General features: G+C 36.7%; 4 protein-coding genes across 4 annotated transcripts in view; 3 read left to right on the top strand and 1 right to left on the bottom strand.

Moving 5' to 3' along the window:
* Positions 1–2,197, bottom strand: part of LOC131050923 (universal stress protein A-like protein) — a 10,571-nt gene extending 8,374 nt beyond the window's left edge. Inside the window, exons 1-2 of the mRNA XM_059218041.1 lie at positions 1,899–2,197; positions 206–326 (exon numbers count right to left, since the gene is read on the bottom strand). Coding sequence (XP_059074024.1) covers positions 206–326; positions 1,899–1,906 — 129 coding nt within the window. The 5' untranslated portion in view covers positions 1,907–2,197. The remainder of the gene's footprint in view (positions 1–205; positions 327–1,898) is intronic.
* Positions 2,198–25,524: 23,327 nt separating this feature from the next.
* LOC131873943 (uncharacterized) lies at positions 25,525–78,278 on the top strand. Its single transcript, XM_059217125.1, has 4 exons — positions 25,525–25,621; positions 32,343–32,515; positions 58,774–59,200; positions 78,232–78,278. Exons 1-4 carry the CDS (start codon positions 25,525–25,527, stop codon positions 78,276–78,278), a joined length of 744 nt encoding a protein of 247 aa, XP_059073108.1.
* A 4,981-nt stretch (positions 78,279–83,259) lies between these two features.
* Positions 83,260–85,523, top strand: LOC131050933 (gibberellin-regulated protein 5-like). Its single transcript, XM_057985253.2, has 5 exons — positions 83,260–83,384; positions 83,482–83,556; positions 83,759–83,812; positions 84,929–84,962; positions 85,095–85,523. The coding sequence occupies exons 2-5, from the start codon at positions 83,488–83,490 to the stop codon at positions 85,274–85,276; spliced, it is 339 nt and encodes a 112-aa protein (XP_057841236.2). The 5' UTR covers positions 83,260–83,384; positions 83,482–83,487; the 3' UTR covers positions 85,277–85,523.
* Positions 85,524–112,879: 27,356 nt separating this feature from the next.
* On the top strand, positions 112,880–114,872 carry LOC131050932 (protein RSI-1). The gene is made up of 4 exons (XM_057985252.2): positions 112,880–112,996; positions 113,204–113,251; positions 114,145–114,211; positions 114,343–114,872. Exons 1-4 carry the CDS (start codon positions 112,928–112,930, stop codon positions 114,522–114,524), a joined length of 366 nt encoding a protein of 121 aa, XP_057841235.2. The 5' UTR covers positions 112,880–112,927; the 3' UTR covers positions 114,525–114,872.
* Positions 114,873–144,179: the final 29,307 nt, after the last annotated feature.

Here is a 144,179-nt window from a genome sequence, read left to right on the forward strand (position 1 = left end):
ACCGTTCATAACAATTAGTTTGTTTATGTTTAATTTCCAAACTGTATGCTCTGTTAATATATCACTCTCCAGATAATAACCGATTTACCATTAGTTAGATTCATGAGGGCTATATCTTAACACTTTTGTTACTCAGCTGAGAAGTAATGATTCTTCAAACCAAGTGCAACGATAGATGTACAGACGGGACTATATCATAACTCACCGGGCATCTACTACAAATTTCCTTTGACTTCTTCATAACATTTTCTGCACTCCGGTTTTCATACCTCTCCAAGGACAAGGTCACCTCAGGTGTGAGCACGAATCCTGCACAACAATTATAACTATCCAAATTCTGTAGTTAAGTCGTAAATTTAACACAATCTGACAAAGGTTTCTAAGCCTATAAATGTTTTAAAATTGATGATACTGTGAATGATGTATACAAACTCTGAGCACCCACAGTTAAAACTTAAAACCATTAGAACTCAATCAACAATTTACAGCAAAACTTTGTAAATGGCTTCTACACCTAAAAGTAGTGTACTAAATTATATGACACGATACAGTCTTACAAGAAAATAACAGCTAGAAACAAAACATTTAAAAAAAATCAATATGGAAAAAGCATAACAAACACTAATAGAAGTACATCCAAGTGATGCACACAAATCATTTTGACAAATTCGAAAGTAATACTAATAAACAACATAAATTATTAGATGGCTTCCAAGCTTTCTCTAGTATAATACAGAATTTACACCCACAATCAAAAGCATTTATATAACTTCAAATATAAAACCACAATCCTAGATAACTTCTAAGACTACAGGTGTTTTATACAAGATAAGGGGATTTTTTTAAGGTATAGGTGACTTCTGTTTAAAGGAGTATGAAACCTTCTTATACAAGGATTCGTGTTGGGTATATGAAGTCCAATCGACTTGTCCCTTCACATTCTATGTCTTTTCAATTATGCTGTTTCTCAAATCACTTATATATATTGGAGATTATTAATTATAATCAGTAAGATGAAGAACTTGTATTTGCTACTGTTCAACAATAAAGATATTGGGCCTCTCTTTCATGTGGATGACGTCAAATTGACAAATCATGTAATCTCTGTGTAATTTATTATGTGTGTGCGCTGATCTCTTTGTAATTTATTGTGTGCGCGCTAATCTATGTAAGTTTTATTGTGTGTGCTCTGTTTTCTGCTCTATTTATAATGTTTAATTCTTTCTAAATCTGCTAAATTATTTAAGATTTTGCAGAGGAATCATTTTTCCATTCTCTTAACGATCATAACCCTTCATGTAAACATACAACCTCTGAAATAGAATAGAATTATACATGGCTTAAGCATCGGACCAACTACACTTGATGGCACTTGATAATCCCATAAACAAAAGCTTAATTGTGCGGTGCTACCCTGCTAGGGTGTAAAGATCTTATGTTTTTCTTGCTATCAGGAACTCTCGAACCCTTATCTCTGATATTTAAATTTCAAATTTCCTACAAAATTTTTATGAAAAATATAGACATTTAGTTCTTCTGAAAACCTTAATTCTTAATCGATTGTTCTATTTCGAAATTCTTACAGGTCTCTTTATTTATATTTATTTTTCTCATTTTTCATTGCGGATGCCTTAATCTCTAATTGATGGCTATATCTTACAAAGTTGATCACACCCACAACCAAAACAATTCAAAATCAAAAAAAGGTGAAAATGACCAGACAAAAATGAAAATTAACCAAACAAAAATGAACACAAAAAACATACTAACAAAAAAAAATTATGCATTTCTGAGGGTGAATTAATTTTCTGCCCTCCTGGATTCTCATACTTTCTATTGTAATTATATATATATAGGCCTCGGAAAAAATAATAATGCGTCAGAATTTTTTCACATACCAGGGCATCCAGCGCCTCCTTAAGTCACAGGATGGCGCTTCACATGGCAGAGTATCAGTGTATCACTAGAACTCAACCTTAAATTCTCAACTGCCCATTTCAATGCATACATGCTCTGCTCAGTCTCATCCACTGCAACCAAAACTCTTCTTTCCATAACAACGTCCATCGTTGAATCCCTTCAAATTAATTTAATATTCTCAGTGATGTTCTGAATTTCAATATGACTTATGAAGGTACGTATGTTTTAAATAAGAATTTTTCTTCTTCTTTGAAGAAGCACAAAAATGTAGAAGCTTCTCAAGCTTTGTCGTCAATTCTAGTAGGTTTTCCCTCACGTGTATGGTTGAGGAGAAGTTTGGTAAATAATAAATTATAGGTAGGAGAGTCGATCTTGAAAGTAAATGCTTAACTTTTGAGGACAACGTAATATATACGGTAGTTTGCATGGCTATATTTGTCATATAAAATGAATGGTATGTGATGGGATTCACATTAGTCATTATATTTTAATGGCATTTAACATTCATCCTCCCCCTTTTACTATCATGATAGTATAGCACACCTAGATTTATCACAAATGTTGAATAAGTGTTGTTTAGATTCGTAATGTTACTAGTTATTGTTTCCGGATATGATTGTGTGTATTTTTTTCTATCAACGTTTCAGATCACACTCTGTGATCAATCATCGGGATGATAGAGAGGATCATAAGAAGAAGAAACTAAAAAATTCAAAACTCTTATCTTTGTAATATGAAATGAAAAAACTCTATCATAAACTTAAAGCATAACTCAACAAGGTTACAGTTAATGACAATGTATTATGTTTCATTCTTTCTACATCATTTAAGTAAATTGAGATAGGAAGAATGAGGTAGGGCATATTCAGTTAATTTTTCTTTAGGCAAGAATTGAATTCTATTTCTTCACAATTTCACCAAATATAACAACATTGCATATGTACATTAGCAAAAAAAACCTACTTGGAAGCAATGGGGTTAATTATAACTCTTTTTAAGCTTTCAATCATCTATAGCTCATCTCTTGTAAAGTTGGTATAATCATTTGCAACTCATCACTTGTGAAGTTGACAAACTAAAGATATTAGTTTTCCACAATCCATAATGTGTACTAGCTGCTATTTTTGGATATGACTGTGTATATTTTTTTGCATGATGATAGAGAGCATCATAAGGAGAAGAAAAATACAACTATCATCCTGATGATGGATCACAAAGTGTGATCCGAAATGTTGATGCAAAATAATACACACAATCATATCTACAAATAGCAGTTAGTAACATTATGGATTGTGGAAAATTGATATCTTTAGTTTGTCAACTTCACAAGTGATGAGTTGCAAATGTTTATACCAACTTTACAAGAGATGAGTTGTAGACGATTGAAAGTTAAAAAAAAGTTACAACTATCCCCACCTCTTCCAAGTAGGTTTTTTTGCTCTGTGTACATATGTATTGTTGTTATATTCTAGTGAAATTGTGAAGAAATAGAGTTCAATTCTTCTTAAAAGAAAAGTTAATCAGGAATACGCCCTATCTCATTCTTCCTATCTCAACCTACTTAAATGAGGTAGTAAGAATGAAAAAGAATATGTTACCATTAAATTTAACCTTGTTGTGTTATGCTTTAAGTTTATGGTAGAGTTTTCTCATTTCATATTGCAAAGATAAGAGTTTACCAATAGGTTCCATGAAATTATTTCAGCATGTTTCTTAATAGATCTCATGAGGCCCTTTGGGTCTTGAAAATAATTTCTCTTGGATGCTCTTGTAGGTAAAACCAATTGGGTCTGTATAACTCAACTAAATCAATAACTTAAAATATATGTTCATGAGTATATTTAAAATATGCCCAATATACCAGAGATCAACTATTCTCCATACAAAATAAAATTAGACCTCTACAATTAAAATCTATCAAGTTTGTATAACCCATCAAGCTAATCACTTGCTTGGAAAATTGTGGATTTCTAAAGGTCTCATTTTATTTTTGAATAAAAATGAAATGAAACCTCTAGACATACATCCTCTCTATGGATCTAAGTGTAGCCTCTATTGAAGTAGTTGCCCTATTTTATGTTTTGTAAGGTTGTATCAAGTTAGTTGATTTGTTATGGTAATATGTAATTTTGTACATATAATTTTGCAAATTGAATTACATATTTTAATTTTAACATGCACAAGTTTAATTAATGAAATTTCTATGATGCATTTCAAATTTAGGCCCTTAGTTGATTCCCAGTTTGTTAAAAAGATATTGATGTGGATCAAGGATGGGGGGTTTTGTCAAACCACCCATCCGACTACAATACAATTTCATTATAAGATCCTTCCAAACAAACAAAATTATCTTATTAATTTTTTCAATCCTCACAACCAACAACATAAATTCAAGTGCAATTAAAGTTTCCCAAATTGATTTTTAGTAGCATAAATAAATTGCACTACAAACTTATGACTCTCCTTTTCATTGTAAAAAATGACAAATATGATTTAAATTAGTTTATAAACTTGATCCAAGATGCCTCAAACAACATGAAACATCTCCTCTTCATTACATCTTCTAGGTGATTTTTCTTTCTCTATATCTATGTATTAGATTTTGTTGTTCTTGGTTGCAAATAATATACCAAACAACCCAATGTGAGGCATTATAATCCTCCTGGCATCCAATTCTTGCAATGAGTCAACTTTGAAAATGTAACTCCTTGATTGCATTCAATTTTTAAACCTCTACTCCACTTGCAATTACCATGCACCTGGGAAAGTGTAATGCCCAAAATAGGGGCATTGAGATTTTTAATTTGAGATATAATGAGCATTAAATTTTGTATTACAAGGCTAGGCATTGGGTTTTTCCTTTTCCAAATTGCAAGTGAGACGAGAAAGGTAAAGCATTTAATCAATGTCTTTGAAAATCTATTCAAACCATTAAAACTCCAAAATTTAAAAATTAATATTCAAAATGGTAGAGGTGTATGAAGAGAGCCAAACCATGTTGCATCAAATATAAATAATATTGTATTCAATTGAGGTTCATGACATCAATCAAAGGATTTAGGCACCTTGAGCTTATCTCAAATGCATTGCTAGATTTTAGAACAATTCTCTTGATGCAAGGGAGTTATATGCACCCCAATGAAAGGAATTGTGAATTTCACTTTGTATAGAAATTTTTAGGTTTATATGTATGTATCTATGTCTATATATGTATGTGTATGTGTATGCGTATGCGTATGTGTATGTGTATGTGTATGCGTATGCGTATGTGTATGTGTATGTGTACATACATACATACAAGTTTGGCTTGTATATAAATTATTACATGTGATTTGTTGTTGTGGTATTCAATTAAGGATCTATTGTTATATGGAGCCTAATCAGACTCAAGGATTATATTTTCCCCTTTTATCGATGTTGTTTCCCCCCAAATTATTTCATGGGGGTTTGGGGGCAAAGCCCCCAAGATGGGGTCAAGGGGCAGCGCCCCATGAGGCTCAAACGACTTTAATTATTTTATAAATGTGTTGAGTGTTATTTTTCTATTGGCCGACATGTTGTAACCCTAATTTTGTAACCAACATAAGTCTTGATAAAAGGCTAAGGGTTAGGGTTTTTTGTAGCATTTGCAGCGTTATTGAGTTGAAAGGGGATTGTTGGTTGTAATCGGTTCAATTTACTGGATAATAATATTGGACTCTTTGTTTGGTGGATGTAGCCCGAGTTTGGGTGAACCACGTTAAAAATTGTCTCCTCTTTGTTATTATTTATGTGTTTTTAATTTCTCTTTTTAATCTTTATTTGCATATAATTGATATTTTCTACATGCAATTCCTAACAAGATCAATGTTGTTGGTGTTGATAGAAGGATTTTTTGCCATTTAAGGTTTATCTCAAACATGGTAGAATTTCACAACCTTTCTCTTGATAAAATGGAGCTAGGTGCACCTCAAATCAAGTGGTTGTCTAAATTTTTTTTTTTAAGCATGTGTAGAAATTATTAGACTTGATTTGTCGTGTTAGGATTATATTTTGTAGAGAAATTTGTAGGTTGAAATACACATTATGTTTTAAACCTCCACAAGTTTAGTTGATATTTTTTAGACATCTTTGAAATTTAGGCTTTTCTTAGTTGATTCTTAATCTATTAGAAAAAAATAGATATCATGTTGAGTTGAGGTTTGTGGCTTTAATATAAGAAGGTATTGTTGTAAAGTGGTGAAAAATTAGGGTTTCCACCACTAGATGTAGTAAAACCATTAATTTTTGCTTAAGGACCATTGCATTAGGGAAATATGGAAGTTGATAGACCTAAGCCTAAAAAACCAAGATTCTAATTAGATTCAAAGGGTTTTAGATGTGCCTCTTCTTTCCCTTTAAATCGAATTGGTTTGATCAATAATGTTGAAATTAGGATAAATGTGTGTAAATTGAAGCAATTATGCATAAACAGTGAGCTAGCATCATCAAATGGAGCCACAAACCTAGATCTGAGCAATATGTGAGTTTTTGGATCTGTTCCCAAAAGGCTAAGGTAGTACTCTTGATTATTCTTCCACTCAAACTGAATCACCATCTTCTTCATCAGAAGAGATACTCTTAGGTGATGTTTGGGGGTCTTTAGAATTTACACCTTCTTTTGTAAGAGAATATAAAGTCCCTCCAAGAGAACCTAAGACTAAAAAGGAGAAATACATGGATGAATCTAAAAAGAAACCCAGTTTGTCTAAACAACTAAGCAACACTTTTATGGCTGCTTCTAATTCAAATAATTCTTCAAAATCTTCTTCTAATTCATCTAATTATGATATTGAGACCTATGAGGCCCCGCTATCTCTTTCTGATACGACATCCCTTTATGGTTTGGCTTTTCATATCTTAGCTAAAAGTGGATATAATGGCAATGGTTGTGGCGCAAATGAACAAGGGATTAAGGTTCCTTTAGAAAATAACATACGTGAAGCCTCATTTGGACTTGGATATAATCCTTCAAAGCCCACCAAAGCATCTAAAAGCCCATCTCTCAATGTGAATGAAATATTTAGTAGTGATGATGATTTCATCTCAATTAGATCATCCTCTACATCTCTCAACACTTATCTCACTCATAATGAAATTATGATGATTGACAAGTCTCTTTATAAATCTCCCCAAGAGATTGAAAATCCCATTCATGAGGCTGTATCTTCTATTCATTCCAATACCCGCCTTTATAGAAATGAGGCTCTAATGAATTATACTTGTCCCTCTCCTAAGGTTTCTTTTATGTATGAAGAAATTTGTGTGCAAGAGGAACATGACTTAGAGGCCTATTCTTCTCCTAGAGACCACTTTGTTGATCAATAAATTTCAATACTTATCATCTTATACATGTCTTTTCTTTCATTGATTGTAGAGCATTTAACATGTCTGTAATCAAATTCTCCATCCAATATATCATATATTTAAATAACATTAGTGGCTATTATGTTGCTCTTTACCATGTGATACTGGTAGCTTACCTATTGGGGGCTCATTATCATTCATGATAGTATAGTTTCACGTGCAATCATACTTTGGAAGCAACACAATAGCCTATTTTTGTACCATATCTTCTCTCTATGTTAGGGGGAAAGAATGATTCCAAACATCTCTCCTTAGGATTAAATTTTATTTTTGTTGTGAAGTAGTCTCTTCTATAAGGATCTCTTATTCATTGTAGAGGTGTATATTCCTATTAAGAATCCCCTCTCTCATATTGGAACAAGTATCTCTAATGAGGATCTTAAGTATATATCCTTAATTGGGACCTCTTCCTTAGTGTTGGAAGTCATGAATCTAACTCCACAAAATTTGAGCACAGTGACAAAACCAAAAGAGATGTTTGAAAGACTGTAGTTGACCACAAAATGGATAATGAGGATCCATTATGCTCATGTGTTGAAGGTGAGAACCCAAAGACAAGCCTTGGAAAAGAATACAGTAGGTGAAATGGGCCATCTTAGGCTCATTGACAACAAACTACATGTTATGAAATTGTCATTGCCAAATAGACAAAGGTGATAGAAAGTGTCATCAAAGCTTCAAAGAAGGCATCATGGGAAGGTACGAAGAAATCCAACAATAGCAAAAATGTGGCTTATAAATATAGAAAGTTGTGTCAAGAGACCACACCAGTCTTTCCACCAAGGCTTCACAGAATGAATGCCAATTTTGTGTAGGAGATTCAGAGGTAGAGTTGACAAAATAATTTCAAATGTCACTTGATCTAGTTGGGAAAGCCAATATTGGGCTTTCATATCTTTTCAAGAACAAATATTCATCAAGGCTCTACAAAACAAATTGTGGGGGTGCGAACGCCTCACTTGTGAAACCACAAGATATTAACCAAAGGAAGATGAGCAAGGGGAAGCCCTTGAATCTAAATGAGTGGATATTGACAAATATTATGCTAATTGAAAGAAATACCATCTTGAAAGCTAGAGCCAACCCACCATACCTCAAGCTTGATGGCTTCCCAAGCACACTAGATGCTTCCAGCCACAAAGTTGCCTTTGGTGTGAACATATTTGATAACCAAAAGGGATTTTTAACTGATGCCCTTCTAAGTAGGCTAGTTTACTAGATAACTGGAAGAAATACAATGCTAGAGGAGAAATTTCAAGGCTCCATTGTCAGAATTGGCATGAACAATCCATTTGGCACAAAGGACCAATCCTTACCATTATGTAGAGAGGATCCCAAGACCACTGGAGTCACATAAGAGACAACAAAACTCCCAAGAAACTCAATCAAAAACCTTTAGTCTTTGAAGAGGCCCACAAGAAATATCACAAAATCTTTCTTGATTCAAATAAGAGGCCTTAGAAGGAGCTCAACAAGAATAATAACAAAAATGGGTAGCTACGAGAATTTCAAAGAACACTTGAAACATGCTAGCCAGCGAAAGTAGTTTGGTAATCTGATATGAAAGTTTTTTTTTAACCTTGGCAAGGACCACATTCTAAAGATCTGTAGCGTCCTAAAATTGAGACACTTGCAATTTCGACTGCATTTGGGTCTTCACGATGGCGATGCAACACGGAACCTGAATGGAGACCCCGAAACTTGTTCATGACATCAAAAACTGCATTTCTCAACACCCTGGCCTGATCCTCCTTGCACCCCACTGTCCCGGGAGGTGGGACCATGGCGCCCAGCGCCCTGGTCCTTCAGGACTAGGGCGCCCAGCGCCCTGGTCCCCCAGGACCATGGCGCCTAGCGCCCTGGTCCCTGGCCCTATTTTGGGCCCGGTCTCTTTTGGGTCTCGGGTCTTTATGTTTGCAAATTGGAAAATAACATTTCCTGGTCGGCCTAAGGTCGGGAAAATCAGTCTTTTAACCCTAATTGGCAAGTATATAAACTACATTTCCTCTCTCAAAAAGGGAGGAGGACATATGTGAGCAAGGCGCGAAAGCAATATTCAAGCATTCAAGCATTCAAGCATTCCTGCAAGCAATTGATCATTCTAAGTCTCCATTCAAGGCTAAGTGTTACATTCAAGACAAGGATTCAACCATTGAAGAGGAGATCACATACAACACATTACATGCTACATACATTACACCTTCGCATGTAAGAATACAAACATTCTTACAACAAGGTATCAATACTTGTTTACATTACAAACATTTACATTTACAGCATTCTCATTTCTTGGTTAATTCCAAAACCGAGGTTTGACCTAAGGGCAAACCCCTCATCCCTAACCCCCCCAATCGTCCTCTCTTTTCTGTGTGTAGGTTGTAGGTATGCGGCTGTAATTGAAGATCTGGAATCCTTGTGCAGAGACGAACAAATCCACCTTCGTTTCGCGGATTTTTCGGAGGACCGTGTGCACGTCGGGCGCCATCGTCCCGTCAACTTTCGCTCAAATTTGCAGAACAACACCGTCTCGACATTTTACTACTAATTCCAGGTCCACAGCTTCATCCTATATTCCTATCTCTGTTTATAAGTGAATCTTTCTCACTTTTCATGCATTCCTAGCTTAATCTTTCTATCCACATTTCTTTACAAAAGAGGGTATCCTTGATGTCCTAACCCTTGAAACTCATTTAGAATCCAATCTTGCATTGCGTGGGATTGGATCTTGTGGGTTTCAACCCCTCTTTTGAATGTAAAGTCCCTCCTAAGTGAAAACCATCAACCCTAGTGACTCCCCCTTCTCTCTCCTTGGAGTTGGGGAGGGGAGAACAACTAGGGTTCGATTTTTTCCGCTTTACAAGATCCACTAGCAAATTCTGGAAGGCAAAGAGAATGCACATAAAGTGAAATATTTCTCCATGCCTAATCAATTTCCACCCAAATTGAAGAAACCGAGGTGGAGTTGGGACAAAGGGTTGCTGGTAACACTAAGTTTTATGCCATTGAATGGAAGAACCAAAAGCCAAATAAAAGGTGTCAAGGTATTGGAGGGCCTTGTTAATGTTTTCCTCTTCTTCAACAAGAATGAGAAAATAATCATCGACAAAGTGGCCATTAAATAACTAGTTAGGTGACTTGGGAAGGCAAATCCATCTAAATCACCCAACAACAATGGAGTGAGCCAACTATTGTCACTCAAATTGCACCCGTAATGCACAAGCTGAAAAGCTCAAGCAACTTGGTGACACATGGGATAATTCTCAGGCCCGTGGGTTGCCTATAGTGAGAATTAACCTCCAGATGAAGGGTTGGTTCCCTAAGAATAACTCTAAATTCTTTGCCAAGAAAAGGGATAAGAAAACTAAAAATGAAAATAGAATGACTTTGCAAATGCTAAACTAAGGTGAAGCATTAATATGATATCTCAAAATGACAGAAATACACTCCTAAAAACACTAATCTGCACAAATAGACTTCTGGTTCATAGCACATAAATATTTCATGCAAAGGATTTAAACTTCAAGAAATTGAAAGGAAAGAAACAACTTTCACAATCAACCAAATGAACCAATTTATCACAATGCACAAACTCTGACTTACAAATGAGATGGAAAATTTAAAGGTTATCTAGACAATAACACAATAAACTAGCTCTCAACCATGAATAAGAAAATTAACTCCAAAAAATATAAGGCATAAGCTAATAATTTTATTCAGTATTCTGTCATAAAACTGCACAATGAGCTACAAGAATGTATTCTCTGCTAAAACCAGCAAGAGAATGATCAAGAACTCTTGAAGAAAGATAAAACTTTTTCACTTTATACAAAAAACCTTCCAAAAGGTAGAGGAAAGATGACTTCAGAATGACTCAAGATGAACTCCCACTGAAAATATCTTTTCTAAAAACTGATCCTCAAGTAGAAATAAAAAAGCCACCAAAATAGGCTCAAAATCATGAGAAAAACTCAAACAAACTTGCTCTCAAACTTAAATCGGACCCCAAACCACCTGATTACTTCTCCACATTTTGCGCTGAGTCCACCTGGACGCTACCAGATACCTGACCATTTGACTTAACCGCCTGCATTAATCGTCAGCACATGACAGATTAACATTCAAACACCGGGACTACTAATGGCTTGTCGCTATGTCACGAGGATTAACATTCAGGCACCTTTTCCATTGCGGTATAGCGACAACCACTAGATCTTCGGGAACCTGTTCGCTTTTTAACCACTTTAACCTTCAAAACGGGCCCACTTTTGAGTCACTCGTCTGTAGACCCTTGCCACATGTTACAATCTGACTTGTTTGTGGCCACCACCTGGGCTTCACCTAAACACCTCAACACTTTAGACTGGACCCACCTCTTCCTGGGCTCGCCCTTTTCCGCACGTGCTTTGTCGTCAAGTCGCGGGGGATAACTGGCAAGCCTCTTTCCATCGCGATATAGTGACAACCATTAGATCTTTCGCATCACCGGCTAATCTTTCTTGATCTGCATGACCTTTACCTTGGCTAATTTTCTCCCTTCTACCACGTGTCAGCTACTGGTTCGCTAATGAGATCCGCCTATCTTGCCACTTGGACCTGCCACTGGACTTGGGCCCGCCTTGGTTCGTTCGATATTATTCTTTCGGCCAAACTTCCTCCCTCGGAAAACTGCTCACATGTCTCATCGATACCTTATTTTCATTGATACCCTTTTATTTTATCGACGAGAGCGATTCTGATTTATTCGACATACCTTATTTCGATGGAATCGATGCTTTCAGTGAATCCTTTTAGAGATCCATCGATGCCAAGGTCTGTTCGATAGGTTACTCTTTGGTTTGTCTATGCATCCAGCTGGCCACCATCTGGGCGCCATCTATCTACCACCTCGCCAGTCGCTAGGGTATTCATTCCGGGCACTTCACCTTTTCTTCACGTGCTTTGTCACCAAGTCACGGGGAGTATTCAATGGGCATCTTTCTATCGCAGTATAGCGACCACCGTCAGATCTTTCTTGATCACCGTTGATATTTCTGACTTGATCGTTGGTTAATTTTCCCTTCTGCTACAAAATTCGGGTGTCTTAAGATGCGCATGCACACGGGGGACCCAACAACGCTAAGCTTCTCCTTGTCAAAAGCCCTTAAGCTTTGACACTAAGGATATATGTGGCTTTGTTTTTAAATGCGATGAATTTCCTCTGCACTACCAATGTGGGATAAATGCTTTCCCTTGAAAGTTCATTTCTTTTGTAAACCCAACTTGGCGCCCAGGTAAAAAATGCCTTACACAGGCCGATTGCATTTGTTTTGAAGTTTCTTTTACCTTCCATCAGCCACGTAGGGGATTTGGCGATACACTTGCCAAATAAATTTGCCTGAAGGTTTTAATAGCCACGCCATTCTTGAAAGTGCAATGGAGTACGAATATCTCTATGATCTATTTATATTTGTAACACCCATCTCCATTAGCATGTTGGGCTCAACCCTCGTGGGAGCCACATTTTAACCCACATGTTGTATTTTACTTTTCCTATATCTGCACATGAAGCAAACAAGTTAAAAAAAAATAGTGCATATCTGATTTCTTGTTGATGATTTGACCTTATATTTGTTGATTTGCTTGGCACTTTTCAATATGAATGAAAGCAAGGCCTCATTAGGCCACCAAATTTAGCATGTGCAAAAATTTGGTAACATTTTTGGCGACCTTTGCGGAGTGTTTGCCTGCTAAACACTATAGACTAGTCATGTCTTATCCATTGGGCTTATGGAGTCATCTCAGCCCTCTCTCCAAATGGAACTTCTTGATATTCAGCTGCTTCGCAGCATGACAGCAAAACAAAATAGGAAAACTAGGAAAAAACAGGTGGTGCTATCTAAAATAGAAACCACAAAACTGTGCGTAAGCACTTATTGAAACTCAGAAAAACAAAAACAGAAAATAAAATGTGCATCGACACTTATTAACTAAATTGAAAAAATCAAAGGCAAGCTTTGAGATGAATCCCATTAACTGGGATTGGAAGGGTTTCACCATTCAACTTTGAAAGCTGAAAAGCATTATGTTGCTTTTTCTCAGTAATAATGTATGGGCCATCCCATATGGCATCAAATTTAGTATGCTTTCCAGGCTTACTCCTTAATTCATCCCACTTCAAAACCAAATCTCCCTCATTGAAAACTCTCAGAGTTGCCTTCCTATCGAAAGTCCTCTTCATCTGAGCTTGATGATTTTCAATAGTCAACAATGCTTGATTTCTCACCTCCTCCAACTCTATTAGTTCTGCCAACCTAACCCGCATGGGTTCTTCTTGCAACATTTCTATCTCTCTAATCAGAGTTAGTGTAGGCATTTCAACTGAAATTGGGAGTCTTACCTCTTTACCATAAACGAGGACATAGGGAGATATACCTGTAGCTCTCTTAGGGCTAATTCTATCAGCCCACAATGCATGTTTTAGTTGAATGTGCCAAGTTCTTTGATTATCTTCTATTGTCCTCTTGATTATCCTAATCAAGTTCTTATTAGTAGATCCATTACCCTGAGGGTAATAATTGCACGAAGTACTCAAAAATATGTTGTTTTGGACAGCCCAATCAGTAATCTTGAATCCTACAAAAGCTAATGCATTGTCTGAAATAATAGAATCAGGAATACCAAACCTTGCTACTAAGTCCTGATAAAAGTTTAGGACTGCACTTTCATTTGCCTCCTTCAAGGGTACAACTTCAGTCCACTTGGTAAAGTAATGAGTGGCTGTCAAGATCCATTTATGCCTAGAACTTGACGGCAGATTGATGACTCCGATAAAATCAAGCCCCCACTTCATGAATGGTTGTTCAATTTGAATAGGTTGCAGGGGTAAAGCTGCCATCTTCTGTTTGTCTGCAAATACTGCATAATTCTTACATTTCCTTACCCAAGTATATGCATCTTTATTCAAATCAAGCCAAAAATATCCTGCCCTCATGATCTTTAATGTTGTATTCTATGGTGCAAAGTGAACACCAGCTGGTCTATTATGGAATTCCTCTAATATTCTGTCAGTTTGATCTGAATCTATGCATCTTAAGAATACACCATTAAAATATTTTCTAAATAAAATTCCATCCAAAATGATATAAGGGATAGCTTGAAGTCTATAGTATCTTTGTTTAGTACTGTTCAAGCCTTTAGGACACTCACCAGTCTGAAGAAAATGCATCATTTTATGCACCCAACTTGTAGGAGGTGTTGCTACAACAATTGGTTCATTATCTTCATGAACTAGGATAGCTTCTTCATTCTCTTGTTTGGTGTTTTCGTTGTGACCAGAAAGATGTTCGCATAATCCCTTACCTCTAATCAGCTTCATTACCTTTATATTGACATCATACTCCATCACTTTCGTGATCCAACCAGCTCTTTTGTCATTAAGATCTCTATTTAACAAAAAAAAATTATGCTAGGATGAGCAACCATTAGGTGAATTTTGTTATTTGAAAGCATGTGTCTAAATTTCTTTAGACTTCTAATGACTGCTAATGCATGTTTCTCAGCAAAAAAATAATTTTGTTCATACCCTTCTAGGCCTTGGCTGAAGAATGCAATTAGCTGCTCCAATCCCTCATCATTCTGTTGAATCAACATAGCTGAAATAGTATCAGAAGTACCAAAAGCATATAATATAAAATCCTTTGCAAAGTCTAGATTAATCAAAGTAGGCGTTGATGCTATGATAGTCTTAATTTCTTCAAAATTATTCTTAGCCTCTTTGGACCAGCTGAAAGTAACATTTTTCTTAAGCATGCTAGTCAATGGCTTCAAAAGAAATGCTATATTGGGGATGAATCTCCTTACAAAATTGATTCTGCCTATAAAGCTTTGAAGGCCTTTCTTATGTGCAGGTAAAGGCAAAGCTAAAATAGCACTTACCCTCTCCAAATATATGATTATTCCATGTTTGGAGATAATATAGCCCAACAACTTACCCTCATGTACAACAAAAATGCACTTTTGGGGATTTAAAGATACTCAATATTCTCTACACCTTTCAAAAATCTGCCTTAAGTGAGAAAAGTGCTCTTCTGCATGCTTTGAAAAAATGGTTACGTCATCAAGATAAACCAAAACAAATTTATTTATAAGACCTTGGAAGGCCATATCCATTGCCCTCTGAAAGGTTGCTCCTGCATTAGACAAACCAAAAGGTATTTTCCTATATGCCATTGTTCCCCATTTTGTAGTAAAGGCAGTTTTAAATTGGTCATCCTCTTTTACCAGAATCTAATTATAACCAGAATAACCATCAAGTAGTGAAAATCTATTTGAACCTGAAACTACTTGTAAGATCTACTCCATTGAGGGCAGTGGGTAATGATCTTTTAGAGAAGCTCTGTTAAGATCTCTAAAGTCTACACAAAGTCTAAGCTCACCATTCTTCTTTCTTAAGGGAACCAGCTTTGAAACCCAAGATGTATTCTTTATAGGGAAGATGATATTACCTTGGATCATTTTGTTTAGTTTTGTCTTCATGAGATGCTCGAGTTTTGGATTAAGGGGCCTTTGCTTTTGTCTCACAGGCTTGGCATCAACTTCCAACTCTATGGTGTGTTGGGCTAATACGGGGTTAAATCCCTTCAAATCTTCATACTACCATGCAAACACGTCATTCAACTCTTGACAAAGAAAAACAAATGCTCGTTTCTCTACAACTGTACATACCTATCCAAGCTTTAATAACTTATCTCTAAATATCTCAATAGGTTCATAGTGCTCCTCTTTAACCAGCATGCTACCTTTTTCCTTTCTAACCTAATCATTAGTGTTAAATATTGACTCAAGGGTTACCGATCCCTTTGGCAACTTATTACTTTTCAATTGAAGAATGTGATTTTCATATTGCTTTACAAGTTTATGCTGATTACCAGCTGCAAATTCAACCTCTTCAATAAGAAAATTAATAATTTGTTCATCTGAATCAAAGACTTGCCAATTGACACTATTATCTGGAATTGAGGGCCTAACAACCACTTTGACATATTGTTGTCTTTCAATATTTATTACCTCATCTAGTATGTCAAATTGATCACCCAAGGCAACCAACTTATCTGCTTCCTTATTCTGATTTCTAGGCATGGACAATAGATTGAAAGCATCAAATTTTTCAATTAAGTCCCATATCCTATGCTTATACATTTTAAGGACATCATTTTTAGTCACATTGACACCTCTTACTTGATTTACCACTAACTCACTATCCCCAAATACTTGCAAACACTTTACATTTCTTTTTCTAGCCCATTCCAATCCATGTGCAAGTGACTCATATTAAGCTATATTATTAGTACAGTTAAAAGAAAATCTAAAGGCTGAAAAGTATTTCTTACCTTCAGGAGAGATTAACATAACACCACCTCTAGAACCAACATTGCTCCTCAAACCATCAAAATAGAGTTGCCACAATTCATTGTTCTATTGTCCATCCTGCTGATTGGACAACTGATTTTCACCATTTTCAAGATTAGGGACAGCGACACCTTCTTCATGGATCATGTAGACACCTAGCTCTAATTCTTCCATATGCTTGAATGGATCTTCTTCATCATTCTCTACTTCGCATTCATCTAATACTACATCAGGTATCCCTTCTATTGGGGTGTTTGGATCTGGGATATCAAGTTGTTCATTAAATTCTTGTATATACAAATTTGCATTAACAACACTTGGGATGTATGGTTCTATATGATCATTAGCTATCAATTCTGATTTTATGGTCACTTTGGTACCATATCTTGTTCTGAAAAACATGTGTGACCAATCAGAAGACAAATACCCACCCAACTTGGCTGTGAAATCTTTGGACAAGCATAAAGCAAAGTAAGGTGGAAGATCTATGATGTAGACATCTTGTGGGATTGAGAAGTTTGGGCATGCATGCAATATGAGATCCAAATTTCTAATCACACCTATTGTGTTTACTGTTGTCCCATCTAGTTGGACTACCCCTTTTGAAAGAGGCTCATATGTCAAACCCAACCTATCAACTATCTTCTTTGGCATGACAGAACTACTTTCACCTGAATCAATCATACAATTATGCACTAGGTGCTAACCTATGATCAAAGTTAGATAAAAAGGAGGGGGTTTAACCCTCTGAGTTTGTTGTTCGTCCTTCTTTTCTTGAGGGGCATTGGATAAGACTACTTTGGGTTGCTCATTAGGAAGCTCTTGTGACAAAGAGATGTTAGACAAGACATTTTTAAGCAAATCCTTTTGCCCTGGAAGAGCTAAGGAATCCCACATTGAGACACTGACATGCATCTTTTTCAATTGATCCAAAATATTAAATGAACTTGTACTAACCTTTTGCTGTCCTCTTTTAACAAAAAAATCCTCTTGAACTTGTGTTGTTTGTAATTGACCTCTTGGTTGATCCTTGTTGACCATTGGTTGCCCTTTTGGTAGGATTTGTGTATTCGGAGTGGGTTGAGGTCCAGGTGGTGCTTGTTGGCTTATAGAAGCCTGATTGATGCCTTTATCAGCTTGTTATCCTATATCAATGGCTCTCTTTTTGGACCGTGTATTGGCTGCAATAGAAGTGTAGGACTGATTCTGAGCTTGTGGCTGATTCACTCCACAGAATTCTTCACCTTGCCAATTGACCAAGGTGACATCTAGGCCTTGTTCATAATGAGTAACTTGTTGATCATGAGTTCCATGAGTACTATCTTCTAAGACAATAACATTATTTTGAACCATGAGTGCTTGATGTAGCATACCATTCGAACAAGTGGTCTGATTATGAGGTTGGTTGCAAGGATAACACCAATCATAATCCGACACCATGTTGTTTTGAGTGGGGACGATATCTCTGGATGTGCTGGTAGTGTTGGGATTGTAAGGTATATCAGATCTTTGGTTATAATTTCTCCTTTGACCTTGAGGGTCAGCTTGACAAGGGGCTTGATAAGGCTTGGTGTTCTGGGAAACTTGCTTCTCAATATTGGTCATTTGGTCACCAAAGCCTTGGAACATGGTTTTCATTTCATTTTAAAACTCCTGAAACTCTTGATTTGGGAGTGTAATAATATTTGCTTGGGCTGCCACTTGATAATTCACTATTGGTAAAGGTGGGACATTGACTAGAGGAGGCTCTAAAAGAGGTACAATAGGCTATATTTTTGGAAATATTGGCATTGGGGGCCTAGGGGCTATTTTACCAGCCTGAATTAGGCAATTTTTCTGCTCTAATAGAAACATCAAATGCATTTGGTAGAATATTTGCACCCATACACTGAATCATGACTGAAATGTCACTATTGAGGGCCCTAAGATAAGATAGAAATGCATGTGCAGGAGTAGGCCTCACCGTGACAGGGATTCTACTCCAAGTCTTTTGGAAACAAAAATTGAAGTCGATCATTTGCTCTTGAGGGGATCTCTTTATGGTACTCAGCTGTTCTAATAGTAACAAATGGTCAGATTTGTCCTCAAACTGTGAATTTAATCTATCACCCAACTGATCCCAAGTATCAATTGAGTTTATAGGTAGTCCTCTGAACCACTGAAGCCCTTTCCCTTTAAATAAGGTAGCCAAGAGTCTGATTGCAACATTCTCTTGTGTGATATGATGTACACCACACAATAAAGCTACATCCCTTATATGTTTGATGGGAGTGGTCTGATCTTCTCCTGTGAAAAAAGGTAGTCTTTTCAATGCTGCTATAGGAATATCATCATAATGAGTAAGATTCAAAGGGTTGCCTTGATTGAAAGGTACAAAAGGCTGAGCTCTTGGCAGAGCCATTGGGATAACATGTGTATTTACTTGTGCTTGAGATGAGGAGTTTGAAAACACAAGTTATTATAGGTTGTAATTGTAGGCTGAACAATGGGAGGAGTAGAAAAATCTGGAACTGATGAATTAGAAGGGTTTGATGGATTTGAAACCTTCTTTACTACCTCTTTAACTCTTTTTGGTGGTGATAGATGAGAATGCTCAATATGATCTTTACTTGATCTAGTTTGAATCTTTCTCATAAGCTACAAAATATCACTGAATCTGCATAGAAACCAAGAAAATGAGTCCCCAGGTATAAAAATTGTTGCCTCTGAAGGCTAGAATTGCTGCTCCTCACACCAAAAGTAGCAAGAGGGAATATTTGTTGAACTAAGATAGCTCAAATGGGTACCACTGGGTGTGCCAAAAACTGTTGTCACTCAAATTGCACCCATAATGCACAAGCTGAAAAGATCAAGCAACTTGGTGACACATGGGATAATTCTCAGGCCTGTGGGTTGCCTATAGTGAGAATTAACCTCCAGATGAAGGGTTGGTTCCTTGAGGATAACTCTAAATTATTTTCCAAGAAAAGGGATAGGAAAACTAATAATGAAAATAGAATGACTTTGTGAATGCTAAACTAAGGTGAAGCATTAATATGATATCTCAAAATGACAGAAATACACTCCTAAAAACACCAATATGCACAAATAGACTTCTGGTTCATAGCACATAAATATTTCATGCAAAGGATTTAAACTTCAAGAAATTGAAAGGAAAGAAACAACTTTCACAATCAACCAAATGAACCAATTTATCACAATGTACAACCTATGACTTACAAATGAGACATAAAATTTAAAGGTTATCTAGACAATAACACAATAAACTAGCTCTCAATCATGAATAAGAAAATGAACTCCAAAAAATATAAGGCATAAGCTGATAATTTTATTTAGTATTCTGTCATAAAACTGCACAATGAGCTACAAGAATGTATTCTCTGCTAAAACTAGCAAGAGAATGATAAAGAAAGATAAAAAAAATTCAATTTATACAAAAAACCTTCCAAAAGGTAGAGGAAAGATGACTTCAGAATGACTCAAGATGAACTCCCACTGAAAATATCTTTTCTGAAAATTGATCCTCGAGTATAAATAAAAAATCTACCAAAATAGGCTCAAAATCATGAGAAAAACTCATGCAAACTTGTTCTCAAGCTTAAATCGGACCCCAAACTACCTGATGACTTCTCCTCATTTCGCGATGAGTCCACCTAGATGCTACCGGTTACCTAACCATTTGACTTAACCGCTTGCATTAACTGTCAGCACATGACAAATTAACATTCAACTGTCGGGACTACTAAATGCTTGTCGCTATGTCACAAGGATTAACATTCAGGGACCTTTTTCATTACAGTATAGCGACAGATGCTAGATCTTTAGGAACCTGTTCGCTTTTTAACCACTTTAACCTTCAAAATGGGCCCACTTTTGAGTCACTTGTCTGCAGACCCTTGCCACGTGTTACAATTTGACTTGTCTATGGCCACCACCTGGGCTTCACCTAAACACCTCAACACTTTAGACCGGACCCACCTCTTCCTGGGCTCGCCCTTTTCTGCATGTGCTTTGTCGCCAAGTCATGAGGGATAACTGGCAAGCCTCTTTCCATCGTGGTATAGTGACAACCATTGGATCTTTCGCATCACCGTCCAATTTTTCTTGATTTGCGGTATGTTTATGTCAGACAATTTGTAGGAGCAAGTGCCTAATTTTCAAAGACAAATCCTTAACAATGATTTTGTAACAAACATTGGGCAACATTATCGACCACCAATTGTAGATGTACTTTGGATCACTAGACTTAGGTATAAATTTTATGTTGCCTTTATTAATTAATTGTACCAGAGATTGCTTGTGAAAATATTTAAGGTAAACTTTATGAAAAACTAGACCTACACAAGGCTAGAGAGATTTGTAAAATTATTAAGGGAATCTATCACAATCAAGAGCTTTATCAACTACCATGTGTTGGCATATGCACACTCCAATGAGACATTGTAGGTGATTGAAGGTTTTGGCATTGATGACAACCTTACAATCCTATGGCACCGACAAGGCATTACACCGGCATCAGCAGATCAGACTCTACACCGGTACTTAGACCATCGACACCGGTAGAGAAAGGAAGCATATCGGCACAGAGGCCGACATGATTTTTGTTATATTATATTTTGTTTATTATTGTAAAAACTTTGTAATCCAACTTTATATCATTGTAAAATGACATATATATAAGAAGTCATTGTAAGCCATTTAATAATGGATAAGGAAAAATAATAAGGCCGACCTATTATGCGAAATATAGGTTAAAGGGTTTATGTAAGAAGCAGAGCAGAAACCGGTACTGAATCTGGCATTATAGATGCTATTGTAAAGCAGTACAAGATATTGGATTTGTATAATCCACATTGTAAGTCAGTGAGACTTCCCATTGAGCAGTGAGCTCTAGGCAATTGGCCTTCCTGCATGTGCAGGCCCCTCTTGTAAGTAATATTCTCTTATTGGCCAGTAAGTGAATATTGTGGGTCACAAATCCCACCAAGGTTTTTCTTACACCGGGTTTCCTCATTAAAATATTGTGTTATGGTGTGTTTCTTATGTGGTTGCTTTCATTTCCGTTTATTGCATTATTTCTTGCATACTGGTACACTGTTATAATATGTTCTACATGTTTTAAGTTAAAAAATTCAATCAACCGGTTAGATACTGATTCACCCCCCCCCTCTCAGTATCTGTGGGAATCCTAACAATTGGTATCAGAGCTTGGTCCTCTATTTTTCAGAAGCCTAACAACTTGAGGAAGATCTTGACACCGGTAAAGATGGAAAATCTGATGAAGCAACTAGAAGCAGCTCTCTCAGACTATGATGCAGAAAAATTGAAAAACATCAAACTTGAAGATGATCTAAAGGCAGCTCAGGATATCATTCAAGCACTTCAAGAGAATTTTACCATTGCAAGAAACAAGAGAAGAGAATTATGTGAAAAGATGCAAAATGAGAATGATGAAAAAGAATCACTTAATGATCAGATAAGCAAGCTGAAACAAGAGAACATGACAACAAAGAATGAGATGCAAGACATGACCATGAGATTCTATAAAGAAACTGAAGATAGGAAGAAGAATGAAGAAGAATTGACTAGAAGACTAAGTGTTGCAGCAAATGAGAACACAAGACTTAACTATGAAAATAACCTATTGAAGATAGATTTGATGCATACACAGAATGACTCCAATGAACTGATGAGACAGAAAGAAATCTTACAAAGAGAACTAGATATTGCAAATCAACACAAAGACAAATTCAAGAAAAGCTCAGAAGAACTTGGTGACTTGTTGAAGATTCAAAAACCTAATGGTGATACTTGTGGAATTGGCTTTGAAGCAGGAGAAAGCTCTGGTACTGCAAACACTCAGGATCACAACAAACCGGTAAGGCAACCTAATGCTTATAAATTCAATGGAAAATGATTTAACTGTAATAAGTATGGGCATAGAGAAAATCAATGTAGATCTAGAAATTATCAGAACATCAACACACCCACCGATCAATGTTCAAAATGCAACAAAGTTGGTCACAACTCTGAAAATTGCAGAATGAATGTAAGATGTTATGTTTGTGGAAGATTTGGACACCTATCTAATCAATGTAGAACACAAACCGGCATAGGTTATGGAAAAGCTATTCAGAAAAATAATGTAACTTGCTATGCATGTAATAAGATTGGACATATTGCAAAATTCTGCAGAATTAAAGAATCACCGGCAGACAACAAAAGTTGTAGCTTGAAAGGAAAAGAAAAAGTTGAAGAGGTTAAGCAACAATTCTCAAAACAATGGATTAGAAAGTCTGACCTAAATGTTGGGAATACTCCTCCACCGGTAGAACCAATCAATGCTTCACCGACGGGACAGAGTAGTGCTTCACCAGCAGGACATAGTAGTACTCCACCGACAGGAAGCTCTTCATCAAACTGAAGAAAATATTCTTTGAGGGTTTGGCAATAAATGAGACATATGCTATTATTCCCTCGGTTAATGGTGAGAAGTTGGAAATTACTTCATTACCGGTAGACAATGCTAAGTGACTACTTAACCGACATGCATTAAATGTGGTAGATGGCAAATAGACTTTATAAATTTGTGATTTTGGCTCCATTTCACTTCATCGAGATTTCAAATATTCAAAGAGCGTGAAATTTGCAGAGCTAAAGCATTTCAAGCAAAGAGGCAAAGGCATTTCAGTAATCAATCCATCCAAAGGCAGAAAAAGGTATTTATCATCATGGCATCCACCTCTGCACTTGAATATATAGCAAACCCTACTATAGTCAAGGTTATAAAATGCCCTAGGCCCATGTTTCAACTAGTTCCCGAGATAGCAAATAAGGATGACAATACAGGTGCTTTTTCTCAAATTCCAAAAGGAGTTGTTTATGCTGAAGACCCCAGAATATACGTCCATTGCAACATAGAGGAATTATGAGATGAAGAGATCAAAACCATGTGTAAATATGTCATATGTGATGATTCTGGAAATATAAAACCCGAACATAAAATTATTCAAACCCTAGGATTTACTGAAATCCTTAGCATTCCTAAATTTCCCAAGGATGTGATTAAGATAGTTTTGAGTAGGGTACATGGTAAATTTTTCTGGTTAGATGCAATTCACAAAATTACCAAGGAAGATGTGAAAGCTTTCACAGGGTTACCCTCCACCGTTAAAAGACCAGACAAGACTAAAAAGGTCTCAAATGACCTAGTAACTAAACTAACTGGTGCAATATCCGATAAAAGGTCCTTGAGAGTCAATGATGTAACTGGCATAAATGTGAGATTCATTAGCATGATTTTAGGGTATAAAGCTACTCATGCAAATAGACTTAACTCAGTTTCAAGTTTATGCATTAAGAGTGCTTATGACATGATTACAGACAATGTGAAAATTGATATATGTGAGTGGTTAAAAGATGAGTTGATTGATAACTTAGGCAAAATCAAGAAGGATAAGAAAGGAACTTTTAGGTTTGGAAATCTACTTGTATGCTTAATGCTACACATAACCAAATAGGCTCCCGGTATAGGCCATAAAGAGTTTGGATTTGATATACTGGTAGGGAACATTTAACAGACCTATTTAATAACATGGGTGAAGACAAAGAAAAGAATATCCATGAATACTTTCAAGCACTAAAGGCCAAAATGAAGAAAAGAATCAGGCTATCACAGAAAATTGTTGACAAGTACAAGGATGAAATATGTTTTGTAATAAAAAAGGATGAGATATGGATGGAAGCAGACATCCCAAGAACAATTTGGGTAACGGAGATGGGTTATGAGACTGATGACCATATCATTGAAACATATGCTAAAGCACTTTTGGAAGCTCCTAGAGAACCTAAGGAAGAGTATTTGGTAGTGCTGAGACCATAGAAAGCCAAATTCAATCTCATAAAAGAGTGAAACAGGTTGAGGCAGTTGTGAGAAGAGGATCTAGACAGGCTAAGGCTATTAAAGAGGATGTACTGAAGCAAACCGGTATCACTGAGGAAGAGTTAGGAACTTTACAACCTAAAACTCACCTATCACCGGTAGCTACTTCTTCAGAGAATGACATGCCAACAACTTTCAAAAGAGTTATAAGGAAAAGAGATCCTTCACCGGCAACCACAACCTCGCCTAGAAGGACTAGACAAAAACAACAGGTAGTGAGGTCTCCAGTTAAGAAAACTACACCAAAGAAGAAGCTGACACCAAAGAAGAAGAAGAGGACTCAACAAAACTTGGCCCCTCTTGACAAATTATTGAATGAAATCACAGAGGAAGGAAAACTAAAGAACACAGAGAAATTGTATGATACTTTGACAACAGATGAAAAAGAACAAGTGGAAAACAATGTTATTTTTCACATGGACATGTATAAGAATTTTTTAATGGAAGTGGTAGATGAACTACCAGATGAACTATTTAAAAGATTGGAAGCAAGAAGACAAGTTGTTGTAGAGCTTGACAAGAAGATCAAAATAGAAAAGTTACTTGTTGTTTACCCAGTAAACTCACCTAAGGAAATAGATGACCTAATTGCAAAAGCCAACCGGTCAGTATTCTCTACTGCACACTGACATATTGCTTTAATGGTTGGAAGAGTCAATGAGGTAACTGAGGAAACAAAAAATGCATGGGATATATTCCTAGTTGAAAAAGAAAAACAGGAAGAGTACATGAACCCCAAACCAATAAAGGTATATCAGAAGGATAAGGACAAGGGTAAAGGAAAGGTTGGTGGATCTCCTAGTATCAAAGTAAAGGATAACTTACTCCCACCGCCTCCAATTACATCACTGGTAATAGCAACTACTAAAGATCAATCGACCGTTGAGAGTATGGATGTAGATGATATAAATCCTAATCCTGAAGTACTATACACAATAGATGTTGATACACAAAAGGTCAACATTGTGGTAGATATAGATACAACAGGTAAGACAGACATGGCTAATGAGCCACCGTTAACTGATCAAACTGACAACACAAGAAAAACCGGCAGATGATAGCACAGGACAATAGTTAGAAACTCAGATTGAGACTGAGAAAGAACAACAGACAGATAAACAAGAAGAGCAACACGCTCCAAAACAGGAACAGGAACAGATTCATGTGGAAATAGTGCCACCGGCAACAGGAGAAGTACAAAAACCACTGCTTAAGGAAATGCAAACACAAATAGACCTACCAGAGGTCACTACAAGCTTGGTCACTTCCTCCACCGACAGATTTCAGAATGTTGGTTCCTCATCAGCAAGCTATAAATCAACAAATGTAACAGAAGTACTTTTAGATTCTATCAAAAGGATAATATATTGTAGTTCATAGGCCTATAAAGCTATAGATGATACAATCCCAATTTTGAAGAGGCTAGCTCCTAATTGCAATATAGACAATAAAGATTCATTAAGCCAAATTGACATTTTGTCCAAGTACATCACTGAGAACACAGTGACAATTGAGCAAATAAAGGAAGAGGCATTGAAGAACAAGATGGAAATTGAAAAACAAAAATTCTTTGAGGATCAGATAAAGAAGTGTACAAGGGAATTTGACACACTTCTACCAGAACTATGCAACTTACTGAAGGAATTCAAAACTCTATACAAAGACATATGCAAGACAAACCTACTAACAACTGACATAGATAAGCAGATGAGCAAGGTACAGGATGAAATCAATAAACTTGCAGACAGTTTTGTTAACTCACTTGATACATTATCAATTTTTGAACAGAAGATAACAAGTTTTGAGGAAGATTTACTTAAGCTAGGAAGAGAAAAGGAGAGAATAGTAAATAAGGCAAAGAATTTGAGACTAAGACTGAGTCCAAGATTGGACTATCTAGCATACATGTGGAAGGAAATATCTGAGGCACTAGTACAGGGATAGAGAACATCATCAGAGCATATGCAACACCTCATCGGTACAGCTCAAAGAACAGATGTAGCTATAAAGGATAGCAAGAAGTTTATGGATAGTATAAACCTGATTTTGGCTGATCTTTTTCAAATGGTGACCACACAGTTACATGGTTGAGACTACAACTCTATTGACACCTTGACAACCTTTGTCATTGATGCCAAAGGGGGAGTAGTAGTATGACAAAATAAGAAAAATAACTGGTAGAAGAATTATCTACTTAGGGGGAGCATATCTTTTTTGGTAACACATTTTTGGATTACAAGTTTTGGATACACTTTTGAATTTTATCATGAGTGTTGCCATCAATGCCAAAGGGGGAGATTGTTGGCATATGCACACTCCAATGAGACATTGTAAGTGATTGAAGTTTTTATCATTGATGACAACCTTACAATCCTATGGCACTGGCAAGGCATTACACAGGCATCAATAGATCAGACTCTACACTGACACTTAGACCACCGGCACCGGCAGAGAAAGGAAGCATACCAACACAGAGGCCGACAGGATTTTTGTTATATTATATTTTGTTTATTATTGTAAAAACTTTGTAAGCCGACTTGATATCATTGTAAAATGACTTATATATATAAGAAGTCATTGTAAGACATTTAATAATGGATAAGGAAAAATAATAAGGCAGACCTATTATGCGAAATATAGGTTAAAGGGTTTATGTAAGAAGCAGAGCAGAAACCGGTACTGAATCTGGCATTATAGATGCTATTGTAAAGCAATACAAGATATTGGATTTGTATAATCCATATTGTAAGTTAGTGAGACTTCCCATTGAGCAGTGATCTCTAGGCAATTGGCCTTCCTGCATGTGTAGGCCCCTCTTGTAAGTAATATTCTCTTATTGGCTAGTAAGTGAATATTGTGGGTTACAAATCCCACCGAGGTTTTTCCCACACCGAGTTTCCTCATTAAAATATTGTTTTATGGTGTGTTTCTTATGTGGTTGCTTTCATTTCTGTTTATTGCATTATTTCTTGCATATTGGTACACTGTTATAATATGTTCTACATGTTTTAAGTTAAGAAATTCAATCAACCGGTTAGATACTGATTCACCCCCCCCTCTTAGTATCTGTGGGAATCCTAACACCATGAAATTGATAGCTTCTTTGAGGTCTTCAAGAGTGAGAAATTGAATGCATTTTGGGCTTTAGAAATCCTAACCGAAACCACCCTTAGGTAATATTGAAGAGCTTTGTCTTACTTGGAGGAAGCATTTTGAGAAATGACAACCTTCTCATAATGGAAGACAAATGCTTAGACAATTTTTGGTAGCTCAAAGAGCACCATTTGTTTGCCTTTATTTTTTTAATTCTTGGTGACGAATGAGGAGCTTTGGAGCTAGAAAAAACTCTCTGTAAGCTTGATTTCCTACCTTCAAATAGTTAATTGTGGCCTTGATTTGAGCCCATTTGGCATTATGGCTATCTGCAATCTATTTTTTTTGGTAGAGTTGAGACATTTTGACTTGCAATATATGAGAGAAGGGATTGACAGTGAGGTCCTCTATGGCACAATGGATATTTGAGGTGGTAGCCTCATAGGACTATCAATAAAACATGACAAGTTGGTGTCCATAAATGTGGAGGAAGCGAGATGTGCATTAGATAGCATGATTCCACCAAACAATCTGCCTAGACTGTTGTGTAGGATGACACTCAAGGTTCCAAATGTATTGCATGTGAGCCATCATGGGTTTTGACTTAACAAAGAGGTATTCACAAAGAATTTGGTTTTGGAAGGTCATTTTGGGACCACTTGCCAATTAATGCTAAACTTGATGGAAAGTGGTATGATAGGGTGACATCGAGGAGACACATCACTAGAAGAGATTGACAAGATGCAAATGTAAAAAAATATTGTACCATTATCATAGCATGATCAAGCTATTTAAGAAGTCTATCATTTCCTACCCAAAAGTTTCTCTGTGTATGCCACATAAAATGATGTTGGTGGTGGAAAGTATTGAGATCATAAAGACCCAACTTATTATGCATATAGAACCACACCTCTCATTTACAAGTTGTCCAACAAAAAGGTAATAACCTCTCCTTATTAGAAGTTGCCTCAACTACATTAAAGTCATTGTAAAGAACCCAAGTGGAACTTAGATATATTTAATTCACAATCCAATGCCAAGATTGTAGATCTCTCAATAAAATTATTAAGAGCATAAGCATTAATTATCTAAAAGGAATGATTATTGATTGACATGATTATCCAAATCAACCACTGAGTAGGATTGAGCCCATGATCAATCACACAAGATTTTTATTGTAGCACAAGAAGGGTGACAACCCCTTCACGACTCACCTCATGATTGGAAGCAAACATTGGGCCACCTAGCCAAATAACCCAACATGCAACATAAAGCATAAATGAAGAGATATTAATTTCTTGCACAAAAAAATAATTAATGCCAAGATAATTCTGTTGAGTATCCCACATAGAGTACTTCCTGGTAAGGTTAGTAAAACCTTGGGCATTCCAAGATATACGATTACTGATTCAAAATATTGGATATTATCCCCATCCCCAAGAGAGGAGAAATAATTTTGCAAGAAATTAGAAACTTTTTGAAAACCAAGTGTCTACTCGAAAGAGTGACACCTGCAAGAGAGACACAAACAACTCAAACACACCAATGGGACATTATATTAGAGGATTCATATGAGAAAAACATGTTAATCAAAAAAATATCTAAAAGCTTCTCATTGTCCTCTATCTCTAAGGATCCTTCAGATTCAAGGTGGCTCTTAGCTTGGAAGAGCACTTTATCTCTAGGATGAAAACCTAAAGAACGAGAGATGTGTGAATCTAAAAATCTAAATGTATATAACCATGATCTTAGTGATATGCTTATGGATATGAAACTAGATATGTTACCAAAATGGGAAGATTTAAGCTAGTGTGAGGATGATATGAAGATGATATGGAACTAGCATGATTTACTAAGCATGATGAAATCTATACTATAATGCAACTAAATGATCTAAAAATGCATGAAGATGGCAATGGAGTTCCTTGATAACCTGCAAAAGATAATTTAGCTATAGCTTAGATGCAAATAACTAAGATGGGATCCTTGATATGAGGAAATGAGCTCTATTTATAGAAGAATTGGTGAAATAAATGGCTAAGATTGAGTTGGTTTAAGAAGGATCAAGATTGAAAGTTATCAATACATATGAGATTTTCAACCCAATCCCATGTTGGCAAGTGTCATCATGAGATTTCTTGAGAGGAGAGGGAATAAGCATTAAATGTTTGAGAAGATTTAATGGTCAAACCCATGTGGGTGAGCTTGTTGGATAAAGCTTTTACCTAAGGATGTAGGTTATTATCCATTGGTTCAACTCTTGTGAAAAGTTAAGAGATGGTAAAAGGGATAAGCCATGATGGGTTGATGTGTTGAAGGGATGATGTCTTGTCAGATCCTTAAAATCTCTTTGAAGACTTTGGAGGTTTTTTATAATTTTTCACCACTTTTGATACTTGCAAAATTGATTTTGATGATTGTGATGATGTCCGATATTAGGTCCAATGGTTGATAGGTCTTGATGTAGTCCAAATTGTTGAGAAATGTGGATTGTTGGCAATAATATGACTTGGTGAGATGTCAAATTGATGGTTTGATTGATAGAGTGTAGGATCACAACTCTAGTTTGAGTAGCATCCCAGATAGGATACTTAATTTTGATATGAGACAATTGAGTGCGATATGGATCACTGGATTCGATATGGGTCATGTGATTCGATATGGGTTCATTTGATTTTGATATGAGTCATTGATGTTGATATTGGTCACTTGAGTTGATATGGGTAACTTTGATTTGATAGGAGATAACTTTGGTTTCGATATGTGTCACTTTGATTTGATATGGGTCCATTTTAATTTCTATATGGGATAACTTTGATTTGATAGAGTGACTTTGTCACTGATATGGGATAACTGGTTGGATAGAGTGACTTCATCACTGATATGGGATAACTAATTGGATAGGATAGGCTAAGATTAACCTACCTAGATTTGATAGCATGACTAGATCCACTGATAGGAGAGGTCTGTTTGATTACCGATAGGATAGGCTAAGATAAACCCACTTGACTGATAAGAGTCTATGATCAAAACTCCTGAATGATAGTATGACTGACATCACTAATAGGGTCTCAATGAGATTGTTTAAGATCTCTTGTTGAGCTGATAGAAGATTGTTTGATTGACTCATGTGGATTGATCCATTTGATAGGTACAACCGATATGGTGTTGATATTGTGATATAGGCCCAACCTGGTGTGTTGATGCTTTAGGAACGATACCAAAAGATGTTGGCTATGTAGGGAGCTTTAACTGATGGTGATAGGGTTTATATTACTATATGGGGTTTGTCGCATAACTTGTTCATGCCTTCCTACCAGAAGAACAAAGCCTTGTTGACTGCATTAGCAGAGAGATGGCATAGTGAGCATAACACCTTCCATCTACCAACTGGAGAGATCACAGTGACACCCGAGGATGTGTATAGGATACCATGGATCTCAATCATTGGAGAGGTGGTACAGTATGATGTGGAGGAGTAGGATGGGACCGATGCATTCGGGGGGGGGGGGCTTGTTTTCTGATCCGCACCTCAGTGGTTATTCAGTTGTGTGGCAAGACATGGTGGATTAGTATATCCCACTATCGTCTATATTAGCAGGTTTGATCGGTGGCTTCCTTTGTCCTGAGAGGAGATCACATGGGTTCTTAGTTGGATGGGGGCGGATACTCCGACAGATAGTGAGATAGCGAAGATGATATGCATGAGGGATCTATGTGTTGGCCCACTTGTACCACGAGCTACACTAGGTTGTGTATGATGAGGGTGCGAGCTTAGCGACAGGGGGTCACACTGTTATAGATTTAGGCCTGGGAGCACATAGCAGTGTCTCGCCCAATAGTAGAGAGATCACGACTGATCGGGCTACCTTATCTATTTATGTATCGATAGGTAGCTTCCCAGTCCATGCTCGGGAAGTTGGAGTACTGGAGACGAGTCCTAGATGACATAGAATCAATGGTCTAGTAGCCTTACAAAGAATGTGAGGCTTGGGTAGAGGATGCAAAAAAGATCCCTGTCCTATTTGAGAGCCTATACTTGATAGGGAGGACCCCTATATTGTTGAGAGATTCATCTTGCCTTGTGTACTCTGGCAGTTTGGTCATTCCCAGGCGATGTTGTAGGGGGTGGCCATCTATGCCCAAGTGCACAAGGAGAGGGAAGATTGGGGTCCCCCTTTGGACTTTTATACAACACAGGCCGAGTTCTAGGCTCTTCCTCATGTATGGTGGGATATGTGACCACAGCTGGCGGATCTAGGTATGACAACTCAGTATGCCCAGTATTTGGCGGAGCATCCTTTTCCATGATTGACAGGACTGGGGGATCTAGTGCCACACTTGGAGGAGAGTGATGATGATGATGATGATGAGGGAGGACCCATAGGACAAAGGGGTGAGAGGTGAGGCTAGGGTAGAGGCCAAGGCATGAGAGGTAGAGGTATAGGTAGGGCAAGAGGACATATTGGTCGAGGAGTAGATGGAGGAGGTGGGAATGGTGGTGGTGGAGATGGTGGAGGTGGAGGAGATGCAAGATGAGGGGTGAGAGGGAGAGGGGGTGGGTGGAGACAGGATCTAGGCTGGGGAGGGCCATTGCAGCTAGGGGTTGCAACAGGAGGAGTAGGAGGCGAGGGCGATGAGGGTTCAGAGTCTAAGGAGACTAGTGAGGAGGAGGGATCTTCTGAGGAGACTGAGTCAAAGGAGGAGGGTGAGGAGGTTATGGGTGGGATGGGAGGGGTTGGATATGATGATGAGGAGGATGAGGAGGATGAGGATCCACAACCCTTGGTATGGTGGAGGAGGAGATACTACCCCCAGCTGCTCCCATATAGGTTAGTGCAACACAGGTGCCACCAGTGCAGGATTGTCAATCATCTCGGTCGATAGTGGTACAGATTGCAGTGCCTCCCCACTAGTAGCAGACATAGATAGCTACCCTTTAGTCTATGGTGCGGGGCTTATAAGCACAATCGGTTCATGTATAGGGACATATAGCTCAACTTTAGGGTGTACAGGATCAGCTGATGTAGGCACATACACATATTGCTCAGGTGCAGGGGTAGGTTACTCAGTTACAAGGATAGGTCACTCAATTGATAGCTGAGTGTGATATAGAGATAGAGCGGCAGGGCCACGTAGAGCAACTTGAATGAATGATTCAATAGATTGTTCCACAAGGTTTGACTAGTGATACCATTAGAGGTCTCATGTGGTAGTTTGAGAGGGTTGAGCATTACATGAGCTTGTATCATCAGGTTGTACCACCAAAGAGACAAGGACCATTATTTGTACCTAGCTAAGAGCATGGGGGCTCCCAAAGATAGGAGGGTAGCCAGAGAGTCACGGGGTCTAGGAGAGATCCCAGAGGTGGTGGTACAAGTGCAGGTGGAGGTGGTCCTAGTGCCCAACCAACATATTCAGGTAGCAACCACTCTTAGATTGCCCTCTGATGATGTATTTTTTCTCACATGGATGAGATGATGTATACTTTGATATTCTTTTGATCATTTTATATGATGTACTCATTGGTGTATGTTTGATCCTTTGCGATATGGGGTATATGATTGATTTTGGATAGTGATGATCTTGAGCTCTTGTTGATGCACATTTATTGTTTGATATGATATTCAGGGACATTGGACATTATTCATTCTTTTTATTCCTTCTGACATGTATCGGTGCTTTTCCTTTGGATCAACATGGATCACACATGCATAATGATATGATACTGATGGGGTTCCCCTAGTTTGCTCAACACTTCACCTAGTTGGTGTTGCTCAATTCCACCAATTCACCAGGCCTAGTTGCTCTCTAGACCTCCAAGTCCTTCTCAATCTCTTCTAGGGATTGATTCTTGATCATTCTAAGGTGTTTTCTTCAAGTGTTTTGGCTAGGATCCCTACCAATTCACAATGCTTCCCATGTGCTCAATTATGGCTTCTTGGCTTCAATTTGTCAATTTGACCCCCTACCATTGTGAGATGATGCAAAGGTGTGGAGGTTTCTTCTTTTATGTTTTTAATGCATTTAGGGTCCATTTGAGGTTTGCAACCATTTGCTTTCTTACCGATTTCAATATTTTGCCTAGAAAAGGGCTACAAGGAATTAGCCTAATTAGGCCTCCTAAAACCGGTTTTTTTAGGGCTTGAGTGAAAACGGTCCAAACGACCCCCTAGAAAGTTTGGTTTTTCTTCAATGCTTCATCTAACCTCAAGATATTTTTGTGGTTTTGGCTCCTTATTTCACCGTACAATATGCTAACCCCAAAATGAGGGTTTTGAAGGGTTTCTAGGCCTTCTAGCTGGCAGTGACTGGTCAAGTTGGGGTTTGAGCATTAAATGACCTTGTCAAGGCTTATCCTTGAATTGGAAACTCTTTCCCAACTCAATGGACCCCTCCAAAATATTATATGGTGATTTTTCATTCACCCCTGCACTTTGCACATCATTTTCACCTTATTTCCTTTAGCCGGGTTGCTCCTGGACTCGCCTAGAACAAGACGATAGTCATATTGAAATTCTTCTCCAAAACTTGTCCCTACATATGAACACTGTACATGTGGTTTCCCTTCATGTTCCAACAAGATGTGATGGCAGCACCTGTGCAATTCATGGGGCAACCATTTTTACAAAAACTGCTATACACAAGCCAAAATTGGCTATTTACAAAATAAAGCAAGAAAGCACTATTGAAAACTATCTACAAAGATTGAAATGAAACCAAAAATACTTTAACACACTATAGAAACTCAATCCATTTCTATATCAATGTATTCAATCTATTTTCAATTATAAAATGAGTAAAATCAAGCCAAAATGCTGCCAACTAGTTTGAAAATGAGTAGTTTCAGATTGTTGAACTTACAAAAAACATTCTCCAACCTTGGTAACCATGAAAGAGAGGCTAATTATATTTTTTCCCATGTGTGGAGTCATCCTAGGGCATTGGAAAATCCCTAACTCCATCGCAAACCAATTCAGGACAAAAGTTGTCATGACAACTTTCAAAAGTTGTCATGACAACTTTTTGCAATTTTGCACTTTTGCACTTTTTGGTCTTTCCAACCTATGAGACCTATTTTAAGTCATCACACATGACTTTTGAAACATTCCTAAGACTAATTTAACCCTCCCTAATGCCTATACCAATTTTTGACATTTTTGACCATCAAGAAGGTCAATTACCTACTCAAATCCACTATTTACACAAAAATGCAAACCTAAGAAGAATGAACTCAACCTAGGCCTAAATTGACTCAAAACACTAACTCTTGGACCCTCCTAGATTCCTTATTCACTAACTAACTTGGCTAGGTTCATTACAAGACAAAATTGAGAAAACTACCCTAAGTCCTAGGTGCTCCTGCACCATTCTCCCAAATAAAAGAAAATCATGTCACCTCCTTGGGAATCAGATTCCAATCAATTCCAAGCTTCGTAAACTTTGTCTCAAGCACCCATGTAGTTTTAGCGTCATCCATACTCTGCCATTTGATGAGGTGCTCCCAATAGGCTTGATGCCTTGTCTTCTTGGCAATCCTTGAACTCAACACCTTCTTGGCCTTTGAATTTGGTTTGGCTGGTAACTGAAGGTTGTTCACATCATCTGATACCTCTGAGTGACTACAATCTGAACCTTGAATTGGTCCCTTGTAGGCAACTATTTCTGCTATGTTGAAAACCAGTGACAATCCTATGTCACTAGGTAGATCCACCTTGTATGCATTTTCTCCATACTTGGCTAGAATAACACATGGACCTATCCTTCTCATTTGCAACTTGTTAGGCACTCCTTGCTATAGCATTTCTTTGTTTAGGTGCACCATGAACAAGATCTCCCACTTGAAATTTTAGGTTCTTCCTTCTTTCATCAACTTTTTGTTTGAGTTTTCTTGTGTTCTCCATCAATGCTTTCTTGACTGATTCATGGACCTCCTTCATTGATTGAGCAAAGTCCTCTGCATATCCACTTCTTTTTGCTGCACTACCTAAGTCTCTCAAATCCAAAATACCTCTTGGGTGCACACCATAGACCACTTCAAAAGGGCTCTTGCCAGTAGTCCTATTCATGGTGTCATTATATGCATATTCAGCTTGTGAGATTACTTTATCCCATGTTTGACCATATTCTTTAGTAAGGCACCTGAATAAGTTTCCCAAGCTTCTATTCACCACTTCGGTCTGCCCATCTATTTGAGGATGGTAGGCTGATCCAAAAGAGAGGTTGGTGCCAAGATTTTTCCATAGTGTCTTCCAAAAATGACTCATGAACTTTGAGTCCCTATCTGAAACAATGCTCATGGGTAAACCATGTATCCTCACCACCTCTTTGAAGAACAATCGAGCTATTTGGCATGCATCATGAGTAGTCTTGCAAGGCACAAAGTGAGGCATTTTGCTAAATCTATCCACAATGGCATATATACTGTCATATCCCTTCTTTGTCCTTGGTAAACCTACTACAAACTACATGCTAATGCATTCCCAAGGTCTATTTGGTATGGGAAGAGGTTGGTATAAACTGACATTTGTAGAAGTACCCTTGGCCTTTTGGCAAACTATGCAAGTCTCCACATACTTCTTCACATCTTGATTCATCCTTGACCAATAGTAATACCTTTGAACCAACTCTTGAGTCTTATTGACTCCAAAATGTCCACTAAGGCTGCCATTATGCTTCTCTTGTATAAGGTTTTCTCTCATTGAGCCTCTAGGAACACAAAGTTGCCAACCTTTAAACAATAGCCCATTTTGCAAAGTAAAATCAGAATACTCACTATGGAAGTGATTTTGATACTCCTTACACACCTTGTAGGCATTTGAGAAGTCTTCATCCTTCGGGTACAAGTCTCTAAAACTGTCAACACCTATGCTCCTCAATTGGATTTCTTGGACGGTCAAAAGTCTTCTACTTAATGCATCAGCTACCTAGTTTAACTGCCCTTTCTTGTGCTTAATGGTGAATGTATAGGCCTGCATATACTCCACCCATTTCATGTGTTTATGACTGAGTTTATCTTATGAGTTTAGAAAACACAATGCTTGGTTGTCCGTATAGACCACAAATTCTTTAGGGAGGAGATAGTGTCTCCACTTCCTCAATGCCTGCACTAAAGAATACAACTCAAGATCATAAGAGGAGTATTTCCTCTTGTCATCATTAGCTTCTCACCATGGAAAGCTACTGATCTTTCTTCTTGGCTTAGGACAACACCTACTGCATCATTATTTGCATCACATTCCACTATGAAAAGTTTCTCAAAACTAGGCAACACTAGCACTGGTTGGGTAGCTATCTTCTCCTTCAAGGTTTCAAAACCTTTGTTTGCTTCTTCACACCACTGAAAATTTGCCTTTATTCCATCTCTAATGGTGTCTAACATTGGTGCACATATAGCATTGAATTGCCTAATGAACTTCCTGTAGTAATGAGCTAGTCCATGGAAGCTTCTCACCTCTGTTGCTAACTTAGGAGTAGGCCAATTTACAATGGCTTCAACCTTGATGGGATCCATCATGAGGTTTCCTTGAGATAACACAAACCCAAGGTAAACCAACTCCTGCTTAACAAACTCACACTTATCCAAGTTCATGGTTAGCTTTTCATCATACAATCTTTGTAATACATCTTGCAAATGATTAATATGATCTGCCCTATCCTTACTGAAAAATGAGAATATCATCAAGATATACCACCACAAATTTATGTATGAAGTCCTTCATCACCTCATTCATGAGTCTCATGAAGGTGCTTGGAGCATTGGATAAAGCAAATGGCATTACAATCCACTCAATAGTCTTAAATGTAGTTTTCCATTCATCACCCTCCTTAATCCTAGTTTGGTGATATCCACTTTTAAGGTCAATCTTGGTAAAGTACTTTGCTTCCCCTAAACAATCCATTATGTCTTCTATTCTAGGAATAGGGAACCTATATCTGATGGTGATCCTATTTATGGCTCTAGAATCAGTACACAATCTCCAAGTACCACCTTTCTTTGGTGCTACCACGGTAGGGATAGCACAAGGGCTAATGCTTTTCCTAATTAGGCCTTGGTCTAAGAGCTCTTGGATTTGTTTGGCAATTTCAACATTTTGTTGGGGAGTCATTTACTATGCCTTTGAATTTCTTCAACAAACCTTGCACCTCTATTGGCAAATCTAGCTGCTCTTTCTTGTCTTCCTCTTTGGGCTTCACTACAAGTGCAAACCCTATACCTTCATCTTCCTCAAGTGTCTTTAAGAGCTGTTTTTCACTCACCAAAAGAACATTAGGACCTGCTGCCCTCTTTTCACCTTCCTCAAGGATAGACCGAATCTTAAATGTGACTCCATCTTTCTTGAATGAGTATGCATTCTTGGCTCCATCATGGATAGCTTGTCTATCAAATTGCCATGGTCTTCCTAAGAGAAGATGGCATGCATCCATGGATAGGACATCATATAACACCTTGTCCTTATACCTCCCAATGGTAAAATCCACCCATGCTTGCTCAATTACTAGGACATGTTGGCCTTTGTTCAACCAAGTGACTCTAAAAGGATTGTTGTGAGGTATCCTTTGCAATTTGAGCTTACTCATTGCCTCTTCTGACACAATATTATCTGTAGACCCTGAATCAATGATCACTTTACACACTTTATCCATAATATTGCATTTGACCCTAAATAAGGACCTTCTTTGGCTTGGCTCTTCTCTGACTGGTTCATTGATCAACGTTCTCCTTATCATGAAGTTGTCACCTACCTCTGACTCTAAGGCAACCTAAGGATTCTTGCTGCTTGAAGACTCTTCTTGAAGATATCTCACTCTCCTTTCACCACCTTGAGATGATGATCCCTTCTCTAGACACCTATATGCTGGATGACCAAGTTGATTACAATGGTAACACTTCATTGTTGCAAAATATGAGGAACCTCTACCTTGTCCACTAGATCTTCCTCTAAATACACTGTTGGATCCCCTTACTCTATTGAATCCTCCTTTGTTAGTGCCACTATCTTTCTGCTCAGTGAGTTTAGATTCTCCTTGTGTTCTTTGTTCAGAACTTCTTCCTCCAAAGACTCCCCAATGGCCTCTATTGTCTTTTCCTCTACCTCTGCCCCTATTGTTGCTTGAGTCATGTCTTCTTTTTTAGTTTTTTGTCCACCTTAAGGGCAAGTTGATAGGTTTGATGGACTGTTTTTGGGCTCATTAGACTAATTTCTTCTTGGATGTTCCACCGTAGACCATTTAGGTACCTAGCAACCTTGAGACTCTCTTCTTCCACTACATGTAATCTAAGGCTAAGTTTGTGAAACTCCTCCATATAGCTACTGACATCAAGGTCTTTTTGTCTTAAGTTTTGCCTCTTCCTATGAATTTTCACTTCATAGTCATCAGGGAGATAGACTTATTTGATTTTGACTAACATCCCTTTCCAAGAAGAGATGGGCGCTTTGCCCATTTTCTTCCTCTCATCTTGCACAAATTTCCACCAAGTGAGAGCAGCTCCTCTCATCCTTGACTTGGCTAATTTGACTCTTTGGGCTTCAATTATGCCTTCACATTCAAAATGGTTCTCCATTCCTTCTATCCATTCTAGGACCACTTCAGCCTCCATCTTACCAGTGAACAATGGCAATCCTTCTAGTGATTTACCACTTAAGGCCTTCAATGCCTTCAGGAAAGGTTCTTTCTCTAGGACAGGGTCAGGTTCAGGCACCTTGTCTATCTTTGACACTTATTTACCCTTCCCTTCTTCTCCTTCAACCTTTACCAACATGTCATCTGTCTTGGTTTCAACCTCACCAAGCTTACTCTCCGATTCTAGCAACTTCTCCTTCAGGAGTCTATTCTCTTCCTCTTGATCATCCACTTTCTTTTCCAACTTTGCATTGGTCACCATGTTGTTATCTCTTATAGATTCCACTGAGGACATATACTCACCTAGCCCAAATCTTATAGGCTCTAATACCAATTTGATGGGGTTCACGTAGTTTGCTCAACACTTCACCTAGTTGGTGTTGCTCAATTCCACCAACTCACCAGGCCTAGTTGCTCTCTATACCTCCAAGTCCTTCTCATTCTCTTCTAGGGCTTGATTCTTGATCATTCTAAGGTGTTTTCTTCAAGTGTTTTGGCTAGGAACCCTACCAGTTCATAGTGCTTCCATGTGCTCAATTATGGCTTCTTGGCTTCAATTTGTCAATTTGACCCCTACCATTGTGAGATGATGTAGAGGTGTGGATGTGTCTTCTTTTATGTTTTGAATTCAGGATCCATTTGAGGTTTGCAACCATTTTCTTTCTTATCGATTTCAAGATTTTGCCTAGAAAAGGGCTACAAGGAATTAACCCAATTAGGCCTCCTAAAACCGTTTTTTTAGGGCTTGAGTGAAAACGGTCCAAAAGACCTCATATAAAGTTTGGTTTTTCTTCAATGGTTCATCTATCCTCAAGATTTTTTTATGATTTTGGCTCCTTATTCCACCATACAATATGCTAACCCCAAAATGAGGGTTTTGAAGGGTTTCTAGGCCTTCTAGCTGGCAGTGACTGGTCAAGTTGGGGTTTGAGAATTAAATGACCTTTTCAAGGCTTCTCCTTGCATTGGAAACTATTTACCAACTCCATGGACCCCTCCAAAATCTTATATGGTGATTTGGCATTCACCCCTGCACTTTGCACATCATTTTCACCTTATTTCCTCTAGTCAGATTGCTCCTGGACTCGCCTAGAACAAGGTGGTTCCCTGCATATATACATTTTACAGGTGGGTCCCCTTCATGTACAAACAAGCTGTGATGGAAGCACGTGTGGAATTCATGGGGCAACTATTTTTACAAAAATTGCTATACAAAAGCCAAAACTGGCTATACACAAGCCAAAACTGGCTATTTACAAACTAAAGCAAGAAAACACTATTAAAAACTATCTGCAAAGCTTGAAATGAAACCAACAATACTGTAACACACTAGAGAAACTCAATCCATTTCTGGATCAATGGATTCCATCCATTTTCAATTACAAAATGAGTAAAATCAAGCCAAAATGCTGCCAACTAGTTTGAAAATGAGTAGTTTCAGATTGTTGAACTTACAAAAAACATTCTCTAACCTTGGTAACCATGAAAGAGAGGGTATTTATAGTTTTTCCCACATGTGGAGTCATCCTAGGGTGCTGGACAATCCCTAACTCCATCGCTAACCAATTCAGGACAAAAGTTGTCATGACAACTTTCAAAAGTTGTCATGACAACTTTCAAAAGTTGTCATGACAACTTTTTGCAATTTTGCACTTTTGCACTTTTTGGTCTTTCCAACCTATGCGACCTATTCTAATTCATCACACATGAATTTTGAAACACACCTAAGACCAATTTAACCCTCCCTAATGCCTATACCAAGTTTTGACATTTTTGACCATCAAGAAGGTCAATTACCTACTCAAATCCACTATTTACACAAAAATGCAAACCTAAGAAGAATGAACTCAAACTAGGCCTACATTGACTCAAAACACTAACTCTTGGACCCTCTTGGAGTCCTTATTCACCAACTGACTTGGCTAGGGTTAGTACAAGACAAAATTGAGAAAACTACTAGCCTAAGTCCTAGGTACTCCTGCACAAGATACTGACATGATTATACATGATATGGATGTTTTTGCTTTGATGATCTAGATGTTTTGATATGCAGATCTACATGATTTTTTTTTTATGATTCTATTTGTGTGATGATGTGATTTATGATATTGTGATCTATATGTTTTGAAGGTGATATGCCTATGTGATGATGTTTACTAATATGCAGATGCTTTACGATATGCAAATGAGTTGATGATATGGATTCTATATGTGATAAATGGATGTTCTATTATGCACCTGGGATGCAATGTTTGTGTTTGTGATATGAATGCAATGCACATGTGGTATAAAAAATGCCCCTATAACACTCCTTAATGTTTTTTATGATGAGATGATAAATGCTTGTGCTAAATGTTTCTATATGAACTAATGATTAAATGATATGCTAATGAGACTAATGCAATTTGTATGAATGGATATTTGATGTGAAATTAACTACAATAATGAGACCAAATGATAATGCAACTATCATTAAATGATAACGAGAATGAGCTAAATGATAGGTAATGCAACTATATGATATTGAGACCAAATGATAATGCATCAAAATGTACCTTTAAATGATATGAATGATAATGAAATGATAATGCCACTAATGCAAAGTTAAAATGATAATGAAATGATAATGCAACTAATGCAAAGTTAAAATGATATGAAATGATAGTGAAACTAAATGATATGAAAATGCAACTAATGCAAAGTTAAAATGATATGAAATGACAGTGAAACTAAATGATATGAAAATGCAACTAAATGTAACGATAAATGATATGATAATTTACCTAATGATATTGAATGCCACTAAAATGATTAATGATATGAAATGCACTCTAAATGATATGAAAATGACGATAAAATGATAATGCAACTAAATGCAAAGTTAAAATGATAATGCAACTAATGCAAATTTCAATGATATGTAAAGAGATAATGTACCTAAATGCAAATTTTAATGATATGATACAACTAAATGCACTATTTAAATGATAATGATAATGCACTTTTGATATGATAATAAAAATACAACTAAGCGCATTGTGATAATGATATGATATGCAATGAAATGCACTGTGGACTAATAATGAGATGTATGGATGTGAAACTAGCATGATAATGCAACGAGATGTATCTTGAAAATGAGATGCAAAATCAACAAAATAATGCAATGAGATGTATCTTGAAAATGAGATACAAAATTATACTAATGCAACCTTTTAAATGATATTAACCAACCAATGATATGCAACTAAGTGGATATGACTAATTAATGCAACTAAATGAAGGTGAATATGATATGAAATAATCACTCGTTGATATAGTCATCCTTGAAATCAAATTTTATAGTGCTTCCCTTTTATCATCATTGAGCCTTTGATATGTTGAAAGTTGATACAAGCATCATGGTATAATTGAACCATAAGGACCTGAGTATAACGTACATGGATTTTGATATTACAAGATGACATAAGCATCGAGATATAATTGAACCAAGATGACCTGAGTGTTGCTTGTGTAAAACAGACAAGAGTTAACCTATGTCCTATGAAAATCTAAAATGTCCTCAGTGATATGTTACATGATCATGTCTTGAGACAAACTTGCATAGTAATATGGCTTCACTCACAAAGAGTTGACAAAGAAAAATCACACTCCTTCCTTGCATTTCTAGTTTCAAGACATCCTTGAGTCGCTCAGGAGATATGATATCAAAAATTAAAAAACAACCATAGGTGAACATGCATGCTACTTTATGTATTGTGTCAGATAAAACAACTTGCAAGTAGATCTTTATTTGGTTGGTTCAACTTCTGGTTTTGATGTCTACCATTGATAGTTCTAATTTTTGTTTTTGTTCAAGCATTTATGTTTGTCATGATCTTTGGTTTTGTTGCGATGTCTCCATTTCGATGGTTATCTACTTTATTTATACCCAAAAGTCGAGATGCCCCCAGTTGTGGTCAGGATTTTGCCCCTAGCTATGGACACTTCTTTCGATACATGGATATATACATTATTCACCAAGCCATGGTGAGATATGATACAGATAGCTATTCGAATAACCAAGGAAGATGACTACGCTAAGTGCATCCAAGATTGTGATGCATTAAAAGGTCTGCAATGGCCATTGGCTTAGCTCAGATGGATGTAAAAGATATCATATATGCACCTATAGATAGAAGAAACAATCTGTTGCAAATAGCACTTGTTGCCAGGTTTTCACTACTTTCTTTTATTGTACTTTTTTTATTTTAATACCTTTTTCTTGATTTTATTTTTTTGTTGTATTTTTCTTTATTTTTTTATTTTTTTTGTATTTTTCTCTTATCTGTGCATTGGATAACTCATGTATAGAACTTTTTGAGATGCACGTTGTTGATAGGTTCATCAAATAGGTCCCCCTCTGATGTAGTCAGTTGATATTTCTCGGATCCATAAGTTGATATGATGACAAAAGGACCTAGCCAATTTGGTTCAAACTTTCCCTTCTTTTCCCGATCCTGTTGATTGCAGGAATTTTCCTTTAGTACCAAGTCACTAGTTTGAAATGCCCTTGGTTTTACTTTGTGATTTTAGCTTCTACACATGTGTTGCTGATATACTTTGAGGTGATCAAAAGCACGTTGTCGGTGTTCATCTAGCAGCTCTAATTCTTGTAGTTTGTTTACTCGATATTCCTCATCTAGAATTAGTCCCTTCAGTGATACTCTGAGTGATGGAATCTCAAAATCAATAGGTAGAGTAGCCTCTGATCCATACACAGGTGAGTATGGTGTAGCTCCTCTAGAGGTGTGGATGCTAGTTATGTAGGCCCATAATGTTGGGTTGAGTTGTACATGCCAATCACAACCAACCTTGTTCACTGTTTTATTGAGGATTTTCAGGATGGTTTTGTTTGAGGCCTTTTCTTGGCCATTCCCTTGTGGATAGTAAGATGTGGAGAAACAATGTTGGATATGGAATCGTTTGCACAGTTCTCTCACATCTTGATTCTTGAATGTTCTTTCATTATCAGTGATAATGGAACTAGGAATGTCATACCAACAAATGAGATAATTCAGGATAAAAGAGGATATTTGTTTGTTGGTAATAGTAGTCAATGGGACAACCTCTATCCACTTTGTAGAATACTCAATGGCCGTGATGATAAACTTATTTCCATTTGATGAGGAAGGATGAATCTTGACCACTAGGTTGAGTCCCCATTGACAGAATGGCTATGATGTAGTGAATGGTTGCAGCTCCTGTATCAGTGCATGTATAAGATGCCATGAATTTGGCATTTTGGACATTTTATCGCAAATTGGTATGATTCCTTTTCCATAGTCGGCTAATAATATCCCATCCTTAGAAGTTTCTTGGCGAGAGTAGGACCACTTGAATGTGTACCATAAATATCATTGTGAAGTTCTTACAAGGCGGTTTCAGATTCGTTACGATCAAGACACTGAAGAAGAGTACCATCAAGACCTCGGTGGTAAAGTGTGTCAGTGGTTAGGGTGTAACAAACTGCTTGAAAAATAAAGTTGTGTTTCTAGTTTTGAGATAGATCTAGTGGAAGGATATTATCTTTTAGGTAGGTGTAGATCTTTCCATAGAGTGGTTAGTCAGAGCCGACTATGTGGCATATGACTTGGGATTCAAAATTGTCATAGTCAAGGGAAAACAGTTATTCCACCAGGAACTCATAATGATTCTATTTGTCTGGTATTTGCAGGAGTGAGGCGATGGTTGCCATGGCACCGACAGCTTTGTTGTCTAACCTTGGAATCTACTCAAATTTGATGTCCACAAAGTGCTTCTTGAAGTTGTCCGCCATGCGCTTGTAGGGCATCAACTTGTCATCCTTTGTTTGATAGTCATTGTTAACCTAATTAATGACTAATTGGGAGTCTCCAAAGACTTTCAAATATGTGATCTTCCACTCTACGACCATTTTGATGTCTATTACTAGAGCTTCATACTCAACAATGTTATTTGTGCAAGGAAACATCAATCTGTAAGATCTTGGAATAGTGTATCCTTTTGGAGTGACGAATAAAATACCCGCACCAGATCCATGTTGTGTGTATGATCCATCAAAGTACAAAACCCATGCTTTTGTTGTGACTTTCAAGACATCTGTGTTTGGAAATTCAACATGCATTGGATGATTGTCTTTCAATGGAGCTTTTGCCAATTGATTTGCTATGGCTTGAACTTTGATTGCTCTTATGTCTGTGTAGTGAATGTCAAATTTTCGCAAAATCATTACCCATGTAGCTATCCTTCCTATGATAGTGGCTTTTTTGAGTAGATATTTTAATGGGTTGATCTTTGCTACTAGCTTGATTGTGTGAGCTAGCATATAGTGTTGAATTTTTTGAGAAGTGAACACCATAACCAAACAAGGTTTTTCAATGAATGTGTAGTTGAGCTTGTAACCATTCAATGTCCTATTGATGTAGTATATTGCTCTTTCCTTTCCCGCTAAATCATCTTGTGCTAACAATGCTCCTAGTGATACCTCTGTAGTTGATATGTAAAGAATAAGAGGTTTGCCTACTATTGGTGGATCAGATATTGCTTGAGTTGTTGGAATAATATTGCACATTGATCTTCCCATCTAAATGGGACATTCTTGTGGAGAAGATAAGTGAAAGGAAGGCACTTGTCAGCTAGTTGAGCAATGAATCTTCTTATGGATTATAGTCATCCTTGTAGAGATCTTAGCCAACTAATATTTGTAGGAGGTGGTATCTCCATTATTGTTTGTACCTTTGCGGGGTCCACCTCGATTCTTTTTTCCGAGACTACGTATCCCAAGATTTTTCTGGATGTTACATTGAAGACACACTTTTTAGGATTTAGTCGTACATTGAATTTCTCTAGCCTCTGAAATATTTTGTCTAAAATTTCTAGATGTCCTTCTCTTTTAAATGATTTGGCCAATAGATCATCTACGTAGTCTTCCATGAATGTGTGCATCATGTCATGAAATATTGTGGTCATTTCCTGTTCATAGGTTGCTCCCGCATTCTTCAAGCCAAAATGCATGACATTCCAATAGTAAGTACCCCATGGACATGTAAATGTTGTTTTATCTTGGTCTTCTGGTGCTATTTTTATTTGATTATCTCTAAGAAATCATCCATAAATGATAACATAGCATGTTCTGCTATTAGATCTACAATTGTGTCGATGTTTGGTAAAGAAAAGTCATCCTTCAAACAAGCCTTGTTGAGATCCCTGAAATCTGTACAAACTCTGATGCTTTTATCTGGTTTGGATACAGGTACAATGTTACAGATCCATTCAACATAATCTATTGGTCGAATGAATCCTACATCAAGTATCTTCTTTAGTTCTTCTTTAACCAAAAAGTCGACATATGGGTTCATTTTTCTCAATTTCTGCTTGACTGGCTTAGCTCCTGGAGCTATAGATAAGTGGTGCATGATCAAATCGGGATCTACCCCTGGAATATCTACATAGGACCAAGCAAATTGATTTGGTTTTCTTTGGAGAAATTGGTGAATTCGGGTCATTCATGTTCAGTTAATGACTCTGCCAGATGTATGGTCTTTGTTGTTGCTTCAATGCCGATATTGATTGATTGAGTTGGTTCAATCAAAATTGGTAATCTCTCCTGATAATGTTTAGGAAAAGTGTCAAGTCTCTCATCCTTTGGTGCCTTGAAGAGGTTTTCACCATTGGATACGTCCTTTTTTTTTTTTACTTTTTTATGATCTAATACTGCCATTGAATGGTATTCACCATTAGAATGATTTTTGATTTCATTCATTTTGCGACTAAGAGACTTGGAGCTCTCCTGATCGAGAACTTCGTTATGAGATTTTCTGGTGGAACATGTTTATGGATTTATCAAACAAAGGTAATAGACAATAGTGTCATCATCTGGAAAGATAGGTATGTTGAGTTGTTCAGGTTGTTCCCAGTCTATGAGTTCAGGATGGATGAGGGGCAAGGAATCGTTTGCTGGATTTAGGTCGACATTTATAAGGGTCATGATAGAAACGTTGTCAAAGTTTTCAATAATACGATCGAGGTCTATGATGGTACTCACTTTAGTATTGCCTATTTTGTAGCAACGCTGCTCATTCTCATTGTATTCATAGATATGTTGTGGTCCAAATTCAAATAATCTAGACCTTGAGCCTTGTCCTTCATCAGACGTGGGTGTATATGTATGGATTAAATCTATATCAATATCTTCAATTACATTAGATCAAGTATCCCATTCATATTCATGTGAGTCTATTTAAGAATCACTCTCTAGGACTCTATTGTTGTATATGATGGGGATATCATTTGGTGAGAAGGGTTTGTTGACCACTGGTACAGTTTTTGCTTTTGTCTCTGAACTTTCTTGCATTCCATTTGAATCAGGCTTTGTACTAGGTTGCAATCTATGTATCTTCTTGTGAGAAGCCTCCTCTCTTTGTATGACAAGCTCTTCTTGTTGTTTTTCATACTCCTCTTCCTGGTGCTTTTGGGCTACCTTATCAATTGTTTTTTGTTGTGTTAATGCCTGTTTCTTTTGTTGTCGCCACGCGGTTTATTTTTGTCGATTTTGTTGCCATGCAGATGCTCGTTGTCTATTCCATTGATCAAGTTGATGTTGATGTTGTCCATATCCTAGTCCAGGTTTGTCCTTAGCAAGTTGTGAGTGTGGTTGAATTGGTTCTACGATACCCTCTTGTCGTTTGTCGATAGGACCTTTTCTTGAGTATCCCATCCTTTGCATGATTTTGAATCTATTGCCATATTTCTCTATTGGGAGCGTGACACTTAACATTGCTTCTTGTGTGTCCTTGTTATCTTTGTACAACTAGTTCAAGACATCCTTGTCTTTTGTTTCATTTGCTAGTGTTTTTGCTTGAATAAACATTCTATCAAAGAGTTTGATGGGTTGTAAAGATCTTTTCTTGGATGTTGATGGTTGTCCATGAGACCTCAGTGAAATTGGAAATTTTGATAGACATAAGGATGGTTCAAAAGAGTATTCTCCCATGCCTTTGTCCTTTAACTTCATATTTTTCTCAAAATCTATGGATAGAGATTTAAGCTGATCTTTACTGTTTGATAATGTGGAAGTGAGAGCTTCCCTGTTATGTGGCACTAGGATATTTTGAGTTGCTTTGAGATTATTGCAATATGGAAAATGATTTATGTTTGCGGTGATGGAAATTTCTTATCTATCATATGGGAATTCAGGCACTGGTGGTATGTGGATGACACTACTTGCATTTCATGGATCCAAGGAGGACCCAAAATTATATTATAAGATAAGTCTATGTACGAGACTTGACATAGAGTATCTCTATGAACTGGTCCTACTTGAATAGGTAATACCACGAGTTGATGATCTTTCTTTATCATCATATGCTTTGATTGTCATCCTTTTCTTAGGATCAATGGTTGTTTATGAGAAACCCAATGCACGGATAAGTTTTCGAGTACAAATATTTAGACCGGCCCCTCCATCTATTAGTACTTGTGTTTACTCGATGTTTATAGACCAAGACTTCAATATGGAGTGGAGTATTATGTGGATGATTTAAAGAGACGTCATCATTTTTAGAAAATGATAGATTATGGGGCACAGTTAAATGCCCCACCATGGTTTGGAATCAATCAATATCTAGATTGTTTTTAACCGTAGTGTCAAAAAGAGCTTTTTCTAGAATATCCTTCTGTGCTGGTGAGACTTTGAGAAGCTCTAATATAGATATGTGGGCTGGAATTTTCTTCAATTTCTCTACTAGGTTATATTGTTCTTTCAGAGGGGCGGATATGTTGGAAGTGTTTCCTTTCAGAATATACTTGGATTGGGCAATGAAATAAGTTTGTTTGTCAACAATTCTTGAAATGATGATTCAAGAGTTTTCCCCAAAGGTGTGAACTTTCGTTGATATGGTGCAGGTTTTGTGTTAGTGTTGTTTCCTTGATTGTTGGTCTTTTGAGTGTTGGTTGGTGGAGTAATACCTGATAATTTTAACACTAGTTGTTTTGTTTTAACATTGTTAGTGTCAGCTACACCATCATTGATGATATTCGTGTTCCTTGTCCAAAATTTGGATTTGTCTGAGTTGTTGTTGTTATAATAGTTGTTGCTATAGTTGTTGCTTGATGAACTAGCAACTTCCTTGGAAAATTTCAAAGTTCCCTTTTTTATTAAGGCCTCTTTTATCTGGATGCCATTGTCAATCAACTTTTGAAAACTAGGTAGATATTGTAGTTTAAGTTGAAATCATCTCGTCATTTAGATTATCTATAAAGATTTCCATTTTCTCCTTTTCAAGTACGATTCGAGGATATCTAGAGATTAATCATCTCCATCTTTGCAAGAACATCATGAATGGTTCATTATTCTTTTGTTTTGTGTTGTAAAGGTCAAGCATGGTAACCTCATGTAGAATGTTATACGAGTATTATGAAACAAACTTGTTCACCAACTCTTCAAATGATCTGATGGGAGGTGTGAGTTTTGAAAGCCTTCCATCATTTGACCTCCTAGGCTTCTTGGAAATAACCTCATCATGTAGGTGTCATTGTGGGAAAACTCCAAGCTCATTGTGCGAAATTCCCTTATGTGATCGCGGGGATCACTTTTACCATTGTATTTGTCATACTTTAGTATTTCAGAGTTTTGTGGGAATGGAACCATGTTTAAACTTCAATCAAAGGGATAAGGACAAATATCCTCTAAGGAATATCGCACGGTGGTCCATTGTTGCATGTCTTGCATATGTTGTTGAAGCACTTGTACTTGTTGCATAAGTGTAGTAAGGGTATTGTTCTCATTGTTGGCATCCTAATTGTTTGTGTTATCTTGATCATTAGTGTTGTCTTGATTATTGGTATTGTCATGATCGTACGTATTGTTATGACCAGTGTTGTAGGTGTATGTTCTTGATTTTGTCCTTTTTACACTCTCAGTTTGTTCTTGGTGTTCATGTCAAAATCCTCAAGGATTTTAACACCTTTTCTAGATAGCAAGAGGAAGTATTTTTGTTTGTCTGTTTCGATGAGTCCTTCCAAGAGTTTTTGTTAGCCTGGGTCTTGTTGGGTCTCTTTGATAACATTATATGTTGTATCTTCCTCATCCATATTTAGGTACTTTTTCCAGGTGTTAGTTTCTCTATGTCCCATGCTTGATTCAAGCTCGTCCCACTTGTTGTTTTTATGGGATCTTATAAAAATTGGCATGATTTGATTTGATTCAATAAGTGATTGGATCTTTAATAAAATAATCTAAGTTGATTTTTCCTCCTTTGTTGAGACATTGAGAGAATGCTGACTTTTGTTTGAAGGCACGTGCTTGCAAGGTTTCCTTGTCAAACTCAGTTCCTTTACCATGTAGATAAATATGAAAGCAGTGCAAGAAATTGTGATGTTTTTAGGAAGATTTTACGGTTTATGTAGAGACACTTCCTTCTCTTTAAGATTTTCTCTTGTCTAGGTTGCTTTCTGTTCAAATCAGTTTTTTGATGAAGATTCTTCCTCTTTAAGTGTTGAGGAGTGGTCATACAAATGATTAAAGTTGATGTTTGTTGATAGGTTAATTTGATAACAAATACCTTGTTTGGATACTCAATCTCACTAAGTTGAATAGAGGGTTTGATATGCCCCCTATTGATGTGATTAAGTGTGTCAAATGATAGGATCAAATTTCCCGATTTTGGAAACTAGATTGACTTGACTAACTTGGATACCTAGACTAAGTATTTGATGTTGAAATGGTTGAATTGTATTACTTGGATCAATAGTCGATATTCCTCTGATTTTGTTGGAAGAAATCTGATTTCTTCAATTTGTAAAGTGATTCTTTGATTTTTTTGATATCTTTGCAAGATGTATATCTGACAAGAACACAACAAATACAAATGAAAGCAATAGTAGTTTTGGTCTTAATATAACATGAAGTGTATGTTCTATTGAGGATGTGTTCAAATCCCCAATGTTTTCACTAGTTGGACACAAGAAAAACACACCAAGTGGACTCTTTTAATCAAGGGTCATCAATAATACTATAACCTACATCTGGATACTCCTTCAACTCAAACAACCGTGTCACCCCCTAGAGGGCACCCATTTTTTTGCCTTTGTTTGGAAGTTAACTCAAAGAGGATTGCTCCTCAATTGAATCATTATCCTGGGAGATGTATGGTGAGTGTCTTGGGGGCGTATTTTTCCCCACCTTTTCACTATGATATTATCAATGTTTGGATACTGACTCGGAGAGGTTTCTATTCTTAAGGCTCTTTAGTAAAGTTTTTGTTTGGCATGGTGAAAGATAAAATCTCTTAAGAGGTTTCCCAACCTTTCAAAGGCTTTTTGTATCTTGAGGATACTGGGGGAAGGCTATCAATGCACACTGTCATTGGAGGAGATTTTCATCAGCCTCCACATTTGATTATAGTGGATTGGTAAACTTTGCTAAAAGTTATTCCCCACTTAGGTCGTTCCCCTCTCATCGGCCTTATTGGCTTCTTAGGAGGGCAAACCTTCTAAAGGTTTTATCTTATTTCCTAAAATTGAAAGAAAGAAAGTAATAGAGAGTTTGGATTTTTGATCACCCAATTAAAGGGAGAGCATATACCTAACACCTTCGAGACAAAGCAATCAATTGTTCTTTTTAATCCTTCATGGAAATTTGTTTTCTAACTTCTAATGGGAGATTTTTCTCCAACAAGCATGGTGCTCAGTTTTAATCCCGCAAAGCAATTTGTTTGAACTTGAAATAAAATCTTGGTCAACAAAGTAAATCATGTGGTCAACAAAATTAAATCACTTGCAAAGATCAACAAGATGGTTTGTTCTTTTTACTTGCAAGAATAAAGATTGATTGTTATTTTTACTTTTTCAAGAAATTAAAGTTTGTTGGTTCTTTTTAAAGCCCAAATGACAATGATATCCTAACTTGCAAAACAAAAACAAAAAAATGTTGTTCTTTTTAAAACCTTGCAAGAAAAGACAAATGTGGTTTCTTTTTAGAGCCCAAGAAAAGGTGCGGTTCTTTTAAGGTGCATCGAATAGCAATGAGATTCCTTTTAACTTTGCAAAAAGAAAGAAGAGGTGAATTATTTTTAAACCAACTTCAAAATAAAGTAAGTAAAAGAAAGAATTAAATCAAGTCCTCTAAAACCTGCACCAAAAATCAATTAGCAACCTGCAAAATATAGGTGAGCTAGACAAGCCGAAATTTCTCAAAACCTGGTTACAAAATTTCCTCTCTATTTTATATGCACTAAAATAGAGGACATATGCACCAGAATATCTTACAAATGTGCTATAACAATCTTTATGTGTGCCAAACAATGAGTTAAATGCACTAAAAGACAAAGTAAATGTGCTAGAAAATAGGTTATATGCGCTAAAAGATGAGTTAAATGCACCAGAATAGGGGTTATATGCTCTTTAACAAAGGTCTAATGCACTATAAAATAGGTTATATGTACAAAAAGATGAGTTAAATACATCAAAACAGGGGTTATATGCACTAATCAACATGTTCAAAATCATGTGTGTGAACATGCAGAAAAAATGTTAGAAAATTTGTGGGTAGCCCCATGGTGGGTGCCAAAAATGTATGCTCGAAAGAGTGACACCTGCAAGAGAGATACAAACAACTCAAACATACCAATGGGAAATTATATTAGAGGATTAAAATGAACAAAACATGTTAATCAACAAAATCTCTAAAAGTGTCTCATTGTCCGCTCTCCAAGGATCCTTTATATTCAAGGTGGCTCTTAGCTTGGAAGAGCACTTGATCTCTAGGATGACAACCTAAAGAATGAGAGATATGTGAATCTAAAAATCTAAATGTATGCAACCATGATCTTAGTGATATGCTTATGGATATGAAAATAGACATGTTACCAAAATGGGAAGATTTAAGCTAGCATGAGGATGATATGGAACTATCATGAAATTGAAACTAGCATGATATACTAAACATGATGAAATATATACTATAATGCAACTAAATGATCTAAAAAATACTTGAAGATGACAATGGAGTTCCTTGATAACCTAAACAAGATAATTTAGCTATAGCTTAGATGGAAATAACTAAGATGGGATCCTTGATATGAGAAAATGAGCTCTATTTATAGAAGATTTGGTGAAATAAATGGACAAGATTGAATTGGTTTAAGAAAGGTCAAGATTGAAAGTTATCAATCCATGTGAGATTTTCATGAGGATGATATGGAACTATCATGAAATTGAAACTAGCATGATATACTAAACATGATGAAATATATACTATAATGCAACTAAATGATCTAAAAAATGCTTGAAGATGACAATGGAGTTCCTTGATAACCTGAACAAGATAATTTAGCTATAGCTTAGATGCAAATAACTAAGATGGGATCCTTGATATGAGAAAATGAGCTCTATTTATAGAAGAATTGGTGAAATAAATGGACAAGATTGAATTGGTTTAAGTTATCAATCCATGTGAGATTTTCAACCCAATCCCATGTTGACAAGTGTCATCATGATATTGCTTGAGAGGAGAGCGAATAAGCATTAAATGCTTGAGAATATTTAATGGTTAACCCCATGTGGTAAATCTTGTTTGATAAAGCTTTTATCCAAGGATACAGGCTATTATCCATTGGTTCAACTCTTGTGCAAAGTTAAAAGATGGTCAAAGGGATTTGATGGGTTGATATGTTGAAGGGATGATGTCTTGTAAGAGCCTTAAAAGCTCTTTGAAGACTTTGGAGGTTTAGCTCATGTGAAGGGAGAAACCTTCAAGGTTTTTGTAATAGCCTCTATGGTTTGGAAGACTTTGGAGGCTAATTTGTAAGAGCCTTACAAATTTGGGGAACTCAACAAGTTAACTTGTTGAAAAGGATAAAGTCTTAAATGCATTTAGAAGACTTTCTTCCAATTTTGGAGAAATGACTTCCCCAAATTTAGGGATGTGAAATGATTAAAATAAATTAGTCTAGTTAAGTTTGATTAGAGATCTTCTAGAAGAATGATTAAGATGCAAGTGGATTTTGTAGGAGGATAAGTGGGAGAAATAGGGATTTTAATTAAGATAAAAAGAGTTATTTTAACCAAAAAAGAATGCAACGTGCATTTGTAGAAAAATATAAGTGGTGGGGGGGGGGGTTATAAATAAATTTGATTTATTTATATGCAAGAAATTATTTTAATTAAATATAATTTAATTAAATGGTGGGGAGGGAATTTAATTAATGGAAGAAAGGGGAATAAATCAAATATTGAATTTAATTAATGGTTAGTGTGATGCTAAAAAATGTGAAAAATAGGAAGGCATACACATATAATGAGACGATAAAAACATAATGGAAAGCTTAATTGAAAACTAGATTAAAAATGCAAACCATAAGCCTTCCTTGAAATGTCCCATTTTCCTCTATTCTTGAGGACCTTGAAGGTGTTGGATTGATTGGTTCTCAACACAGTAATGACCTCCAAAGTGGCAACTCAAGAGTTGAGTAGCTACTTGATCATGATTGATTATGCAAATCATATAAAATGCATGATCTAAGAAACTAGATTAACATGATATGATTAATCCAAAATGCTAATTACTAGATAATTGAAATGCAAATTGCCTATAGTAATTGTTGGATTTTGCCAAGATCAAGAAGTCATTGAAATGTACATGAAAGAGACATAATATGGGACAAGAATAAACTGTATTCTCATCAATAGAAAATGATCAATAATCAACTGGATTATCTTTGTTACATACAATGTAGATGAGCCTGCATATATAGGCAAGGCTAGGGATATGTATGAGCCCACAAATATGACATGTGGCTCAATAAGAAACAAGGGTAGGTAGGAAATAGGTGTGGGTAGGTAGGAGAAATAATATAATATTCCACATGAGGTGGATCACCCACCGAAGGTGGAATTATCACTCCACAATAAGTGGATATGATAGTGTAATAACAAGATCAACACCATAAGAGGTGGAATTCCTCCTACACACACTATCCCAATGTGGCACAAACACCCAAGTGTCTCATATCCAAACTACTATGAAATGCATTATCCTAAGTAAACTTAAGTAAGTGTAATAATATCCATGATGAATAATTATTTACACCAACACCCCCCCTTAAGTGCAACTTAGGGGAATGCACTTAAGTCTACAATGCAACTAAGCAATGCAAGATGGGTCCCGGCTACGAGGCCATGTTAGGTACCCATGCACAAATGCAAATGCATGCAAACCAATGCAATGAAACCTCTCACAAAGTGGGGAAAGAGAGAAAAACCCAATGGGAAAAAACCCTCCCCCAAAAAAAGAGATGAAAGCTATACAAGAGAACTCTCAAAGAAGTATGTGAGGAACAAAACCCCATGTGAGGAAAAAGTCCCCCCCATATGAGAGAAGAAGAGAAGTTAAACTGTGATCATCCCTCAATGAAGAATCTGCACCAATGATAGAAGCTTGATGTATGAAGAAACTGCTCCACGAACGTCGAACAACATTCCTCCCCTTAGGAAGAAACAAAACCAAAGGTGTATCCATGAAGTCTCCCCAATCATGAAGGGAAGATGTATGAAGAAAACTCATGATGAAAGGAATCTCTGAAAATTGCTCAAGTGTCCCCATGTCGATGCTAAAAGATACCCCTTCCAAAGGTGGTAAACTGTGCCATACTGCTGAAAAAGGAACTCCAACATCTAGTGGAGATGGATGTAGAACAATGTCCAAAGACTCATGTGTCTCCTCAAAGAATAAAGAGACCTCCTCCAACTGCTGTACATAAGTATCCACAATCATGTCAACCTCGAAAGAATGATCATGTAGAGAATGAACAAGAGGGTCAGAGTGTGCCCTCGCAACAATCGAAGAAGGATCATCTTCATCAAAGAGAAGATGTATGTCATCAATGATGTCTCCCAAGTTTGCAATGTAGGATTCCACAAACAAACCTGCAATATCTGTCATGTAATCATCCCATGAATCTGAAGCTGGAAGACAATGTATATCCTGCTGCACTGAATCACATGAAGGCAAAACTGTCGCACTATCTGCATCATCAGGTGCAATAGGTGATGCGATATCAATATGAGAAGATGAAGTACAAGACTCAAGAACTGGGTTACATGTGAGAATCCCCATGTTCAAGTGTCCAAAGTTCTCCTCAAAATCTGAATCATCAGAATAAGTGTGATCAACATGTGTAGAATCATCAAATGTGAAATCATCATCATCAACAAAATCTGAAAAGGAGTATAACCGAGATGCATGATCAACCACCCCAGTTGCAATGATAGCTCTAGTCTCCATGTCTCTAATAAAAACTGAGTCAGGTGTGAACTCCACAACTCTCTTAGTTGCGCCATGTGTGATTTGATAGATAGAAAGGAGATTGTTTGTCAAGTGGGGTACACACAACACATCATTGAAGGAGTTGTCCCCAATGTCAATAGATCCTTTCCCAATCACATCCATGTATGTATGATTTCCCATCAAAATCTGAGGCATGGTGCAAGGCTCAAATGTAGAGAACATAGACTGTGAAGATGCCATATGATGAGAAGCCCTTGAATCTAGAAGCCATCTCTCTGAAGTATGATTTGTTGTAGCACATAGAGCTTGTCCTTTTCTTGTTCCAAAAGAGTGAGTCTTTCCACTTGTAGAAGCCATGAATGCTTGCCCTTTTCCTTTTGAATGTGAGGAAGTGGAAGTTGATGAATCATCCTTCTTGTAGACTTTAGGTAAATCAATGTTATGCTTTTTGATGATATGTGTGAGCTCATCAATCTTCTTAGTATGGCAACGATGTTCCTCATGACCAATGTTTTTACAATAAGCACAAGTAGGTCTCTCTCTCTTTGGTGAATTATCTTTCTTGGAAGAAGATGAATCTCCTTGTTGTGGAGAAGATGATGCTTTATCCTTAGGCTTTGATTGCCATTTCTTCTTGTTTGAGTTGTCCTTTCCTTGATTTCCTTTGTTTCCTTGATTTGCCACTAATGCTTGAGACTTAGAAGAAGCCTTAAGAATGCCCATGCTTATCAACTTAGTTTGTTCCATCATCAACATTTCATTGAAAGCATCAAATGTAGGCATTTTGTAGCTTGAACCCATTGTCATCCTATGAGTTTGGAAACTAGAAACAAATGCTGCATATTCTTGTGGAAGCTTGCCTATCAAGTTGAATATCAATTGAGTATCCTTCTTATCAATGCCACAATCTTTGAGTTGTGCCCTCAACTCATTTGCCTTAGTGACATAATCTTGTATAGTATCAAAGTTCTTGGGATCTAACATGGTGAGATCACTATCAATTTGATATCCCCTAATCTCATCAACTTGACCATACAAGTCTTGAAACTTTTGCCAAGCATCCTTGATTAGAGTACATTTCTCAATATGAAAAATGAGATCCTTTGATACATACTTTCTTAAGGTACCAATTGCCATGATATTTTTAGTGAGCCAATCTAAGTGACCAACTGGATCAGCCTTAGGATCAGCTGGAGCAACAATAGTTCCATCAATGTAATGAGTGAGTCCTTTTTCCATAAGTTTACTCCATGCATCAATTTTCCAAGTAGCATAATTATGAGGAGTTAAGAGAGGAAACTTAGAAGAACCCATAGCAGCAAAAAGGAAAGAATACAAGAGCACAAAAGCACAAGAGACACCCCCCAAATTCAATCAATCAAAGTACCCCCCCAAAAGTGATGATTTTGGCACTTTATACTTAGTGCGATTACAATGAGCCACTTGCAAAACAAGGCAAAGTGGGCTTATGATGCAAATTTTACAACTTTCCAAATGACATACAAGAGACTTCAATCAATAATGCAATGAATCTAACTGAGATTCAAGCAAATATACAAGTACCAAGAGAGCCAAAAAAGGCCAAGATCTGAAAGTACAATTTCTACTTACAATGACATCAATCTGATAGCATCATGTGAAAGTAGATGAAAAAATACGCACTTTCAAAAAAAACGGCACCTAAAAAGGAGGTCGGATGACCCCAAACGAAGCCTCTGAAGTTGTAAAAACTGGGATTACTCAGGGACAGTCACCAAAAACTGCATTTTCTGAAAAATCCGTGCATCAAAATCAAAAAATTCTTTCACCACTGCGGAGAGCACGAAATTCTAGCCCATTTCAAAAAAAATTGCACCCAAAAAGGAGCAAAAATGAGCAAGTTATGGCCATTTGAAGTTGAACTGCAAAATCAAAAATGCAAATGAGAGGGGGTCAAAAAATTTCCAAACCCTGCTGATGTGGCGCTGACGTCAGCAAAACACTGTGTTAAATTTGACGGCCATATGACCGTCGCCAAAACTTCGCTGCCTGGCTGACTGGGCGTCCGTACCGTACGGACAGATTATGTGCCCTGTTGACTGTACGTTCCGTACTGTACGGAATGATGACGTAGCAGGGCGATGTGGCTGCTGGTGTGGCCGTACGGAGCGATGATGTGTCGTACAGTTTTCGGCGTGGCTGTGCTGACGTGGGATCCGTGTGGCGGTCTGCGTGGCGGTTCCCGAAGACCGAGGGTCGGAGCGGCGCCGGTGACGTGGTGGAGCCCGGGAGCGGAGCTGGAGGAGCCGCTCAGGTGGCGGTGGCGGTTACTGCTCGGGCGCTGTGTGGAGAGGTGGCCGGGAGTCTGGGCGGAGCCGGGGGCTTGGCGCGGGCGGCGTCGGGAGGCCGGGGAACCTGCGGACGACGGGCGGAGGGACGAGGTCGGCTGACAGGCGGCGGCGAGACTTCGGCGCAGGGGACGAGGGACGGCGCGGTCTGCGGGGACGCGGGAGGTACAGCCGGCGCGACAGACGGAATCTGCAGACTAGTACCTGCGCAGGCAGGTGGGTACGGAGCACGGGGGGGGTCTGCGGACCCCCCAATCAAATTTTTGATTTTTTTTTTTGATTTTTCACTTTTGCTTTTCAATTTTTTTCGATATTTTCGAATTTTTTTTTTTCAATTTTTCAATTTTTTTGATTTTTTGAAACAATTTTCAGAGAAATGAAATTTTTTTTTGTTTTTTTGAAAAATATATATAAATATTCGAAAAATCCGTACGATAAGCAAAATTGGGGAAAAAATTTTTCCTCACCAAAATAGGCCAACTTTATAACCAAAATTCATGGAAACGGCCTTCCGGACGCAATGGCGAGGTCGGATCTGGTCTAGGACGCCTCCAAATGATGATGCTCCTCAGATCTGCCTCTTTACATCACAATAATGCCTCTTCAAGACGAATCAATGAGACTCCAATAGCTCTGATACCATGTTGAATTTTGCCAAGATCAAGAAGTCATTGAAATGTACATGAAAGAGACATAATATGGGACAAGAATAAACTGTATTCTCATCAATAGAAAATGATCAATAATCAACTGGATTATCTTTGTTACATACAATGTAGATGAGCCTGCATATATAGGCAAGGCTAGGGATATGTATGAGCCCACAAATATGACATGTGGCTCAATAAGAAACAAGGGTAGGTAGGAAATAGGTGTGGGTAGGTAGGAGAAATAATATAATATTCCACATGAGGTGGATCACCCACCGAAGGTGGAATTATCACTCCACAATAAGTGGATATGATAGTGTAATAACAAGATCAACACCATAAGAGGTGGAATTCCTCCTACACACACTATCCCAATGTGGCACAAACACCCAAGTGTCTCATATCCAAACTACTATGAAATGCATTATCCTAAGTAAACTTAAGTAAGTGTAATAATATCCATGATGAATAATTATTTACACCAACAGTAATGATTCTAAGAATATGAATGCAATGGATCCTTATTGCTCCAAAATGGGAGATATTTATAGGAATTCCAAGGCCAAAGCTGAGATGAAAGGAATCAATGGTCCAGATCTGATCTGAAGATATCAAGGGCCAAGATTGAGGAAGTTGGAGAAGAGGTTGGAGGAAGGGACACTTGTCATCTCTATGGTGACAAGTGTCAAGGAGCCTTTCTCATGAGAGGGAAAGTGTCCAAGGGAGGAGACATGTGGCAAAAGTGCCATGTATCTCAAGGGGAGAATGTCCACACCATAGGAGGTTAGGATGTGCAATATAGGATAGGGTTAGAAGTTAGGAGGCATGTGGGGAATTTGAATTTAAAAATTCAAATAATAGGAAAAGGATAATTAACTTTCAACAACTCATAAATTGATTTGTTTTAATTAATTAGGGGATTAGAAGAAATGAATTTAATGGGGGGGGATTAATCAATTTAGATTAATTAATCAAAGGGGACTATTGAAATGAACCTATTAAATAAATCCTTAGATTTATTAATAAGTAGATGAATGGGAGAATTTAATCAAATTGCTAATGAATTAAATTAGGAAGGGGGATTAATTAAATAATTGCTTATTCAATTAATTATCTTCAGACCATTTTTAGCTGTATACAGTTAGATAGAAGAAAAAGGGATATTAATCAAACCTTAGTTTAATTAATAGGTGGATAATTGATAATTAAAAAAATAAAATATATTTAATTAAGTGTGCAGATTTAGGTGTCTACACCAAGTAGCCCATTTCTTCGCTTTTCTAGAACAATCCCACCTTTGCATGCCCAAAAGGGCTACAAGAGTAGCACAAACAATGTTAGAAACATAATTGTCATTGAATTAAAATATTGATCTAGTAATGCTCGATACAATTATGAGATTTAATGAATCCATGAGAGGAGGTTAAGCCATGTCGCAAACCCAAACATTGCACTACACACCACAATGAGACCAAGGACACACACCTTACAACAATACCCCCAGCGCAAGTGAGGGGTTTGAATCTATGACCTAGGCTTTAATACCACTTGTTACAAATATGGTTGTTGTTGCAATAAAAGATCGACCTGTTAATGCCCAATACAACTATGAGATTTAATGAATCCATGAGCAACAATTAATCTATGTCGCAAACCTGAGCATTACACTACACAACACAAGGAGGCCAAGAGTGCATACCTTTGCAGCAAACTATGTGTCTAAGAAGAGAGAACCAATACCTTCTAGGGTTTTCACACTGTAACATTGTAAATTACACCCTATACAATTCCACGTCACAAAAACATCTTCACTTCAAGCCGATTGGGAACATTCATCGCTTATTTGTCCTTTTGTCCACATGGACTGCCTTATCTTTTATCGATCATATTGACTTGTTGACCTATGGACTCTAGCACATCATGGAGACATTCAGGCACCATGCCAACATCCCACAAATCTATCAACCTGTAGGTGGTCATTTGAGCATTATACCTGCACCTGAAAGAGTTTGTAACGTCTCTATCCATGGCCGCCAATGTTGGGATTTACTTTGGAGGCTACGTATCATATATTTTTGTAATTGGAAAGGATTCTTGATCATTCTTGGGAAGTAACTTGAGCTCCTAGCATCCATTATCTTCATCATACACAAATTTTCCAACATTTGAAGACCACCATTGTTGCAACTTCTTGAAGAACCTATGTGTTAGACAATTCAAATAACCGGAAGACAACTAAGAGGGGGGGGGGGGGGTGAATCGGTTGTCACAGATTACCAGAACATTTAGCAATTAAAACTTTAATACCAGAACCCAAAACATTAATATGGAAATACTTAAGCCAAATATCAGAATAGTAGTTAAACCAATTAAGCATAAACAATAATCAGAGAATAAATACCATCCACATGACACCAAAATTTATATGTGGAAAACCCGATAAAGGGAAAAACCATGACGGGAAGCCTACCCACAGTTAGATAATACTTCTGCAGTAAGTATGTGAATTATAATTGAGGGGCTTGCACTTGCAGGAAGGCTAACAACCTAGAGCGCATTGCTCATCACAAAAGGAGTCTCACTGACTACATAGAAATCCAGACTACAATTCAGAATAATGAATGAACTGCAAAGATAACATCTCCTATGCCTGAGTACAGTTCCGATTAAGCTCAATACCGGAGGACTAAATCCTCTTACATATACCCAATTTGATCTCCAATGATCGACCAAATCCTTTGCCTAAATGATATTACATTATTTTCACATTACATATTCATATCCCATTCCATGACCATATCATCTACAATGAGATCTTACATAATATATATACAAACCCTCGATCATAAACAATAAGGTCGACCACCAGATAATAAACCAATTACATAATTACAAAACATGTCGGCCTTAGACCAAACAAATAATATCCAACTCATAAGACATCCCAAAAACACATCGAGAGGTCCAATCCACACGTTATATTAAGCCGGTCCATAACCTAGATCAACCTGGACCCAATATAGGTCCACACGCTAAAGCAATGATCTCAATCCACCAAGTCTTGAACATGATCACCATCAACATCCTGAATCCATACCAGAATCTATACCAACACCACTTATGCATATCATCAAAGATCTTCAACAAAGATCTATCGGTGAAACCCTCGCCGAAACCACAAACCAAGCTTCCAAGCAAACAAGATAACATCCGATCACCAGACCAAAACCAACTGACTAAATATGAACATGACTAGCATGAATAAGCCAAATCCATAATCAAAACATACCAGAGCATGCCGGATCATGTCAGATCCAAACCAACCAAAAACCACTCAACCTATCGGGACCAGAAGGGTGCTGGTAAAGCATCCAAAACAACTAGTGTTGACATCAATGACAAAAAATCAATGCAACACATAATCAATTTCTTTGAATGGCCAACAATCTCCCCCTTTGGCATTGATGGCAACACTAAATGTGAAAAACATCTAAGTACCAAGAAATGGCAAACAAGTCTCCCCCAATGGAAGACAACCAACAATCTCCCACTCAAAGATATAGCAATGAATATCTAAAATAAAGGCCAAACTCCCCCTTTGAATAATATCTCTGTAAAGCTCTAAATTACACATATATCTCCCCCCTAATGTATACAAATCCTTAAATTTTTCACATCAATATCTCTCCCCCTTTGACATCAATGCCATAAATCTGACACAAATATCAAAGCAAAAACATAAATCACTAAAACACAAAGCTAACTACTCCCCCTGAGCAGTAGCATCCCCACATCAGTGTTGGAATGAATAATATCTTTGATAATACATATCGAACTGATGCCAAAAAGAATCAATCAATTCTCTGTCGGAAGGGGCAGAAACCCCTAACTTGTCTCTCAGGTACTCAAATGGTTCTTTAGGAAAATGTTTAGTGAAAATCTCTGCAATCTCCTCTTTAGTGTTCACATAAACCAATCTAACTTCATTTTCTTCCACCTCCTCCTTCAAATAGTTATACTTGATAGATATGTTCTTTGTCTTAGAGTGAAGTACCAGATTCTTTGATATGTCAATAGCAGTAGAGTTATCACAATGAATAACTACTGGTCCAGTGCGATGCACTTTGATATCCTTCAACATTTGTTTCATCCATAAAACCTGTGTACAGTTAGTAGTAGCAACAACATACTCAACTTCAGTAGTAGATAAAGAAGTACATGATTGTTTCTTGTTGATCCATGAAACCAACTTCTTTCCAAGAAAGAAAGCTCCACCAAAAGTGCTTTTCCAGTCATCAACATCACCAGCCCAATCAACATTTGTATATGCACAAAAAGTAAAGTCATCATCGTCAAGGTACCACAAACCATATTCTGATGTACCTTGCAAGTATCCAAAAATTCATTTCACCACACTCTCATGATTTTCTCTAGGATCACTCTAAAATCTAGATGCAATACAAACAAAATATATTATGTCAGACCTAGTCTGAGTCAAATAAAGCAGACCTCCAATCATAGATTTGTATCTTGTAGGATTTACCGATGCAGAAACATATTTCCTTGTCAATTTATCACTTGTAATCATAGGAGTACTTACCAGTTTAGAATCTCCCATACCAAATTTCTTACAATTCCCTAGCATACTTAGTTTGATAGATGAAAATACCTTTATCAGTCTGAGTTATCTACAAACGTAAGAAAAATTTCATTTCCCCAATCATAGACATTTCAATTTCCTTCTCCATGTTCTTAGAAAATTCCATGCACAACTTATCTTCACCTCCAAAAATGATGTCATCAACAAATAATTCAATAATTAGTATATCATCATCAGTGACCTTATAATATAAATTACTGTCAGCATTACCCTTAGTAAATCCAAGCTTCAAAAGATATTTATCCAACCTTGCATACCAAGCTCTAGGTGCCTGTTTTAATCCATATAAAGCTTTCCTTAACCTGCAGACCATGTTTGTATCATCTGAAAGTAAAAAACTACCAGGTTGCTCAATATTAAATTCCTCATCAAGATCCCCATTCAAAAATGCACACTTAACATCCATTTGATAAACCTTGTAGTTTTTATGGGCATCATAGGCAAGAAATAATCTTACAGCTTCAATCCTAGCTACAGGTGCAAAAGTCTCACCATAATCAATTCCTTCCTTCTGAGAATATCCTTTACAAACCAATATAGACTTTATTCTTACAACTTGACCATCCTCATTCAATTTATTCCTAAAAACCCATTTAGTTCCAATAACATTCTTATTTTTAGGCCGGGGAACTAAAGTCCATGTGCTATTCTTCTCAATCTGATCTGATTCTTCTTCCATAGCTTTCAACCAACATTTATCTTTACATGCTTTAATTACTGATACCGGTTCAACTTGAGAAATTAAATATACCTCATTAGTTGCCAATCTTCTTCTTGTCATCACTCCATTGTTCTTATCCCTAATGATTTGATCTTCTGAATGATTCAATCTCACATACCTAGGAGTCTTCTGACTCTCTGTTCCTCTTACCAGTTCTTCAGTTATTGTTGAATTTTCTAATACTGTCGGAGTAACTAGTTCAACACTTTGTTCCGGTAAAGATGCTACTGGTTCAAATATAATCATTTCCACTGCCGGTTCTTGCTCATAAACTCTGATTTGACTTCTATTCAGCTCATCCACCTTGACATTAGCACTCTCCACAATTCTCTACAATCTCTTGTTATAACAGCTATATGCCTTGCTTTCATTAGAATAACCAATAAATATGCCTTCATCACATCTAGGATCAAATTTGCCAATGATATCATCTCTCCTCATATAACATTTGTAGACACTTAAAAATAATTATTTTAATTATTTTTAATTCCTCGCATAATTAATTAATTAATTATGTTAATTCAAATTCCTCTCAATATTAATTAAATATAATTAATATTGTCACTATAGCATATGATTGATTTATTTAATAAATCAATCCCTTTCTTTATTCTTCTAAAAAAATCAAATCCTCACAAATCTTCCTCTTAGCTAATTAATTTCAATTAATTAGTTAACCTACACGATTCCTACAAATCGTCTTCTTAATTCATTCTTCTAGAAACTCCCTAAACTCACTTAACATTATTCTACTAATTTTTTATTCCCTCCACTCATTCTCTCTCCTAGTCAAATTCTCCTACAAATATTAATCCCACCTAACATTTCCTCTAATCCCCCTCCTAATGAGTCGTTAATGATTAATCATCAAGATTAGTCACAAAGTCAACTCCTTGCTTTTAAATAATCTTTTCCTAGGTGAATGTAAGATTTTTGAAATCTCACATTCCTCCAGGTATCCCCTCTCTCAAGGAATTTTTAATTCCTTTTTTTCCTCCAATCCCCATAATATTCTTTTTGGGAGTGTGGAGATACGAAATGCCTTTAAGGCATATTTCTTGGTCTCCACACCCTCTCTTGGAGCTTGTGTGAGCTCACAAGTAAATCTTAGCCCTTCATCTCGAATTCATCCTAGCCATCCGTTTTCCTCTCCTCTTCCTATAAAATAGGGCTCCATCCCTTCATTCAAAACATCTTGAAATACAGTAAGTTTATGTTGCCCTTTTGAGCCCAGGAAATCATCTTGGCAACTTGATCATCTCATCCTTATCATTTTTCAAATCCATTCTATTTGTGCACAACATTGGAGAGCCATCCACATCCAGCAATCAAAAGAGCACAACAAGTGGAGCATTATCAAGGGGTGCCTTCACTTCATCAAGCTCAATCCGAAGGAGAAGGTAAAATAGAAAGGTGAAATGGTCTTTTAATGATATTTTAGCATTCTACATGTTTATTTCATTATGTTTTTATCATTTGACCTTCAAATCTGTTTTCCCCTCTTCAGGATGTTAGTCAAAATCAAAGAAGTCTATATCCCTGATCACTATGAAGTGCAAATTCATAGGAAGAGGCAAAACTTAAGACAAAAAGATCTTGATATTAGTAGCTATATGAAGGAGTTTCACAAACTTAGCCTTAGATCTCATGCCATGGAAGAAGAGAGTCTCAAGGTTGCTAGGTACCTAAATGCTCTACGATGGAACATCCAAGAAGAAATTAGTCTAATGAGTCCAAAAATAGTCCATCAAACCTATCAACTTGCCCTTAAGGTGGAGGAAAAACTAAAAAGAAGACACGACTCAAGCAACAATAGGGGCAGGGGTAGAGGAAAAGACAATAGAGGCCATAGAGGAGGCTTTGGAGGAAGAAGTTCTGAACAAAGAACACAAGGAGAGTCTAAACTCACTGAGCAGCAAGATAGTGGCAGCAGTAAAGGAGGATTCAATAGAGGAAGGGGATCCAATAGTGGTTTCAAAGGAAGATCTAGTGGCCAAGGTAGAGGTTCCTCATACTTTGCAACAATGAAGTGTTACCATTGTAACCAACTTGGTCATCCAGTATATAGGTGTCAAGAGAAGGGATCATCAACACATGGTGGTGAAAGAAGAGTGAGCTATCTCCAAGAAGAGTCTTCAAGAAACACGACTTCAAAGGTTGCCTTAGAGTCAGAGGCAGGTGACAACTTGATGATAAGGAGAACATTGATCAAAGAACCGTCCAGAGAAGAGCCGAGTCGAGCCAAATAAGGTCTTTATTTAGGATCAAATGCAAGATTATGGATAAAGTGTGCAAGGTGATCATTGATTCAGGGTCTACAGACAATATTGTGTCAGAAGAGGCAGTGAGCAAACTCAAATTGCAAGGGATACCTCACAACAATCCCTATAGAGTCACTTGGTTGAACAAAGGCCAACATGTCCTAATCAATGAGAAAGCATGGGTGGATTTTACCATTGGAAGGTATAAGGACAAGGTTTTATGTGATGTCCTACCCATGGATGCATGCCATCTTCTTTTAGGAAGACCATAACAATTTGATAGACAAGCTATCCATGATGGAGCCAATAATGCAAACTCATTCAAGAAAGATGGAGTTACATTCAAGATTCAGTCTATCCTTAAGGAAGGAGAAAAGAGGGCAACACGTCCTAATGTTCTTTTGGTGAGTGAAAAATAGTTCTTAAAGACACTTGATGAAGGTGAAGGTATAGGGTTTGCACTTGTGATGAAGCCCAAAGAAGAAGACAAGAAAGAGCAGCAAGATTTGCCATTAGAGGTGCAAGATTTGTTGAAGAAATTCAAAGGCATAGTAAGTGAAGGACAACCCACAACCTTACCTCCTAAAAGAACCATAAGCCATCAAATAGACTTTATTCCCTGAGCATCCTTTCCTAATAAGGTAGCTTATAAGATGACCCCTCAACAAAATGTTGAAATTGCCAAGCAAATCCAAGAGCTCTTAGACCAAGGCCTAATTAGGAAAAGTATTAGCCCTTGTGCTGTCACTACCATGTTAGCAACAAAGAAAGGTGGTACTTGGAGATTGTGTACTGATTCTAGAGCCATAAATAGGATCACCATCAGATATAGGTTTCCTATTCCTAGAATAGAAGACCTAATGAATTGTTTAGGGGAAGCCAAGTACTTTACCAAGATTGATCTTAAGAGTGGCTATCATCAAATTCAGATTAAGGAGGGTGATGAATGGAAAATTGCATTTAAGACTACTGAGGGTCTTTATGAGTGGCTTGTAATGCCATTTGGCTTATCCAATGCTCCAAGAACCTTCACGAGACTCATGAATGAGGTGATGAAGGACTTCATAGGTAAATTTGTGGTAGTATATCTTGATGATATTCTCATTTTCAGTAAAGATAGAGCAGATCACATTAATCATTTGCAAGATGTATTACAAAGATTGTATGATGAAAAGATAACCATGAATTTGGATAAGTGTGAGTTTGTCAAGCAGGAGTTGGTTTACCTTGGGTTTGTGTTGTCTCAAGGAAACCTCAAGATGGATCCCATCAAGGTTGAAGCCATTGTAAATTGGCCTACTCCTAAGACATCAACAGAGGTGAGAAGCTTCCATGGACTAGCTTAGTACTAATGGAAGTTCATTAGGCAATTCAGTGCTATATGTGAACCCATGTTAGACACCATTAGAGGTGGAGCAAAAGAAAAGTTTCAATGGGGTGAAGCAGCAAACAAAGGTTTTGAGACCTTGAAGGAGAAGATAGCTACCCAACTGGTACTAGTGTTACCTAGTTTTGAGAAACTTTTCATTGTAGAATGTGATGCAAGCAATGTTGTAGTAGGTGTTGTCCTAAGCCAAGAAGAAAGACCAATAGCTTTCCATAGTGAGAAGCTAAGTGATGCCAAGAGGAAATACTCCTCTTATGATCTTGAGTTGTATTCTTTAGTGTAGACTTTGAGGGAGTGGAGACACTATCTCCTCCCTAAAGAATTTGTGGTCTATACGGACAACCAAGCATTGAGTTTCCTATACTCACAAGATAAACTCATTCATAAACACATGAAATAGGTGGAGTATATGCAGGCCTATACATTCACCATTAAGCACAAGAAAGGGCAGTTAAACCGGGTAGCTGATGCATTGAGTAGAAGACTTTTGACAGTTCAAGAAATCCAATTGAGAAGCATAGGTGTGGACAGTTTTAGAGACTTGCATCTGGAGGATGAAGACTTCTCAAATGCCTACAAGGTGTGTAAGGAGTATCAAAATCACTTCCATAGTGAGTATTCTGATTTTACTTTGCAAAATGGACTACTATTCAGAGGTGGGCAGCTTTGTTTGCCTAGAGGCTCAATGAGGGAAAATCTCATACAAGAGAAGCATAATGGCAGCCTTACTGGAGATTTTGGAGTCAATAAGACTCAAGAGTTGGTTCAAAGATACTATTATTGGCCAAGGATGAATCAAGATGTGAAGAAGTATGTGGAGACTTGCATAGTTTGCCAAAAGGCCAAGGGTACTTCTACAAATGTTGGTTTATACCAACCTCTTCCCATACCAAATAGACCTTGGGAATGCATTAGCATGGATTTTGTAGTAGGTTTACCAAGGAAAAAGCAGGGATATGACAACATTTATGTCATTGTGGACAAATTTAGCAAAATGGCTCACTTTGTGCCTTGCAAGACTACTCATGATGCATGCCAAATTGCTCAATTGTTCTTCAAAGAGGTGGTGAAGATACATGGTTTACCCATGAGAATTGTTTCAGATTGGGACTCAAAGTTCATGAGTCGCTTTTGGAAGACACTATGGCAAAAGCTTGGCACCAACCTTTCTTTTGGATCAGCCTACCATCCTCAAACAGATGGGTAGACCAAAGTGGTGAATAGAAGCTTGGGAAACTTGTTAAGGTGTCTTACTAAGGAATATGGTCAAACATGGGATCAAGTACTCTCACAAGGTGAATATGGATATAATGACACCATAAATAGGACTACCGGAAAGAGCCCTTTTGAAGTGGTCTATGGTGTGCACCCAAGAGGCATTTTGGAGTTGAGAGATTTAGGAAGTATAACAACAAGAAGTGGATATGCAGAGGACTTTTCTCAATCAATGAAGGAGGTCCATGAATCAGTTAAACAAGCATTGATGGAGAACACAAGCAAGCTCAAACAAAAAGTTGATGAAAAGAGGAAGAACCTACAATTTCAAGTGGGAGATCTTGTCATGGTGCACTTAAATAAAGAAAGGCTACAACAAGGAGTACCAAACAAGTTACAAATGAGGAGGCTAGGTCCATGTGCCATTCTAGCCAAGTATGGAGAAAATGCATACAAGGTGGATCTACCTAGTGACATAGGCTTGTCACCGGTTTTCAACATAGAAGACTTAGCTGCATACAAGTGACTAGTTTAAGGCTCAAATTGCTTTCACTCAGAGGTTTCAGATGATGTGAACCACCTTCAGTTACCAACCAAACAAAATCCAAAGGTCGAGAAGGTGTTGAGTTCAAGGATCACCAAGAAGACAAGGCATCAAGCCTATTGGGAGCACCTCATCAAATGGAAGGGTATGGATGATACTAAAGCTACATGGGTGCTTGAGATAGAGTTTAAGAAGCTTGGGATTGATCAGAATTTGATTCCCAAAGAGGTGACATGATCTTCTTTTGTTTGGGAGAAAATGGTTTAGGAGCACCTAGGACTTAGGCAAATTAGCTTTCACAATTTTGGATTGTACTGACCCTATCCAAGTTATTAGTGAATAAGGACTCTAGGAGGGTCCAAGAGTTAGTATTTTGTGTCAATGTAGGCCTAGGATGAGTTCATTCTTCTTAGGTTTGCATTTTTGTGTAAATAGTGAGTTTGAGTAGGTAGTTGACCTTCTTAAAGGTCAAAAGTGTCAAAAATTGGTATAAGAATTAGGGAGGGTTAAATAGGTCTTAGAAATGTTTGAAAAGTCATATGTGATGACTTGGAATAGGTCTTATAGGTCGGAGAAACCAAAAGTGCAAAAATCACAAAGTTGCAAAAAGTTGTCATGACAACTTTTGTCTTGAATTGGTTAGTGGTAGAGTTAGGGATTGTCCAACGCCCTAAAAGGAATCCACACATGGTAAACCTATGTATACTCTCTCTTGCATGTTTACCAAGGTTGGAAAAGTGTGTGATGTAAGTTCAACAACTGAAACTACTCATTTTCAGTCTTGTTGGCAGCATTTTGGCTTGATTTTACTCATTTTGCAATTGAATATGGATTGAATCCATTGATCTAAAAATGTATTGATTTACTCCTATGTGTTATTGTGTTTTTGATTCAATTTAGAGTCTTTTAAATACCGTTCATTGGTGTTTTCTTGTTCATGTTTGCAAACAACCAGTTTTGGCTTGTATATAGCAGTTTTCTTGTAAATATGGTTGCCCCATGAGTTCCACACATGCTGCCATCACTGCTAGTTGGGAAATGGTAGGAAACCACCTGTACATTGTACATATGAAGGTTAAAGTTCTGGAGAGGAGTTTAAGTATGAATATCACCTTATTCTAGGCGAGTCCAAGAGCAACCCGGCTAGAGGAAATAAGGTGAAAATGAAGTGCGAAGTGTAGGGGTGTGTGCCAAATCACCATTTCAGAGTTTGGAGAGGTCCATGGAGTTGGGGCAGAGTTTTCTATGTAGGGAGAAGCTTTAAAAAATCCTTTTGATACCAAAACCCCAACTTGCTCATTCACTGTCGGTTAAAGGCCTAGTAAACCCTTCAAAACCTTCATTTTGGGGTTCATACATTGTACAATGAAACCAGGGGCCAAAACGACAAAAATAATTTAGGGATGTATCTTTGAATAAAATCCAAACTTATTTTGGGGTCCTTTGAATCATTTTCCTTCAAGCCCTAGAAAACCGGATTTGGAGGCCTAATTGGGGCTCATTCCTTGGAGCCCTTTTCTAGGCAAGATTTTGAAGTCGGTAAGAAACCTAATGATTGCAAGCCACTAATGTACCCCAAATGCATATAAAGCATGTTAGTAGACACCTCCACACCTTTTCATCATCTCACAACAACAGGAGGTCATTTTGACAAGTTGAAGCCAAGAAGCCATAATTGAGCACCTGAGAAACACTGGGAATCGATAGGGTTCCTAACCAAAACACCTGAACACATACACCTTATAAAGGTCAAGAATTAAGCCCTAGAATATATTGAGAAGGAATTGGAGGTCTAGAGTGCAACTAGGCCTGGTGAGTTGGTGGAATTGAGCAACACTAGCTAGGTGATGTGTTGAGCAGGCTAGGTAAACCCCATCAGGAATGACTTTCATGGAAGAGAGATAAGGATGTCCCAAGTTCACATGAAATTGATCTGATGTAATAATAATACCAAATATAACATCTAAGCACTTAGTTCCAAGCTCAATAGGAAGAGTGATAGAGGCTTATAAGTATCTATAGGCTTGATGGGAGGAAGTTGCAACACATTAGCATTATTCAAGCTCAACATTATACTATGCAAAGATTTAGAAAGATGAGTTGATTCTTTTCTAAATTATTTGGATAAAGGGGCCACACTTGATGTTGTGGATGTCACTTGCGTGTTGATGTTTCTGGAAGAGTTATCAATTATCTCGACGAAACTTTTGTTGTGTTTATTGAACTTTGGAAATTATTGATGAGTGCTTTCATTCTTATCAACTAGAGCCATTGAAGAAGATGATTCAAACAGGCTCACTTGAAGCTAATAGATATGACGTAGTGTACACAATTGCATGAAAGATGTAAATTTTAAAAAATAAAAGCTTATCTCTAATATCCTTTTGCAAATTAGTAATAAAAATTCTTTGAACATCATGATCATGCATATGATAAGAAATTTGTGAATGCAAATGTTTATATCTACCAATAAAATCAGTCACTTTTTCTTTAGCTTGTTGCTTATAATAAATTTGATTAGTCAAAGTAAGTTTAGGACCAATGCTATTTTAAAATTATTGAATGAAAGCATTATCCAATTTTTGAAAAGAAGTGATGAAATAAGGAGGCAAAGAACAATACCATTGTACAGCTTTATCTCTAAAGGTTTGGCTAAATAATTTTGCCATGAGTCTTTGATCATGAGAGAAATCACTACACAAGGTTTGAAATGTCTTCATGTGAGGAAAAGGATCACCTTTTCCATTGTATCTCTAATTGAGGGATCTCCACATTCTTAGTAGAAATTGCACATACAATCTCATCAAATAGTGGGATTACTACATCATATGTGGTAGCAATGAATTTGAATTGGGTTAAAGAAGTCAATTGTTATTGTAATGATAAAACACTTCGGGCTAGGTTAATGATAGTGGCTTTGGTGGATGGATTGGAACTAGACATATTGGATTGCGATGGAAGAGTAATGTTGTTGTAGGTAGTTGGAGGTTGACAATACGAAGGTGTAACGTGATGATAAGTTGGTATAGGAGATGGTTTGGAAACAAATGGAAGACTCATAGAAATAGGTATGTAAGAGTATTGATCAATAAGATTTCCCCCATGTATAACATGTGTAGGATTAAGATTTTGTGTTTAGGTAGTCATGATAGAAGATGTATATGTAGGCACGCTAGGCAAGGATGTCGGCATGGGAATGGAATTCTCAACTTGACTAGTAGGATGAGAATAACCAAGAACTTCGGTGCAACTTTAAATATGCATAATATTGGTATGAACAATATGAGTAATGCCATGTAACACTTGACAACTATCTTATCACTTTGAACCATTCTCTTCAACCCTTCAATCAAGGGGATTGCCTCGCTATTCGGGTTTTTTTGGACCATCCATTATTGAATATTTTTTAACTCAATATCAAGATTCCCCAATTGAGCACCAGTAACCCTAGTTAGTGAGTCATCCTCATCATGAGAAATTTGAAGGGAATTATTCTCCATGATGTTGGGTATGTCATGTGTGGGGTTAGAGATACCAACACTCACATGGAATAGGTTAGTCAACTCAAGCTCCATATCCTTGGTATTTAACTTTGGGAAGCCCTGGGTATATAATTTCTTATCATTGAAATATTGGACATGGGACTAAGGGTAACAAAACTCATGCATAAAGAAGGATATATTGAATGCAAAGATGTGAAATCACAATATTTTTGGTAATGTATGCTCTATGTATGATTAAACAATGCAATTTATTTGTAAAATGATTGATCAACCAAAGAATTAGGCAATGTGAATTATGAATTTTAACACAAGATGCTTATAAATCTAAAAATAACATGCCATAAGAATCAGATCTGAGCATACAAATAAGAAATTATGCAACCCACTAGTCAATTTATCAAAATAAATTAGGATTTTTGTAAATTGAACCTTTAAATTTTATGTAGATTATGTGCCTATATGATATATGAGTGAAAATATGATTGATTAAATGCATATAAATCGGATCTAAGAATAAGAAATCAGAATTAAGCAAACACAATGTCGAGTTCACCAAAATGTAAGGTGTTGGAGATGGTGTTACACAAGCTTAGCTATGTAAACTAGAAAAACACATATTTCATACATACAACTTTTAAAGAAAAATTGAACCATTAGATCCAACTTCAATTATTCTAGGAAAAGGGTTGAATGTAGATTGGATCTAGTTCCCTTTTGTTTGAGTTAAAATTGAATTGGAACTAGGTTTGAATTACAATTCTAGATCTAGGACAAACAATGAGAATTTGACATTAAATAATAGTAATAGTTGTAATGCTTCAAATGATTAGTAAAGATTATTAAAATCGATGTAAAAATAATCCATATGAAAGCATCATCAAGGAAGAATATAAAACTTGAAAACATAAGAGACATGAACAAATAAACAAAACTCCCTCATGAAGCTCCCATTGCCGCGAGTCTTCCTTGTCCTCCTCCTCTTCACAATCACAACACTCCAAGATTGACAAATGAAGGTTTGGAGAGATTGATGGAGTTGAATGTGGATTTATCTCACAATCACATAACAAAGTAAGCATGTGTGGATAAGGATTCTGACATGATAAGGGTGCTATGATAGTGGATTATGCACTCAAGAGGGCAACATAATGGATGTAATGATTATGGATATGCAACCAAAAGGGCAGAATAAGGCTATGATGAAAAGTGGATCCTTTGATAAGAGATAAGAGCTCAATATATAGAGTTTGAGGCTTAGAAATGGATAGTTAAGATAAAAATTGGGATGAAGGGCTCATATTGAAAGGGAATGTGGTCCCATATATGAAGGTCTAGCCTTGTGACAAGTGTCACAAGGAGAAGAAGGGTGCAAGGGTAAATGTGCTCACATATGTGTGAGCAACCTTGGGAAGTCCAAGAGGTTGACAAGTGGAAACACTTGTGGAAGAGTGTAAGGGCTAGTGGAAGGGGACTTATGACATATAGGCTAAAAGAGGAAAGTGTAGGGTGGCTCTATGGGGTAGAGAATCCTCACACATGTGTGAGAACTCCTTGGTCAAAGGTGATGTGGAGATATGAAGTGACTTGTGCATGCAAGTCCTTCAAGAGGGGATCACATGTGGGTTTTAGGTAGATGTGTAGTATTTTTAATTTGAATAAATACTAACATGGATTAGGATTTAGGTTAATTAGCTAAATGAGAGGATTATAAGATAGGTTTGTAGGAATCACTAAATTAGCCCAATTAATCATGGATTTATTTAGCTAATTAGGATTAGGGATAAAATGGAATATTCCATAAAGGTGTGTTTGATTTATTGAAATAAATCAATATTTGGAAGAAATGGAAAGGCGATATTAATTAAATATTTTAATTAATTTAAAGGTAATGGTAGGTTAATATGATTAATTAAATTAATCATAAAATAAAGACATAATTAATTAATATTAATTTAATCATTTTTTTAGGTGTTTACAATAGTATGTTCCAAATATCATCTAAAGGTGTAAACTTGGATCTAAGGATGAGAAGCATATCAAAACCTATGACAAAAAGTTTGGGTGGAATTGTCATGATTAGGAGGTGCAGACTGACCTAGACCCACGAATGCCAGATGTAGACACTTTTTTTTCCAAATCAAGATGACGTATAAAATCTACTGTAAGAAGATCTTCAAAAATTTTGAGGACTAAGAGGTGCGGACCGACCTAGTCCTCTGCTTTTCATGCCTTCAAAAGCTAAGCCCGATCATCATTGTCTACTGTATTGGAGTCTTTTCTTGCAACTCCTAATTCAATTTCTTGAACACAAAAAGAATGGAAATAGGTTTGTTGGTGGGGGTTTTCCTTAGGTCAAACCCCGGTTTAGGAATTAACCTTGAAATTGAAATAATTGAAATGGAATTGAATTGAAGTAGATTGCTTTCTTTTTTAGGGAAACACAAGATTTGATTTGAAAATGCTTGAAATTAAACTTGATACCTTGACGAAGCTTGCTTGAATCCTCACACAAGGGTTTAGGATGTCATGTAGAATGTCTTCATAGAATGTTGATTATGAATGTTTGAACTTGACTTAACTTGATCTCTCCTTCAATGCTTGATGAATGCTTGAGTACTTGCTAACTTAGACTTGAATTGATTTTGTAATTGAGAGCTCACTTGAATTGTAGATTTACCTCCTTTCAAGTTTTTGGTTTTTCAAATGAGGCAGAGGGGAGGGGCGGAGGTATGCTTCCTTTTATGCCTAATCGTGTCATAATTGTTTGAATTTTTGAAGTAGGTCGACGCAGGGTCAAATTTTCACCCACATGAAGTGACCGTTAAGAGGTCTAATTTTGGGTTCTAATTGGGAGGACCAGGGCAGCTAGAGCATCCTGGTCCCATCAATCAAGACTCAAAATAGCATAGATGCCGAGGATTGAGTTGAAAATGCAGATTTCAAGAGAGTGTGAGTAGAATCAAAGCAGACACTGAGCATTGAAAGCTAGAACACCAAGGCGGGGGCTAGGTGAGGATGAAATTGTATAAGGATACAATTTACGCTACAATTATAAAAAATAATATGTCACATAATTATGTATCAAGTTGGCTCATAAGAAAAAGGTGAGAAAGTTGAAATTTGAATTTGAAGATTTAAAATTTGTAGTTATTCATACATACCTTAAGATTGAATGAGGTGAATTATGAATGAATAATATAAAAATGAACCATAATAACAAGATATTATTCTCAGGAAAAAAATACAAACATAAATGCAAATAAAAATGAAATAATAATAAATTAATATTGAATATATAAAATTTAATATAAACAAGAATAAATAAAATAAATAAAAATAAAACCATGAACAAATCAAATAAAAAAAAAATCCCTTATTATTATACTATTCCATTAAAACATTCTATGAAAAATGAAAAAATAAAATAAATAAACAATATAAACAATCATTTTTCATCATTACAATTAAAAAAATTGTTATTATTACATAAAAATGTCTCATTAATTTTATAAAAATACAAAATTTGAATATTCAAATTCACATACAATCCAAAAACGTTGTTGGCATAAATAAACCAAGAAGAGGGCATTTAATTTTATTCAATTATTATCCCATATGACAAAAGCACTTACTAATGTAAAGTTTTTTTTGACTCCCGAAAAACAAAAATAATTAAACTAAAGATCCGTGTCGTTTGCACTAGTAGTTACAAGAAAATAGATGAACAGAACACAAAATAAATTATATATATATATATATATATATATATCTTATTATGCATTCTATATATTCGAACAATTGAGATAATAATAAATTTGAGATATTTCATTTTAGCATGTACTATATAAGCTATATATCCTCTTACTCCTCATTATATAATTTTTTTTATTTGTATTACTAGTTAGGCAAATAGATTGTATTTCAATTTAAATTTATTAATGGTGGTTTATTTATTTTAATATTTCATATTTTAAAAAAAATATCAATGTTTAGATTTATAGAGATTAATAAGGAATGAAAGATATATTTCAGCATTAATGGCTATTTTGTTGAAATGTGTGTATTGCGATCTAATATGGATTTTTTCTTAGATTTATGATAGTAGAGTTGTGACAGATGAAAAACTAATATATGTTTTTTTAAGGTTTTGATCTACATATGTAGTCTTAATCTAGAAGATTGTAGCACTAAACCTATATACATCCCTCAACCTAGAACTTGTGGTCTTGAAATAAAAGTCTATAAACATAAAAAATATGTTTTCTTATATGCATTTAGACTTAGTGATGCTTAAAATCAATTGTAGAGTTTGCTATTGAGTGGGGAATTAGTGATCCTTCTCAATTATCATAAGTCTTGTTGGGCCAATTCTATAATAAGATCAAGATTGAAGACATGCCAAGTAAAGTGAAAATAACAACGTATCTATCCTTATGAAAACTATTGTTGAATTAATAATTGCTTTCGATGATCTTTGTATAAATATATTCAAATGATGATTGAATGATAGATAATTGATAATGGTTTAGGAATATTGTGTTTTTGTGATAGCTAATGTTTAAGTTAGTGAATAATAACTAGTTTAGATCAAGTCATCTTGGGGTCATAATTAAATTTGAAATTGATAATAGGGAATCAAGGTCACACATGTAAGCTTAAACAAGGTTTAGGGTCATGCCTACAATATTTAATTGAATTTAAAATAGAATAATTAGATATGAAACTTGGGTCAATTGGAGAATGAAACTTAGATTGAATTTAAGTTTGGGCTAAGTATTGGCTCTTCTATAAGTGTATATGCTTTGAACACTATACTATTACACTTGGGTTAATGGGTCAAAGCAAGTCCAAAATAAGTGGAGAAAAGAACTAATGATGCCTTTTTTATGTCTCTACATTCCCCCCTCCCCACTTTGACATACATGTGAGCTACATGACTAATGCATGTCAGCATAAACAAGTGACCAAAATGAAAGTAAATGACAAGTACATTCATAAAAGTATAAAGATGTGGATTATTTGTTTTCTTTCAAGGTGATTATAGCTTCATGCCTGTACTTAAATATATTAGGTGTAAATAAAAAAAACAAAAAAAAACACCATTAACATCATAAATCATAAAACCTCAAATCTACACAAAATTGAAAAAAGGGTTGTGTAGACCTTCAAGTGAAACACTTTAACAAAAACAGAGTGAGTCACTTTAACCATATAAAGAATTGTGTGGGACTTCAAGTGAATCAATTTAAGATAAAAATAAATTTGTGTATGACTAGGAACGAGCTAGATCTTGACCAAACTAGAATGATCTAGGGTTGTGAGTGAGCCAATTTAACCAAAAGAGAATGATGTAGCACTAAATCTAATCATCATAACTATGAGTATGCATTGTAGAAACTCTAGAGATGTATTACAATCATAATTAAGAAATGCACGTCAATTATACAAATTGCCCCCTTGAATTGGTTGCACATACACATCAATTAATTTGAGGAGGGGAGAAAATTCATATGTAAAAGTATATACTCATTAAATCTCAATAAATATGTAAAATATTGTAATATAATACAAACTTATCTAACTATCATTAGATAGTGTATCAAGATGTGATCATGAAAGATCATGTAATGGGAGGCAATGTGGTACCCCAATGTTATCCCTAGAGTACGAGGACCAAGAACAACTAACATATCAGTCAATGTGTTAGATGTGAACATGTAATACATATGACTATATTTCATATAAGATGCGAGCATGTAGTGAGTGTAAAATAGCATGAAAACCATGTAACTCTATAATAGTAATCCCAAAATGTTTTCATCATGACAAAGAAAATAGGTCACAAGACTACCATGTAGAGATTAGTATGTGGAAGTATCATGGTAAATCAATATATGTTTCTCCAAAGAAGATGTATCATGAATATGATACTCTCTAGGCAAGGAGGAAAGTAAAGTGTCATAGATGAAAGTGATAGGTGAAAGAGATAAATTTCAACACATAAAATATGGTATAATATAAAGAACAAAGATGGAATGTATGCAAATAAGGAAGGATAAATGAGAAAAAAAGGGCACACATGAAATGAGAATAAAATTCACAATAAAAATGGTACATAAGAAAAGGTCAAATAGTGCCAAAAGAAACTATAAGCATTAAGTAAGAAAGGGCGACTACACCAAGATGATTTCATAAAAAATATAATATCATAAAAACAAGTAAAATGGCTATGATTTTGGTCTATATATGACAAGATTATTTTCCAAGCACTTCATAACTTTGTGTCATCCCAAATTTATTGAGAGAAAACAAAATAATATATAGAAAATAAAAGAAAAAGTGACAAACCCAAAAGTAAATGCTTATATTCATACGTGTTAGCATGCACCACTAGAAGTTTATTTGAGTCAACCAGATGATAACTAATAAAATAGAACCATACTAGTGTAAAAATAAATAAACATACAACATGAAGGTGGAAAGTCATAGAAGAAGTAACAAATATAATTGTTGTTGCATGGAACCCTCAACCCTCTTCGACAACCCTAACCTCTCTGGTTATGCTCTCACTAATAGTTTAAACTCTTGGTGTAGTGGCAACTAGTTTGTGTTAACAAATTGGTCTCTCTACTGGGGAGGGTTGAACTCTCACCAGCAACAACTTACTCGCCTTGTAGTTGACTATGTCTAGTATAGACCTCTCAACTCGAGGGGAGCTAAATTGTTGTTGTTTGGGTCCCTCAACCCTCTTCGACATCCTAACCTCTTTGATGGTGCTCTCACTAACAGTTGAAACTTTTTTTGTAGTGGCAGCTGGCCTATGTTAACAAACTGGTGACTCTACTAGGGAGGGTTCAACTCCCACCAACAACAACTTGCTTCATGGTTGACTGTGTCTAGTACAGACCTCTCAGCTCAAGGGGGATAAATTGTTATTGTGTGGGACCCTCAACCCTCTTTGATACCCTTACCTCTCTAACAATGTTCTCACTAACAATTCAAGCTTGTGGTGTAGTGGTAGTTGGTCTATGTTAACAAACTACTGATGAATAATAAACATTGCATGCATTGAACAATGTGATGAAGAAGGTAACTTGCACAATCATCAAGAAAATAAACATCATGAAGATCCTCATTAGATAAAACATTAAAAGATGAGGAAACACCAACATAAATAGTTGTAACATTAATATAATTTGAATCATAGTCAATAAAAGTGAAGCTCTAATTGTATCATGGATATCTTTTACTATTATATCATCATGATAGAAAAAAAAATCATCATGAAGAGGTAATGTGTCATTATAGAGACAAACAATCACGATCAATAGGTAAAGAGGAATGCTAATAATCAAACAACGTACCATCCTTTGATGTATCAAATGAATAGAGGATTGGAGTAAGAGATAAATTGTCTCATAGGCCAATAAAGAAGTGTTGTTACCATAAATCATGTAGTAAAATCATTTGGTGGGCTACACTCCTCAATATCACTATGCTTCTCACTATTTAAATCATAAGGATACCATGAATCCATATATATAAAGGTAGTACATAAATATAAAGAAACATAAACATGTAGACTCATATTATAATATTGCAAGGAACTAAATGCACAAAAATGAATTAGTTTTTTTATTTTAATATACATGCAAGTGAGATAAATGTATCAAAGAAATTTTATGTTTAAACATTATCAAGCTTATCCTAGTTGGGGATTTGAAACATATATACACCATAAAATTCATGCACCTAACAAGGGGTTAAAGGTAATGCATCAAAAGAGTTTCCAACATGTATCTATGCAATTATTGCCTATGAATTTATCATAATGAATTACACATTATTATAATGAATCATAATTGGAAATTCATGCTTATCCACTACGAAGGAAGATGGAAAAGGAGTAAACAAGGAAGAACTATTGGCAAAAGAACTAACAAAATCTAATAGATATTAAGCATACAAATTTGGGATATAGAAAAATGAAAAGATCTAACCCCAAATGCTAGACGTGTAAGTTACAAGCTTACTATTTCATGTAGAAGAATAAGACACCCTTACATACAGTATCTTTTGATAATAAATTAAATAATGTAGTCGATTCAATAATTAATTTAGATACATGAGATGAGTCCAGACAAAACGAAAACACACATTAAAATAAATGACATAATCATATGACTATGCTTAGCTCTTTGTGTTCAATGAATATTCTATTAAAATGTATGTATTGTGTACCAACTCTCTCCTATAAAATCTATAATAACAGAGCTTTGGTGGTTTGGAAATCAACATGTACTTTATTAGGGCCCAAACTACATGTGTGGCCCTATTTTAGAATATTGCAACCTTGAAACTATAACTTGCAGCCTTGAATCAACCCCACCCTATTGCAACAAGTGCAAAACAATGGCAAAATTGTTATGGAGCAGCCCATAAATTAAAAAAATATTTTTGCTTCTATTTATCTAGATTGAGTGGTGATTAAAAGCATTGGTAGGACTTGCTATTGAATGGGAGAATCTATGACTCATCTCAATTGTAGCCACCTATTAGATTGATTCAATGGTGGGAATGGGATTGAAGATACGCCAAACAAAGTGCAAATACCCATGTGTATGTTCTTATGAATGCAAACATTGATACGCCAGATGGATTTGGATGTTTAATCTTAGTATAAAAGAATTACAATGATAATTAAATATTGAACAAAGGATTTTTTTCTTTCACAAAACACCATAGCATTTAATTTTAAACAGTTCATGCTTGAGTTTATGGGCAGTTGCTAGTTTGGATCAACTTGACTTGGCACCAATTCATTTTGAATTTTAGAGAAGGTGATCAAGGTCACATGTGTGAAATTTAACTAGGTTCAAGATTGCCTTCATGATTTTCACCAAGAATTGGGAATAGAAGAACTAAGGACCACATCTAGATCTTCTAGGTAATAGAATTCAAATCCAATTCAAATTCAAATTGAATGTCAACTTTTATTTGAATAGGCACAATTTAAACATTACACTATTAAATTAATGACAAAGAATCAAAACGAATTAAATTAATGACACTTTCTTTTTTTGATAATCATACGGGTAACCTGCGACCCAACCCAGCGCCCAACCTGCCTTACCTTAGGCTTGTATATTGTCAAATTGGAAATCAAGAAAGGGTGAGCTGGGGCGAGACTAATCCCTTGAGAATGTATCAAGCCACCACAAACCAAATGCATGACTGATGACACACTTTTACCACAATGATGTGATTAGAAGGTATAATTAATAAGAAACAAAATTTTCATTCGGATAACCAAGGTATCCATGGTTCAATTAATCTGTAGAAGTAAAGAGCCGATTGAGGGATTTACTGCCAGTCAATCTCGGCTATGGTTATCTCAACCCAATGCCTCTAATTTCAGAAACTTAGCTCACATAATGGCCGGCATTAGTTCCAAATCTTGTTTGTTTGTACTCCCTCTTCTTCTATAAATAAATAAATATTGTCCCTTGCTTAATAATTCAACAGTTCCTTCATTTTCTTCTCGTTGTTGTTGCAGGCCACAATGGCAAGATTTACATCATATGCTCTCCTCCTAATTTTACTGATTGCCTTCTTTGTATCGACTATTGAGGTACATTGCCTCTCAGAATCCATCAAATACAATGTTTTTTTCTTCAGCCCATAATTGATTAAATACAATGTCATAATGTAATTTGGCTATCCATCAGGCTATAGAAACACAGGCTTTCTTGAAAATAGTTATTGGTATGATGTTATTGATTGAATTTGGTTTTTGGATTTGAATAACTATATAATGTCTGAAATTTTTGAAGGCGGATCTGCAATTCAGCAATGATGATTCTCCTTCGATTGGGCTGCTGAGAATGGTAATCTTGCTCTTCCTTTCCCCATGATTCTTTGCTCCTTTAATCCAGATTTTCTGAGATAATCACAGCGATTTCAGGGTTGCAATCTGGTAGATTTTATACTAAAATATGAGTTTATGTTGATATCTTTTAAATTATGAATCAAAGAATTAATTTAATTTTAATCTAATTCAAATCTTCAACATAACTTTACCACAATTGCATGTAAAATTTATTACTTTTCTTTCATTAGATTTATAATAATGTGAAATTTTTAGAAAATTTCACCTTTCAGCTATACTACAACACAATTGAAGGTCCCATTGTTTTATTTTTCCATTAAAACCTGTTTAAGGTCACAGTCCTGCTTTATTGTTGTCACCTGTACCACATTTGTTTGATTTATAAAACTGAATTTGGAGTTGAACTTAGCTTTTAAAGGTTTATAACAGGGGGCCAAGTTCATTGTATGGCTGGAGTTATAGGCTTCTTTTTTTATACAAAGAAGATTTGCACTTGCTTTATTTATGTAACAGTCACATAAACTTACAAACTTCTGGAATTGTTAAAAGACGTTGGGCTGCCCTTAGAGACTGATACCTTTCAATTTCAAAAATTGCAAATCTGTATGATTGATGTCTCTTTCTTACAGATGCCTCCATTAATCACAACACCACACACCTTACATAAGCATAATTATAACGATCTATTGTTGTTTATTATTATTTTTTTAAAGTGTTGGTAAATTTTTTAATATGATTGGTGATGGTGGAATGATATGTCTTTCATATCATATGAAACGATTTTGATCCGAGAAATCAGATAAGTCACAAATGAGGGACCTCATCTCCATTTAATAAAACTGAGGGTCAAACCCACTAGCACATTAGATAAGGGAAGGCACAAGTCTGTGATCACAATGACCCAACAGAGATTCGAACCTGATAGTCACAATAACATTACAACCACTTAACCAACACATTATAAAAGAACCCAATCCGCTATTTATTATTATCAAATGATTTTGTTTCATATTTTAAAGTTATCCAAGTGATAAACACAAGTGAGCTATGATGTTTTTGAACATTTCTGTTTTTCTAATTCTTTATCTTAACTGTTTTTTTCCTTTCTATTCAGAACAAACATGGGCATGGCAAACTTAAGCCATCAGGTTGGTTTTTTAAACATAGCCCTTGTTGAGATCTTATCAGATAGCACTGATTTTCATTATATTTAATTGATATGGGCATCATTTCTTCCAGTCATTGTCTTACAAGAGTTTTTATCAAACTGAATTTTGCAGAGTGTCATCTAAAGTGTGCTGAAAGGTGTTCTGCAACCTCTCACAGAAAGCCATGTATGTTTTTCTGCCAGAAATGCTGTGCAAAGTGTCTGTGTGTTCCACCTGGGACTTATGGGAATAAAGAGGTTTGCTCATGCTACAACAACTGGAAGACTAAGGAAGGAGGTCCCAAGTGCCCCTGAAGTTGCACCAGCTCTTTTCTTTCCTTTCATTTCCATCTGCTTGCACCTAATGTTTTGAAAGCCTCGCTTAATGGAGCATTAGTGCTTCTGTGTGAGAGTTTGTTGAGAAACAAAGCTAAGCCATATCCAATATTTATGAGTTTAATGTTTGTAAGAGAATTTCTTTCTATTTATCTTTTTATGGAAAGGATTCCATAGAATAGAGAAATGTGGATGGGCAAATATTTCTATTAGAAGGGAAAACATTGCAAACTCCACATGAATCTTTGTGTATAGTAATTCAAATAAATCTTCTTATGGTATTATTTTAATATTTTATTTATTTGTATATATAATATTATTTTATTTATATGTTTTCAATATTCATTTTTTTTCATATTTCATTTTTTTTTTTTTTTGTTCTTTTAATATTTTGTAAATCATAAAAAATAAATATCATTAGTTTTTAATATTGTTTCTTCTTTTCTTGTATAAATTTACGTTCCCTATAGATATGGGTTATCCTGTCATCTAGCTTATATGAGTGATTCAACTTTCTATAAGTTCTAAAATTTAAGGTTTTGGTTGTATTAAGTTAACTAACTACATTTCAAGTGTTCTACCTTCTAATTCCTCTTGAAAAATTATAAATAAGGCCTTATCTCTCTTATTTGGACGTCCACGCTACACACTATTTTCATCCTTTTGCATTCTATTATTGTGATTTTGTAGCTATCTTGGAGAAAACTATAAAATTTGGATCTTTGAAACCTTGGCACATTGATAATGTATTATCCAAGAGATTTGGAGTCCATCTTTGCATTCTTTATGAAGCCATGGCATTGCTCTATGGAGAGCCTATTCTTCTCTTCCTTCTTTCCATTACATCAATCATTCTACCTTCCTAATTTTCTTCTCAATCCATCCAATTCCTACTTATTTTTCTACATGTTCCCTCTCATCTCATTCCTCTTCCCATCTATACCCTTATTTCTTTGCTTGTTGACATTCGATAACATTTTTTTGTTCATCTCCCACTTTTCTCTTGTCCTCTCATTTTCCACTTTGCATTCACATTAGGGCTTTAATTTGTACACAATCTCAACTATACATTTCCATGTTATCTTAGAATAGTTGGATTGTCTATGTTGTCATTTACTATGTTTATGTGGATTTTATATTTGAACACCTATTATGGAGCTAACTAATAGAACTTCCCCTTTAATCTTTCTTTTTGCAAGAGTTTCCACATAAATTTTTTATTTACAAGCCATTTATAAAAGAATCTATGAAAATTGACAATTAGTACAATTATAAAATATAATCAATACACCAAGACAAGCAATCCTTGGGAATTTCATCTCATTTAAAAAAAAGGGCCATTTGCACCTCTCCAGTCACAAAACCTATTCCCAACACATGTTTATTATCTTTGGGTAGCCAAACTTAAGCCTAGCTAGAGTGATCCTACCTCAAAATAGGTCATACATATTTTTAAATTCATAAGAAACCTCTCTTCACCATTATAAAGTGTCCATGTAATCTCTCCTAATTTTATCAGGACTTAGAGTACTATAATACCATTTAATCTTTTTCTTTATATATGTTGTGTTCTTTACTTATACATTTTAAATGACAACTTTACTTTAATATTCCTATTTCATGTCTATCACCTAGAGGTGAAACAATTGGGTAATAATTTATTATCACAATACCTACTAGATTTGTGAATTTCATCAAAATATAATATAGGGTCATTAAAGGTCCATGTTAGCTAGGATTTATTATTCTTTTGTCACTAAACATGTGCTCAACTAAAGTTGCCTACCTTTGTTCAACTTCAAATTTGGTTTGTGGAGTTTAGCTTTCATATAAAGGTAATTTCTAGTCTCTTCCTTATCATTTTTTAAACTTGCATTCACCTTTATTTTCTGTGTCTATTTTATAATTGCATTGCGTTTATATTTTGAAGCTTCTAGTTCACTATTTCCCACATTAATACATCATCTATAGTTTATTCTACCTCTCTTGTGCTTAGTGTCTAATTAGGTTATATGGAACTTCTTAAATTCACTATTTATACTAACTCAATTACATTTACATAGTGCAAAATATAAAAAATAAACTAATCTTCTTATAGCCTTGTAGCCTTCCACTTATAGATTTATATGATACTCTCCACTTATTCCTCCTCTATCAGTACTAACTTATCTTACTCTTGTTCTTATCATAGTTGATCCTAATCACCCTCCATAAATCAGTCATATCAATTCCCTTTTTAATCACACCTTTTCTTCTACCTCCAATGATCATATCTGACCTTCTCATACCAAACACAAATATCCCTCTACTCCCTTAAAAAACTCCATATGTAAAGGACTCACCATTCAACTTATACCCCCTTAGCCTAAACTATAGTCATATACATCCAATTATAATGTGAGAAACTTTCTTAGACCTATTTATGCCATTATCATACTCCATATTTGACTATTCTACACCTATTGAATTTTATACCATTATTAAAGATGACTCCACAAAGGCTATTTACTAAATATTCCCAAAGAGATGATGTACCAATGCAAGATACTCTTCCTTCTACTATCCTTCATACGACATCCTCTTCGAAAATTAAGTAACATGTTAACATCAATTCTGACTCTTTCATCTTTCTCCCATCTCTCTTTCTATTTCTCTCCCTCCCTCTCTATGTCTATACCTATTTCATTCCTTATAAGTCTTTCTATCTCTCACTATCTCTATATCTCTCTCCCTATGCTCTCCCTCCATCTTTATCTCTCTCCCTCTCCAATGGTGTAAGCTATTTCAAATTTCAAGTTATGAGATGAAAGTAATGGCCCCACCAAGCTGTTCTAGATCTATTGGCATGATTGGCATAACTGATGATGATGTTGACATATCGGTATAAGGACTTGTAGTGTCATAAAATTGCGACCCTAGCAATTTTTGTCTGCATTAGGGTCCTCACGCATGCGAGTTCAAATCCTCTAGCTTGATCGGGGACCGAAGATTGCTCAGCCTGCAGAAACAACTTCTTCCTTGGCCTCTGCATCACCTCGTCCACACTCTGCCCTGGAGAAAGGGGTAAGACAGGGGCGTAGCACCCCTTTCCCTGCCCTATTTTGGGGCAGGACCCTTCCTAGGGTTGCATTGTTGGTTGTGCATCGGACGAGAAACTTCCCCAATGTCGGCTCGTGATGAAAATCAGAACCACTAACATGTATTTAAGGAGCATTCATCCTCTCATTTGCAAAAGTTCAATAAGTTGAAGTTGGATAAGATTGGAGTGTGTCAAGTTGCATAAGCGATCAAGCATTCAAGAGAATTCAAGCATTCTTTTGAAGGCTAGGTGTTGCATTCAAGTCAAGGATTCAACCATTGAAGAGGAGATTGAGTTCAACATTCAATTCCACACAAGCACTTCTATCAACATTGCTACTACAACCTCCCTTGAGGTGATTTACAATTCTGTCTTTCATTTACAACTACTTGCAAGTACTTTCTTTCATTACTTGGTTAATTCCAAAACTGGGGTTTGACCTAAAGGCAAACCCCCAATTCCAACCCATTTTCCTCTCTTTTTTGTGTATAGGTTGCAGGTGTGCAACTGCACTTTCGGATTCGGGCTTCATTTGCAAAAGCGGAAAAACCCTTTTTGTTTCGCGGATTTTTTGGAGGACGGTGTACATTTCCGCCACAGTCCAGGCAACTTTTCCTCAAATTCACAAGGAGACTTCGTCTCGACATATTACTGCCAGATTCAGGTGCACAACTTCATCCCATATTTCGATCTCAAGTTATAATCAATTCTTTGTCACTACATAATTCAATCAATTTTCTTTCCATTTCAAAGAAGGAAGAGGGGGTCAACTTAACATTTCCAATTCATTTAGAATTCAATCTACCATCTTCGTGTGGAGAGATTGAATCTAGTGAATTATCCTGTCCTCTTCCTAATGTAACATGGTGAAAAGTGTTTGAAGGGTAATCAATAGTGAAACTCTCATCTCTCTTTGAGGGAAAGGGTAGTTTTCCTCTTGATGATGATATATTGAAGGACTGTTGGTGATGATATAGTTGATATGATAAGGAGAATGATGGCATGGTGATGTATGACCGGTATAGATTGAGATATTAGTTGGTGACTTGGTGATAAGTTATTTGTGTTGTCATTGATGGAAACTATGGTAATTGTTTTATTCTTGATTACTTTGTCATCTAGGTTTACTGGTGTAACCTAACCAGTAATGGATTAAGATGGTGAGATGAATTGTGTAGCTTACGGAAAACCTGGCAAATAGGACTTTAACCGGTAAACATGAAATAGTGTTACACTTAAGCAATTGGTTTTGAAGATTGATGACGAATTAGGTGTTGCGGTTTGAAACATGTGTTTATATCATTGTAATGAGTCTATGACCCGAACTGCATCATATTTTGATAACCGAAAGTCATGTTTGTGATTTACTGTTGTATTTTTAGTAGGGTTTTAGAACCAGTAACAAGATCTCTTAACCGGTGATGCTTTATGGTTTGGCGGTGAATTTCATGTTGGTATTTTGGTATGGTTTTGTCATTGTGTCAACACCTACTAAAACACTAGCACTTTGGAGATCCAACATCATTCACTAGCAAGCAAGTAACTATTGCACAGTTACTGGTATATGGTTCACCGACAAGATATAATGATCACCGACACTTGAAATGATATGGAAGACACTTGGTAATATCGAAGACATCATGTGGACATCTTATCTTAATGAATTAATCATTGGTATATTCATATTTGCATATTTGCTTTTAGCGGCAAATAGGTCCAGGGTTACCTAGGGTTACACCGATAGGTTTATCTTTTCCAGATCAGCATGGCACGATATGGAAATGATTAATTATTTTTGTACATGCATTAATCTGACATGTTCAATCGGTTATTGCATCGAATATTATATTATTTGTAAAAAGTTTTTATTGTAATATCTTGTAGAGCCGACCTACTAAAATTGGTCTTAGGTTATGGTATAAAGGTAAGATCTTATTTGTAAGATCAAGTGTGGAATGCGAAAAAGAATTGTGTGAAGGTATATGCAAGATTAAGTAGTGCAATACACGCAGACATCATTTGAAGGTGAAGCTAGGTTTTTGTGAAAGCATATCAGCATTACACCAGTACTGAATCCAACATATGAAGATACTATTTTGTACAGTACATTCTTATTGGATTTAACCATCCAACTGTAGTTAGTGTGACTCCCATTTTGTGATTGAGCAGTGAGCTCTAGGCTGTTGGCCTTTCTGCATGTGTAGACCCCATTTATGTACACTCACTATCTGTAGTAGTATCATCTGATTGTGGGTAAGGTTTCCCACCGTGGTTTTTCCCCTTACAGGGTTTCCACGTACAAATATTGGTGTTATGTGTTGTGGATGACTTTATGTTTATGTTTCATGCATTAATCTTTACCGGTATAGCAATTAACTGTTAAAACTGTCTACCGACATACTTAACTGGTTTACCGGTATTAAGCATTAAGTTGGTTAAGTTGTTTTTGGTTTGAATTTATTTGAAAACTGATTCACCCCCCCCCCCCCCCCCCCCCCACTCTCAGTTGTCTTCGGGACCTAACAATTGGTATCAGAGCTTAGTCCTCTTTTGCAGAAGTTTAACAGCTTGAGGAGATCCAATGTCTACTAATTATTTTAGGAAGGACAGTCCTAAACTTGATGGAACCAACTATGATATATGGAAGATCAGAATGGAGACACATCTAAATTGCATTGGTAAAGATGTCTAGGAAGTTACAAAGAAAGATTACATTGTTGATGTACCCGGTCAGCCCAGTCCAACTACCTTGGCTAAAAATGAGGAAAATGATTGCAAAGAAAGAGAAGCACTTTTGAGCACATTATCAGATCAACAAATCATGGGATTATCAGATAGGTCTACTGCTAAAGCTATTTGGGATCATTTGGAAACACTGAATGAAGGAGATTCCACAGTCAAAATTGCAAAACTTGAAAGCTTCCGGGTTAGGTATGAACATCTGAAAATGGAAGAAGATGAAAGGATTTATGCTTTTATGGAAAGAGTAAATGATATTGTTTCAAAAGTTTTAAGAGGATTGCCACTGGCATATAAAATGAAGGTTACTGCTATAAATGAGTTAAGAACAATGCCTAATACATCAGTTACTAGGGATACATTGATTGGGAAACTTTCAGCTTTTGAAATTGAAGAATTTGGTCCTGTTGCTACTATAAAGATAGATTTGGCCTTTAAAGCATCAACATCATCTGCTCCATCATTTGACAAATCTGACTATAAAGCCTTTTATGCAAGAGAACTTGAAGAAAGCAGGAAAGAAAATGAAGAACTTGAAGAACTTGAAGCACTATTTGCAAGGAAAATGCCTAAAGGTCCAATTGGAAGTAAATATGAAGGTAAAGCACCCTTTAAATGTTTTAACTACAATAAGATTGGTCATATGGCTTCGAGATGCCCTGATAGACATGCTAGACTAAGAGAAGAAGCTAGAAGAACATACAAGCCTAATCCTGAATATCAGAGATACAGATTTAAGAAGAACAAAGACAAATCTTGTTACATTGCTAATGAAGGTGTGACTGATGATTCTAATGAGGATCCAACAGACAATGGATGGGTTTTTGTTGCTATAACAGAAGATCAACCGACACCTACTGTTCAATCAGTAGAACAAGCCCTAGCAACTAAAGTTGAAGTAAAGGATGAATGGATCATTGACTCATGATGCTCACATCATATGACAGGAGACAAAGGTAAGTTCTTGAACTTTCAAGAATACAATGGAGGTTTAGTAAGATTTGGAGATGACAAAGCCTGTTCAATCAAAGGTAAGGGTACAATATCTCTTGATGGTAAGCATAACACTAACAATGTTTACTATGTTGAAGGATTAAAGCATAATCTTTTAAGTGTTGGTCAATTAGTTGAGAAAGGATTTCAGTTACAATTTAAAAATGGAAAATGCAAAATCATGAATAGAATTGGTTTGAAAATTGCAACTGGTAATTAGACTAGAGGTAATATCTTTCATTTGAATAACAGCGAAAAGACATGCTTGATTGCACATATAGATGAAAGTTGGTTATGACAAAAGAGACTCTGTCATGTAAAATTTGATTGCATGGTAAAGATCAGTACTACTAAGGTAGTTAGAGATCTACCTAAAATTGTCAAACCTCAGAATACAATATGTAAGGAATGTCAATTTGGAAAACAAGATAGAGCTAGTTTCAAAAGTATTCCAGAAAAATCCAATAATGCTCTTGATTTGATTCACACTAATTTATGTGGTCTAGCTAGAGCTAAAAGCTTACAAGGTGATAGATATTTCATGCTAATCATTGATGACTATTCTAGAATGTGTTGGGTTACTTTTCTCAGAGAAAAATCAAAAGCACTTGGAAAGTTCAAACTATTCAAAGCAATGGTTGAAAATGAAACCGGTAAGAAAATCAAATGCTTAAGATCAGATCAAGGAGGAGAATTCACATCTAAGGACTTTAATACATTCTATGAAGTGAATGGAATCAGAAGACAGCTATCAGCACCTCAAACACCACAACATAATGGAGTTGTTGAAAGGAAAAACAAAACTATCTTGGATGCAACAAGAAGTATGTTATCAGAAGCAAATTTACCACACGTGTATTGGAGAGAAGCAATCAGCACAACGGTCTATACAATCAACAAAGTTCACATCAAAGGTGAAACCGGTAAGATCCCTCATGAACTACGGTTTGGTAATACTCCTACTCTTAAATATTTTAGAATTTTTGGAAGTAAATGTTATATTAGAAGAGATGAGTATATTGGCAAATTTGATCCTAGAAGTGATGAAGGAATATTTCTTGGTTATTCATCTAAGAGCAAGGCATATAGATGTTTTAACAAGAGATTTTAGAAAATTGTTGAGAGTACAAATGTAAAAATTGATGAACAATTCAGAGGAACTTCAAGGTATATAGACTCTGAACCGGCAACAGAAATTGTGACAAATGAACCTACACTAAATCCACCAGTACAGAATGAAGATCCAACAACAAACAAATACACCCTGGTATGTAAGATTGAATCACTCTGAAGATTAGATAATTGGAAATAAATTTAAAGGAGTTATGACAAGAGGAAGATTGGCAAATGAAGAGGTATGTCTTATTTCTCAAATTGAACCATCATCTGTTAATGAGGCATGTGAAGATAAATTTTGGATTAAAGCTATGGAAGAAGAATTAGAACAAATTGAGAAAAATAAAACTTGGACATTAGTTCCCTGGCCTAAAGATAAAAATGTAATTGGAACCAAATGGGTATTCAGAAACAAACTTAATGAAGATGGTAAGGTTGTCAGAAATAAAGCAAGACTAGTGTGTAAGGGATATTCTCAGAAAGAAGGAGTTGATTACAATGAAACCTTTGCACCGGTAGCTAGAATTGAGGCAGTTAGATTATTCTTGGCTTTTGCAGCACACAAGAACTACAAAGTTTATCAAATGGATATTAAATGTGCATTTTTGAATGGAGATCTTGAAGAGGAAGTATACATTGAACAACGTGATGGATTTTCTTTGACAAATGACAATGATATGGTTTGCAGGTTAAGGAAAGCTCTGTATGGATTAAAACAAGCTCCAAGAGCTTGGTATGCAAGATTGGATAAGTATCTTTTAAAGATTGGTTTTACTAAAGGAAATGCAGACAACAATTTATATTACAAAATAACTAATGATGACATCTTGATTATAGAAGTATTTGTTGATGATATAATCTTTGGAGGAGAAGATGGTTTATGTAAGGAATTTTCTACTAAAATGCAACAAGAATTTGAAATGTCTATGATTGGAGAAATAAAATTCTTTTTAGGATTGCAAATTTCACAGACTGATAAAGGTATATTCTTGAGTCAATCCAAATACTTGAAAGAGTTACTAAAGAAATTTGGGATGGAGAACTCTAAACTGGTAAGCACACCTATGACTACAAATGACAAATTATCTCAAAGGGATGAATCTACACCTGTTAATCCAACTAGATACAAATCTATGATAGGAGGTTTACTGTATTTGACACAAACTAGACTTGATATTATGAATGCAGTATGTATTATTTCTAGATTTCAAAGTAATCCTAGAGAAAATCATGAATCAACAATAAAAATGATTTTCCGGTACTTACAAGGCACTATAATTCTTGAATTATGGTATCCTAGAGATGAAAACTTTGAATTATGTGCATACACAGATGCAAATTGGGCAGGAGATGTGGATGATAGAAAAAGCACCACCAACGGAGCATTCTTTCTTGGAAACAGACTAGTTTCTTGGTTGAGTAAGAAACAAAGTTGTACATCTTTATCAACAACATAATTCAAATATGTTGCAGCAACAACTAACTGTACACAGGTACTATGGCTTAAGAAAATGTTGAAAGACATAAAGGTAAAATGCAAGGAACCTATTACCATATATTGTGATAACACTGCAGCAATTGATATATCTAAGAATCCAGTACTACATTCTAAAACAAAACATGTTTCTATCAAACTGAATTTTCTAAGGGAAAAAGTTGAAGAAAAGGAGATAAAACCGGTTTATGTGAATACTAAAGAACAACTTGCAGATATTTTCACAAAACCTTTGCCTAAGGAGACTTTTGAATATCTCAGAGATCAGCTTGGAGTCATACCACCACCGACAGAGACTTAGACAGTTGATGATTGTTATCAACCGGCAGAATTAAAAGACAAATCTTTTACTACGGTCTTTTATCAGGAAGCTACTTCACAGGGGGAGTAGTTGGTATATTAAATTGATTGGTATTTTGTATATGAACTTGGTTTTATTATAACTTTGGCATTTGATGTCAAAGGGGGAAAGATATATATGGAAAAACACATTATCTTTTGGAGAGATTGGTATGGAAACTTTGGATAACACATGTTGCTCTTAGGGGGAGAGATTGTTGTTTAGGAGAGACTATTACTCTCTGTATTCTGGTTATGATCTTTTTGGAGATTGTTGGTTTGTGGCATTTCTGTTTTGGCACTTTGATGGTTTTTCCATCTTGTGTTGCCGTCAATGCCAAAGGGGGAGATTGTTGGTATTTTGGTATGGTTTTGTCATTGATGTCAACACCTACTAAAACACTAGCACATTGGAGATCCAGCAACATTCACCAACAAGCAAGTAACTATTGCACAGTTATTGGTATATGGTTCACTGGCAAGATATAATGATCACCGACACTTGAAATGATATGGAAGACACTTGGTAATATCGAAGACATCGTGTGGGCATCTTATCTTAATGAATTAATCATTGGTATATTCATATTTGCATATTTGCTTTTACCAGCAAATAGGTCCAGGGTTACCTAGGGTTACATCGGCAGGTTTATCTTTTCCAGATCAGCATGGCACGCTATGGAAATGATTAATTATTGTTGTAAATGCATTAAGCCGACATGTTCAATCAGTTATTGCATCGGATATTATATTATTTGTAAAATGTTTTTATTGTAATATCTTGTAGAGTCGACCTACTAAAATTGGTCTTAGGTTATGGTATAAAGGTAAGATCTTATTTGTAAGATCAAGTGTGGAATGCGAAAAAGAATTGTGTGAAGGTATATGTGAGATTAAGCAGTGCAATACACGCAGACATCATTTGAAGGTGAAGCTGGGTTTTTGTGAAAGCATATCAACATTACACCGGTACTGAATCCAACCTATGAAGATGCTATTTTGTACAATACATTCTTATTGGATTTAACCATCCAACTGTAGTCAGTGTGACTCCCATTTTGTGATTGAGTAGTGAGCTCTAGGTTGTTGGCCTTTCTGCATGTGCAGATCCCATTTATGTACACTTACTATCTGCAGTAGTATCATCTGATTGTGGGTAAGGTTTCCCACCATGGTTTTTCCCCTTATAGGGTTTCCATGTACAAATATTGGTGTCATGTGTTGTGGATGACTTTATGTTTATGTTTCATGCATTAATCTTTACCGGTATAGCAATTAACTGTTAAAACTATCTACCAGCATACTTAACTGGTTTACCGGTATTAAGCATTAAGTTGGTTAAGTTGTTTTTGGTTTGAATTTATTTGACAACTGATTCACCCCCCCCCCTCTCAGTTGTCTCCGAGACCTAACATTTCATTTTGTTCATAACTTGATGGTGACATGTCACAACCCATGTGAGAAATTAAAATACTACTTTGGTGCGATTAAGGATGGAATTTATTGGAAAACAATGGAGAGCATATAAGAATGTTTTAAGGGTTTGACTGCTTATTAGGTCAATGTGCGGTGTTGTGTTATGATTATTCAATGCTTGAAATTTTCTTGATATTTGTTGTAAGAATCTGTATGATGATTTGTAATGGTCTGTGATGATCTATAATGTAAATTCATTTGAATCTTGATGTATCTAGGGTTTTGTAACCGACAAAGATGTAGAGTGTCTTTAGGTCAGTTTTGATTAAGTTTATTGTGTCGATAATCTGGAAAAAGAGTGTGTAGCTGAACCAGAGGTGTGTGTTTGCAAGAGTGAAATAGATTGGAGTTGAAGTGGATCTGAACAAGAAAGCAGGAAGTGCTATTTCCAGATCGTTCATCTTTTGTTCCCTAACAGTTGCAATAGGTTCAAAATACCTTAACTGGGCAGGTCCTAACATGCCTTGTTCATGTAAATCCCTTAACCAGGTAGATCGACAACTTGAGTTTAAATCCTCCTATGAGGTGGCTTCTAACAAAGGTAAAGCTCCTAACAGAGCTCATATTGTAAATCCCTTGACCAGGTGACTCCTAACAGGGTCTTCTCCTAACCGGGCATCATTGTAAGCTCCTAACCGGGCTAGGCTCCTAACAGGGTGCATTCCGAAAGAGTGCATTATCTTGTGGGTACCAATTCCCACCGTGGTTTTCCCCATTTGGGTTTCCACATGAAAATCTTGGTGTTCATATGGTGATTGATTTGTTTTTGTGTTAAGTTGATATCTTTCTATTGCATGCATGATATGGAACACTTAAATGAGAAGTTTGGTAAATCTGATTAGTAGATTGATTTTAGTGGCTACTGGTACTGGTTATGATCTGTTTTGGTGAAGTTTTAATCAGTTTGGTTTAAGATTTCAGTTTTTTGTTAATATTGATTCACCCCCCCTCTTAGTATTAATCGGATCCTCTAAATAACAATTGGTATCAGAGCATTAGGTCCTCTGTGTGCAGGAAGATTAACAACTTGAGGAAAAGATCCAGAAGAAAATGATGAAGAAGGAGGGTCCGGAATTTACTAAAGACAACTACACAATATGGAAAGATAGAATGAAGATTTATATCAAAGGTATGGGTTCTCCGTTTTGGCAACATGTTACTACTAAATATGTACCCCCTACCGGTCCTCTAACTCTAGATCAACTTAAGGAGGAGTAGGAAAACAATCAAGCAATGGAAGCCATTGTAAGTGCACTGTCTGATACTAAATACATTGATGTACATGGATTAGAAACTGCATTTGAAGTTTGGGAGAAATTAGAACTAATCTATGGTGGTGATAAACATGTTCAAAAAGCTAAGGAAGAGAGTCTTAGAGGTAAATTTGATGATATGAGAATGGTAGAAGGTGAAAATATAGCTTAGTATGGACAAAGGATCAAAGAGGTTGTCAGTGGTATGAAAAGTGTTGGAGGAAAGATTGAAGATGACATTGTTGTAAGTAAGATGCTTAGAACTCTTTTACCTGCCTATGCAATCAGGGTTTCTGCTATTCAAGAGTTAAGGTCAGTGAGTAGTGATAAGGTCATTGTTGATTCACTTATTGGTAAATTGATTGTATTTGAATTGAATAGTTTTGATAATAGTGTTTCTAAGTCATCTGAATCAGCTTTTAAGGCATCTGTAACCGATACATCTATGAGAAAAGGAAAAGATGTATGTCACAGTTATGATTGCAGATCAAGTCATGGTGGTAGCAGGGCAGATGTGGATGATGAAGACAACTTGTGTAATGGCCCCGATGTAATTAAATAGTAAATTTAATTACTTTATTGTAAGGCCCCAAATTTAATAACAATCTTTCAAGCCCTTTTATTTTAGACAAGTCTTGGTTGGTCATGTCGGCTTGTTTGTAACCCTTTGGAAAGTTCCCGGAGCCCATATATATGGCCGAGTTAGTCTTTGTCTTAGGTATGTGAATTTGGTATTTTTCTTTGTATGTGCGAATTCCAGTTGGAGTTCAACTTGCTTGTTTGTCCTTTAAGAGGTGAGAGATCCTCCCTACTTGGCATCCACAGTTTCGGTGGGAGTTCTCCTCACCCTATTCTATTTCTGTTCCACATCTGTGTAATTTGTTGTCAATCATTATCAATATAATTTCCCTATGCATGTGCGAGTATTCATCATCTACACCTAAGTCTCTTGTGCTTGGAATAATAATAATTCATTCCACTACTCAATACAACTTTGAATTGATTAAGTGTCTGAAGGGCTCGAGGGCGGAACTTGGCACACATCCACCTACCGTACACCCTAGCAACCACCGTACGACACACTACCGTACACCCCAACAACCACCATACGACACACTACTGTGCATCCCCATCCAACACCCATAGTATGGCCCAATACCGTACATCCCATCCAGCACCCACCGTATGGCCCACTACCGTACACCCATCCAACGTCCACCGTGCAGCCTTTGCCCAACACCGTATGACCTTGCCTTATACCACCGTACGGTCTCTTCACCAAAACACTACTGTACACCCTTGCCTCCCTCGCCAGTACGGTCAAGGAACTTTACAGTGGTATCAGAGCCTATGATCTTGCCAACCTGTTGTGTTGTGGATGCAAGTGTACACTAGAAGGAGGTACCATTCGGCCGATCGAATGGGGGAACCATAGGATACTACAAGAGAAGTCATGGCACTATTAAGGGAGCTAACCAAAAGCCAAGCTCAACTCAAGGACACCATAACTAGAGGGGAGCAACGACAACAAATCATGGAGGAAACCTTACGATAATTGGCCTTGGGAAAGATGAATGGAGAACAAAATGGGCATGGCGATGACTCGGTCACTGGAAGGTCAAATGTCCAATGCTCACATTCATGGCTGTTGATGCCGACTTTTCCTCAGAAATCAGAAGCACCACGCAGGGAACATGAACCCATCTTTCAGGAGTTGCAAGAATAGTTGAACCAAGATTGGAGGGATGCAAATCTCAAGGGGGACATATCCTTCAAGGATTATGTTGAGCTCCGGATGAAATACTTGGGTGGAAGAAGTTGGGGCTATTATGGACACTATAACAATGACATCAAGCGGAAGTTTGGCAAGATCAACCTGTCATCCTTTGATGGGACCAGAGTAACCTCAACACGAGCTTGGGTTCAAAAAGTAGATACCTACTTCCAACTCAACCCCATGCTTGAAGATGAAGCTATCAAGTTTGCGACACTTCACCTGGAAGGAGTCACGCACAAATGGTGGCATCATGGAATGGTCACTCTCGGCCATGACCAAATAACTTCCTATGCTGACTTCATGGAGAAGCTCATAGATCGGTTTGACGGGAAGGATCCAGAACTCAATTTCAAGGAGCTGGTGCAATTAAAATAGTCAGGACCGGTGGACAGTTACATCACAGAGTTCCAAAGACTGTCCGTGTTGGTAACAGACATCTCAGAGCAAAGATTAGTCATCTTGTTCATGGACAGATTGATGGAACCTCTGAAAGGTTGGGTAAAAGGGTTCAACCCCAACATGCTCACGGAAGCAATAAAAAAGGCCCGTGACATGGCAACATCTTCCTCTTCCAGAAATTTTGTACATACCAAACCACCTTTCGTTCTAAAGGAGAAGGATAATAAACCCTTTTCGAAGAGATCATTTCTTGATGAAGCCACAAAACAGGAACTTAGAAGGAAGAAGCTTTGTTTCACCTGCAAGGAGCCATGGAAACCAGGACACCGATGTTTGGGCAAAGGAAAGATTCACTATATTGAAGCAATGTCAGATGGAGAAGAGGAGCCTAAGGAAAATGAACCACCAAGGGAAGGATCTGTCGAGGAGACCAGCCTAGCAGAGAGAATCTCCACATTGGTACGAAGCGGAGGGATCATTGCCACACTGGTGGGTACCCCAAGGTGCAGTGTATTTAGGGTACGTGGTACACTCCAAGGGCAACGAGTCTTGGTTATGCTCGATAGTGGGGCATCACTCAACTTCATAAACTCATCACTCATCCCCTGAAGGGGTTTGTGTACAAAGGAGCATGAAGGGTTCGATGTCAAGGTGGCAGGAGGCAATCTCCTATCATGCACTCACTTGGTTCCGCAAGTGAGCATCGCCATGGGAAATTACACAGTGACCGATGATTTCTTTGTAGTAGATTTGGATGACATGAATGCCATATTGGGCATTCAATGGATGGAGACCCTCGACTAGTACACATAGAGCTTCAAAAGGATGGAGTTCTCATTCGAGGTAGATGGAAGGAAGGTGGATCTCAGAGGAATGTCGAATGGCGGCCCGAGGGAGATTTCCACCAAATGAATGGAAGCCATCTTCCAACATGATGAAATAGTCTGGGCAGCACATTGCTTGATCTCAACAAAACCTATGAAAGAACATCCAAATTACTACCAGGATGAGGAACTTCAGTCGGTTCTAGATAAGCATAGTTTGGTCTTCGCTGACATTCCACCTGGTATACCTCCACACAGAGGGTTAGAGCACACCATCGAATTGGAGGAAGGAGCAAAACCCGTTATCTCCACACTCTACCGCCACCTGAAAAAGTTCAAAGAAGAGATAGAGAAAACCATCCAGGAACTCCTTGATAAAGGATGGATTCGGCCCAGCCCTAGCCCCTTTGCATCCTCGGTGGTACTGGTGAAGAAGAAGGACGAAACTCTCAGAATGTGTGTTGACTACTGTGCACTGAACAAGAAGACTATCAAGAATAAATATCCCATTCCCAGGATCGATGAGTTGCTGGATGAACTACATGGCGCAGTCTATTTCTCCAAAATTGATCTCCGCTCCGGGTACCATCAGATCCATATGAGGGAGAAAGATGTGGGAAAGACAGCTTTTCGCTGTCATTACAGACACTATGAGTACTTGGTCATGCCATTTGGATTAACCAATGCTCCAGCCACTTTTCAGTCCTGCATGAACCACATCTTCAACAAGAAACTATGTAAGTTCCTACTAGTATTTTTCGATGACATACTCATCTACAACAAGACCTGGGAGGAACATCTGAGACATTTGGATGAAGTATTGGGGATTATGAAATCGCAATCATTATATGCCAAAAGGTCCAAATGTGAATTTGGAATGACCGAGGTCCTGTACATGGGTCACGTCATCAGTGCCAGGGGGTACAAGTTCACCCAAAGAAAATTCAAGCATATTTGGATTGGCCTCCACCCAAGACTCTCTTGGAGTTGCATGGATTTTTTGGATTGTGCAGTTATTATAAGAGGTTTGTGAAAGGATTTTCACAACTTGGTGCACCATTGACATATATGACAAAGAAAGGATCCTTCCATTGGAATGTGCAGGTGCAACAAACCTTTGCCAAATTAAAAGAAGTTATGAGTACGTGTTCGGTTCTGGCACTACTAGGCTTCACTTGTCCTTTCATCCTAGAGTGCGATGCCTCAGGAGAAGGTATTGGAGTGGTGTTGATGCAAGACAATCACCCCATTGCGTTCGAGAGTCAGAAGCTCTCGGGAGTTGAGCGGTTGTACTCCATCTATGACAAGGGGATGCTCACCATCATGCACGCATTGACGAAGTTTCGGCAGTACCTCGTCGGGGCAAAGTTTGTTGTGTGGACAGACCACAATAACTTGTGATATTTCTTGGAGCAGAGGGATCTGAATGAACAACAACAGAAGTGGGTGAGTAAAGTCCAGGCATTTAATTTCGACATTGAATATGTGAAGGGGAAGAATGACGTGGTAGCTGATGCCCTGTCAAGAAGGTCTTCCATATGTTCTTTATCCCAAATTTTGGCGGATTGGAAGGAACACCTGTTGGTTGAATACTCCAAGAATACTTTTTCCAGCGAACTGATGGATGGTCAAGTGCAGGATAATCGATACAAGGTGGTTGACGACATCATTTACTACAAGGACATAATTTATCTGGTACTTGAGTCCAAGATGAAGGAAAAGATTCTGAAGGAAATGCACGACTCTCTCTTGGCTGGACACCCGGGATACTTGAAAACCTACAGACAGATTTGAGAAAGGTTTTCCTAGAAGGGGCTTAAGAACGACATCCTGCAGTATGTGCGATAATGTTCCACCTATCAACAAAACAAATATGAGCACACCCTACCGGTTGGACTGCTGCAACCACTGCCAATCCCCGACCAAAAATGGGATCGCATCTCAATGGATTTCATTACTGGGCTCCCCAAAGTGCAAGGAAAGGATTGCATTTTCATTGTAGTTGACCGCTTGACCAAGTATGCACATTTTGTTTCCATCCCCACAAGATACCAAGCAATTCAAGTGGCCGAGTTGTTCTTTCGTGAGGTATTCCACTTACATGGTCTACCGTGAAACATCGTCAGTGACAGGGATAGTCGTATTCTGAGTACCTTCTGGATGGAGTTATTTCGGTTGGCAGGAATTGAGTTGTCGCTCAACACAAGCTACCATCTGCAGATAGACGGACAAACTGAGATTGTGAACAAATGACTAGAGGGTTATCTTAGGAACTATGTTTCAGCTCAACAGAAGGCTTGGGTTCATTGGTTACATTTGGGTGAACACTGTTACAACACCACCTATCACATGTTGATAGGCATGCCACTCTTCAAAGCTTTGTACGATTATGAACCTTCTTTATTTGTTGACTTGGCATTGGGAGATAGGCGTGCACCGAGGCCCAAAGATTGGCTTTAGGAGAGTTTAGACATCCTGACATCTCTTAAAGATAACCTGCAGAGGGCTCAAAACCAAGAAAAGATGTATGCTGACCGACACCGGGTTGAATGAAACTTTGAGGTTGGCGATCTGGTATACCTCCAACTTCAACCATACAGACAATCCTCCTTGAAGACAAGTGGTAAGGAGAAGTTGAAGCCGCGTTTCTATGGACCCTACAGGGTGGTTCAGAGGGTGGGTGAAGTTGCCTACGAGTTGGAGCTTCCTGAGGGGAGTCAGATTCACAATGTTTTTCACATGTCATGTCTCAAGAAGGCCGTTGGGTAGCCTATCACAACTTCCAAGGATTTGCCACCCATCAATGAAGAAGGGAAACTAATTCTAGAGTCGGCGAAGATAATCGATGTCGGAGAAAAGAGGCTGAGATCACACACAGTCAAGGAGTTCCTTGTGCGTTGGAAGAATCTACCCATCGAGGATTCCACCTGGGAAGTTAAGCAAATTCTGGAGCATCCAAGCTTGCAATTTCTTGAGGGCAAGCAATTTCTGGCCTGGGAGGACTGTGATGTCCCCGATGTAATTAAATAATAAATTTAATTACTTTATTGTAAGGCCCCAAATTTAATAACAATCTTTCGGGCCCTTTTATTTTAGACAATTCTTGGTTGGTCGTGTCGGCCCGTTTGTAACCCTTCAGGAAATTCCCGGAGCCCATATATATGGCCGAGTTAGTCTTTGTCTTAAGTATGCGAATTTGGTATTTTTCTTTGTATGTGCAAATTCCAGTTGGAGTTTAGCTTGCTTGTTTATCATTTCAGAGGTGAGATATCTTCCCTACTTGGCATCCGTAGTTTCAGTGGGAGTTCTCCTCACCCTATTTTGTTTCTGTTCCAAGTCTATGTAATTTGTTGTGAATCATTATCAATATAATTCCCTGTGCATGTGCGAGTATTCATCATCTACACCTAAGTCTCTTGTGCCTGAAATAATAATAATTCATTCCACTACTCAATACAACTTCTAATTGATTAAGTGTCTGAAGGGCTCGAGGGCAGAACTTGTTATGCATCTGAAACTTGGTACACATTCACCTACCATACACCCCAACAACCACCGTATGACACACTACCGTACACCCCAACAACCACCATACGATACACTACCGTACATCCCCATCCAACACCCACCGTACGGCCCAATACCGTACATCCCATCCAACACCCATCGCACGGCTCACTACCATACACCCATCCAACATCCACTATACGGCCTCTACCCAACACCGTACGACCTTGCCTTATACCATCGTATGGTGTCAGCACCAAAACACTACTGTACACCCTTGCCTCCCTCGCCAGTACGGTCAGGGAACTTTACAACTTGATGGAGTTTGAATCTCTTCTGGTTAAGAGACTTCCAAGAGGCACTGGTAAAAATATAAAGGTAAGCTACCTCTTAAGTGTTTCTCTTGCAATAAGATTGGACATATAGATGCAAACTATCCTAACAATGATAGAAAGGAGAAGTTTAGGAAATATAAAGGAAAAGGGAAGAAACAATGCTATGTTGCAGTTGATGAAGGAGTGAGTGATGAGGAATCTGAAGTTGATAACAATGAGGAGATGGTCTTTGTTGCTGTAAAAGAAGATTTTTCTGATGAAAAGGCTGTGGTATCTTAGTTTGACTCTAGTGATGAATGGATAATTGATAGTGGTTGTTCACACCACATGACTGGTGATAAAAGAAAATTTATATCTCTTGAAGAATTTGATAGTGGTGAGGTAAGATTTGGTAACAACTCACCCTGTATGGTTAAAGGTAAATGATCTATCTCTCTGAATGATAAAAGTAATGCAGATGATGTTTATTGGGTAGAAGGATCAAAACATAACTTATTGAGTGTTGGACAATTGAATGACAAATGATATCACCTTATATTTAAGAGTGGAGTGTGCAGGATCATGGGATGCAAAGGAGATTTGATTGCTACTGGAAAACAAACTAGAGGTAATCTATTTCATTTGAATGCTAATGTGAATAGTTGTTTGGTGGCTAGAATTGAGGATAGTTGGTTATGGCACAAAAGGTTTTGTCATGTGAAATTTGATAACTTGATAAGGGTCAGCAAATCTAGTATGGTGAGAGGTATGCCACAACTTGTGAAACCAAATAATGTGTTATGTAAAGAATGTCAGATGGGTAAGATGACTTCTACATCTTTTAAGAGTAAATCCTTTTCTTTTGAGAATATTCTTGATTTAGTGCACACTGACTTATGTGGTCCTATGAGGACTAGGAGCTTTTATGGTGATAAGTATTTTATGATTTTTACTGATGATTTTTCAAGGATGATGTGGGTCACTTTTCTAAAAGAAACGTCTGAAGATTTCAGTAAATTTAAGGCCTTTAAAGCCTTAGTAGAAAAGGAAACCAGGAAGAGTCTGAAATGTCTAAGATCTAACTGGGGTGGTGAATTCACTTCTGATGAGTTTGTGAAGTATTGTAATGAGCAGGGAACAAAGAGGCAAATATCTACACCTAGGACTCCACAAAAAAATGGAATTGTTGAGAGAAGAAACATGACAATTGTGGAAGCAGCTAGGACTATGCTAATACAAGGAGATGTACCGAAGATATTTTGGAGAGAACTAGTTAGCACTGATGTTTACACTTTGAACCGAGATCTTGTGAAGAAAGGTAATGATAAAACACCTTATGAGCTTTGGTATGACAAAACTCCTAATGTTAGTTACTTTAAAGTTTTTGGGAGCAGATGTTTTATTAAAAGAGATGATTTTACTAGAAAATTTGATGCAAAGAGTGATGAAGGAACATTTCTTGGCTATTCCACCAAGAAAAGCTTTTAAGTGTTACAATAGAAGGACAAAGAAGATAGTTGAGAGCATGAATGTTAAGGTTGATGAATTCTCTAACAAACCTGATGAGATCAACAGATTTGAGCCTGCGGATGATGAAGAAAAACTAGTGTTTATTCAACCAGAAGTGCAAAAAAATGATGAACAAAACAATGCAGAAATAGGTGCTCAACCGGTAGATGATGAGGAAGATGATGAACATGAAGAAGAAGTCACTACACCGGAACCGATAATCCCAAGATTTGTACAGCTAAATCATTCAAAAGACCAGATTATAGGTGACAAGAATGCTGGCGTGCTAACTAGAAGAAAAGTCAAAGAAAATTCCTGTTTGATTTCAACTATTGAACCAAAGACAGTTAGAGAAGCATTGAAAGATGATGATTGGATTAATGCAATGAATGAAGAACTAGATCAGATTGAGAAAAACAATACATGGTCTCTTGTTCCTAGACTGAAAGACAAAAATGTGATTGGTACAAAGTGGGTCTTTAGAAACAAGTTAAATGAAGATGGCGAGGTTGTGAGAAATAAGGCAAGACTTGTATGCAAAGGGTATGCACAAGAAGAAGGTGAAGACTATGGTGAAACCTTTGCATTGGTGGAAAGACTTGAAGGTGTTATAATGTTACTTGCCTTTGCAACTTTAAAAGGTTTTAAGGTCTATCAAATGGACGTTAAATCAACTTTCCTGAACGATATTCTTGAAGAATAAGTGTACATAGAACAATCAGATGGGTTTGCTTTGACAGAGGATAAAGATATGGTATGCAGGTTACACAAGGAATTATATGGATTGAAACAAGCACCAAGAGCATGGTATAAGAGACTGCATGCACATTTGATTAAGATAGGATTCTAGTAAACCAGTGAGGACAGTAACATCTATTTAAAGACTGAAGGAGACAAAATGTTAATTGCAAAAGTTTTGTTGATGACATAATATTTGGTGGAGATGATGATTTGTGTATGGATTTTGTTGATGAAATGAAGAAAGAGTTTGAGATGTCTCTGATCGGTGAGATAAAGTATTACATTGGGTTACAGGTCCAACTACTAGAAGGCAAAATTTTTCTGTCAGACCAAGTATGTGAAAGAATTTTTGAAGACTTTTTGGATGGAAGACTACAAACTGGTTGGTACTACAATGGTGACAGGTTGCAGATTATCAAAAGAGGACGATTCACCCTCTGTAGATGAGAAAGAATACAGGTCTATGATTGGAAAATTGCATTATGTTATTCACAGTAGACCAAATATTGCACATGATGTTGGGTTTAGTTGCTAGATTTCAAAAGAGTCCCAAGGAGACACACATGGTAGCAGTAAAAAGGATATTCAGGTATTTGAAAGGAATAGTTGATTATGGTTTATGGTATCCTTACAGAGGTAACTTTTCTTTGAAAGCATTCATAGATGCAGATTGGGCTGGAAATGTTGATGACCGGAAAAGAACAACCGGTGGAGCTTTTCTTCTTGGAGGTAGACTGGTATCTTGGACTAGTAAAAAGAAAACTTGTGTATCACAGTCAACTGCAGAAGCAGAATATGTGGCCGCATCTATGAATTGTACACAGGCTATTTGGATGAGACATGTTTTGGAAGGTTTTAAGCAGAATATGACTGAACCGATGATTATTTATTGTGACAACACTAGTGCTATAAATATTTCTAAAAATTCGATGTTACATGCAAGGACTAAACATATTGAGTTGAAATGTCACTTTCTGAGGGAGAGAGTAAAAGAAGAAAGTGAGAATGGAACATGTGTCTATCAAAGAGAAGTTAGCAAATATATTTACTAAACCTTTGACTAAGGCGACCTTTGAATATCTCAGAGGTAAATTAGGGTTTTGACCCCTACACAAGATCAACTAAGATGCAGGTGATGCATCAATCCAATGGACTTATTGAATATTTTTCACTATGGATTGATGAGATGTGGGCTACTCCTCAGGGGGAGCAAATAAGATGATGTTAGCAGAGATGATGGAGACAACAAAAACAACGATGATGTTATAAAGTCTAGTTCACACTACACATCACCATATTATTTTGAGCATTGTACTTCAAGCACTAGCTAATGTGCTCGCCATGAAAATCTAGGTGAAACCCCAAATGCTTATGTTATGCCAAGTCATTCTCCAATGTATTGTGTATATTGGCCACACCACTTAACCATCAAGAGATGATTAACACATAAAAATAGTTCAACTTTCGTAATGAAACCTTCAATTGCATGCTCTCTATGTATGGACATCTACAACACTAGTAGATAGATATATGGACATACAAATATAGATAAATAGATAGATTAAAATGTAACATTCATACACATTTCTCAAGAGTATGACATAATTTACAAGATGAAAATATAAATAAAACATGTTTAAGTTATTTTATTGAGATATATCTCACAATCTTTGCACTATCTTGTCTCACAAAGCTTCTACACATGCACACAATTTCATGTAGATCCTCATCTAGAGATTTTTCTAGTTGGTTTCAACTTGGGCCCTAGATCATGAGGGTTAGATTAGTCGACCTTGAAACTTGTCAACCTAGCGATCTCATTCATTTGGCCAAAACGTAGCAATATGTTTGCAAGTCTAATTGAATTGTTTCCTCTAAGTGGCTTGTTCTTGCTTAGGTCACTCAAGTTGTTCAAAATGAAATTCATCAATCTTCCTTTGGGATTTATCTTTAAAATTTAAAGAATAATCATGTCGCTCATTACTTATCGATAATGACTTGCTTATGGGAGATTCTTGTGGAAAGCACCTCCCGGTCTCACTTAGTAATTTTCTTCTTATTAGACCAATGCGCATTGTTGGATAATAAGTTTTGAATTTTAATGGATGATGAGAGCCCAATCAAACTTTTTATGGATGATACCTTAACATAAGGGTAATATCATGTAATGTTTATAACCTTGGACATAATTATTGCTAAGTTTTATGTTAAAATCTTTAACCTTAAAGGATGTTGCTCATTATCTCTACAAGCCACCATTAATCTAAGAGTTTGGAAAACACTTAGTTAAATAGTATGATTAATTTGAAATAAATAGATTATAATTCAATGTTTTGTTTATGAACACTACTAAGTGAAGTGTCATGATCAAGTTGATAGATATTATGCTTTTAAACAATTAATTTTACTATAAATTTTTTTGAAAAAATATTTGAATAAAAAAAATAATTTACAACTATTTACTTTTAAAAATATTTATGATTTAATTTTAAACTATAAAATATTTAAATAGACTTTAAAATTGTAAAAATATCAATTTATTATACAAAGTGCTATATAAAACAACATTGATTCATCTAGAAGAAAAAAAGTACTTTTAAATAAAATTGATTCTTAAAGTGAACAAGATTATCCTTCATACACTTAATCCAATGAAAAGAAGGTACATTTATAGGAGAATTAGTTTGTTTCAATTTGAATATGTTTATATTTATAGTCCATGTTTATATGTTTGTGACTATCTAACATTTTAAATGTACTTTTAGACAAATAATTTACTGAGTATCTATATTTTAAAAAATCTATGTAAAATACATCAAGAGATATCAAATTTGAAAGTATATAATATTCATAAATAATAATCAAAATGAGATAATATCTTAATCTAAAAATAACATCTTTTTTGTTTTAGTTTTGCTTTTTGGTATTTAAAAACATTGCCTTCATAAAATGTAATAGAAATTCTATTTTCCTATTTTTTATTAAAAAAAACATTGCTTTTATAAAATTAATAGAAAAATAGAATCTGTATGGTGAAGAATTTTGCCATTATATTCACCAGACAAAATCCTACAAGGTTCTTTTGTCACTGCCTAAGTGTTACTATTGATATTTTTAACCATCCCCGTTAATTTATTTGTGGTCTTATAGCATTTACTAAACTTTAATTTAGGTATATGTAGGCATAAACATAAAAAAAAATTGTGCTTTAAAAAAAAATCAAAATCACTAGGAGGATTAAAATCAAATAAAATGTTCCATCAAGCTTGTCTACCAATTCACGATCACCCAAATGAAGATCACAATAATAAACTTTATTAAACCACCTAAATTGCATGCATGCTAACTTAACCCATTTCAAACCTAAATTAGGTTAGACTTAACCCATATCAAATCTAAATTATGACAGCCATTACAACTCCATTATCACTAAGAAAATAGAACTATAATGCAAGAGAAAAAACACAACCTTCCAACCAACACAAGTGCATAGTTATAATAGATGTATAACAAAAAAACTCAATGTATTCAATTTTCTAAAATGATACCTTTTCCATAGGATATTTTTTTTTGAAATTGAGAATAGATGATATTGTCATGGTTTCTTTTCTTGCTCAATTTAAATAGAATTTTACCTAGTGCATTTTTCGATAGTATTTCTATATATATATATACTTTGTTTACATATTTTTTTTTTGGAAAAAAAAACATTGCATTTACAATCAATTTTTGATGCAATGAGAATAGATGATATTGCCATGGTTTCTTTTCTTGCTCAATTTAAATAGGATTTTTGTTGATGAATAGGCCTTCTCTATTAAATAAAAATATTAAAGTTCATTAAAAAAAAAAAAAAAACCAAAAGAAAAAAAAACAAAAACAAACAAACAAACAAACAAAAAAAACAAACAGAAAAAACAAAAAAACAAAAAAAAACAAAAAAACAAAAAAAAAAACAAAAAACAAAAACAAAAAACAAAAAAAACGGGGGATACCAGATCACCCTGCGAGAGTCAAACGGCCCTAGGCCGGAACCATAAAACAATCAACTATTCATTAAAAAAAAAACATGGGCACAACCCAGAGAAAGCCACCTCAGGCGGCCAAAGCAGTGGCAGCCGAGGGGGGGAGGATTCTGATCATCCTTTTTACCCCATACATTAGCGAGGCTAGGGGTTGGGTCCGGAAGGGACCACCCATCTTCTTCTTTTTCTTTTTCTTGTTCATCTTCTCCTTCCTCCCTCCTGGAAGACGAAAAAGCCAAGGCCAGGTGAGGAAGTCACTTGGAGGAAGTGGTAGCAGGGCACGCAGAACCACCTCCGGTATCAGACCAATTGGAACCACCAGGAGCCAAGAGGGTAGGAGCAACAAAAGGCCACCCTGAGGCGGAGCCACGATGCGGAGGAGAGGGCGAGCCACTAGGAGCCGAGGGGGCAGGAGCAACAGAAGGCCACCCCGAGGCGGAGCCACGACGCGGAGGAGAGGCCGGGTGACACCTCCACGCGTCACCTCCCCCACCTGAGGAGCGATGAGGGACTTGGGACAACGGGGTCTATGAACGACGAGCGGAGGAACTATGCCCATGGCGGCGACCACGAGGCAGAGTGCGATCGACAGAAGCAGAGTCCGACGACACTCTGACAACAGTTTAAGGGTCATTGGCCCAATGGTGTAAGAGCTCCTGCAGATGGGCCACCTCTAAAGCCACTTTATCGACTTGAACCTGGATCTGCACTATCACATTATTACAAATACATGCCTTAGTGTACATAGAAACCTTAATATCCAAAAAGCAATGAGTGAATAAAACAACATTTCTATCTTTCCAAAGAGTAAATAAGATCTCCATCCTAAAAGCATGCCATGTGGAAAAAACAACACAATGTTTACATATTTTTGTTTTGAAAACAAAAACAAAACATTGCATTTACAATGAGTTTTTGATGCAACAATGGATAGATTCTCTCTCTTTTTTTTTTTTTAAACAAAAACAATGTCTTCATACAATGTAATATAATTTCTTTTTTTTTAAAATAAAAAATAAAAAGTATTTCTTTTAAAAAATTAATAAGAAAGAATATAATCTATTTATTTTGGTTTTCCTTTTTGTTTTTAAAAACATTGTCTTCTTAAAATGCAATAGAATTTCTATTTTGCTATTTTTAAAATAAAAAATATTGCTTTTATAAAATTAATAACAAAAATATGATCTATTTTTTTTGTTTTTCTTTCATAAAATTTAATAGAATTTTTATTTTGATGTTTTAAAATAAAAAATATTCCTTATATAAAATTAATAACAAAAATATAATTTTTTTTATTATACTTTTTGTTATTATTGATAGAGGTTTTTTCATCGATCACTATGATACACACTCTCTGGTGTGATTAAATCTTAATATTCCATACACTCCAATGTTGATTAATATTTATTTTTTTTAAATCTTAATATTCCATACACTCCAATGTTGATTAATAATTATTTTTTTCATAGGAAATACATTCAAAATCCTGAATAGATATTGCCATTCATATATATGTGATAAGGTAAAATTTAATATAGAGGCTGATTTTTCTACCTATTTTCAAGACCAGATATCAACATGTTCAGTTTTACTTTTTCTTGTTAAATCCATTTATGTAGGAATGAATTTTTATACTACATACTAATCTTGGATTTGCTTTAAAATTCTGTCATATATTTGTCGAAGTCAAAAGTTTCTCAGTTGCCCATGAATGAGAATATTGTAAACTGAAACAATAAAATCAGAAGGGAACAATTTATTAATGGCCAACAATTTTTCAGTATATAGTTATCTCAATTTGAGCAAGAAGTTCTCAGATTTGTTAACCAATCCAATCAAAGAATGATATCCTGACATGCAAGACCCAATTTAATCGAACCCTACAGCTGTTTTTTGATTTTTTATAGGTGGGAAAGTACTATATTTAGATTACCTTTCCCAAAATTTTGTAAGGTCATGCTCACTTTTCTTCTATATATTTTGCTCTGTGCTTTAATTGAATAGAGCATAAAACAGTCTCTGAGCAATTTTCTTCTCTTTTACAATGGCACGTTTGTTCTTGTTTAGTATTGTGTTATTTTCTCTGATTGTGTTCTTTGCATGGAATATTGAGGTATATATTGAGTTCTGCTTTCTTCACACAATTGATCAAACACAATGCCTTTCATTAGGGTTACAATGGATAAACCATAATGTTACAATGTATTTTTCTTTGAAGGAAGCTACAATTTCATTCTCTGGAACACAGCAGAATGGAATTGTCATTTGCAGATCTTGATTTGGGGGATTTGATTGATAATTTAGTGGTTGCATTTTGCAGGGAGCACTCCAACATAAGGAGGAGTCACATTTCATGAGGGAGTTGAGGGTAAATTAGCTTTTCGTTACCAAATTACTTTTGAAATAATCAGATTGGATAGGAGGTGTGCTTGCCATGTTGTGACCTAAAAATTCAGGTTCTGTTGTAGAATTTTCATGAAAATACTTTTAATCAGTAAGTTGAAGGTAATAACAGATATTTAAGGTAAGTTATTTATTTTGTAATAATAAACTTAAATAGGAGGGGTTTTGACATATTGTGACCTACGAAGTCAGGTGGGTGTAAAAATATACACTGAATCCAGAAGCTATCTTATCAATACTCTTACATTAAAGAATTGAAAAGGAAGCATCTGAGAAGCCAAATGACAAATTCTAAGTTGAGTTGGAACTCTTTGTTTATAAGAATGTAAAACAAATCATTTCAAAAATCAAATTCTAAACTGTGTGAGAAATTTTTTGACCATCAACTTTTCTGGATCACACTCTCTGATCCATCATCAGAATGAAAGAGAGTTTAAGAAGATGCAAGATAGTTGGTTGCAGACCTAGGATTGAATCATCTTGCACTTCTTTGAATTCTCTTTCATGGCGATGATCTGTAAAAATCCAATAATATCAAATTAAGACTGTTCTAAAGATTTTTTATTTCTTTATAAAATAATAGATAGTGTTCTCATTGATATTTATTTAAGATTCTAGATTAGTCATTTTTAATTATTGTATTTCATTTTTTATTTAGACCATATATCTAACATATAATTTATGTGTGCATAGATCATTTCACCCTTAAATCTGGAACTAAAATAACTAATTATTATTCATTATTTAAGAAAATGATTGTTTTGTTACTTTAAAGTTTTTTAAGTTATGAACTTGTGAGTAAAGAGTTTAATGGATCATTTTCTGTTTTCTGAGAACAATATTTTATTTTGCATACAGAGGCGGCATGGGCATGGGCATGGGCATGGGCATAGGCAACATGGGGAGGGCAGCCTTAGGCCTTCAGGTTGCTTATATTTAAGCTTTTTGACAAATGCTTCTTGTTCATATTCTGCAATAATCTTCTAAGTTCTTCATATTGGACTCTTTTCTTCCTGACCATTGCTTACCAAATTTTTATCATTGATTTGCATGCAGATTGTGCCCCAAGGTGCTCTTACAGGTGCTCTGCAACCTCTCACAGAAAGCCATGCATGTTTTTCTGCCAGAAATGCTGTGCAAAGTGTCTGTGTGTTCCTCCTGGAACTTATGGAAACAAACAAGTGTGCCCCTGCTACAATAACTGGAAGACCCAACAGGGAGGTCCCAAGTGCCCTTGAATTCGCTTTACTAAATATTTTTATGTCATCTTTCGATGACAGAGGACAATTAATTTGAAGATGATTAACCGATTTGGGGAAGAACTCCACAACAAGCAACACATATTTAGTAGAAACAGGAGAAATAACTCTTCACCTCGCATGGTGGAGGGCTGGGTTCTATTGTCTCTTTTTGCATGTCTGTAACAAACTTGTTTCCTTGATTATAAATTCTTGCATGGTTTAACTTCCTAAGTTTTTTTTTCATTTATATGATTGAAAAATTTAAAGGTCTCCCTTAAGCAATCTGGACCTGGTTATTGAATACTAATTTTAACAAACTTAAATCAATAATTCTAATGTTTGTGGATTGGAGTTGCTTTTAGATTTACGGTTCTTATAACTTTGAAAGTAAAGTGATTGTTAATTTAGAAATCATTTTAGACAATCTGAATGTTTGAATTATATTAAAATTATGAGATAGTTATGATATAAGATTGTGTAATTTTAGCCTAAATTATTAATAATAATGGATTAATGAATTTGATTGGAAAACTATTCAATTGAATTCTGATAGCAATATCCTAATTTGATTTGATATAGAATACATAAATACAAAATTGGGGTATAATGGCGAGTTGCAGGAAGTCGCCGGTGAGGAGGAAGAGGATAGGCTATGGGGTCAAGTCTTTTTCTGTTCTACAAGATAAGCTGCCTATTCTGGGCGTCTTTGCTAAACAGAATTTGAATGTTGAGAGGGATTATATGAAGCTACCTGTCTCCATGATTTTTAATATTCCTTACAGCGTGGTTAATAGAGCTTCCGACAGTTTGAAGAACTCCCTGGTTGGAAAGCCTTTTGGTGCCAAACCTAATGCACAGATGACTACAGAGCTTGGGACCATAGAAAACAAGATTTTTGGTCTAATTTGTATCTCAACATTGTCTTAGGAGATATTTAATATCAACTTTGTAGTTTTTCAAACAAACTTGTTGATTCATGTTTCATGAGTTGTGGTTCACAAGATCCTATCTTTCACTTAGCACTCATTGCATTTAGGTGATCTCACATAGGTGAAGTGTTGGGCCTTCCTCAAGCGAACTCTCGTGGAGTTTCTACAAGGTTAAGTTCACTTAACTTGCTACCCCATTTGTGGTCACATTCTCTTGAGTTGCTTGTGGTTGTGCAAGGTTATGCCCCATAGAGTTGTTTTTAAGTTAATTTTTTAATATTGAATAAAAAAATATTACAATGAGAAGGCAATCAATTGTTGTTTCTAAGCTTTGGTCCAAGGAAGACATTCGTTAAGTAGGTGATTTTACTTTTTTTGTATTTAATAATTAGAAAATCAGAATATAGTTTTGTTTTTTAATTTTCAATTTAATTATTAAATACAAAAAAAATACATTTAATAGTGCATTTTGATCCCTAGATGCACAATTTGGTCTCTATTTGGGTAGTCTTTTAGGATTGCTCTTAGAATATTAGAATATTAGGATGATAATTTCTTTTGGTGGGCATTGTTAGTTCAATCAAGTAATTTAATTTTAATGATTTTGTGATCAAATCAAGAAAGTTTTTTTTTTTGCTAGATTTTGTCCCAATATGGATGTTGGTAGATAAGGAACCAAAAATATAAGCAAGGTGATCATAACTGTAGTCACATAAATCTGTCCACTTAATTAAATGAATACTTAGTATTTATTTGATTATTTAACCATCAATTAATGAATTAATTAAATTAATATTTAATTAATTCATCTTAACCCTCTTCTCCTATTAAGTAAATAAATTATTCAATTTATTTGATTTAATTCACTTAACCAAATTCAGACCATTAATTAAATAAATAAATCATATTTGTTTAATTAAATCTTCTCTCACATTTAAATAAATTAATATTTATTTAAATCCCCCAAAATCCCACCTTTCACATTTAAATAAATTAACATTTATTTAAATCACCTTTATCCTCTACCCACTTGTATTTTCCTACAAATGCAAGTTGCACAATTATTTTAAATAAATAGTTTATTTAAATCACCTTTATCCTCCACCCACTTGTATTTTCCTACAAAAGCAAGTTGCACAACTATTTTAAATAAATTATTTATTTAAAATCCTATTTATCCTCACCCACTGAAACCTTTAATGATTTCCCTTAAAGTATTCAAACTTGATGGCTTTAAAGTCTTCAAACTTGATGGCTTCCTTCTATAATCTTCTTAAGACTTTAATGGTTTTCCTTAAAGTCTTCAAGCCTTTAATGGTTTCCCTCAAAGTCTTCAAGCATTTTAATGCTTTATCTTCTTTTTCTCATTTAAATAAATTGATATTTATTTAAATATTTATCCAAATGCAACTTACACCATTTAATTGAAATAAATGATTTTATTTTAATTGAAAATACCAAAATTTCTCCCACTTGCATTTTCCTACAAAATCCACTTGTATGCCTAAACCCCTTCTAAATTCTTCTAAACCCTTCCTAATTAGCCTAATCCATCCCCTAAATATTGTCACATTCCTAAGCAAATTGGAGTCACTTCTCAAAGACTCCAAAGTCTTTGAAAAACAATTAATGCTTTGTGTGTTCAACAAATTAACCCTCAAAGTCTTGGATAACCTTTGAAAGCTTCCAACCTTCAACCACTAAATGGCTCAAAGTCTTGGATAACCTTTGAAAGCTTTCAACCTTCAACCACTTAATCCCCAAAGTCTCCAATAACCATTAATGGTTAATTCAACCCTCCCACATGGTTAAAACATTTGTTTTGACTCAACCTCTACCCAACCCAAAGGTCTCATTAGGCCATTAATGCTTTGACCATGATTATCTCTTAAACATTTGCACAAAGGTTTATCCTTGGATTAACTCTTAATCCAATGGGTAATCTTAATTTAGACTTGACCCTTACCTTCTAGATAACCATGAGGTCTTCTCAGGCCTTTAATGCCTCCCACCTCTTCTCTCAACCCAATCCTATGTTGAAACTTGTCACCATTTTATTGGTGCCAATTGTGCACATGGATCCCCAACTTTCAATCCTAACCCTTGTTAAGATTGCTCAATCTTAACCCTTCATTTCCCTATTTCTTCTATAAATAGAACCCTTCTCCTCAAACAAAGAGGAGAAGCATTTTAGAGTATTGTTGTTATACTGGCATTAGCATAGAGCTTTTTCATAGCATCACTATCTACTCTTGCATAGTATTTTCTTATCATATTCAACCATCTTGAATCTCCATATGGCATCCATGGCTAGTGCTAAAAGCTGAGAGCTACACTCGTTTGAGACTTGGAGAGGAGAGGAACAAGGGAGGAGCAACTATGAGCATCTTGATTAGCTATTTCATTTTATGTTTATATGCTTTCTATTTCATGCTTAATATCTCTCTTGATATGCCTGTTTAGGATAATCTTTTGTTGCTAACACTAACGTTTGTTTCTTGTGCTCTTGTGTGTGTTGCCATCAAACAGATTTTCTAATCCTTTTTGCAGAGCATCATTTGGTGAACCCGACGTGAATCGAACACGCAAAAAGAGCAACTTTTTTTTTTAACCAATAACATGTTTGAATGTTGAAAATGTCACACAGGTTGCGCTTTTGACACTGTTTTGGTGCGTTTGACATTATTTTGGCGCTATTCACTCTGTTTCAGTGCTTTTCCCTTCTCTGTCTTTCCCTTTCTTTTAGTGCGTTTGTGTTAAATAGTGCCTCTGTTCAAACGCAGACTAGTGCTATTGTAACAAAACGTTGTACAAATCACCTTGTAACCAAAAAAAAAAAAAACCAAAAAAAAAAAAAAATTAGGCTTGTAGAAGCCCACCAAATAGGCGGATTTTACTAACTATTTTTCTCTTTTGTGCAGATTTAAATTAGATTAAAAAGTAGATTTATATTTTTTACTAACTTGTTTTTTGAAGTTGGTTTTAAAAATGAATTCACTTTTTATTTTGGTTTAAAATTAACTTCACATTTCAAATTTGGGCTTTTAAAAAAGAATCACACATTTGTTTGGGGCTCTTAAAAAGAATTTCATTGTTCAAAGGTAAAAAGAACCACAAACTTATACAAAAACAACTTTATTTTTTTTGCAAGTTAGGAAACAAACTTCGTTTTGGTGCTTAAAATCAACAAGGCAAATTTTATTTCTTGCATCAAGATAAAACTCACAATCCACACTTCCATTTTTGGTGCAAATAAAATTCACAATCAACTTGTCTCATTTTCAAAGCAATTTTCCTTCAAAGCAAAACGTGTTTTTTCATTAAGTTGACCAGGATTTTCAAAATTCTAGATTACAAAACACATTGCCTTTGAAGTTAAAAAGAACACCATGACTGTTGGAGCAACATCTCCAAATAGTTAGATCATATTGCCATGATGGATTAAAAAGAACAAGTGAATTTCATGTTTGGCACGCTTGTGCACAAAAGTCAGTCGAGTGGACCTATTTCTAACACACACTATCCTCTCCCTTGGCTCTCGTGGTCCTAGGTGCAAGAGAAAAGTGTTAGTAACACTCAAAATTTTATTTTTTTAAGAGAGGCCTGCCAAGGGATCGATACTCTTGGGAACGACCTTGAGCGGTAAATCCTTCGAGCCGCTATAGAAATCAGGTGAGAGCGAAAGCTGTAGCCTTGGGTATAGCTGTTCCTACAGTGTAACTGGCCGAAAGGACAAATGGGCCCCACCACCAGTTACAAGGCTCTTAAGTGAGTCACTGTAGAATGAACTTATGTCCAAAGCCATCGAACATGACTAAACACCTTTAAGTAGTAGCTCACCCGTTCTATTGATTGAGGATATTTGAGATACAATTTAGTGCAAGAGCATAGAAGGTTTTTCTCCCAAGATACTCACCATACATATTTCCTTGAGTAGAAACATAGCTTTTTGAAAAGTCACTTGTGACTTGATAAAAGTGGTGACTCCCCCATCATAGGGATCATCTATTTGTTATGCTCGTGCAAGACTTAGTATATCACATCCTTACCTGCCATGGCGGGATTCATAAGGTATGTAGTACCAAAGTCGAAGAAATATCAAGATGTGGGCTAAATTTATCACAACTGGCCATTTGACCTTAGGGATAAAAAAGTGTTTGAAGTGTGTTCGTTTTACAGACCTAGTGCGAATTGAGCCGACTTCAGGCTTTGGAAATACACCTTAAAATAAATCTAAAGGAAGGGTCAAAAACAAGTCCAAGGATTGGGTTGATCTAGACCCATACTCATTTGTGCCTTTGAGGCTACAATCTTGTGTTTGTGTGCTTGCTTTGTTTTCTTGTCAAAGAAAAATCAGAAAATCAATCCCAAAAACAAAGTATTCATCCAACATCTGTCAACACAACCAAAAATACCAAAAACAAAGTGCAAACAAACAAAGAGTCAAAAATTTATGACCATTCTTCACATCTTGCGAAAGAAGAAGTGTCATCAGAATATTACCTTGAAAAGAAGACCATTAAGCTCAAAGGCTTTGATCAAAAGGAGGAAATTCTTCTATCTCAATAGACAAATCTTTGTCTCACATAGAGTCTTTCTACATCGCATGCGTCTCTATCTTCAAGGTAAAACAAACGAGTTTGATTCCGAATCATTGAACCGCAGAGCTTTTATGCAATATAGAGCTCTGAGTTATCACAAAAATCAAGGAGGAAAGATTAATCCCAACTTCTTCCCAAACATCTGTATCACCTACAACACAGCTCGAGAAATGCCACCAACGCCTGAAATGGAAGAAGTAGAGTTTGTTCCATTTGTAACACAAAGTTTTTATTGAAGTTGAAAACAAAACATCCATCATCTCATTCATACATCATTATTCCATCATCAATTCATCCCAAAACTCTCAAAACATTAAGAGGTTCTTGTCCCAAGTTCTCTTTTAGATATTGCTTGAATCAAACACATCACATCACTTTTTAGATTGTTTCTACATCTAGGATAAGCTCATCCTAAGAGACACAACTACGCAGGTTAAAACTAGTTCATGAGTGAATCCTCTCATTGCTAGGTAGTCAAAATCTGTAACACATCTCAGATTTCTCTACACCTTATCACATCCAAACTCCTCAAAACAAACAAGCAATTCAAAGAAGGAATTTTGGTTACATCTACCTTAAAGTGCTAGAGATCCCCATACAATACAAATCACCAATCATCAATCTTTCATCAATAACTCATCATCATCTTCAATCAACTTCAACACAAACTTACAAACAAAATGGCTCAAACCTGATCGCGATCAAGGCAACGAGAAATAGAAATTGAGGAAGAAGAAGACAACCTCAATGAATTTCAAGAAGCACTTGGAGGAACTGTAACTGATGAAAACCCAAGTACTCCCACTCCTTCAACAATTGAAAGGGCTCAGCATAACCCTCACTTCAACAAATTATTTGATGAAATATTAAGGAGCAATGCGGATGCTCACTTCTTAAAACTCGCTCAAGAAGGAGCCAAACTCCCCTCGGACTTTGATCTTGCCCAATTAAGACAAGCATCAGAAAGACAAAGTCACCATGAGGAGGAAAGGGGTAGAAATCACATTAGATATAACATTCCTCGAGGTAACCCACCACCTCCTCCTCCAAATGAAATAGAGATGTTGCGGCAACAAGTCGAGAATCTCGCCCAACAACTTCATAGTGGTGTTAAGACCAATCAATTCTCACTTAACGACATTTGTCCCTATCCTTTTGATAGGAATCTTTATATGCCACCCTTTCCACGCGGGTTCGAAACACCCAAATTTGAAAAATATAGAGGAAAGGGGGATCCCCGTGATCATGTCCGAGAATTTCATTCTGCTTGTCTTGAAGTAGCTTATGAGGACACATACCTAATGCGCCTTTTTCCCCAAAGCTTGGGAGGAACAACCACATCATGGTTTTCCCGACTTCCAGGTGGCATTAGAACATTTGAGGAACTCATCCAGAAGTTCCTATCTCATTACTCTTATAATATTGAACGCGACATCACCATGGCTGATCTATGCAACACCAAACAAAAACCAGGTGAATTATTCGCAGTATTCCTGCAATGATGGCGCCAAATGTCTAGCAGACGTTCTCTTCAGTTACCTGAACGAGAACTAGTGGAAATTTTCATTTCCAACTTAAACGAAGAAATGGAATTTCACCTGGATGTCAAAGACACAGACTCTTTTAACGATATGATCACCAAGGGTATAAAATGTGAAAGGGCACTCATCAAAAAAGGACTCATCAAAATCTTTAATGAACCAAAAGATGCTCCTCGCCCGCGCTTCAATAGCGATAAACCGAACTTCTGGAACAAGAATAAGAACATCGTCAACGATGGAGTTGTGGATGCTCGGACTGTCCAAAATGCACAACCTGTGGTTCGGTTTGCAGGACAAAATCCTCCACCTCAAAATAACACAAATGTTCCTCTTAATCAAGGTCGCATCACATCTCATGATGAACCAAGACCTCGTCCACAAAAACAAAAACGCACATACACTCCCTTAGGGGAACCCATTGAAACAGTGTTGCGACAACTCCTCTCTCAAAATTTGGTCACTCTACCTAAGCTATCAAACTATGAGCCTCAAGTCAAACCAGCATGGTGGAAAGATACTGAACACTGTGAGTTCCATCAAGGAAGAGGACACAAGACAAGTAATTGTCACCGATTGAAAGATCTCATTCAGGATCTTATTGACCGAGGAGAAATTGAAATTGAAGGGCATGACCCAAAAACAACCAATAATGATCATCAGATGTTCAAGAATCCACTTCCATCGCAAGATCAAAGGGGTCCTTCGACGTCCAGTCGAGGTCCTGATACCACTGATTATACGCAAGCTGCGTATAATTACACTGTCAATCACCTGTATGATGCCAGTGAACAAATTGCAACTATCACCTTCAAAAATCCCACCTCAAATTGCAATGTTGTTACGCGTCGCGGCAAAGTTACCATCAAGGCAGCTCCACAAGGCACCACCTCCATCCCAAAGCAGTACAATCTTGTGGAACAATTAGATAAAACGCTTGCACTCATTTCCATTTTAGAGCTATTACGCCTATCACCATCTCATAAAACAATCTTGGATCAAGCACTCCAAGAAGCGTCAGTCCCTGCAAACCTGAACACGGACCAATTTCAAGCCATGGTTGGAAATCTAAAGTCATCACCTTGTCTCACTTTTTCCGAAAGTGACAACTCTTCTTTCCAACAACCTCATAATGCTTCGCTACACATTGAAGGCTTTGTCAACCAACACAGGATCAAGCGAGTCTTGATAGATAATGGAGCAGGCCTAAACATTTGTACACTACAGTTGGTCACAGCATTGGGATATGCAATAGAATCAGTGGATCCTCGCAAGAAGATCACCATCAAGGCCTATGATGATGCAGAGCGTTCATCCAAAGGAGCGGTGGTGCTACCAATCCGAGTAGGCCCTGTGGTAAAGCACATCATCTGTCAGGTTCTGGACCTTCCTCTGCCATATAATCTATTATTAGGGAGACCTTGGATACATGCCATGCAAGCCGTTCCATCTACCTACCATCAATGTATCAAGTTCCCACATAACGGTGTAGAGATCACAATCCTGGGCGACGCAAATCCCTTTGCATTTTGCCATAATATCAGCCATCAACCAGAGATTACTGTTCCTAATAATAGGGAAGCCATTTCCTCCACATCATATGTAAATCCCGCCTCTCTTGCCAGTTCAAACACTCCTATACCCAAGCAAGAAAAGCTTAAGATGAAAGTCGCAGAGGAAGGTCCTGGAGAATACAACTTGAGTCAGCTCTTTTGTGTGGGACAAATGCCTACTTCTCCTAGAACACATGGTAAACCACAGCAGTTACTCCAGCAACCACTAATCACGCCAGCATGTGCCTTAACGCCTTTCATCCTTGGAAAGAGTCAAGAGGAAGAAACACAAGATGAGGACCTAGCGGACTGGATCTATAAGGATCCCATCACCACTGATAAACCGCAAGTTACACTTCCTACGGAACAGTATGGTAAAGGCCTCCTCATTATGCAAAGAATGGGGTATGATGGTCAAAGTGCTTTGGGATACTGCAAACAAGGACGACATGAACCACTGCTGCCAGAGTTCAAGCCCAAAGGTAATACAGGCCTAGGCTTTGAAAAAGAGATCCTTCCTAAACTCAGATTTAAAGGAAAACCTAGCAAACCATTTTGCCCACCTACTGTAAAGAGGACACCTTTCATAATCAAAGCACCATCAAGCAATATTGCCATTGCCCCATCGAGGCTCACAAACCCACCGCAACCGTCATCAGTGCCAAAAATCCCACCAATCGAACTAGTAATCCCATCCACAGCAGTCATCACATCAATAAAACCATTCATAGCAGCAACTATATTGGAACCCGTAGTAGCATCTATGGCACCAGCCGTTCCAATAGAAACCACTAAATCAACACTGCCGATACTTCCAGTGACAAATCCTTTAATCCCCATCACGGTTCCTGCAGCACCGATCACCACAAAGGTACATAAACCAATCACACCTGCAGTATTCAACTCCAGCGACATCCCAGTATGGTATAGCAATCGGATGCTCGAAAGTGATTCAGAGACTGACTCACATGAGTGGGAATTTGATTCTGTACAGCTTAACACTTCAGATGAGGAAGACACGTCACCACCTCCGCCACGCAAAGGCATTCCTGTTTACGGAGAAGCACAGATAAAGACCACTTGGGTACCTGAGCTGGAAACATCTTCCACAGACCCTACGTCTCATCCTACGCCGGATTCTGACAGGGAGAGTACCATCAACGACCTTCACCACACTGTCTTAACCCTCACTGATACATCTCCCGCACTTAACTTAATCGATGAGGTAATGCCCATTATCCACCCTGAACTCATCGAATGGAATCAACCAAATCCCCCATGTCTTGACCTCTTCCAAAACGATGAGGCTATCATTGACTTTTTGGAATTAAGGGATAATCTACCAAGCGGGGATCACAAAGCTGGATTCGCCATTGAACTTAATAGCGCAGCATACTTCGGGGCGGATGCCAAACCCTTCAGCTGCAAAAATATAACATTAAAACATGGATCTTCCAGTGAAAACCACACTGTGGCACTGTTTGATCCAACAAAAGTAAAAAGAAAGAGCGTATCCAACGGTGAAAACCTCTCTGAGGCACTTGAGGATGAAGGGTTTGACATTCTCCCTGCTAGTACACAACAGGAACGATCGACGATTCTCATTGAGGAGACTAAAGAATACAATGTGGGGACTCTTGAAAACCCTCATATCATACATCTGGCATCTCTTCTCACTCCAGAGGAACAGCCTCAATTTATGGAGTTCTTCCAACAGCGTCAGATCAACTTTGCATGGTCATATGCAGACATGCCTGGGCTTGATCCTGATTTAGTCATGCATCATCTCACAGTAGCAAAAGGAGCCAAACCTGTCAAGCAGAAGCTTCGTAAGATGCATCCTCAGATTGCCGTGCTAGTCAAAACAGAACTCAAGAAACTCCTGGATGTTGGTTTCATTAGACCAATTGATTATGCAGAATGGATCTCCAACATTGTACCAGTTGGCAAACCAAAAGGGGGCATCCGCATTTGTACAGACTTCAGAGATCTGAATAAGGCATGTCCTAAGGATGACTTCCCTCTACCAAATATCGACATCATAGTGGATCTAACAGCAGGACATGCGATGCTTTCACTCATGGATGGATTTTCAGGATATAATCAAATAAAGATCGCACCAGAAGATCAACATAAGACAGCTTTCACATGTCCATGGGGCACATATTGCTGGAATGTAATGCCTTTTGGTCTAAAGAATGCAGGAGCGACCTATCAAAGAGCAATGACCACCATCTTCCATGACATGATGCATACTATAATGGAAGATTATGTGGATGATTTACTAGCAAAATCACTTACTAGAGAAGGACATCTTCACATCTTAGATAAAATCTTTGATAGACTGGAACAATACCATGTTCGACTCAACCCAAAGAAATGTGTCTTCGGAGTGACCTCCGGGAAGCTTCTAGGATACATTGTCTCAAGCAAAGGCATTGAGGTCGATCCAGCAAAGGTTAAAGTAATCATGGACATGCCACCTCCAAAGAATATCAGTCAGCTAAGAACACTACAAGGACGGCTTCAATCTATCCGCAGATTCATTGCACAATTGGCTGATAAGTGTCACCCATTCACACACCTGCTACACAAGAACATCCGCTTTCAGTGGGATGCTCGATGCCAGCAAGCATTTCAGACACTTAAAGACTATCTCATGAATCCACCATTGCTGATGCCACCAGATCCAAGTAGACCATTATTGCTCTATATCTCAGCAACAAGTACAGCATTGGGTGTACTACTGGCACAACATAATGCAGAAGGAAAAGAGTGTGCTATTTACTACATCTCTCGCACACTTGTGGGCTATGAACTCAATTACACACCTATTGAGCGAGCTTGCCTAGCAGTAATCTTGGCAGCCACTAAACTGAGGCACTATCTGTTAACACACAAGGTGCAACTCATTGCAAAGATTGATCCACTCAAGTATTTACTTAGCAAAGCAGCATTGACAGGTCACTTAGCCAAATGGGTGATGATTCTAAGTGAATTTGACATTGAGTATGTGGACCGTAAAGCTATCAAAGGTCAAGTTATTGCAGATCAGTTGGCCGATGCACCACTCATAGGCGATCATCCCCTCATTTCCAATTTTCCAGATGAAGAGATATTCATGCTCACAGAAGTACAACCATGGAAGCTATATTTTGATGGTTCATACACTAGGCACGGCTCGAGGGCAGGCATTCTGTTTATCACACCTCAAGGTGATAGCATCCCGAAGTCTTACAGGCTCACATTTCCATGCACAAACAACATAGCAGAGTATGAGGCCTTGATCACAGGACTCAGGTTAGCCGTACAATGGAAATTAAAAGAATTGCAAGTATATGGCGATTCCCAACTAGTCATTCGACAAGCAACTAATGAATATCAGACCAAAGATGATAAACTCATGCCATACAAGCAAATGGTGGACAGTCTAAAGACATCATTTACTACTATCACTTTTGAGCAGATACCAAGAGATCAGAATCGAGCTGCTGACGCCATGGCTACCATCGCATCTCTACTAGATCTTCCACAGAATTCAACACGCTACGAGTTCTTGGTAGAACAACTTTGGATCCCCGCTTATGATATCCCCGAATCTGAAATGATATGTTGCCTTGTTGGTTCTGAATCCCCATGGTACGGTGAGTTCTACACCTATCTCCGCGATCACACCCTTCCTCCCAACCAATCAAATAACCAACGTAAAACCTTCATTCGCCAAACTGCTCGATATACCATTATTGCCGAAACCCTATACCGACGCAGTCTTGATGGTACTCTCCTTCGATGTCTAGAACAAGGTGAGATAACAAAGGCTTTGGAAGAGGTACATGAAGGAATTTGCGGGACTCACTCAAGTGGTCCATCACTAGCCAAGAATATCATGCGAGCTGGATACTATTGGCCATCTATGGAAAAGGATTCCTACTACTTTGTTAGGAAGTGCAAAAAATGTCAAGTTCATGGCGACCTAATACATGCACCAGCTCAAGAACTGCAACCAATCACAACACCATGGCCTTTTTGTCAATGGGGTCTTGATCTTGTGGGTAAAATCCATCCATCTTCATCCAATGGCCATAAATTCATTATTACCGCCACCGAATATTTCACCAAGTGGATCGAAGCTGTTCCACTTACCCAAGTCACCGGCAAGCAGATCGCCTCATTCATCCTCAATTACATCATCTGTCGGTATGGTGTGCCCATGTCCATTGTCACAGATAACGGTCTTCCTTTCAAAAATCAGGATGTCCGTGAGCTTTGTGAGAAATTTCATATCCAACACCGCTTTTCCACTCCCTATTACCCACAAGGCAATGGTCAGGCCGAAGCATCCAATAAAAACATATTGAGGATCCTAAAGAAGACAGTCAATGATGCCGGTCGTGATTGGCATGTTCAATTGAATCCAGCGCTATGGGCATATCGAACTAGCATTCGAACCCCTACAGGTGCAACTCCTTATTCATTGGTCTATGGTGCAGAAGCTATCTTGCCTATTGAGGTCGAGATACCATCATTAAGGGTTTCCTTGCACAATCTCATTGATGATGACGCATACAGAGTCTCACGCCTTCAGGACTTGGAGCTACTTGATGAGAAGCGACAAGCTGCATACAACCATCTCAAAGCCTATCAGCAGCGCATGAGTAGAAGCTACAATCACCGAGTTAGACCTCGTACATTTGAGGTAGGTGATCTTGTTCTTCGAGAGAATCCTCGCAACCAACCAAACAGAGAACATCAAGGCAAGTTTGAATCAAATTGGCTCGGCCCATATGTTGTCACTGCTGTATTTGGGTCCGGGGCATATCAGTTGGCTACATCAGACGGAGAACCGCTCGCAGATCCAATCAACAGCATGCACCTCAAACGGTTTTACACATAAGCTGTACAGAGCATCAGGCTCCCCTGCCTATCAGAAAATACCAAAAAACATTCAGAAAAATGTCCTGAAGAAAATATAAAAACATTCAAAAAAGTAAAGAAAAATCATGCATCCAAACGGTGAACAACCACTCCGGTGGCACCTTGGGTAAGTACGATGGTGAAAACCTGGCAAACAGGCGCCACTCGTAAAGGCAATAGCTCCATTATCTTTCAGACTTGTTGCGATCACATTCATGCACACATACATCCATCCATCCCAACCATGGCTTGTTATTTGATCTGCAATTAAGAAAGTACTCCATGCGTCTAGCATCCCACCTTTTCATAGTCAGGTCTACAAACTGGGGGCAATACCCTTACCCTAATGATGGAAGTGGATTCTACATTGTCTTATATATCATTACGCTCTTCATTCAGGAAATCATCAGAAAATATCAAAAACATTCAAAAATGACTCTCAAAATACCAAAAACATTCAAAATTGTTTCACAAAATCCAAAAAACATCAGAAAAACCATCAAAAATCACACAAAAACATGGCAACACCTTGTACATATTCATTCAAGCAGATGCAAAACCAACATTAACACAGTACTCACACAATGACCATTTATCAATCGACCACACAATCCACATCCAACAAATCAGAAACTGTCTTTAAAAACAAGGATGCACCCTTCCTTACCAAAACAAAGACAAAAGTGACGTTTTCTTTGACAAGAAAATTATGTTAAGCTATCAAATGCTTGGTTGATTCGTGAGTAATTCATTTGTTTATCTGTATCGGGATCTTTCAGCATTGTTTTGTATCGTTTGCGCATTATTTCCGATGAAGTACTGGGGCATGTACTAATGGTGTCTACGTGGGAAGTTCACCAAGCTACATGATCTTATGCAAAATGCAGTCATAGATCATTACGGCTTGCTGACTACAGCGTATACCTCGACCATATGAGCATGAACCATTACCAAGGATCCATATTCTTTATTCTTTATGTATATATTGTTTGTTTGCAGGTACAATTCTCTTTCTTTGGTTCCTCCTACCTCATCCAATTTGGATAAAGGTTTTATCTCTTATTACGGTATGCACTTGTCTCAGGATATGATCAGCCTAAGATCAAGGAGGACGATCCAAGTCATGCATGAACGGAGATAATCCTTGTCTGTTCCGCAAGCAATACTCAGGTCAACTTGATCCATTATATCAAGTTGCTTGTATTAACTTGCTATATCAAAATCCATGTAAGAAATACTCTGGTCATCTTGAATCTTTATGTCAAGTTGCTTGTATTTTCTTACAACATTTTAAAGCTCAATGATGAAAAATAAAGCACCATGGATCGTCATTCCATCTCATTTGTATATATTGCATTTCGTTGCATTCCACCCATCCATACATTCATAATAGCTGCATATCATGCATACGTAGTCATAATAATGCATACTCTATTTTACTCATCTTCTTCCATAGGACTCGATCCTAGTCCTCCATATCTTCTATCTAACATCAAATCCCCCCTCACCCTCCCTATCTTGATCATCAACATCATCCTAATCCCTTCATCGCTTCCCATCCTCACTCATCCACAAAATTAATCCAGTTACTCTATCTACACAGATACATCGACTCCCACACACCTAGACTATCAACAGATACTCTGATCAAGTATCTTCGGGTCTCAACAGGTAATCGATTATGGTAATCCTAGACTACATCAGGCATTTATCACAATGACCTAGTCTCAACGGGGTTGCCATGATTCCCCACAACCATCCATCACACGCACATACTATCAATTGATTAGCCAATCAAACACAATCCAACGGACAATTACATCAATTGTCTACGTCTCAACGAGTATTTTGCTTCATATACCTTGACTTCATCGAGCAATTACATCAATTGTCTAAGTCACAACAGGTCACTTTGATTCACTTACTCAGACTTTATCATGTCCAAGCGACCAACTGACATCAACTGTCACGCTTTGACTTGACCGGGGCAATTAAACCGATTGCACCAGATTGTCCAAACAATTTTGATCAATTGTATAGCATCAATCCAAACCCCACACTACATCTGCTATGTATCTCTTGCATGACCTCAGGGTACTCGTTGGCTTGTTGTTTCTTCATATTCACTCCATTTTCTCCCATTTTTTCATCATTAGTTCTAATTTCTTCTATTCTACCTCCCCTCCACTTTTCATTCTTTTTCGAGAGATCGCCCGATTTTTCAAAAAAAAATCGGCCCATCCCTCGAGGGGGCATACCACCCATTAAATTTACATTTTATGGGGCATTTCTTCACACCTATTTTTCTTTCTTTGAAACGACGCGATAAACCGCACCGTCTCAAAGAGGGGCAAATGTAGTCACATAAATCTGTCCACTTAATTAAATGAATACTTAGTATTTATTTGATTATTTAACCATCAATTAATGAATTAATTAAATTAATATTTAATTAATTCATCTTAACCCTCTTCTCCTATTAAGTAAATAAATTATTCAATTTATTTGATTTAATTCACTTAACCAAATTCAGACCATTAATTAAATAAATAAATCATATTTGTTTAATTAAATCTTCTCTCACATTTAAATAAATTAATATTTATTTAAATCCCCCAAAATCCCACCTCTCACATTTAAATAAATTAACATTTATTTAAATCACCTTTATCCTCTACCCACTTGTATTTTCCTACAAATGCAAGTTGCACAATTATTTTAAATAAATAGTTTATTTAAATCACCTTTATCCTCCACCCACTTGTATTTTCCTACAAAAGCAAGTTGCACAACTATTTTAAATAAATTATTTATTTAAAATCCTATTTATCCTCACCCACTTGAAACCTTTAATGATTTCCCTTAAAGTATTCAAACTTGATGGCTTTAAAGTCTTCAAACTTGATGGCTTCCTTCTATAATCTTCTTAAGACTTTAATGGTTTTCCTTAAAGTCTTCAAGCCTTTAATGGTTTCCCTCAAAGTCTTCAAGCATTTTAATGCTTTATCTTCTTTTTCTCATTTAAATAAATTGATATTTATTTAAATATTTATCCAAATGCAACTTACACCATTTAATTGAAATAAATGATTTTATTTTAATTGAAAATACCAAAATTTCTCCCACTTGCATTTTCCTACAAAATCCACTTGTATGCCTAAACCCCTTCTAAATTCTTCTAAACCCTTCCTAATTAGCCTAATCCATCCCCTAAATATTGTCACATTCCTAAGCAAATTGGAGTCACTTCTCAAAGACTCCAAAGTCTTTGAAAAGCAATTAATGCTTTGTGTGTTCAACAAATTAACCCTCAAAGTCTTGGATAACCTTTGAAAGCTTCCAACCTTCAACCACTAAATGGCTCAAAGTCTTGGATAACCTTTGAAAGCTTTCAACCTTCAACCACTTAATCCCCAAAGTCTCCAATAACCATTAATGGTTAATTCAACCCTCCCACATGGTTAAAACATTTGTTTTGACTCAACCTCTACCCAACCCAAAGGTCTCATCAGGCCATTAATGCTTTGACCATGATTATCTCTTAAACATTTGCACAAAGGTTTATCCTTGGATTAACTCTTAATCCAATGGGTAATCTTAATTTAGACTTGACCCTTACCTTCTAGATAACCATGAGGTCTTCTCAGGCCTTTAATGCCTCCTACCTCTTCTCTCAACCCAATCCTATGTTGAAACTTGTCACCATTTTATTGGTGCCAATTGTGCACATGGATCCCCAACTTTCAATCCTAACCCTTGTTAAGATTGCTCAATCTTAACCCTTCATTTCCCTATTTCTTCTATAAATAGAACCCTTCTCCTCAAACAAAGAGGAGAAGCATTTTAGAGTATTGTTGTTATACTGGCATTAGCATAGAGCTTTTTCATAGCATCACTATCTACTCTTGCATAGTATTTTCTTATCATATTCAACCATCTTGAATCTCCATATGGCATCCATGGCTAGTGCTAAAAGCTGAGAGCTACACTCGTTTGGGACTTGGAGAGGAGAGGAACAAGGGAGGAGCAACTATGAGCATCTTGATTAGCTATTTCATTTTATGTTTATATGCTTTCTATTTCATGCTTAATATCTCTCTTGATATGCCTGTTTAGGATAATCTTTTGTTGCTAACACTAACGTTTGTTTCTTGTGCTCTTGTGTGTGTTGCCATCAAACAGATTTTCTAATCCTTTTTGCAGAGCATCAATAACAACATATGATGATGTGTAATGCCATTTCAAAGACGATAAGACAATGCATTTTGATCCCTTAATAGACAATTTAGTCTCTATTTAGGTAGTGTTTTAAGATTGCTCTTATGATATTAGGATGAAAAAGTTTTGTGGGAATCATTATAGCTCCATTAAGTAATTTAATTTTATTGATTCAATGATCAAATCAAGAAAGTATACATTTTTTTTGCCAGATTTTGTGTCAATATGAAAAAGAATAAAAAATATAAGAAGGCAATTGCAACAACATAGAGATGTGTAATACCATTTCAAATATGATAAGGTTGTTTATTTTGATCCTTGGATAGACAATCCGATCTATAGTTGGGTAGTGTTTTAAGATTGCTCTTAGAATATAGGATGGGAGTTTTTTTTGTGGTCATTGTTAGTTCGATCAAGAAAGTGGTTTTTTTGCTAGATTTTGTGTCAATGTCGATGTTGGCAAACAAGGAACCAAATCAATAAATAATGTCTATATCTTTTCTTATTTATTACTTATTTATAAGTAGTTGATTGTACTTTTTTTGAATTTAAAAATTAAATTAAATATTAGGATGAGAGTTTTTGTGGGCATCGTTAGTTCGATCAAGAAAGTGTATTTTTTTTGCTAGATTTTGTGTCAATGTGGATGTTGGCAGATAAGGAACCAAATCAATAAATAATGCCTATATATTTCATTATTTATTAGTGTACGTTTAGGAAATAGGAAATCATTAAAGCAATATATATATAAAGACATATTAATCATTATTAGCTCAATCACAAACACACATTGCAATGATCTAATCCTAAGCACACTCAATAGAGACATGAAATAAAACATTCAAAAGCAAAGATCATGCAAACCAAAGATGGGATTCAAATGCTCCTTCATGCGGCTCCATTGTTCTTCTTTCCTCTTCAAATGGATTTGTGGATCTCACCTACAAGTGCACAACATACAATTGAAAGCAAGATTGATATTGGTTTGTTGATCAAGAGTACTAGAAGCATAAGTTCGATAGTTTGATTAGGGATTCGGGATTAAGAATCAAGGGATTCAAAATGCGATCAATTGGGGATTTTGATTGAAGAAAATCATCCAATTTATAGAAAAATTGGAGAAAAGACAAGATTAGCATGATTCAATTCAAATGGAAATTGCAAATCAATTATGTCAATTATGACAAATTATGACAAATTATGCACTTTCCATGCACAATTTGATTGATTGATAATTGATGACAAATTATGACAAATTGAAATGTCATTCCCATAGAATTAGGAGATGAAATAGGAGGGAAAAGAAATTAGAAATTAAGAAAATTAGAAAATTGAAATTGAGGAAATTAGGAATTAGGTAAATTAATTAATAATTTGTCATTTATTAATTAATTCACAAAGAGGAATAATTAGCCAATTAAATGAATATTTAATTGCGATGAGAAGACTTAGGATAAATAAATAATTTATTAATCCTAGAGAGAGAAATGACAAATTAGGTTAAATGATTAAATCATGAAACCCTAAAGAGATGAATTAGGTCTTGATGAAAGATAATTGACTCAATTCGATTTGATTTTGGATTGATAAATGACCAGTGTGATAAATGATTTGATTGGGATTGGTTGACAAAAATCAATGACAAATTGACCAAATTGACATGATTGAAAAGGACAAGGATCGATGACGAATCGATCGCAATATGACAAGATTGACAAGGACAAAGATCGACCCAAAATCATGATTGAAGATTGTTGTCAACAAGACCAAATTCGAGAGCGAGATGAATGAAGAATGTAGAAGAATGACTCGATGTTCGCAAATGATAAAAACCAAGTACGAATCATAGGAGAAATGTTAATGCGACGCAAAAACCTAAAATGAGGCAATGCGCAAATGTTAAAGTATGACTTCCGCAAGCGTTGACCATTTTTAGGTGTCTACAATTAGTTATCTTATTTATAAGTAGGTGATTGTACTTTTCATGTATGTAAAAATTAGATTGAAAATCAAAATAGAGTTGTTTTCTCATTCTTAATTTAATTGTTAAATACAAACAAAGTACATTCAATCTAGTCCCTAGATGGACAATTTGGTCTCTATTTGGGTAGTGTTTTAGGATTGCTATTAGAATATTGGGATATGAAACTCTTTGTGGGCATTGTTAGTTAGCTAGATCTTGTGTCAATTTGGATGTTGGCAAATAAGGAACCAAATATATATGCGAGGCGATCACAACAACATATGATGATATGTAATGTCATTTCAAACAAAATAAGACAATGTATTTTGATCCCTCGATAAATAATTTAGTCTCTATTTGGGTAGTGTTTTAGGATTGCTCTTAGAATATTGGATGAAATAGTTTTTGTGGGCATCATTAGTTCAATCATGTGGCTTCACTTAGTGAACCTAGGTTATAGCATGCACATTCATGGCATACTAAAGAATCCCCCTATTTTCAAAAAATATTGCCCTAAACTCCTTTTTTGTCAACCCTCCCAATACACAACCCGAATTAAAAGCTCCCCTATTTTCACAAAATATTGTATTTCTTGAGAGCCAGAATTAAAAAACTTTCACTGATAGGCAATATATTGCACCCTCATTTTTGAGATATTAAACCCCCCAATATGAATGCACGTGGTATAATATTGCCTAGTTAGTGTAGCCCCTGTGAGTTCGATCAAGTAATTTAATTTTATTGATTCAATGATAAAATCAAGAAAGTATTTTTTTTTGCTAGATTTTGTGTCAATGTGAATGTTGGCAGATAAAGAACCAAAAATATAAGCGAGGCAATCACAACAACATAAGAAGATGTGTAATACCATTTCAAATATGATGAGCTTGCTCATTTCGATCCTTGGATAGACATTTCGGTCTATATTTGGTAGTATTTTAGGATTTCTCTTAAAATATTAGGATGATAAATTTTTTGTGAGCATCAATAGTTTGATCAAGAAAGCATTATTTTTTTCTTCTTCTAGATTTTGTGTCAATGTGGATGTTGGTAGATAAGAAACCAAATCAATAAATAATGCCTAAGCATTTTCTTATTTATTACTTATCTTTTTTATATGTCTATCTTGTGCACGTAGTAGTTTAGATAAAGCATTAATAAGAAATTTCCATATAAACAATTCCAAGAAAAATACTTCTATTAATATAAGTTAACTAGAGGAATGCTCATAATTATACAGCTTTTAATGTAAATCAATTCATGATAGCTTCATATGTATATGTATATGCATATCTGTCTATCTCTGTGTGCATGCGTGCGTGTGCGTGTGTGCACGCGCGCACACACATGCACATATGTGTGTGTATATATGTATGTGTATATATATATATATATCTCTGTGTGTGTACATATGTAGAAGTGTGTATGTGACACAAGCATGGACTAAATGCATCCAACTCAAAAATATGAAATTATATAGTATGGATACCTTAAGATTGATATCTAGCCCCTTTTAAATAGATGTATTTAAAATTATACTAGTTATATTTTATCTTCTTACTATTATTTTCATGGTATTAGATTTTTTTTTACATTGTAAAAATACATGACAATAAATTTATTGAGTATTGCTATTGGAATTTAGTAATCCTTAAGTTTGAAATGAGATTAGAACATCCATAAAAAAATATTAAGGGTAATAATATGTAATTTAAATATGAGTTTAGATAAAGTATTTAAATATTGATTAAAATTGATAAATAGGTAAAGAGTGTTAGAAAGCTTGAATAAGATATGAAACCCAATAATATGTAAGAGAGATCTAAGCTACATAAACCAAAATACATAATTGAAGCAAACCAGTGATTCCAAGAGAGATGCAAAATTTGATGTGACAGAATTGCATTAGGAGCTCAAAGCTTCTACAATAGAATAACAAATTAACAAAACAATGCATTCAAGAAGATGAAAATACAAGCTAGGTAGCATGCTTATATAGACTAGGGAGAGAGGTGGAGGTGGCCACACCAACCAATGAGGAGCAACCATCTATCAGACTAAAGATAACAAAGTATCTTCTCAAGATAGTTAATGGATGCTCACATGTAGGAAGGTGACGCCTCATAACCCACTCCCTAATTAAACATGATTTATTAACCTAAGAAAGATTAAAAAAGGTGTAGGAAAAACCTAGAAATAAAGGGAAAATAAATAACCCAACTAGGAAATAAAAACCTACACTAACACCCCCCTTAAGTGTAGCTTAGGTGAGGTAAAGATAGGTATCAACAAGTGAAGCTTGATGAGGTACCCATGTACATGAAAAATCCCCCCAAAGAGAAGAAGGCCCTCCCCCTCAAGAAAAAGAGAGAATAGCCCCCCAAAATAGAGAGAGAAAAGATCCCCCTAGAGTAGAGAGAGTTGGGACTTTGAGTGAATAGACTAAGAAGCCTCCCACAACCCCAACAAAGCACACATATAAGCAAAATTGCACTCAATGAAGGGTTTGGTGAAGATATCAACAACCTACTCAATAGTCGAATAGTAGTGAAGTTCGGTGACATGACCATGGATGAACTCTCAGATGTAGTGCATGTGGACCTCAATGTGTTTGGTTCGTCAATGATGGACTAGATTTTGTGAGATTTGAATAGCACTCTGGTTATCACAAAATATGACTGATGGCCATGTGAACTGGATCCCAAACACAATGAGAATATGTTGAAGCTAGATGGCCTTAGTGGCAACATTTAAAGCCCCATGATACTCGACCTCAGTAGAAGATAGAGCAATAACAAATCGCTTCTTGCTCAACCAACAAGCTATCAATACAAAGTTCCATCAACAAAAGGTGAAGAACACTGGGCCTTAAGTTCGACTCCAGAAAGGGAGTCGGAGTAGGCTTATAGTTAGCCATATGAAATCTTGAGAGAAAATCAAAAGCATACTTGGATTATGTGATGATGATCCCAAAAGAAGATTGAATGATCTTAATCCCAAGAAAATAATTCAACAAGCCCAAGTTAGTCATAAAAAACCTATCATGAAGAGCAGTTTTGACTGCTCCAATGGAAGATGAGGAACTCCTTGTGATCAACAAGTCATCAACATATAGAACTAGAAATAGGAGTCAATCATTCTGCTACAAAATATAGATATTGGGATCAGAATGGCACCTAGTGAACCCAACTCTCAAAAGAAATGAGTCCATCTTGGCATACCAAGCCCAAGGGGTTTGTTTGAGGTCATAGAGAGACTACCGAAGACGACACACAAGTGAAAAATCCCAGACAAAACCTTATGGCTACTCCATGTAGATTTCCTCTTGAAGGTCATCGTGCAGAAAAACACTCTTTGCATCCATCTAGTGTACTTCCCACGAGATACAACAATGGTAAGAACAAGTCAGATGGAGTTCATTCAGGCAACTGGCACAAAAGTCTCAAAGTAGTCAATCCCAAGAACCTAGGAGAATCCTTCAACTTATTTATCAACCAACCCATCTACTACAAACTTTGTCTGATAGATCCACTTACATCAATCAAGTTTTCTTCCCTTAGGAAGAACTAAATCTCAAGTGTTGTTCCTCATTAAGGAACTATACTCCTCCTACATAGTTGTATCCCACTCAGTAATACTAGAAGCCTCTTGGAAAGACAATGGATTTGAGGCAGTAGAAATGAAGACATTTGGAGCATCCTGGAATTGTGAATGAGTTCGCCTAGTGTTTGATGGATCCCCAACCCAATCACTTGCAGACTGTAATGTTTGTCAAGCCCAAAGTGGACCTGAAGTCAAAGAACTTGGAGAATCATCACCCTCTAAATGATGGCTAGGAGAGAAAGGAGGTGAATCCTCTGAATCACTCTCAGCATCAGAAGTGGAGGTAGAAGACTCCTCATCACTAGGAATCTACTCGGGTGAATCTGACTCATCAGAAAATCTATCATATATCCCAAGTGACTCCAATGTCAATGTGGAAGGAGATGGAGAAGTGATGGAAGATGAGCTCGAAGATCCCTCCTCAAACTAAACACTCCTCTTGATGAATAGCTCATGTGTAGTAGGGTGGAGCAACTGATAACCCTTCACACCATCAGGATAACCTACAAATATGCAACCTGTCTTCTTTGTGGATCCAAGGCCTTACATTTCTCCGTAGGAATGTGGGCCCATGCAAGAGAACCAAAAACTCTAAAGTGCTTAATTGATGGTTTCTAACCACTCCAAGTTTCAAAATGAGTGATTCCATTCAAGGCTCAATTTTGGAGATAACAAGCACAATGTTAGAGTTATCTTGTATTAGCTAATAATTATTTATTTAATTATTAGTCTATTATACTCTACGCTTAAGCTAAACTTAGGCATTTAATAATATTGTAGATATTTAATAATTATTCTAATTATTAAATACTCTTTATCTCTTTAGGGTTGCACATCTTTAGGGTTTCTCATTCTCCTGTCATAAGGATTGTATTGTAACTTTATTTTTCATTCCCTCTCTGAATGATAATCTCTTTTTTAGAGCCTTCTCTGTGTTCTATCTCCAATCTTCTCTTGTGACAGGTATTCTTGCATACAGATGCTCTTTGGATCTCAAAAGTTGTACTTTCTCAACTTCTTCATGGTATCAGAGCTTTCATTTGCTACTACTTGTTCCTGATTTCTTTTGAGAAGATTATCTTTGGAGGCAAGGGTTTCAGTTCTTTTTTCAAAGGTTTTAGTTTGGATCTGGGGTATATTTTTTTGTTTTTGGGCATTTTGAGCTCAAATGGACCTCACCATTGATCTCAAAACACCCAAAAACCCCCATTTTCATATAAAATTAGACTACTTTAGCTCTGAATTTTTTTTTTGAGTTTGCCCTTCCCAAACACATTTTTCGAGACAAAAATAAAAATAATTAAAAAAAATAAAAAATAAAAAAATCTTTTTTCGGCAGTTTAACGGCTTGCCTAGGCCAAACCACCATTGCGACGGTTTGTGGAGCCGCAGGCAGCCTCCAAGCTCGCCACAACTGATGGTCTCCTACTGCCGCTGGCCGCCAGTCTACTAGTAGCCGCAATGGTTAGCAACCGGCAGCCGCAGCGATCGGTTAACCACCTGACCGCCTTCCGCCCGGGGCTGCCGCCGCCACTACACTGCGTCCATTTCTTTCCGCTTGGGGCCGCCGCTTGCTGCATTGAGCTCGGGGCCACCACTGCACTGTGCCCGCTGCCACTCATTGCACGCCGCTCGACTGCCACCCGCCCTCTGTCGCCACTCGACCACTGCCTGAAGCTCTTCTGTCACCCAGCCAGTGCGCCACCTCCCTGCCACCAGCAAGACGGCCCTTTTTTTCCTCCTCGAAGGTTTTTTTTACTATGTCTTGGTGTTTTTGCCATAACTTGGGCAAATAGAGTTAGATTTTCAAAAAAGAATAGGTGTCGGAAAGCTCTTTTTGAGCTCTACTCAGATTTGGAGGTGAGATTTGCTGGTTTTTTCATCTTATACCTATTTTTTTGCTGTCCAAGTGAGTGCTCTTTTCTGCACTTCGGGAGTCATATCTTGGGCAAACAGACTCCATTTTTAGAAAACGAATAGGCATCGGAAAGGCCTTGGAGAGCTCTTCTCAGATTTGGAGTTATATTTTCCAGAAAAATCACCAGGTACACAAGATAGTGTTTGACACATTTTCCTTGCTCTTGTCTTCTTTTCTGGCTCTCAGATTGTACTGGTTTTTTGTTTTACATATTGGGGGGGAGTGTTATTTTTTACTATTTTTTGTAATTTACTTCAGAAAATTAGAACACCTAAACTCAAAGAAAAAAAAAAACCCTTCTGCATCTTTTGTCTAGCTTGAAAGATCACTTAATTAAAAAAAATCAAGAGCAGGTCCAGGTTCAGGTACAGGTACACATGGCAGATTCTTCAGTTGAGCTTCTTACATCCCAAAACTATCACCTCTGGAAAACTCGTATGACGAGGCTTCTCAGATCAAGGGGGTTGTGGTCTTGTTTGGATGTGGATCAGCCGCTCTTGCAACATCCTTTTGAGATTCTTCAGCACCGAAATAAGATGGATGAGGCTATGGGTGTCATCTCCTTACATGTTTCACACAACTTGCTTTTTCACCTTGATGGTTTGCTCACTCCTCAAGCTATGTGGTCTAAATTTGAAACTCTCTTTAGTACTATCAATGAGTTCAGAGCATTACAGATTGAGGCAAAGCTCTCTTCCTTGTTACCTGAGTCTTTTCCTCACATTGAGGACTTTCTGAACAAGTTCAAAACCACCAAATCTATCCTACACAGATGTGGTAAAAATAAGACCGACCCAGAGTGTATTTGCTTGATTCTCTCTAAGCTTCGAGGTCCCTATTAGATATTTGCTTCCACCTTTTATTCTACTCTAGATGCATTGGGTACACACTTCACCATGCCTACTTTTGATGTGTTTTGTGATCGCTTGACTTCTGAGAAGGATCACCTATCTCAGTTGGACACTCTCACGGGATCAAAGCCGAAAGCATTGGTTGCTCAGACATCTAAAGAGAACAAGAAGCAAAAACTGAAGCCTAAGAAGGATTCAATTGGCAGTGAGCGTTCCTCCAAGCCACCACCTAAGTTCGATTACAAACCGAAGTCCCATCCCAAACAGGAGCACTCTTCTAAGTCTGGTGAGTCCTCCTCCAAGACTAAGAAGAAGTCAGATGAACTTTGCAGTTTCTGTGACAAAGAAGGTCATCTAGTTTCTCGCTGTTGTAAACGATTAGAGGCTTTGGAGGTAGCCATGCAACAACATCATATTTCTACTCCTTAGCCTCCATCTTCCTCTTCTACTGGGAAAAGAAATGCTCTTTCTGCACGAGTTATTCCTTCTGCATCCACTTGGATTATTGATTCTGGGGCTTCTCACCACACGACACACTCACTGCAGCTTGTTACCTCACTTGCTCATAGTAATACTTTATAGATTGTAGTTGGTGACTTAGCACAACTTTTAGTTTTAGGTTTAGGTTTTGTTCCGTTGACAGGTGGTTATTTTCAGGATGTTCTTTTGGTTCCTGACATTTCTACGAACCTCCTCTCTGTTTATCAGATTTGTCATTTTGGCTCTGGTAAAATGGTTGAGTTCTCACCACATGATGTGGTTATTCGAGAGCTCCATGATCCTAATTTGGTTGTGGCTACTGGCAGTGTTGATCCCGATTCTCAGTTATATCGGTTTGATGGCTTTGAGAGTCCAGATGGTTCATGTGTTTCTCTTGTAGCACATGCAGATTCAGTGAGTGGACTTTGGCATGAGCATTTTGGCCATGTCAAATACAAATACTTATAGCAGATGAGCACACATGCACTTGTCATTGGTCTCCCTTAGATCTCCTATATTGATGGTGTATGTCGAGGTTGTGCACTTGGCAAGCATCATCGCGATCCTTTTCCTACAGGAAGAGCCACCCGCACTAAGGCACCCTTGGATTTGATCCACAATGATCTTATGTCATTTCCAACTCCATCTTTTTTCAGGGTCCAAGTATGTGCTCACTTTCATTGATGATTTCTCCAAATGTACATGGGTGTACTTTCTTAAGTACAAGTCTGACGTCTTTGATTCATTTCGAGTCTTTAAGATATCAGCAGAATGGTGTTGCTGAGAGAAAGAACAGAACACTACGGGAGATGGCCAATTGCATGCTTCAGTCACTTTCTATGCAGCTTGCTTTTTGGGCTGAGGTAGTTAATTGTGCCACTTATATTTAGAATCGGATGCCTCATAAGGTATTGCGCCAGTTGACTCCTGAGGAGGCTTGGTCCCATGTCAAGCCTGATGTTTCTTCATTCCAAGTTTTTGGTAGTGAGGCTTGGGCATTTATTCCAGATGCTTAGAGGAAAGCCATGGAAAGGAAGAGTTGACCACTCATTTTTGTTGGCTACTGTGAGGATGTTAAGGCGTATAGGTTGTTTGATCCTGATTCCAGAGAGGTCCTGTTTAGGCGGGATGTCTAGTTTGATGAGCGCCTTCCTCCGATGGATTCTCCATCAGCAGCTTCTCCCTCACTACCTCCTCCTCCCTCTTCATCTTTTGAGGATTCCTTCTTCCTTGAGGATGATGCAGATGATGGTCTACCTTCAACACCATCACCACCACCCGCTGCTCAACCTTTTCCCAAGTGGGCCTAGTTTACAATTGATGCTACTAGTTCTATGGCAGGTGATCCTACTGACACTCGTTGTACTCGTGCATAGACATCTAGCTCTAGTATTCTGAGTCATGCCATTTTAGATGATCCTTAGAAATTTTTAGAGACGACAGGTCACCCAGAGTGGGATAGGGCCATAGATGAGGAGTATTCTTCCTTGATGAAGAATCATACTTGAGATCTTTGTACTCTTCCAAAGGCAATAAAGTTGGTTCGTTGCAAGTGGGTGTACCGTACCAAGTATGCTGCAGATGGTTATATTAATAAGTATAAGGCTCATCTTGTTGTGAAGGGGTTTTCTTAGGTGTAGGGTATTGATTACTCTGAGACCTTTACCCCTGTCGCCAAGATGAATTCTATTCACTTTGTCCTTTCTCTGGCAGCTTCACGGGGATGGACAGTTTTTCAGATGGATGTGAAGAGTGCCTTTTTGCATGGAGACCTTCGTGAGGAGATCTATATGGAGAATCCTCAGGGATTTTTGCAGGATTCCTCTTTGGTTTGCAGACTTTGATGTTCCTTATATGGTCACAAACAAGCTTCTCGAGCCTGGTATGAGAAGATGGACTCTTTCTTGCTTTCCACACTATTTACACATTATCATTCCGATCCTACAGTATACATTCAGTGTCAGGGGGATGAAATAGTTATTCTTGTGCTCTATGTTGATGATCTTATCATTACCAGTAGCTCATCCTCCTTGATTTAGGATATTCAGTGATCCTTGATGGAGCAGTTTAAGATGATGGATCTTGGCCTTCCGCACTATTTTTTGGGCCTATAGGTTCTTCAGTCTTCCGATGGGATTTCCATACTTCAACAAAAGTATGCTCTTGATATGCTTCACAGATTCAACATGCTTACTTGCAAACCTGCACCCACACCATTTCAGTCATGTGTTGTTTTGTCTACCACTTGTTCTACACCTTATGTGGATTCTACCTTATATAGGCAGTTGGTTGGCAGCTTGTTGTACCTGACCCATACTCGCCTGGATCTTTCTTTTGTGGTTGGTTTTGTCTCTCGGTTCTCCCATGATCCTCATGAGAGCTATTGGCAAGTAGCCAAATGTATTTTGAGGTACATTCAAAGAACTACACAGTTTGGTATTCACTATACTTCAGGATCCCCTCACATTGTTGGCTTCACTAACTCAGATTGGGCTGGTGATGCTCAAGATCGGAAGTCTACTTTGTTAGGCCCAATATGGAAAGCTAATGTACTGAGAGGGGAGGGGTGAATCAGTACTCCAAAAATTTTCTTATGTAATAACCTTACTGTTATGCATAAACAAAATAGTGCAGTAACATAAAACAAAACTATAATCAACAGATACCATTCATACATGATTCACTCCATAACACATATATTTTGGTCACGCAGAAACTCTTGGTTAGAGAGAAAAACTGCGGTGGGGATGGCCCCCACAACTTCACTACTGCAATAATAAAGAGTGCTCGGTTAGAGCTACATTTAGCTATTTCTGATAGCTTACCCTGTTAGGAGTATTAAGATCAGTTAGATCTACCTTGCTAAGGGATTTATACAACACTATATAAGTGTAGCACCTGGTTAAAGGATTTACAATTTATAGACTTGGTTAGAGTCTTTTACCCTGTTAAAGGTTTCTCTTACAACTTCAAAATATTACAATAAGACTTTACAAATATCTGTAACTTTACATCTGAAATGTTGTAGTAGATTCTATGTGCTCAAAATAAGATTACCTTGCCTATAGCATACCTCGGTAACTC

Source organism: Cryptomeria japonica, chromosome 3, assembly GCF_030272615.1.
Source record: "Cryptomeria japonica chromosome 3, Sugi_1.0, whole genome shotgun sequence".
NCBI lineage: Eukaryota > Viridiplantae > Streptophyta > Pinopsida > Cupressales > Cupressaceae > Cryptomeria > Cryptomeria japonica.

What these genes read in the sequence shown, in the direction of transcription:
- LOC131050933 (XM_057985253.2), top strand. Translation starts at nt 83,488, where the DNA reads ATGGCAAGATTTACATCATATGCTCTCCTCCTAATTTTACTGATTGCC. An exon ending in TCTTTGTATCGACTATTGAG is followed by an intron (nt 83,557 to 83,758) that starts GTACATTGCCTC and finishes AAATTTTTGAAG; the next exon opens with GCGGATCTGCAATTCAGCAA. An exon ending in CGATTGGGCTGCTGAGAATG is followed by an intron (nt 83,813 to 84,928) that starts GTAATCTTGCTC and finishes CTTTCTATTCAG; the next exon opens with AACAAACATGGGCATGGCAA.
- LOC131873943 (XM_059217125.1), top strand. Translation starts at nt 25,525, where the DNA reads ATGGATGTAGATGATATAAATCCTAATCCTGAAGTACTATACACAATA. An exon ending in ATGAGGATCCACAACCCTTG is followed by an intron (nt 32,516 to 58,773) that starts GTATGGTGGAGG and finishes ATGACGTAGCAG; the next exon opens with GGCGATGTGGCTGCTGGTGT. An exon ending in ACTAGTACCTGCGCAGGCAG is followed by an intron (nt 59,201 to 78,231) that starts GTGGGTACGGAG and finishes AATCAATTGTAG; the next exon opens with AGTTTGCTATTGAGTGGGGA.
- LOC131050932 (XM_057985252.2), top strand. Translation starts at nt 112,928, where the DNA reads ATGGCACGTTTGTTCTTGTTTAGTATTGTGTTATTTTCTCTGATTGTG. An exon ending in TCTTTGCATGGAATATTGAG is followed by an intron (nt 112,997 to 113,203) that starts GTATATATTGAG and finishes TGCATTTTGCAG; the next exon opens with GGAGCACTCCAACATAAGGA. An exon ending in ATTTCATGAGGGAGTTGAGG is followed by an intron (nt 113,252 to 114,144) that starts GTAAATTAGCTT and finishes TTTTGCATACAG; the next exon opens with AGGCGGCATGGGCATGGGCA.